Here is a 144,179-nt window from a genome sequence, read left to right as displayed (position 1 = left end):
GATTACCCTTTTTGCCATAACTCTATAAATATTTGAATTCATCATACTCTTAAATTTGGGAAATTTAGGAATTTTGTGTTAACTGTCACTCTCTTGGAGCTAATACAGAATAGCTCACTCTGAGCTAAAACATACTAGGTACTTAACACATGTTTATTAACCTGGACAGATGTTATCTTTCTAATAGACATGAAAATAAAGTATTATATAACTAGTATTTTTTCTTGACATGTTAAGCAATTAAAATTAAGAACTTCTGATTATTGGTAAATTAGGTGTTAATGCTAATAAGAGGGAAGTTTGGAAGCCAGGTCTAATATGAGATATAATTTCATATTGAAAAGAGCAATTACTTTGAAGTTGGACAGACTGAGTTTGAATCTCCCTTCTCTCCTTGCTACTACTTATGTTACCCTGGGAATTTTACTTTATGCCCTATCCATTAGTTTGTAATTTGTAGAGTGGAGGTTGCATAGCCAATTTTTTAGGACTATGAAAAATGATTCACAGATAAGATGGCCAATTTAGTCCATAGTAGCTGTCAGACATTATTGGTCAGGCCTATATAGCATGCCAGTCTGGTGATCTACACTACAAGGTTTATATATGTTTTCCAAAACTCCATGACATAGATACCAATATAATTCCTTATTTGGCAGAAAAGGGACTCAAACTCAGTTTTGAACTTCTAGAATATACAAATTAAAGGAGATAACACATCTAAGAGAGAAATAATCCTATTTTCAGTTCGCCACTTCCCCCTCAGAGTGGAGAAGGCCAGGTCTCTCACAGTTTCTTAATAACTTTTATGGGAAACTCAGGCTGTCAGTCTGATTGCAGGATAAATTCAGGTCTGGAGTTAAACAAGGACATATAAAACTTCATTTGTTTATCCATCATTTGGAAGAAAGACCTAGAAAGACTTGCGGGTTCGAGGATGGGGCAAAACAATTAGGGAATGATTTGTTTAATTGTTTTAAATTCTTCGAATAAGACGCCAGCCATCTGGCATTTGGCAAGGGAAAAACTCATTCACTTGACTCTTGGGAAATGCTAGGGGCTTGAAAGAATATGTCAAAAGATGAAGGCAATATTAGGCATAAATAAAATGTTTGCTCACCTTTGCTTCTGCCAGCATCACACACCACATGTCTCACTACCTGAATGTTGCAGTCACTCTCCAAGTGATCTTCCTCATGACACTAGTTATTTTTTTCCCCAAAGAATTTTATTTTATTTTTTGTCTTTGTCTTTTGCAAAGAGTTTTAAAGTGAAACAGGACAAAAACAAAAACTTTCCAAGGCAACTAAACATGATTCTGGTGCCATGACTGACATTTCTTGACCTCCAGGATTCTTCATGTTTTCTAAATCATATTTACCTGCAGAGGCTCCAAGCCTTGATCTACTTTTCTCTGGACATGTAGCATGTCCATGACCATGATGGCTGGCCTCACTGTGACTTTGTGGAAACTGCCAGTATCTTCATGGAGAAGACAGAAGGTGTAAATAGCTCTGAGAAATGAATTGTCTGAAAGGACAGAGCTGTTCATCCATATGTCTAGGTGTAAATAAAAATTGCTTACTAAGAACCATCTGAAGTCCTTGGGGTTAGAATAGGGATTTCCAGGTTGATGTCTAACATCCGAGAAAGAGGGAATATGTGTGATGGGGAAGAGGAGAAATAAGATGGAATAAAATTCTAAAATCCCATGCCATTAAGTGAAGTTAATTACAACTCGATTCAGTAATAATAATAGTCTTAGTCGTTTATATGTTAACACTAATGAGCATATGTCTATGTCCATCTGCTTGATTGATGTTTTAACTTAATATCAGAGAGAGGTCAAACTTAACATGTCCAAAAGCTAGCTTACCACCATTCACTTCAAGCCTGTTCCCCTTGTGGGTTTTTCATTTCAGTAAATAGAGCCATCATCCACTCAATGGCCCAAAGCAACTGATGCCCCCATCCAATTAATCACTACTAAATCTCTTTAATTTTCTTCAATCTGTCCCCTTCTTTTCAACCCAACTATATCTGGCCAATAAGACCTAACAATTTCTCATTTGAACTCTTAATAGATTCCAACTGGGCTTCCTCCTTCTACTCTTATTACCCAAACTAGCTACTAATCTTTCAAAAACACTAATCTCACTGTTTAGTGGTATGCTGGTGAATATTTAACAGTTAGCTCTCTGGGGAAAATAAGTTCCAGGGATGCCTGGGTGGCTTAGTCGGTTAAGCATCTGGCCTTCAGCTCAAGTCATGGTCTCCAGGGTCCTGGAATCAAGCCCAATGTCAGGCTCTCTGCTCAGCAAGGAGCCTGCTTCTCCCTCTCCCTCTACCTGCTTGTGCATTCTCTCTCTCTCTCTCTGTCAAATAAATAAAATCTTAAAAAAATAAAAAAAATAAAAAGCGCCAATTTGTTTTGTCAACTTCTTTGATGTAAATACTCTACTAGGACCAGTTTCAAGTTACAATATGGTATCATTGAATAGAGAATTGGAAGAAAAAACTAATTTAAAAATCACCTTGAGAGTTTTCTCTCCCATTTACAGAGAATATTCTTCTCTTCCACTTAACCTTAATTTTTAGACAAAAATAAAACTTATGCATTGCTAGTAGATCATGTTCTAATACAGAGGAAGCATAACAAAAGTTTTTTTATTACAGGCCATGTTCTAGGGCATGGTTTCCACAACCTCTACACTATTGACATTTGGGGCCATAAATAATTCTTTGTTGTAAGAAAGTTGTGTGTATTCTAGGGTAGTTAGCAGCATTGCTGGAGTCTACTCACTAGATGTTAATAGAACATCTTTCCCACCTCCACTTTTTCCTCCCCACCAATGTGTGACAACCAAATGTCTCCAGACATGGTCAGATGTCTCCAGGAGGAAGGAACCAAGTTGTCTTTGGTTGAGAGCCACTACTATGTGAAACAATTTTAGGTAATTCCTTACAGTTCCATATATGTGTACAAGATGAAGGTTTCTACTCTCAAACTGCCATCTGTCTTCTAGATATCTAGAGTTCTATACCTTGTTTTACATAACTTTTTTTTTTTTTTTTTTTAGCACGGCTGGAGAGGGTGATGCTGCGTCTTTGTTTGCATTGATGTTTCTAATGTTTTGCTCTATTGGCAAAAGGAGGGACCTTGTTGGCAAGGAATAATTTGGACAGGGCTTGGCAGACTGCACATCCTTTCTGCTGAACCTGTTAATGTTGGTTAACAGGTATTAGATGGACTGTACCCTCTGTACAGGTGTTAGACGGCATTCACTTAGGTCTCTAGATGTGGCACAGCCCTCCACTGGCTCCTGGGCAATCAGTCATTGACAACATGCTCCTGGAAAGTCTGTTATTTTTGTCCAGGATCCCACGAAACACTCCAACTTTACCGAGTGTCATTCTTAGGCTGGAGGAGTGAAGACAGATTTGTCTGTCTGTATTTTCTTGCAGATATATTTATTATATGAGCTTTCTCTTTTTTTAGGGCTTAACCTTTTGAATTCCAAATTAGCAAGTTCATACAAACTAAAACCTTTTGCTTTCAAGGTTAAATCCTCTCCAAAGTTTCAAGAGTATTTTTTTAACTTTTTTTCTATGCATTTGATTCATCACTATGATCTAATTTAATTTGAATAGCTACATAAAAAGCAGGGTGAGGGGGTGGTCTGGTGGGGGGCAGTGGAAAGGAAAAGATATCTCCAACAGTTATTATATCAAAATATTATCCCACTACAAACTTAAATGGATTATTTCAATGTACTGTGAACATTGTAATATTCAAGTGTTACAGGTCTGTGAAGCCATGGCCATGTGGTTATGAAGCCATGATCCCTGTGATTTAGCCTCTAAGGATTGTTTGCTATTTTTGCAGCATGATTTACAAACAAATATCAAAGATGGATTCTCTTCTTTCTTCACACGTTCTGAAGGAAATGTCCTGATTAATAAATGCCTAGAGCAAGTTTTCTAACACATCCTCTTCACCTCCCAGCATGGAGATAAGCACTCCCTTCTGAACTCAGTTCAAAGACCTGTTGTCCTTCCATCCTCCTCTTCTCTAGATTCTTCAGGACCAAAACCACTTAACCCTAAACAGGGAAAATACTTTCCTATACTTTGGGGAAAGAAAAAAGCAAGTTGTAGTCGCTTTTAGGTACAGGCTGAAGGGAAAGACTCAGAACACAAATGTCCTAGCAATCTGTGCTAAGTGCTGTGAGAGCACAGAGGAAAGAAGGTTTACATCTGTCTCTGCCTGAGAGGAGGGCGGTGGGGGCTGGCTGGGGGTTGGGGGGAGGGCAGAAAAACATTTATGGAGGACGTGACATTAAATGGGATCTTGAAAAATTAATAGTTTGACAGAAAGGGCAAAGATGCACCCCAAAGGTGCAATTTTCCCCCTTTCACTTCTACTTTAAAAGATTTTATTTATTTGAGAGAGAGTGCATGAGGGAGCACAGCAGGGGGAGGGGCAGAGGGAGAGGGAGAAGCAGGCTCCCCTCAGCCACACTACGTGGAGCTCCATCCCAGGACACCAGGATCAAGAACTGAAGGCAGACATTTACCCAACTGAGCCACCCAGGTACCCCTCCCTTTATCTCTTCTAATACATGCATCTCCCATGCATCTGTTACTTAATACAATATGTGATTGTGGTACCTGTACATTATCTCTTCAATCATATGATACAATTCTTGAAGGTAAAACTATGTATTACACTTATTATTCCTAACAGCTATTTAGTGAATTATAGATACTTAGTAAAAGCTGTTGTTTTGATTATTGACGAAAAGGTGATAAAAATTGTATCATCCCTCTGTCTCCCTTCCCCTCCACAAACCTAAGTCTTCTATGCTCAATGCAGATTACACATGGCTACATGGAGGACTTGAAAATCTTCAGCCCACAGAAGGGAAGTGTGGTAACTGAAACTCACAGGATGCTTCTTTACTTAGGTGGAGCCTGTAATAGAAGTCTGGAGGAGGGAAATTCCACAAATGAATACAGATGTATTATTTGCAGATTAGCTAACATATGGCATGTTTATAATCTCAACAGCAAGACTAAAATTGGTGGTTCATTTTTAAAGTTTCAAGTTATAGAGCCTTTTAAACATCATTTCCAAATGTCAGTGTTTTAACCAAATTACCTAAAGCATTTTTCATAGTTTAAAAGATTGAATTGGAAATTCCAAAATGACTGAAAATTTAAGGGGAAAAAATGATTTTAAAAACAGGTTGTCTTTTCATTCATATGTTAAAATCCCAATTTCTTTTCTTTCTTTTTCTTCACTTTAAGCAAAACCATAAGATTTGGAATAAAAGCACATTGTTAAGACATAATTAAAATCTTCTTTCCTTTTATCTTGAACAATAAAAAGCATAAAAGGTACATTCAGATTAATGATAAGAAACTATTCTTCTGAATGACTTTTTGATATTTATTTTGTTTATGATTCAGTGATACTACAATATTGTTCTTAGTTCAAAAATCAATTTGGGGGTTTGCCTGGGTGGCTCAGTTGGTTAATCAGCCAACTCTTGATTTCAGCTCAGGTCATAATCTCAAGGTCCCGGGATCAGGCTCCAAGTCCAAGTGGGAGTCAGGGATTCTCTCTCTCCCTCTTCCTCTGTCCCTCCCCCCACTCACACAGGTTTTTCTCTTTCTCTCTCAAATAAATAAAACTTAAAAAAAATTAAAAATCATTCTGGGGGAAAAAGATACAAACCAAAATATTGCAAAACCACAAACCAAGTGGAAATTTTGAATTTTTATCTGTAAAATTAAAAGAATTCTCATGAATTTCTAGTATCATTTTAGATTAAAAGTTTTCTAAAGTTGTGTGACTAGAGATTAATATTTTTTATTTTTAATGTAACCTATGTTACTTGTTTTATTTCTTTTGTGATATATTTTAACCACATAAAAATGCATCAAACATGAATATGTAATAAGATAATTCATGTTTAATTAAAAAGTTAACATGCATCAAACCACTATCAAGAAATAGATTGAAATAATATTTCTTAGAAGGTCCCCAGTGCCCTCCCTCAGTCAAATCTCCTTCTATCCCTAGAGGTAATCATTATCCTGAAATCCATAAATGAATTTTATCAGGACTTTCCTAGTTTGCTACTTAAAATGCAGTATATTTCATGCTTTTTTATCAAATTGTTTTTCTGAATCTATTAACACCAGGAAATTTTCTAGTTTAATCTCTGAATTGGTGGATTACATTAATTTCCTAAAGTTAAATGACCTCCTTCACTTTTGGTGATGCTCATAACTTACTTATTACTCATTTTCAGTTGTTGGTTTTCATTTGCTATTATTTTGTTAGGATATTGATGTGGTTTGAAGTGTTAGGGTCTGGAGCTGATGACCAAGGAAGAATTCTTGAGATATCTTTGGTGCAAAGAGGTGGTTTTATTAAAGCATGGGGACAGGATCTGTGGGCAGAAGGGGCTGTACTGGGTCATGAGGAATGACAGATTATACACTTTCAAATTGGGTGGGGGTTAGGAACAGCAAGCACAAGCCTCCAAGGCATTTTGAAACAAGATTTCCAGGACCTTGAGGGAGCCAGCTATTGTCAGGAAAAGGTCGTTTACTAGTGTTTATTAAAAACTCAATCCTGAGACCATTCAGAGGTATATAGGGGGTCATATGCTTGTGGGATGATTGCTAACATACATCTTGGTGGGTAGAGGTAAAGGAAATGTCCAAAGGAATTTTTATATGTTAAAGTAGACTTAGAGGATCCTGCAGGGGTCAGGATAATGTTAAGCTAAGTTTGCCTTTTGCTCTTAGCAAAGTATTAACATCTAGGCTGCTAAGTTCCTAGAGGAATGTCACTCTGCCTGTTTCAAGGACTTGTCAGTAAGCTGTAGGAAGTAAGGAAATTTAATTTTTTCTTTTGCCTTTGTTTCCCACATCAGATATTGCTATGTTAATGAAGAAGCTTGAGATACATATATATATATATATATATGTACACACACACATATACATACATACACACAGAAAAATCTATGTAAAAATCATTTGAAATTATTTTCTATAGAAAATAATCTTAAAAGTCCTGTACAACCCTTTATCACCTTACGTTAAAAAAATGTTTATTAAACATATTTGGGAATAAGCATGGCCACCCATATTGGTGGCCATTTAATACTTCAAGATGTCTAGTTTTTACACAGATTTACTATCATGATTAAGTGAAATGTTGTGAAATATATTCTGCAGTCTATTGTCCTTTATTCCAGAAAATATTAAGAATATCATTTGGTGTAAAGTTAACGGATGTGTGAAATACACTGTTCAAAATGTGAACTTTTGATTTTGCAGCCATTTTATTCTCAAAAGGACATGATAGATTGTTATGCACTGACATGCGTACATACACCTACCAGATGATATCTTGCTCCTAGCATTTTCTCAAGAGGGAGCAAAATTCACTTAGGCTGTCATTATGTCCCCTCCAAAGGAGAGATTCTAATTTTAGTAGTCCTCTATCAGTATGGGTCTAAGTTAATGTAGGGTGACTACACTCTGACATTAATTCCTCAAGGTTCAGTGGGCTGGAGGCTGTCCTCAAGAGCTTGAAGAATTTATGTAAAAATTATTTCAGGTTTTTAATTTTGTCTGAAGCTAAACAGAATTGTATATGCTAATTTGTAAGTGTAATTGTCTCCATTTCTGGGTGTCATTTCTTATTTCAGAAAGTTGTCTTCTGAAACTGATTGGGTCAAGAGTTTTCTAAAGAAGCATCATCTCCCTGATTGTTTGTTTGCTCTTAATAGCATCTTTTGGCTTGTATATGTGTTCCAAATTTTAAAAAGTAATACATGCTCATTGCAAAAAGCTCAAGAAACAAAAAACACAGAAATTTTATTTTTCAGAAATCACTCCTAATTCACCATTCACAGAGAATAACTTTAAGCATCTTAATGTTTTCACTTTCAAATGTATGAGTTATACATGTTCTATATACAGTGGATGTGTTCATGATACTGTTGATAGACATTAAGCTATTTTTTTAAAGAAAAATACACAAGAAAAACACACAAGGTTACATTAGTTTCAGGTGTACAACATAGTGATTCATCTTCTCCCTACTTTATGCTCTGCTCACCACAAGCATAGTACCATCTGTTACTATATAACAGTATTACAATATTATTGACTGTATTCCTTATGCTGTGCCTTTTATTATCATGACTTCTTCATTCCATAATAGAAAGCCTGTACCTCCCACTTCCCTTCACCCATTTTGCTCAACTCCTCATCTTCCTCTCCTCTGGATCATCAGTTCTCTGAATTTATAAGTCTGATTCTACTCTTTTGTTGTTGATTCATTTGTTTCATTTGATTCCACATATGAGTGAAATCATATGGCATTAGTCTTAGTCTGATTTATTTCACTTAGCACAATGCCCTCTAGGTCCATCCATGTTGTCACAAGATCTCATCCTTTTTTTATGGCTGTATTAAATTCTGTTGTGTTATATATACAACATCTTCATTATCCATTTGTCTAATCATCAAAGAAATCAAAGCCAAAATGAGATATCACCTTACACCTGTAAGAATGGCTAAAATAAAAAAAGAAATAAAGAGTGTTTGCAAGGATGTGGAAAGGAATGCTTATGCACTGTTGGTAGGAATGTAAATTTCACAGCCACTGTGAAAACAGTATGGAGACTCATCAAAAAATTAGAAATATTATATGATCCAATAATTCCACCACTGGATATTTACCTAAAGAAAATAAAGACACTAATTCTAATTCAAAAAGATATGTTTATTGCAGCATTATTTGCAATAGGCAAAATATGGAAGCAACCTAAGTGTTCATTGGTAGATGAATGGATAGGGAGGATGTGAGATATGTATATATACACCTCACATATAATGGAATATTATGTAGCCATAAAAAAGGATAATCTTTTTTAAATTTAAACTGTTGTTGGAAAAAACAGCCTGCTAGAACATGCTGTATCTGTCTTTTAGTGGATCTAAGAACTATTTTTTGAATTTATACCCAGTAGTGCTACTGCTGGGTCATTGAGTATGCATGTTTATCTTTCTTAGAAACTGACAAATGGTTTTCCAAGTGACAATTCCAATTTACTAGCATGGTAACAGGCAGCACATTGGTAACACTAGGTATTGTCATTCTTTCTAATGTTAGTCATGTTAGGTACATGGGTATATTACATTGTGTTAATGATTTGTATTTCTTTGATGATAAACTATATTGCTCACTTTTTGTTTGCTGATTAATTAATAATCTTTAGAATTTGCTGTTTGGGGCTTTGACCAGTTTTTTAAACAGTTTGTTTTTGTTTTTAATTAGTAGATTTTGTTTTTGTCTTTCTCTCTCTTGGCTACAAGTTGTTTGCCATTTTGATCTCTTTTTTTTTCTATTTTTTTAAATGCTCTGTTACTTTTTACTAATAAGTAGTATTTCATTGTATGAATGTACCAGGTAACTATCCATTCATGTATTGAAAAGCAATTTGCTAGCTTCAAATTTTTGAAAGTTATGAATATAATATGTAATGTTCACAAACAGGATTTGTGTAGATGGAAGTTTTCAAATCAGTTGGGTATGATGAGTGTGATTTAAAGCATGTGGTAAAACTATGGTGAGATTGCAAAACAAGCAAACTGTCATCCAAAGTTGCTGTACCATTTTGCACCCCTATCAGTGTGAATGAGAGATCCTAGGATTGTGAATCTTTACCAACAATAAGTTATTGTCAGTTTTTTTTTTTTATTTTAACCATTGTAATATACATCCTGGTGACTCTTCATTTGAATTTTCATTTGCCTAATGACAAATAATGTTGAACATATTTTCATATATTCATTTGTCATCTTTATATCCTCTTTGATGAATTGTTCAGATATGTTTCTTCCCATTTTTTTAAAAAAGATTTTATTTATTTGACAGAGAGCTTGAGCACAAGCAGGGGGAGTAAGAAAGGAAGAAGCAGGCTCCCAGCTGAGCAGGGAGCCTGATGTTGGGCTTGATGCCGGGCTCCACGAAAGGCTCGATCCCAGGACTCTGGGATCATGACCTGAGCCAAAGGCAGACACTTAACCAACTGAGTCACCCAGGAGCCCCTGTTTCTTCCCATTTAAAAAATCTGGTTGTTTTCTTATTTTTGAGTTACAAGACTTCTTAGTATATTTTATATACTTGTTCTTTATAAGATATATTTTGCAAATATTTTGTCACAGTATGTGACTTTTCTTTTAATTTCATTAGTAATTTCTTTAATAGAGCAGAAAGTTTTAATTGCAGTAAGATCCAATTTATGTTTTTCTTTCATGAATTGTGCTCTCAGTTTTATATCTAAAACTTTATCAACTCAGCAAGTTCATGTGGATTTTCTCCTTTGTTTTCTATCAGAAGTTTTATAGTTTTGTATTTTACATTTAGTTAAATGATCCATTTTGAGTTAAATTTTATGCCAGGGGTAAGTTCTATGTATGGGTTCATTTTTTTACATTTGCATACAAAATTGTTCTGGTACCATTTATTGAAAAGACTATCCCTTCTCCATTGAATTGCCTTTGTGCCTTTGTCAAAGGTCAATTGACTATTATTTGCTTAGATCTGTTGTATTATAGTTTCTGTATTCAGTTCCACTGATCTAAGTATCTGTTGTTTTGCTAATACCACAATGTCTTGATTACAGTACCTTTTTAATAAGTCTTAAGATAGTGTGAGTCCTTCAGTGTTCTTTTTTTTTTTAATATCATGTGGATTATTCCACTTCCTTTGCTTTTCTGTATAAAATAAAGGATTAGTTTCTAATTGCTGGGATTTTTATTGGAATTGTGTTTAACCTACAGATTAAGTTGAGATAAATTGGCATTTTGATAATACTGATCCCAGTCCATAAATGGAATAATTCACCATTTATTTAGATCTTTGATTTCTTTTATATGTGTTTGGTAGTCTTTCACATATAAACCATATATATTGTTTGATTTATAACTCAGTATTGCATTTTTTCTTTTTATTGGTATTGATATTGACTTTGTAATTTAAAAAATTCCACTATTCATTGCTGGCATACAGAAAAGCTTTTTGTATATTAACCATATATCCTGCAATCTTATACATGCTTTTAACTTCCAGGAGGTTTTTTTTTTGTTGTTGTTGTTGTTTTTGTTTGGTTTGGTTTTTGAAGATTGTTTGAGATTTTCTACATAGACACTCATGTCATCTATTAAATGGAGTTTTATTTCTTCCTTTCCTATATGTATACTTTTTATATAACAGAAAAAGTAGACAACATGCAATAACAGATGGGTGATAGAAACAGAGAGATGGAAACTCTAAAAGGAATCAAAAGGAAATGCTATAAATAAAAATGTGTAAGAGCAATGCACAATGCCTTTGATGGGCCCATCGGTACTCAACATAGCCAAGAGAAAAAAATCAGCGTTAATGTTACTCCTTTATCAGCTCTTCACTAACACGTTCTTTTGTAATTCATTTTATTCTTTTAGTGGTTACATTATAGATTAAAATGTTCATCCTAGATTTATTACTATTGATTGAATTCATTCATTACCACTTCTCAAAGAATAAAAGAAACTTGTAACACTTAATCTTCACTTAGCACCTCTTATCTTTTGTGTTAAATATGACTTTTCGATATACCTTTCACAAGGCATTATTTTTCTTTTATTAAGTAGTTAAGATTCATATTTATTTATATTCATTATCTTGTTTACCTTTCTAGTATTTTTTCCCCTAAAATTCTATGCTTCCATTTGGGATCAGTATTCTTTAACCTGAAGAAGTTCCTTTGCTAATTTTTGTACTTAGCCCTGCCAGCAATAAATTATTCAAATATCAGTTTTTTTTCTCTTAAAGAAAATCCTCCTTTCTCTCATTTTAATTACTGAAGAATATTTTATCTGCAGAGAATTCTAAGTTGGCAGTATTTTTATTTTAATCCCTTAAAGATTCTTTTTGTACTTTGATAAATTTTGTTCAAAAGTTTGCCTTTAGTCTTATTGCTTTATTTTGTTTATGTACTTTTCATATGGTTATATTTAAGATACCTACTTTCTAATAATCATGTAGTTAGGTGTCATTTCTTTGTATTTATTCTGTGTGGGATTTGCTGAATTTCTTGAATCCATGGGTTTTTTTTCATCATATTAGGAAAATTATTGAACAGTATTTCTTCAAACATTATTTTCGAGTAGTACTCTTCCCTTTTAAAGAAACACTAACTGAAAGATGGTATGCAGTTTGTGCCTGACGTGTTTCTTAGACACTATCTTTAAAAATCTTTTTCTCTTTTTACTCCAGTTTGGATCTTTTCTATAAATTTCTATAAATTCTTTTAACTCACAAATCCAATTTTCTTGTCTCCAGTTTGCTCTTAAAAACTACCTGAAGGATTCCTAGTTTCAAATATTATATTTTGCAGTCCTAAAATATCCATTTAATGTCTTTAAATGGATTCTGTATCTGTTGAAATTCTGTATTTTTCCATCCTTTCTCAGTTGTTTTTATCGTATGATTATAGTTATCCTGATGACTTTGTCTACAGTCTCTATCTCAATTATCTCTGACTTTGCTATGACTGAATCTTTTTTCCTCTTGATTACTCGTCACTTTCTTCCATTGGGCACCATGGAAGATAGGTGGTTGAAAATATCAGCTTCTAAAAAGTATTTAATTAAAATCTGTCAGGCAATTAGATTACAGACAGATCAACTTGACAGTGTTAAACTTTGAGGCTTTTGGGGCATGACTCCATTTCATTTTTCCCTTAAAATTAGGGCACAATCATTATTCCGTAGTCATGCCCTTCTGGGGTTTCTCAGTAGCTGGGCTCAGACTTCAAGTTCTCTCTCCCAGTATCCTGCAAGTTTTGAAATACTTGTCCAGCTCTCCAGCCTCTGAGTGGTTCTCACTTTGAGGCCTCCTCAAATCTTCTATGTATGTATAGCTTAGGGGTTGGTAAAGAAGCCAAGAAGGGTGGTTCACAATCTGAACAAGGATTGACAATTACTTTAATGGAGTTTGCTGACCCCTATTGTTACAACTTTCTCTTAGGACAAAAGCTAAGGTAAATGTGGAATTCAGCCCTGCATCCCTTCTCTCAATAATGGCACCTGCTATCCAGAATATACCAAAGAGCAGACAACTGATGTTTTTAAAATATTCTAACCAGCTTTTCTAGTTTCTTTTTTTAAAGAGTGGGATGGCCTGCTGACAGCTACTTTATCTTTGTCAGGACCAGTAGTTTTCTCTTATTCTTATTTCCATATGAAGTTTATAGTTCAGTTATAAGAAAAAAATAAATATCACTTAAGATGCAGTGCTAAATTTCCCTGGCTGACCTCAAAGAAAGATGTGAGGCATAAGGTTGAGAGAGAGTAGGGGGTGGCAATGAAGGCAAAAGAAAGGGTGGGGGAAATCTTTCTATATTGTTTTGCTTCAACCAAAGAAGTTAAATTATCTCTCTGCCTCAAAAAGTAAAGGTTTAAGTGAATAGCAAGGCTTTTTACTTAGAACTTTTAAATTTGCTCTGAGTCATTTCTCATTTCATTAACAGAAATCTTAGATATTTTCTGATCAGAGAAATATATAAATAACTTGAAGCTTGCTTGAAGTTTGAAATTCTCTGAACTATTTCCCATGTCCATTAGCATGTATAATTAAGAGGTCGTCTATTGATAGAGGTTGTTCCATTCTCCTGATCCTTTTTGTAAAAGAGTATATTTAAGAATACATAACAAAGATGCCTTTTCAGAGTGTTGTGTTGTAGGGCTTAAATAATAATGTTACTTGAGAAGCAAGTTACTTAACAGAGTTTTTAACTTAAAGCTCAAATATCTTAGGATAGAAGTTATTTTCTTTCAAGAAAGTGTTTTCCAAAACTAAAGAAAATAAGTAATATTTTTCCTAAGTCGCTAGAAAGAATTGGGGAAAAACCCTACAAATTGAATTGGATACAGTATTTACCTGTCAAGGTTGTATAGGCATTCAAATTCTGACTTAAATACAGTTCACAACATTTTCTCCACTCTGAAGTGATGTTTGTGGATGATAAATACAAATGACTTGTTTTATTTTTACCAGCATTGCATCTGTAAAACCACAAACCTACTGCAAGTAAATGTCCTTGATTTATCATTTACTTCTAGTGAGCTCAATCTAATATGAAATAAAGAATATCAAACTGGCTCAGAGACATTCCTTGCTGAAACTGCCTGAGGTACATTCATGCAGAAGAAAGCTTTGAAATATTTCCAAAGTATAGGTGGTTAAATTGCCTCTAAAAGGAAAGTATTTAAAATCTCCCTAAGTATAGTTCAACTCCTTACATGTCATATAACTGATGTTCCCATTCTAGATATAAACTATGACATGTAGAAGTAAAGATTAAAGGACACCGAGGAAAATTCTCTTTGACATGTTGTAATTGATGGCCTGTGGACATATGAGCTTACTTTGTACAGGAGAAACTCCACAGATTCCTAATAAAAATTCCAAGAGCTACCACTTACTGAGTACTTAATGCAATGTCAAACACTTTGCATAGGTTATCTGTTTTAAATCTTCCAATATATTATAAAGTTTTATCTCCATTGTGTAGCAAGTGAAAATGTGACCCAAGATGGTCAGGGGATCTGTCACAATTCTAAGGGCTAGTCCAAAGCAATGAGCTAGTGTCAAACATTGTTTACCCCATGTCTGTCTAGATTCAAGGCTAGGGATTTCAATGCCTTGCCATTTTGCCTCTGAACTAATGTGACTGTTATGCAAATTTAGTTCAATAGGTTTTTGGCTAGACAATTATAAGTTCAGAGAGAGCAAGACCATTTCATCTATATCCAACTGGATGTGGTGTTCATTTTCATTATTTGATTCAATCATTTGTTAACTCATCTAACAAATATTTATTGAATGCAGATCTCCTGGGCATTAGAAATTTACAACAAGACAGACAAAATTCCTTAGTTTATGGAAATCACCTTCTAGTAAGGAGACTGACAATAAGCATAAGAAAATAATTATTAATAATAAATAATCAAATAATTTCTCATAGTAAGAAGTTCTTTGAAAATTATGAAATATGGTAGAAATGGAATGAAATTTAGCTAGCCTGGTCCAAGAGAACTTTCTAGTTGAAGTAACATTGGAGTTGATAAAATGCATAACTCACCTGCAGCATTTTAAAACCTGAATTTCAATACCTATCAAGTCTTAAGTTTGGTTAATTCGAATTCAAATTTGCTCTCCATTTCTGTAATACTGCTTCAGAGAAAATCACTGAGCTCCTCAAATGGAGATGCATCTTTTTATTGCTAATAGTCTTTTTATAATCACAGATACAGCTTTATAGTAAGAATGTTTTCTTGAAAAGGATAATTGGATCCGGTGATAGTATAACTTCAAAGAAAAAGTGATTATTTTTTCCACTGATGTTCCTTACTATTTCAAAGAGCCTCTGTTGCCATTGTTAATCCTGTTGAACATGGTTTCAATTGAGGAAAGTGATCTGCCTAGTGGATGAGGTGTACCAATTCATAAGCTGGTGGTGTTTCTTTTTTCCCTCTTATGTTAGGAAAAGCATTAACCAACCAGGTAGATAGACGGGAGAAATGTCTTCAGAATACCTGGTATTCATTTGGGCACTACTGTTTAATTGGTTTTCTTGAATTAAATAACTGTTCACAGCTTGTATGAACCAAACACTTCCCTGATATTTACCTTACAATACAACAAAAAAGAGTTCAGGCTAAAATTAAACACATACACACCAAAATTCCTCTTGCAATGATAATATATTGCTCTATTGCCCACTCACTTCACTAGGGTAAACTTGGAGTTAAATTTTTATTTGTGATGTTTCCTGAGAGCATCTGATAGCATCACATAGAAATTTTGTATATAGAGGCAATTAGAATCTTGCCTTGCACAGGGGAAAATGTGTCATTGATGAGAAAGGCTTTAGGGATATTCTTGGAGGACAAAATATCCAAGGCCTATTAAAACTCTAAAATAGCATTATAAATTGTAATTATGTCTTCTTTTACTATGGTCAAACTATGATTAAAATAATATTTATATTCTTATTACCAAAAAGGTAAAGCACATTTTTGCTTCCTATTAATTGAAGTGGTAATAATTTCTAAAGGCGAGAATAGCACCACCTGCTCTTTGCTTCCTTTAATTATTTTGTGTTAACTTGACAAGGTGTTACTGCAGTTTTATTGCAAAGAATTTCACTTCACTAGTGCTTAGGATTTATTGTGCAAGCATGGCCAAACCTTGATTCTCTATGGCTTGTGTACATGGCTTTGAAATAGCTGTATTTCCAAAACAAAACTCAAAATCTGTAAAAGAGGCAAGATATGACAGGTGCCATATACAATGAACAATTGCTAAAGGCAAGATTTGGTAACCAACATTTCTTTTATGTTAACTCCTTTATATCTTCTCTGAACAATCATTATGTCTTTCTGAATTTTGGTTCCACAGATGTTCAATCCTGTTTCTCTAGCACATTCTTTGTAAGATACATTAGGGATGGTTTTTTGGGGAAAAAAATGTTTCCTGTTTTTCTCCACTTGCTGTCTCTTTGTTATGATGTTAAATAGTGATCCTTTCTTCTCCAAGAATCTTCTAAAAATCAAGTGTGACTTCATTTGCCTACCAAGTAACTTCAGCTAATTTATTCAATTATCTGAAATCCCCAGAATAATTCATCTCAGCATTAATATGAAAACTTAGCTGTCTGTTTCCTATCCCTCCCTTCCCACAACATATACATGAAGATGAGAGTGTTTCCAGAGGGATATGGACAAACCAGATAGCTTGAACTACCTGTTACCTAACGATTTACTCAGGATTGTCTATCTATGTCCCTGGCCTCTTATCCACTTTGTATATTAAAAGTAAAAAGTAATTGTGCACAAATTCACAAATGGTGTTGAAATAAAAACACGTGAATCTAACCCTGTAAATATAGTAGGAGTTGAAGTATTTATTTAAATTTTTTTTCATTGTGGAAAATAACTATTTTTCTGTAACTTCCAGTTATGGGAAATTATGAATTTTCTTATTAAATAAACTGAAATTGATACTTTCTATTAATTTGCAGCTCAAAATAGCCTGATACTATATCTCAAACACTATCAGTGGTAATGTGGTAATGTAAATCATTGTACATTTTTGGATAATTTTCAGCAAGTAACTATAAATACTTTAAAAAAAAGTATACCTCCTTTGACCTAACTACTAACACCAGGAATTTAACTTACGGAAATAATAATTATATATATATGATTATATATATATTCAATGATATATCTATATATAGATTAAAAATAATTCATTTATAGATAGATACATTCATTGTAAGTTGTCTGTTTTTTTTTTTTTTTTTGCTGCTTTTAAGTCAATGTATCATGAGGGTAATTTTTTAAATGCCTACTTGGCACCTCCCATCAATTGTGATTTTTCTAGCTGTACCAACTACTGGGCAGGAGGCATTATATTTTTTGTATCTTAATTCTACATATATGACTTGAAAGGTTTACACTTTAATACACACTCATAATGTATATTTTATGTTTTATAATAACAAGATGAAACTTTAATTCCTTCAACAGGGAAAGATTATCTTCTTGTACTACATTTTATGAATTTCAGCAAGTCAGTCCTCTATTCCTGTACACGAAGGAAATAGAGTTGCTAAGAAGGAAAATGATTTACATAAGTCCTACAGGTCTTTTATTACACAACTGAGAAATTGACTTGAGGGTCAGCATATTTTCAAATATAGTACATTCCTTCCCTTCACCACTGCCTTTCTATACAGAAGATTTAAAAACAACAGATATCAAATATGTACAGGTATTTTAAAACATTGCTTAAAAATAGTTCTAGAACATAAAACTATTTTTTAATAAGCATATATTTAGATTAGGACCTAGCATAATGTTTATCACCTCATAAATCACTCAATATTTTTATTGAAAGGAAGGGAAGGAAGGAAGACATACTCTTGACATACATGAATTATAAGGTATATCAGCCATACTTGAATTATCATTCATTTAAAAACATATCTAGAGCTAAAAAGACATAAGTAAACTTTACAAGTATCCTCTTTTTAAAGATCGTTTTAAATATATTTGGCTGCAGAGGTTTTTAAAGCAAATACAAAGAAATATTGATGGATTATGGTTTTTCTCACACATTAAGGATACCTGCTGGTTAAAACACTACATTTTCATTTGCCATTTTGTCTTTTAATTTAATTTTATTTTATTTAGTGATAAATAATTGAACACCTCTCTCATTATATATGATATACTCATTAATTACATTAACAAAGGATATTCTCATCTCATAAGAAGTTAGCTCTCTCGCATTTCATTTATGTATGAATATTTTTTGAGGAATATGTGCTGATGAATCTAAATGTTTTCTAAATGAGGGGGTAAAGATGATATACTTAATCACTGATTAGAAACTATAAAATGGTAATCTTAATGCTTCCTAAAAAAATCATAAATAGATAATATCAAATGTCAGTGACATTGTTGAGCTACTGGATGTATTGCTGGTGGGAGAATAAGTTTATGTAATGACTTGGAAAAATAATTTAGTATTACCTGATAAAACTGACTTTACTCATACCACACGCCTAGTATTTTCATTCCTAAGTACCTGCCCTCTATGTTCAATCAATCCTTGTTTATGTGCACCAGAAGAAATACTCAAAAATGTTTATAAAAGAATTAGTTTGTAATTGAAAAAAGAGTGACTAATCCAATAACTACCAGCACTAGAAAAGGTAAATAATTTGTTTTAATTTGTGATATAGTAATTCAATGGACTATTCTATAGTTAAAAAAATATATATATAATATATATAGCTAGATAAACAACATGGATAAATCATAAGATGTAAATTGAGGGGGGGAAGTGAAGGATAGCATTGTAATTCCATTAAGATATATTTCAAGTGAAACAAAACTTTTAGGGATATAAACATAAACAGCTAAAGGAAAGCAAAGAAGCAATAAATTCAATACAGTGTCTATTCTGAGGATGTAGAGATGGTAAAGAGATTGGGTATATAGAGAACTTCAGGTTAATGTTAACAGTCTTTTAATTAAAATGAGTGTTGTGCCCACAGGGGATTGCCATATCTTTGTTCTTTACCCCTTACATATATTGCATACATATTCTTTTGTTATCTACTGACTATTCAATTTAAAATTATTTAATGAAGAATGACAGAAAACGATAATATTTCTGTTTAAAATAGGTATTTTTTTTCTTAAGAATTAAGACTCAGAACAAAATTTAAAAAGAGAACAAAACCAACAGTATTACTTGGGATCCCTGGCATTAGTTACTTTCATTACCTGTTGTCTCCTGTGGTGTGGTTGAGCTGTGGAATCAAACTTTGCCTATCCCTAGATCTTATTTCTAGCATAGAGAACATTAAAAAACAAAAACAAAAAACTGATGAGAACTGGAATGCTAACTGATAAGAACTAAAATCGATATCATTTTGACTCTCAGGAAGCCAGATTCTTAGCCAAATGTAAGTCTGTATTTCTTTTGGAATAGATGTGCATGTGTGTGTGCTTGTGTTTGTGTGCATGCACACACGCTACACACATGCAAGGCGATGAAACCAGCTCATCCATTCAAAACACCATTTTCTGTTCAAGAGCTGCAAAGTACTTTTGATGAATTGAATGGAACCTGATTGTTTGATGATATATCACTATTATTTACATGGTGAATTGTCCATCACAAAGGAAGTCAAAGCTGTCAAGCTCCAAAGGAGAGGTATAGAAAGTAGAAAGTAGTATAGTCAACTCACACAAGTTTCTCCTTCCTGTGTTACAGCTTGAATTCAACACCCCATATCTAGCCAAAAGCTGGAGATTGAAGCAATGTTCAGTTCTTTAACTATCATAAAGTTGGTTCCACCTAACACAAGTTCTGCAAAATAGGCTTCCATGGGCAAAAAAGCTTGGGAAATGCATTGTCAAACAAAGGTAGTAGCTTTCTTTACTACAGAAAATTTAGGGGATGTAAAACAGTTCTGTGATTCTCCTAAGTGGGAGATCTTGTACACATTTTTCCTCAAATTTATTTGATTCTGATGCCTCTTCCCCTTTGGAGGATCATTCCATGGGATTATTGACTTGTGTAATAGATTTTGAGAAATGATGCCAAAGACGGTTCTATTCTCTACCTTTTCCTAAAAAGGTATAATTATTAGAGAATTTAGGATATCCCAGTAGGATTAGTTTTTATTATGGGCTGGCAGAATGGTCAGAGAAGCAAATTGAAGTGAAACCATACTCTATAAAAATATTAGAAAAATATTTTACAAAAGCTTAGGTTTTATCTATTGATCCCTTAAATTGCTACTGAAGACTTCCTTTGCCTTTAATATTTCCTGTCCTGTTCTACCTACACACCTACCACCCTGATCTAAACCCTGAGACATTAATCTGGACTCTCGAGTTAAAAAATAAATAAATAAATAAAAGCAGAGGTCTCTGGCTAGGTTCACCTTCTTTTTAATCAGGCCAAAGAATTTTCACTTTAAATATAGAAGTGTGTCTCACTCAAGTTTCTCTACAAATATCCTACAGCCCACATCCTACTTGGCTGTTTTTAGATTCTTAGTTCTCATAAGAGGATAAGACCAAGAGGTGAGAGAAGTCAGGTGAATGTTCTGAATGGAATGGAATGGAATAAAAAGTTAACACTCCATATGGAACTATGTTTTATTTAAGTGTGAAATTGGGAGAAAAATAACCTGTCATGCTGTTAGTGCCTTTTGGGTTTTCGGAATTTGAAAAGTTGTTTCACACGTACCAGTTTCCTCCACAGCTTTGCCAAGGTTGTGCATATGTAGAATTATTATTTTTGTTTCTATATAATAATTAGAAGTGTGCAAGACACAGCAAATATAGATACCCTGTATAAAGTCACAGGGGGTGAAAGGGTTGGATTAAATGAACCTTAAGAGCTGGTTCTAGATTTAACATTGTTGGATTCTATACTGTGATAATGTTCTTTCTAGTCATAATTTTCTTCCAGAACATCAAGGAGATATGGCAACAGGGAACACAACCAAGGACATATCTCAGGAATAGTCCTGATATTTGATACTAGCCACATGTACCGCCTTGATTAATTTCTAAATCAGCCATTAATTTTGGGTCAAATGTGTACCATGTGCTGACTGAGCTGGAGTCCACTGCTTGTGCATTTCCCCAGGCATGGGAAGAAGGATGTTTTTTTAGGCCTTCGGTCTACAATAAAGGAAGGTGGAATCCTGCCTGTTACTAGTACAGAAGACGAAAGGGCATTCAGAGGCTAGATAGATTAAAGAAATTAAATACACAAGATAAAGTAAATAATCCAATTCCTGGTTCCATAATTTCTGTTCCATTGATTGGATGAGATTTATAGTTTTGTAGAACTGGAAAACTATCATTCAAAATGGCCCCTCTGTATTTTATGAATTATTAGTTCAAGCTTGTGCTTTGAAGTCCCCAGAAAATGAAGTTTGGTGGTAATGTCTGGTATTGGGTGAACTTCAATGGCAAGTATATTTGGTAATGACTCTTGGAACTTCCACATGTATTATTTGTATACAGGAGCACAGGATAATCAGATGTTGAGATTAAAGTATCAGAAGTGTAGAAAAATATAGAGACATGATCTATCTTCATTCCTTATCTTGTGCTGAAACTGCTCTGTAGACTGAGAACCGGAAGCCAGTTTTTGGTGGTGAAGTATACCTCTGAAAAAGATTAGGTGACGTTTGGCACTACAAAACTGTAGAATGGGAAATCCAATATTTTCATGTTTGTGTTTTGTAAGCCTTGGAAATTGTTCTTACAGACTACCCTGATAATTATTCCCATTACATAGAACAAGAGGCCATATCTCAGACAGGTTAAGTAAACTAACCAAGATTAAACACCTGAAATGACAAACTCAAAATTCCAATTAAAATGTTTCTGGGGGAGCCTGGGTGGCTCAGTCGGTTAAGCATCTGCCTTCGGCTCAGGTCATGATCCTGGGGTCCTGGGATTGAGCCCCACATTGGGTTCCCTGCTCAGCGGGTGGCCTGCTTCTCCCACTCTCCTGCTCTCTCTCTGTCAAGTAAATAAATAAAATCTTAAAAAAGAAAAAAAAAAAAAAAAGCGTTTCTGACTCCAGCACCTGGTATCTTAAACATTAAGGCATGCTGTCCCAAAATAAATCAGGGGCATCTCTTAATGTAGAAGGCTTTTCTGAAACCCTGATATATTATTGTTATTTACCCTCTGTGGAATGTCGGTTTGGCACCCCCCCCCCCACTTATTTATCTTACCGTCAGGCACAGAGTTTTCCATATACGGATGTGAAATTCAGGATGCTGGTACTCTTTTCTATCTGGAAGAATCGAGGCAAATACAAACCCCTTTCAGAACTCAGTTTCCCCTTTCATATAATAGGGAGGTTGTAACAGATGTTTAAGATCCCTTTCAGGTTGAACACTGTTCAAAATTACACCACAATTTTCTCTTTATGCCTGAGAAGATGATTTTAAAATTTTGCCAATACATAACTCTTTCATAAAACAGGATCATACAATAACTAATTAAATACATAATAAATAAAAAAATAAATAAAAATGCTGTGACAGGGGCACCTGGCTGGCTCAGTCAAAAGGCCAGGTGGCTCTTGATCTTGGGGCCATGAGTTTGAGCCCCGCATTGGGTGTAGAGACAATGTAAATGAATAAAAAAAAATAAAATTGCTGTGACAATAACACTTTCTAACCTAAATATTATACATCTACTTTATTTATTTTAAATGTTTAGTACTCTATAGAACTCCATGCTCTTCTATAATGCACCAAGCTTATTTAGTCACACATGTATGTAAGGGCCTTTCTGTTTCCGGGGGTGGGGGGTTTGTTTGTTTTTGCTTTTACAAGTAAGGTTGCAATATATATATTTAAATTGGACATATTCCTAAGATTTCTAGTATTGCTAACTGGGACAAGATGAAGTAAACGTTTTAGTTTATTGACAGTTATTTACTGGTGATTTTCCAACATGTTGCAATGATTTATGTTATCACTGGCAATGTTTGAGACCTCATCAGGCTACTTTGGGCGGCAATGAACAGAAAATGTCAATTTAGTTTATTTGATAAGAAGATCCACTATCTTGCCAAACTCTAAGTTCAGAGGATGAAAGGATAGTCTCCATGTCTCTTTCTTCTCCTGCTCCCCTATCCTTATATAGCTCTCCAAGGTATTGCAAGAAGCTGCAGCTGATCTAGAACAGACACTAGAGGAGCTGCAGGCTTTGTTTGTGTATTCATTTGTCTTTTAGATTACACATGAGTGAAATCATATGGTGTTTGACTTTCTCTGACTTCATTTAGCATAATATCCTCTAGATCTATCCATGTTGTTGCAAATGACAAGATCTCATCCTTTGTTATGACTGCATAATATTCCTCTGTGTGTGTGTGTGTGTGTGTGTGTGTGTGTGTGTGTGTGTGTGTGTGTGTACACCACATCTTTATCCATTCATATATTAATGGACACTTAGGTTGCTTCCATATCTTGGCTATTGTAAATAATGCTGCAATAAAGATAGGGGTGCATATATCTATTCATATTAGTGTTTTCATTATCTTTGGGCAAATATCCAGTAGTGGAATTATTAGGCCATATGGTATTTCTATTTTTTTAAGATTTTATTTATTTATTTGACAGAAAGATAGCACAAGCAGGGGGAGCGGCAGGCAGAGGGAGAAGCAGGCTCTCTGCTGAGCAGGGAGTCGGACGTGGGGCTTGATCCCAGGACCTGGGATCATGACCTGAGCTGAAGGCAGCTGCTTAACTGACTGGGCCACCCAGGTGCCTTGGTATTTCTATTTTTAATTTTTTGAGGCACCTTCATACTGTGTTTCACACTGACTGGTACCAATTTACATTCCTACCAGCAGTGCACAAGGATTCCTTTTTCTCCACATCCTCATCAACAATTGTTATTTCTTGTCTTCTTGATTGTAGCCACTTTGATAAAAGTATAAGGTGATAGCTCATCGTGGTTGTGATTTGCATTTCCCTGATGATTTGGTGTTGAGTTGTAGAAGTTCTTTATATATTTTAGTATTAACCCCCTTACTGCGTATATCTTTTGCAAATATCTTATCCCATTCAGTAGGTTGCCTTTTTGTTTTGTTGATGGTTTCCTTCACTGTGCAAAAGCTTAGAAATGGACTTCTTGATCTGTTTTTTAAAGAGTGTGCAAATCTGCAGAATTTTACCAGATTTTTTCCTCTTATCTCATTGGCCTGAGTTATGTGAGAAATCCACACTGAAACCAATCACTGGAAATGGATTGGCTCAACAAGGTTCAACCCTGGAATTGCAAGTAGGGTCAGCATATTCTGCAGTGTCTAAGTATTACAAGCAAGAGGGAGGGAAGGGGAGAGAGAGATACTAGGTAGACTTGAAAAGATTCGTGTGTATTGATCCAACAATAGAGGAAGGCCTTCAGAGTGTAAACCTTTCATCAGAACCGGATCTAACTTCCTTTATTCCACTTCACAAATGTTCTCTTTTCCTACTGGTCTTGTTCTCTTTACTTCTGTGTAGGAATTTATCTCAACAATAAACTTTGCCTCTTGTTAATGTCTTTGAGGGGTGATAAATAACCTAAGGCAGTATGGAGGTAGTTACACAAATAGAGTTTAGGTTTTTCATTGAAGGGGGCACAGTCCACATGTAATGAAACATATAATTTTCAAAAACAAAATAGAATTAAAAACTTTAAAGATTATAAGTGCACTAACCTTTCAGTTATCTGGGCTGAAGATTTAGAATTTAATACCCTATTAAACTGTGTAGTGTCTGATAAGTACCAAAATATTTGACTGAAAGCTTTCGCAAATAAGTATCTTTCTAAAGTATATTTATCTATTTATTTTTAAAGATTTTATTTCAGAGAGAGAGAGAGAGCACATGAGTAAGTTGGGGGAGAGGCAGAGGGAAAGGGAGAGAATCTCAAGCAGACTCCCCACTAAGCATGGACACTCTCACGACCCTGAGATCATGACCTGAGCCAAAATTGAGAGTCTGATGCTTAACTGACTGAGCTACCCAGGCACCCCTCTAAAGTGTATTTATAGAATTTCTGATGACATATATAGAGTACTAAAATATACAGAGCATAAAAAACATGTTGATGATTCAGTTTAATTTTACAATGGCCATTTATTGAATGCATAGTAGATGTGCATGAATTAAATGAGAAATATAAGGATTTCTTTTGACTGGAAGTTTTTCTTCAAGGACCAACTCGAGCCATAATTGAAAGGGTGGAAGAGGGAAGGAAGAAGGGAGACATGGCATGGGTGGCAGAGGATCTGAAAGACTTTCTTCTAATAGCATGGAATAGTGAATGGGGATATAGCCTCTGGTATCAAGAAGATCTAGTTCCCAGACGAAGTTCTGACACTTGCTTTGTAAATGTAATTTAATCTCTTTAAATTTTAGTTTTCTACTTATTTGTGAAAGTGACAAAACACTACTCCCTATTTCAAGGAGTTGTGAAGACTGAAGGAGTTCACACATTAACCAGCTGAGATGGTGCTGGGCACAAGCACTCACTAATTCCTCTTCTGAAGCACCTAAGATAGAGGGTCCATGTCAGTGACCACATCTGTACCTTGTGACCCTGTCCTCTGGTCATAGTTGATTTAACAAAGGCATTTATCTTATACACACCAGTCCAATTTTTCTCCCACTAAGAAATGTGTCTTTTCTAATAGAGGAAAAACAAAGATTAGAAGGTTGTTGGCCTGCTTCTATTGCCCTTTCATTATATTAGGCAGTCACTTAGCATTTCCAGACTTCAAATTATTTTTAGTGAAATGAAGAGGTTTTATTGAATTATCTGTCACTAAGATTCATTCAACAGATAACTGTATGGTTGTATTTGATAACAATACTATATACATTTTATAATTCATTCTCCTTAATTGTGGGGATATTAAGTTCTTAATTCTGCATGTAAGGTAAAAAATGAGAATAATTAAAATAACCTTGAAAATACCAAAATAGTCCATGAAATTCATTTTATTCAACCATAATGTCATGTCAGACTTGGTAGAATGTTCACACGCTTAGTGGCATGTAGGAAATGAAGATAAATAAGGCCATAAAGAATTCATTTACTTCATCATCTGCTTCCTCTTGGGGGTACAGTACAATAGAAGTCGTGGGGAAAAATCACCTGGTCTTTACTTTCTCATTTTTGAGATTTCACTCTCTGGCTCTCAAGTTTGTGCTCACTTTCTCTTATTTGCATTTTCTACCCACTGTGATTACCATTCTTCATGACTTCATAGGTCATTAATTGTCCATATCTTTCTCACAAATCTACACATAGTAAGAGGTGATTGATAAGTGTTTATTGAAACAAAAATCAAATTTAAGAATTTAAATGTTTTATGTTTACAGTGAGATGCTAATGTCTAATGTAAAATTTTGCACATAGCAAATCATGTATAAAAAGTTATATTGTAATATTAGCAGTAAGTGTTCACTATTATGATATTGTTCATTATATGCTTAGTATTATGTTAAGTACTTGATTGGGATTATCTTATTTTACTCCTAATGATCTGTGAAGTAGTTAACACTGTTACCTACCTTTTACAGATGAGAAAACTAAGGCTCAGGAAGGTTAAATAATAGGTACTGAAATATAATTAATACAGAGCTAGTGAATTTTCAGCCTATATCCAATCAATTAATTTTAGAAGCCAAAATATATTCAAAGTATCTACCACCCACTCATCTCTCTCACTCTTTCTCAACTATCAATAATTTTTTAACTTTAGTAAAATCATGTAATTATATACATTTTAACCCTGCTTATTTAGCAAAATGTCGCCAATATTTTCCATGTCACTAAATACTTTAATATAGTCTTAATGAAACATATATATTTCCTTGTTTTTAACATTCTTGTTTTTCATCAAATGTAAATTGTGCTATCTTTATTTTCTTGTTACTTAACCCATGCCTCAATACAAATTAATCTTGAGGTTTTTAAAAAATTCAAGAAGCATGGCATTTTACCCAAGAATTATTCATAAAATAAGTAAAATGTGGCTCTGAATATAATTATGTATTCATTAATTAAGTATACTTAAGAACAAAACAAAGCAAAACAAAAGCAGCCCCTTTAAGTAGCTACATATCACACTGGAGTTTGAATTTTCCGAGAATTTTTCATTCATTTAAAGACTGAAGTGCAAAATCTGAAATAAAATGATAAATGACCAAATGGGTCCTCCCCCAGCATCTGGAGATGACAAGGTTAATATGGTCTAAAGGAAAATGAAAAATGTTTGAAAGCATAGATTTTTATGTTCAGAAAGAACATTTTGTTTTTCATATTTCTTTGCTCATACTAAGAGCTTAATGCTAGCTTAGTTGAACAAATTTGTCTCAAATAGAAATAAAACTTCTAATCACTGCTTACATTGCTATACAAAGTACTTTAAAAAAAAAGTAATAAAAATAAAATACTTGCTTGTCAGTTGGGTAATTACCTGGGTAGAATCAAGATTCCAAGAAAGAAATAAGACTATCTGAAGGGGAGAGTGGGAGGTTGAGAATGTTACCAACACTGTGGTTCAAACCAAGTTGTATCATTAAATTATACTTATAACCACTGAAACTACCTAACTGAATACGCCCACAACCTGCCTTTCAGGAGTAAGCACTCCTTCCTTCTACATCTCCAGTGTCATAAATGATAACTGACCTTCTACTAATTTGAAGAGTTAAATAGTGAGACCCAATGAAAAGTAAATTATCCTTTAAGACTGGATAAAATAAACAGGGAAGAATTTCATATATTTCATCATATTCAAGAAGTACTGAAACACAAATATTTTATGGTGACAATCTCCAACTTTGTCTTAAACTATAAACTAAAGTTGTTTTCTTGTGGTTTGGGAGAGGCAGATGAGGTTTTGCAGTTTGAAAATCGGCATTTCCTATCCTGACTCTGTTATTAATTAGCTGGGTAACTTTGGATCAGTCATTAAACCTCTCTGGGCCTAATTCTCTTTTTTGTACGAGGAGAAGCATTGGTTGGATATTTTCAAAAATCAATTTCAGGCTCTACATTATATTCCATGACTTTTTCACTGAGTAACTTGTTAGCGATTAATGCAAATATGGGGAAGGTAATAAAAGTATTAAAGTATCTAATTTTATAAATAGAACATCAATGAACTATAGTAATTTCAAAAAGGTTTAGTTGATATTCTATTCAATATCAAATTCCCACAACCAGCCATATGTAATCTCTTAGAATGTCAACAAATACTCATCTTCTTAAATCATTTTTCCAAAATGTACATACAGTCCCCTGAAAGTGAACACCAGGCTGCCCTCGTAATGAATCTGTATAGGGGTTAAGGACAAAAATCATGGCTTAGTCACCTTTATATTGCCAGCACCTGGTGCAGTGTCTGACACCTTATTATTTTGTTTTGTTTTGGTTTTAGAGAGGGAGAGAGAGGTGAGTGGAGGGGCAGAAGGAGAGGGAGAGAGAGAATCTTAAGCAGGTTCCACACCCAGCGTGGAACCAGATGCTTGGGCTTGATCTCACAACCCTGATATCATGACCTGAGCTGAAATTAAGAGTCAGACACTTAACCAACTGAGCCATCCAGACGTCCCAGTGTCTAACACCTTAGTTGACAATTAAAAGTTCTTGTTAAATGAATGAATGCTTGTATTGATAAATTAACTTGAAAGCATACTGGTTTGCTTAGGTGTCTAGAGAATTAAGTTAGAAAGAATTTTCTATTAGAAAAAGGATTCAAGTGAGTTGGAATAAACTTTGTAAGTAGCTGCTTTACTAATGTGAATTGAGGAGTTAATGTCAAAGGAATTCTCTCTTCTAATTATTGTCATAATGTTGTGTAACCATCACCACCATCATCTCCAAAATACATTTTTTCTTATAAAACTGACACTATACCCATTAAACAATAACTTCCCATTTCCTCCTCACTGTTTCCTCTAGCAACCATTTTGCTTCCCGTCTATATGATTTTGATGACCCTAAGTATCTCATATAAGTGGAATCATGCACTTTGTCTTTTTGTGACTGACTTATTTCACTTAGCACTATGTCCTTAAGGTTCATCCATGTCATCACATATGTCAGAATTTCCTTCCTTCTTAAGGTTGAAAAATAGTCATTATAGGCACCACATTTTGCTTATCTATTTATCTACCGATGCACCCTGGCATTGCCTCCACATTTTAGCTATTATGAATTCTTCCCTTCATTTTAGGCCGCAGGGCTGGAGTTCAAGAGAACCAGTCAAAGAGAATGATAGAAGTTCCTTGGTAAATTAGGGGGACAGGGATCTGCATATGACTAAGAATTCTAACCATCTAAAGACAAGAGGCTATGACTAGAGCTTTCTGGTAGCAGAGGAAGAGACTGCGTGCATTGGAAACTTTCTGTACTTTAGAGCTTGGCAACAAATTTGTGTTTTCTATGAGTCAGATATGGCTCCCAAGGAAGAGGGTCGGCTATGGGCTGTCTTGAAAGATTCCACGTAAAGCATTTCTGATCGGTACAGAGACGGAGATCTACCTGGCCATGCACAAGCTGAGGGAATCATCAGCACCATTCAGACGCGTTGTCTATCCCAGAAAACTTTTGGCAGCTCTTTGTGGGGTATCTTTTAGGAACCCTGAAAGGTACTTCATAAGACAGAGACAGTAATTGTGTATCTGAGGCCCTTGCATCAGATTCTAATATACCAATCAAGTGATATCTCCACTTCCACCCCTTGTTAAAAAAAAAAAACACAGCCAAAAGGTGTGTACATGTTTGTGTGTGTTTGCTGTGTTTATGTGGGGGTTTCCCTGTTAGGGACAGAGTTAAGGGGAGGTATACCAAGAAAAAGAAGAAATGTGCATTAGTCTCCCCCTGCCCTTTTCAGATTTCTCATCCTGAAGTAAGTCTTCACTGCAGCACCAATGTTCTACATTGGAAAGTGTTTAAGAGATTTATGCTAAGTTGAATTGTACTTGTTGATACCTGGTAAATACCTATTCATTTGTTAGTGGACAGTGCTGGGAAAAGCTGTGCGATGTGCCTGGAATTTCATGTGGAAGGAAGAAGAATGAGTGCATAGAGGGACTTGAAATGAATTTTTGTGAGAAAGATCTTATAAAAACTTATGTCTTAGAGACTGAGTTTAGATACTATGAAACAGAGAGGAGGAGAGGGAAAGGGCTTGCTTTGTGTGCTAAGAGTGAGCATGGTAGAAAGTTAACTGGCTAACCTCTAATCTCCCCAAGGGCACGAAATGTGTGTAAATTAACTTGGTTTAAATGATGCCTAGACAGAGGCCTGGAATGAATGTTGTTAAATACTAGGAAAATACATAATGATAATAAGAGATAATTATTGAACTTACAATATAGGCCATAGATTGTGTAAATAAATTATTATATATTAATTTATGTAACCCACAAAGCATTATTATTAGACCATATGCAGATTGAGACAAATGTAAAATAAAAAGTCTTTATCAGTTGTGCCCCAGACATGTTAGTAAAATTTCTAATAAGACCTAAAACGTGGATTAATTTTTCTTGCTGACACCTAACTTTTTGACAAAGACAGTAGAAATTTTCACATATTTTCTGTGGCTTTAAAGAAGCCATGTTTTCTTTTAAGTATTAATTTTGAGGTGCTGAACTTAGTTTCCTCAATAAAATAGTCTGATAATTTTAAGCTGAACATTTTTACAGTTTGATAGCTCCATATTGAATATTTTCAGTTTTCACATTTGTTTTCTGCTGATGAAAACTGTGTCAAATAAACTGATGTTTCAGTAATTATTGTACTTATATTTGTGTTTTCTACTACAATTAAATGAAATCATTTAAAAGGTGATTGACCTTTCAACTGAATAACAACAACAAAAAAGGAAATTAAATGCCTTTGAAGAATGCCATAAATTATCACTATCATTTGCTGTCATTTTCATTTGTCCTTATTTTTCCCCTGTGGTTTACAGTCCTCTTGTATGGGGTACTTGATTCTGGAGACAGTGGGGGGTAGGGGAGTTTATACTACAGCTCCAGGCCTGTCTGTCCCACCAGTCCTATCCACTGACATTGTCACACCAAATGACACTTCTGTGACTCCAGAGTCTAAGAGAAAATCCCTGGGAGACACATCATTAACGGTGAGAGACATTAACCTGGGAAAATTCCACTTTACTGTGTCATGATTACCTGGAACATCTGAGAATCATTACAAGGTAATTCACAGCATTGATCAAATTCTTACATTGTGTGCCATGCTAAGTAAATGTTGAGAATGCCTGCAGTTTTCAGACCACAGTTTTGATATAAAAAAAAAAAAAGATTATACCCAGTGATTTCGAAGGAATGGCCAACATGGCCTTCATCCACTGTTATTGCAAATGTAAACTTCATTTGTTTCTGGAGCATACTTTGTAGGACTCAACTTTGAGATTTTAGTAAATATTCAGTGAGCACATACTATATGCCAAGCCCTTTTCTTAGATGCTGAGGAAAGTGCACTGAAATTAAAGCAAGTAAATGTCCTGTTGTTATGGAGAACTGATGTTTTTACATGATGGCAAGAGCATTCCAAAGAGATGAAGATAGAAGTGGAGATGCCCTTTGAGGCTCAGACTTCAGAACTCACACATCTATACATCCTATTGGACAAAGCAAATTCAAGATCAGTTTAGAGTCAAGTATGGGGAAATAGACTCCACCTGTGAATCTGGCTCATCCAGTACCCTGAGCAGTGAGGTACTTCGAGTTTCCCAGGGGACAGAAGGAGACTGAGATTGAGATAACCAAGCCAATTGTGCAATAACATAGACATCAACCCTGTTAATGTCACGCTGTAATGTATTTGGAGGAACTATAGATACTCCATCCCCTCTCCTACCCCTAAAATGCTATTGGAATTATAGGTTACTAAATGTTAGAACTGAAAGGATCCATCTATATCACCTGTATTATCCCTCATTTTATTGATGAGAAAATAAATCCTAAGGAAATGAAGAAATTTTCCTAAAGTCACAGAGTTCATGACAAAACCTGACTCTGGACTCTGTTCTTGGTATTATATCATGTTGCCTCTAAAGTTTTATTATAGCTCATGATTAGAGAAGACAATAACTTTCTTTTTTAACCACCATTATGTTACTCAGAAACTGCATACTCATGCTTAAGAGTTCAGTTTTTCTTAAATCACATAGCCTATGTTTAAAATCTGCTCTGCCATGGACTACATAAGTCTGTGGGTTATCTTGGGCAAATAATTTAACCTCCCTAACTTCAACCTTCCCATGTGGAAAATTGCAAGGGAATTGTACCTGCCTTGTAGTTTTTCAAGGAGGATAAAATAATTCCTGTCACACAGCACTGTGCCTGATGCAAATTATGCTTATTGATAAGGATGCTATTTATTTTATCAATAACATTTAATATTAAAGTGAAATTAACATACAGTGAAATGCTTAGATCTTAGTGTAAACTTGGTAAGTTTTATCAGTAGATAAGCCTGTGTTTACTAACCTTCCTAATCAAGATAGAGAATATTGCCTTCATCCCAGAAATCTCTCCTGTGCCTCAACCAGTCAATTTGCATCTATTCTAGGGAAGCTCCATTCTGATTTTAGTCACATAGACTTCTTTTGCTGCCCCTGAAGATCGTATAACTGGAATCTTTCATTTATTTATTTTTGGCCTGGCTTCTTTTGCCTAACATAATATTTTTGAAATCCAACTATGTTCTTGAATGCGTACATGTATAAGTATGTATGTATATATATTTATATGTGTGCATGTGAATAAAGTTACTCTTAAGAATATCACTAAATAATGCATTTTTCCATTTTATAAATATGGCATGGAATCTGATTATCCATTCTCCTATTGATGATATTGATGACATTGTTTCAAATCTAATAAATCTACAGACTTCTTGTACAGGGCTTTTGGGGGGGCACATATTTTTATTTTTCTTTGATAAGTGCCTTGATGTGGAATCACTTTGTCATATGGCAAGTGAATGTTTAACATCGTAAGAAACTGCCAAAATCTTTTGTAAATGGTTATACCATTTTACAGTCTTATCAGAAAATGTATGAATTTTAGTTGCTCTCTACATTCAAAAAATTTGGTATTGCCAGTTTTGTTAATATGAAGACGTATCATTGTGGTTTCAGTTCATATTGTTTATGAATGCTGACAATGAGAACCTTTCCATGTACTTTTTAGATACACAATTTTTTATCTTAAATGTCTTTTCAAGTATTTTGATGATTTTTATTAGGTTGTTGGCATTTTCACTAATAAGATGTAGGATTTCTTTATGTATCCTGGATACAAGTTCTTTGCTGGGTATTTTCATTGTTAATATCTTCTTCTTATATGTGACTTGCCTTTTCATTATTTTTAGTAGAATCTTTTGATAAACAGAAATTTTGATTTTTCTGAAGTCCCAATTTATCAATATCATATTTTATGCTTAATTTTTATACATTCTTTAAGAAATTTTTGCTTACCCCAAAGTCATGTAGATAGTGTTTCTTTCTAAAAACTGTAATTTTTAGCTTTTGCATGTATAATGGAATAAAAGACAAAGGTTATTTTTTTTTAAATGCCTACTTTGGGGGTGCCTGGCTGACTCAGTAGAGCATGTGACGCAATTTCAGGGTCATGAGTTCAAGCCCCACATTGAGTGTGGAGCCTACTTAGAAAATAATAATAATAAAGGGGCACCTGGGTGGCTCAGTTGGTTGAGCGACTGCCTTCGGCTCAGGTCATGATCCTGGAGTCCCGGGATCGAGTCCCGCATCGGGCTCCCTGCTCGGCAAGGGGCCTGCTTCTCCCTCTGACCCTCTTTCCCTCTCGTGCTTTCTATCTCTCATTCTCTCTCTCTCTCTCAAATAAATAAATAAAATCTTTAAAAAAAAGAAAATAATAATAATAAAATAAAATTTACCCATCTAGTCCAACATCACTCTTAAAATATTAAGCTGTCCCCTTTGAAATGCCTCACTTTTTTGAAAATCAAATGGATATGTATAGGTAGAACTCATTAATTTATTCTTTTTCTGGCTTCTAAAGCCAAAAGCTTAGTTAACTGATTTTAATTTTTCTTCTTTTCTATATATTGACAGTTAACAATTTTCCTCCAAGTCCTCCTTTAGGTCCACAAAACAAATTTTGAGATGTTGTGTTTTTATTTGTTTTGAGGCAACTGTGGTTTCCTCTTTGATCTGTGAATTAGTTAGAAGTATACTGTTCAATTTTCAAAATTTTTGGAACTTTTCTACCTATCAGTGATTTCGAACTGAATTCTGTTGTAGTAAGAGAATATACACTGTAAGCTTTCAAAATTTGAAATTTATTGAGGATTATTTTATGAACAGTTAAAGTTTGTACATTTGCTAATTTACTCTGCAATTATTGAGTAAAGTGTTCTGTAAATGAGAAGTCGGAAGACTTACTATTGCCAGCTGTATGGGATATATCTATTTCTACTGTGAGTTTTTGCTTCATTTCATTTTAAGCTGTATTATCAGGTGTGTAAAATTTTATAAGATTTATGTCCTCTTGATGAACCAATCCTTGTGCATTATAAGAAATAGTGCTTTATCTCTTCTCATACTCCTTTTATTTATATCAATTTTCAGCCAGCATTTTGCTATTTGTATTCTACTTGTCTCATTGTTTTCTTCCCATTCTGTCATTTTCTGCCTTCTTTTTCATTTATTAATTATTTTTTAGTATTTGGTTTTAATTTCTCTAATGATTTTTAGCTATACCTTTCTATATTATTTCCAGTGGTGCTTTAAGGATTGCCATATTCATTTTTAATTTATCAAAGTCTATTTACAGTTGCTATTATGTCACTTCATGAAATAGAAGAAACTTGGAACAGTATAATTTACTTAACCCCAGCTCTGGCATACTTGTGCTACTATGCATTATGTGTTATAAACTCCAAAATGAGCTGTTATAATATTTGCATTTAAAAGTCAGATCTCTTTTAAAGGGAATACAATAAAATATGTTTTTTTTTTCTCAAATATTAACCATCTTCAATGTTCTCCATTTGTATAGATCTGGATTTCCATATGGTATCACTTTCCCTCAGCCTGAACAATTTATTATTTCTATCTCAGCTCCGCTGGGATGGAGGATTTTCCTGGAATGTGGGACTTCCCATGCTAACACCAGGCAAGTTCATGGCAAATAGGGAAAAATTGGTCATCCTTTAACTGCCCTCAGTGGAAAAACCACATACGTAATCTTAGATCTCTTCCAATTCATTTTCATCTTTCTGTGGCCAAATGTTCAACACTTTCTGCTTGTTTGGGGTAGCTTTCTAGTACTTTATACAACTGTTTATTTTATATTTTGTCCACCACTTAAAATTATTATATGCAGGATAGCTAGCCAATTTCATCATTATCAGAACTAGAACCTAAGTAATACGTTTTATTTCTCCAAATGATAAGAGATTTGGTATCAACAACCAAACTGGTCCAACTTTTGACCTCATAATTCACTTTTGAGCATAGTGATAATATAATAATAGTAATAATAATAAAATACGTCAAATTAAAAGTAAAAATAAAACTGTATTCAGAAAAAAACTGCAAAACTCCAGCATTTTGGGAATGGCTTGCTTGGATGACAGGATGCAGGTGGTAGTTTTTTCCTTTCTGTTTCACATTAATTTTTAAATTTTAATATAAATATATGCCTGTGAATACATATATAATTTACAGTGAAAATATAAGCATCATACTTAACACATAATGGTTATTTAAATATGCATTATAAATATACTTTCTTAAGTATGTAACTAAAAGGTAATTAAACAATTTAAAAATTTTTAAAAATTAGAAAAAAAATAGTGGATAAGATATCTTGCAATTACCAGTGAATTCAATATGTATTGCAAAATCTTAAAAAATACATTAAAATAATTTTCTTCAGAGCACACACTAGATAGGAAAAGTCCACAGAGGCAAACTGAAGTCTAACCAGGAATAGTGCAGGCAAAATTGTACCCAAATACTATAAAAAGTAAAATTTCCTCTATGGATTCTCTTAATATGCTGAGGGGTAGTGGGTAGTCCATTATTAAAATAGATTAGAATTTATTGAGATCATTGTGAGACAGATAAGGGATCAGTATATGAATTACTACTTTGTGAATGTGATAGCATTCGCTCTTTCAGGTTAATATGCTTGTTACTAAACTTGGGGAAAAAAACTTATGTTGCAAAATTGGAAATTTTCTGTATGGTAGAAGGCAGAATTGTCACATAACTTTTTATGTGGTATGAAACAATATTTGTAACCTAATGGCCTGCCTGTGTTTGGTGTGTCTTCCTTTGTGTTTTAAAAATTAGGATTTCTCATAATTTTATTCCCATATCCCTTGGCAACTCTAACTGGAAGGGGGGGCAGTGGCAACTCCATTCCGATGGGGCGTAGTCATTTGGTAGGCATTGGGCCTTGGCTTACAAAAATACAATATAATATCTTCACCAAAAACAAAAATACAGCTATTAACAACCCAGCATCTTTTTGTAGATAAATGTAAATATGAGGAGGGCCAAAGTTCCTCACAGCGCAGCAAGGAACAAGAAAATTACAAAGATAGGGATTTACATTTGTTCTCCCTCTATTTTAATCACAATAGAAAGAAGTCAATTGCAGCCTGTGAATAGTGTGGTGTTGATTGGCTTTTGTTCAAATGCTGTAGAGTAAGGCCGATTTCTAAAGGCGTGCAGGATTCCAGGTGTGTCTGTTAGGCCTTTTGTGCTTCACTGTCAGAGTCTCCTCAACTTCTGTCATTGGCAGGAGCTACTAGTAATCCTTCTGTCCTTGGGCAGTTTTTAGGGTTGAGGATGGAGTGTGGACCTACTCGTTTCATGTTCTATTCGTAGGCCTCCTGGATTCCATACTCAGCTTCCCTACCTGGAAGACTTTCCTCCTGTAGAAAAGGCACAGGTTTTGAAATGAATCCCTGCTATATACCAGCAGGGGGTCTGATTTGTCCTCTTCACCTGTATTTCTCCATGTACATCTTTGCTGTGGTCTGGACTCTACAGAAAACTTGAAATACTCTTTCACTTTCTTCTTTATGATGATGAGTAATGGGGTTTCCTCTGTGGCAGATGAACTAGGATGGCACAGAGGGATATCTCCCATGTATCCGTATCCATGGTAACATTCTAAGCAAGAAGGAAGCATGCTAACACGACTCATCCACCCCACAAATTTTCAGGATTGTCACCAAGCAGAACGAAAAAAGTCAATCCCCACACAGCAAATAGAAATCTCCTTATATTGTTGAATGTCCTCTCAACCTACCCCCTTCGTCCAACTCTCTTCAAAAAGCAGCCCCTATTTTGTGGTCTGTATTCTCTATGCAAGCAGCTGTGTCAATGCAATTATATTCTTTAACCTTCAAGTAGTTTGTGTCTTTATATTTTCACTGGGGATGGGGAACAGGAAAGGGAGGAGCGAATCGGGGAGCATGGAATTTTTTCATGTCTTTTAATTCTATCCATGTTTTCTCCCTTCATTCAAATTGAAAATTCACCAAATCTGTTTCCCTACAGGATGTTACAGAGAAACAGCTATTCCTCCCCCACTGTCTGCCCCTCCTCCCGCTACAGTGTAACCATGATTTCTAAGACTGCATGATTTTAATAAGGATTCTTGGCAGATCTGATGAGACAAACCTTCTGTCATTGGTGATACAGTTTACTGGCTTGTTAAGGCATCTCTTGTTCACATGAAAGTCAGTCCTTCCATGCTTGTGTGTGCAGTAAGGAGTTTAAAGGCGCTGGGAAGACACCACGCATGTGTTAATTCGTGCTGCAGCAGCGAGCATCTCTTCCACTTTGACCTCATAGTTAATCTTCGCGATAGTTAATCGCACAGAGACTTTGATCTTTTTTAAATTTCTTTTACACACACACACACACACACACACACACACACACACACACGCCCCTAGCCCAGCCTTCGCACGCTAAAAGGAAAAAAAAAAAAGAAATCAAAACAGCAAACAAATAGACCTAAAATGATGGACCTGGGGGAGTATGCGTGAGTGCGAGGGGCATGAGTATGTGTAGAGTGTGCGCGCATCTCTCTCCCTTATTTGTATCGGTGTGCGTCTCTCTCTGTACCCTCCCCCTACCTCCAATACATTATTCCCCTAGACTTGGAAGCCGCTCCCAGAGCTGACGCTTTGATGGTATCTGCAAGCGTTTGTGCTGATCTTATTTCTGCCCCCTGAATATTAATTCCCAAAGCTGGTGGCAATACAGTTCCCCAGTGACGGGACCTACTAGAGGCAGGTGGGGGGAGCCACCATCAGATCATAAGCATAATAATAATACAAAGGGGAGGGATTCTTCTGCAACCAAGAGACTAGAGGCATAGGAGGAAAAAAAAAGCGATGAGTTCGACAAATATATGGAGCACAGGAAGCTCAGACTACTCGACCCCTCTATTTTCACAGAAAATGACGGTGTGGATTCTGCTCCTGCTATCGCTCTACCCCGGGTAAGATGTGTTGTTTTCAGCGTTGTTTTGTTATGGAGGGGTGGGGGAGGGGGTGGGGATATGGAACTAGGGAGACCACCCAGATTTTAAACACTGTTCTAGGATATGGGGTTATAATTTAGGGGAATGTGAAAATATAGGGTAGAAAATAGAGGGATGAAAGAGGAAGGTCACTTTCGTTTATTTATTAATTTATTGGATTTTATTTGTTTTGTTTTAGAGTAGAAAAGCTAACGTCATAAAGACTTTGTGTTTGGGGAGTAGCATTTTGATAATACTGCAATCTGATGTCGAGGTGGGCTGTGCTGATACAAGCCGGCATTTGAGGCCATGTTGGAGGCATTTTGGGTGGGGGTCTGGAGGAGAAAACTGCAAATGGGATCTTGGAGAACACCCAGGAGATGTGTGTGTGTGTATGGGGAGGGAGGGGTTCTGTTCCTGTACACCAAAGTATTGCTTGCTCCTGCACCTGGGCATTCTTAAAATCAGTCAGCCAGATTTTCTATTCAGCCCCATTGACCTGGCAGCAGATCCCCTGATGGGCAAACATGGTTCAGCACCAGGGACAGCAGTCCCAGTTAGGGCCAAAAGGAAAGAGGTTTATCTAACCCCATAGGAAATCTAATTCTATACAGGACATCCCTATAGTACAGACAGAAAGCCAAAGGAGCCAAGGAGCACTAATGACCTCTGGGAGCCCTGTTCTGATTTCCCTACCCCCTTCTTGAAGATGGGAGGGGGCATGGGGTGGAGAATGTAGTTGATGAAAGCATTGAGGATATATGACTAGAAAAGACTTGGTCTTGCTGCAGTGTTGAAAAAAATAAGCTGAACCAGGTGAATGTTAAGCCAAAATTGTCAAGTTATGCATTGATGCCTTAAAGCCTTGCTGCACTGTATGGAAAGGATGGGAAGGGGGAGATGAATTCCCCAAAACCCTGAGCCAGTGTGTGCTCCGAAGTGTTTTGCTCCTAAATTTTCTTGAACTTCATTGCACCAAAAGTATCAGTGAATATTCCTCCACCTATAGGTCATTATTTATCTACACACCCAAACAGCCCCTGGCACCACACATATACATTCCCTCAGGATGTCCAGCCAGGACCAAAGGCAAGTTAGAGGTTGACTATTTACATTTCATGCTTTCTTCTATACTGTCATTTTAAAATAAACTCTATAAGAATTACTCTCATACCCCTCCCCCCCCAAAAAAGAGAAAAAACTAGCTGTAGAAAAAAATCAAGCCATCGCCCTAAGGTTTTCATGGGAGTTGACACTCTTATGTAGTATTTGTAACAAAAGGAGATAAAAGGGATAGGGGTTAAACTATCATTAAAAAATTTCTAGTTAACTTCTCTGGTCCTCCATTCTCTAGGGTAGGTAATGGGAGATGCAGATTTCTGATTAAGAAGAGAGAGACCCAGGGAAAATAAGGTGTGAAAGCTTTTTTTTTTTTTTTTTGGAGTTTCTAAGCAGAGACAGGGTCTGCTTAATTATTTCAGCACTTTTCATACCTTTCTCCTTTACTTTAAAATAGAATGTGTTTCCATTAAGAGCATGAGATTAAATAGCTTTCTCAAAAGTGGAGACAGCCTTTTACTGGAAATGTTTCATGTGCATTACATTTGAGTGGAATCCTGGAAAAATATTTTTTCTATCTAAAATTTGCATATATATTTTTCTGTTTAGTGTTATATGTAGCTCTTGATTTGTTTCAGAAGTTAGAGAGTTGCTGGTTGCTTATGGATAGAAAATCATTCCATATTCTTAGCATTTATGAAACCTGTGGATTGAAATTTAGACAGGGAAATAGGTCTTTCCTTCCTACTCATGTCTATCTTAGTAAACAGTTTTTTAACCAAATAGATGAACACATTATTATTATCTCCAATGGTCTTGTTTTAATGAAAAATATGTAATTTTATTATTATTCATCATGGTATGTTTAAGATGTCTTTTTATTGCCACAGCTCTGACTTTTCCAATATTATGTAAAAAGTAAAACTTAGTGATGCATTTTAATTTTTAATTCTTTGCATACTAGCCTAGATGAGCTTTGTAAATAGCTCTGAAGAAAGGGAACTGTGTGTCATGTAAATTCTCCAATAGGATTTTCACATTTTCTCAGTAATGAGAGGGAATGGAGTCATTGCAGTTTAGTGCAGAGAATGTGATCAGAGTTTTAGTTTGCTGCAATCCTATTTAAAAAAAAAAAGCCATTTGAGTGGCTGAATAGGGCTGGATGGAAATAGAAGCTTTGATTTCTAAAGCTGATTCTAAAGAAGGACAAAAATCATCTGGGAAAATGTGGGACCCTGGAAGCCAGTTTAAAAGAGGCTTTTTTGGTAAATAGTGGCAGTAGAAGCACTTAGAAAGTTGAAGGGGAATTAAAAAAACAAACATTTCATTGACTTTTTCCTTTCCATAACTGCAAAGAATAAGTTTTTCTCCTTTATTAAATTGATTAAATTTATTATATTGTGTTTATACAAAAGTAAAACAAGGAAGGATATAATGCATTGAGGTGAGGATGTTAATAGCTAATATCTCTTCTTATGTGTGAAATATTAATTTCTGAACCTCAAAGTTATATAAACTGTCTTGTATCTTGTATATAGTGCTATTGAAAGAAACACCTAGAAAACTTGCTTAAATGGAGATTCCTGAACCATACACTGAAAGATTCTGAATCATTATGTCTGGGATGAAACTCAGGAATATTCATTTTCAACAAGTACCCTAGAGCACACATTGAAGAAAAGTGGTATTTACTTTGCTGATTTCCAAAAGTTTATCACCATATTTAATATTTACAAGTGCTTTGATTATTGCTACATCACTATTCAACTGAGCATAATGAGTCAATTTCACATATAGAATTTTTTATTTGGAAGTCATTGGGCATGTTATACAAACCACAAAGGATAAAGAATACCTATAAAGGATTTTAATAAATGCAACTCATGTGTGAGGAAACATGGGCTGAAAAATAAAATATGCATATACGTGTGATTGTAATTATATTCACAAACTACATACATTCTATGTACAACTACTCATACATATAGGTTTTAAGACAAATTTCACAATCTTATAAACTCTTTCAATGTAACTACTTTCCATCTCAGAGTAAAAATACACTAACAAGAAATAGAGATACAACAAAAAAATTTTTAGAATAAATAGGAATTAAGTGTTAAAAGTAAATATATTTTGGGGCGCCTGGGTGGCTCAGATGGTTAAGCATCTGCCTTCGGCTCAGGTCATGATCCCAGGGTCCTGGGATGGAGCCCCAAGTTGGGCTCCTGGCTCAGCAGGGAGCCTGCTTCTCCCTCTCCCTCTGCCTCTCCCCCTCCTCATGCTCTCTCTCTCTCTGTGTGTCTCTGTGTCTCAAATGAATAAAAAAAAATCTTTAAAAAAAAAGTAAATATATTTTTATTTCTTTTGGAATAAAATAAGATTTTTATAACAAAGAATTTTTTTTCAAGGATAGATTGAGCGGAGATGAATTTGATTGACTTGTTGATCCTCAATATGACCCTTACTTTGAAGTGCTAGCAACTGAATATTAAAAAAGAAAATTGAGTTAAAGATTCATAAATATTTTCTGTTCTTAGCTGTTGCCTGAACAGAAATGCTTCAGGAGACTTTTCTTGTGAGCTGCTAAAGTTTTTTTTTTTTTTTTTTAATCCCATAATCAATGTTTTCATAGTTTTTAACTTTAAGCAGGCTATTATCCTTCATGTAGAGGGGACATTGTGGTCCTTCCTTCTAACCCTGTTAGTTAACAATTATTCTTCACATACAACCTTACTCTGTCCTATCTTTCCAAATGCTCCACTTAGTTTTATCTAGAAAAAAAAAATTTCCTCAGCATACTTAATTGCTATGTTGTAGATAGAACATTTCAAATAATCTACCCTGAGGCAAACATCTACCTGGGGGGAGAAAAAAGAAAAGAAATATCACCCAGTATTTCTCAGAATCCAGCTGCTCACCCCTCCAGACAAAACATTTAGATTGTAGGCAGGAATTTAAGAATTGGCTTTTAATTTAAATAGTTACATCAATGTCTCTCTGATAGCTTAGACTTCATTTAGAATAATCTTCTCAAAATAATTGGATTACAGAATATTTAATGATCAAGGTCTCTGTTCTACACACTTGAAAATTTGCTTCCATGTCAAGAATTTTTCAAATTGAAATTAAGACTAACTTTGAAGATTTTATCTTTGTTGTAAATATGATAGTAGGGCTATGACTTCTTGTTACTGTCACAATTTCCTAGCCATTCCAAGACAGAATTTTCACAGTTTAAATACAGGTAGGCTTTGCTGGAATGACACACATTGTGGTTGAAGGGGAACAGGTATATATTTTTGTCTCACTACATAGACTTTGGTTCTACAACCAAACTTGAGTTCATGGCAGGGTTTCAATTATTACAAAGGATCTTTGCTTAAAAAGCATTGTTATTTTCCCCACTATTATATTATTTGGTATTCATATGGTTTTCCTTATTAATGGGTGGAGAGTAAAATATCAGTGCTACTTATTTCGTGTTTACATGGCACTTTATAGAGTTATACAATGATTTTTATAATGATATAGAATTATTACCATATTTTGCACTCTTATCATAATACTATAGGGATTAATATGATTGGGAGTTAAATTTTATTTTTACTCTAAGCCACTAATGTGTAACTTAAAGAAGGCTTTTTATTTTCTTTTAAAGGATATTTATTCTCTAGAATATGGGAGAAATGAATAGCAAATAACCCTCCCAGTAAAGTCAACTGGAGAGCGCTTTTATATCTCAAAATAATCCAAGTATTTTCTTACCTTTGGAAAGAAGAGAGCTGGTTATACTTGTGTAGTTTGGATTATTGCCCTAGGAATGTGATTAGGGGAGTTCTAATCCTGCTCTACAACTAATATTCAAGAAGACTTGAACTAGTGCCTTAATTTCTCCATATTTCATTTCCTACAGCTATCATACTATCTTCCTTATCAAACTTATGAGACTAGAGAGAGAATAAGAATGTGCATACAAATATTCTCAGAAGAAAATGAAGTCCCAATTTCTAGTTGTAACTTCATATTCCTTTAAAATTAAAGCTTATGCACTTTAATATTATCGCATGCCAAAGTTAAGCAGTTGCTTGTATGATTGAGGTGATTAAAATGTCAACTGTAAATATTTACATATTGCAGATTGCAGTGCTTGGGTGGCTCAGTCACTTAAGCCTCAGACTCTCGATTTTGTCTCAGGTCATTATTTCAGGATCATGAGATCGAGCTCCAGTTTGGGCTGCACGCTCAGTGCAGAGTCTGCCTGTCCATTTCCTTCTCCTCTGTGCCACACCTCTCCACCCCCACCCCCCAGCACTCGTGTGTGTGTGTGTGTGTGTGTGTGTGTGTGTGTGTGTGTGTGCGCGCGCGCCCGCCCATTCAGTCTTTCTCTAAAATAAATAAATGAAATCTTTAAAAAAAAATACATACTGAAGTTACTTTACATCTTTCATTTTTTCTAAGGATTTTTGTAGATCTTTAATTTCATGTCTTCTATTAGATGATACTTAAAATCTGCCTGTATTTCCCAATAATGGATTTATTGAACATGCTGCACTTAGGTAGGTATAGTCTAGAAATTATATTTCTCTTCAAATCTTATCTGTTGAATTTCTTTTCCCCATAGCTGGACAATATCTAAGGTAAATCCCATAAATTTTCTATTCATTTTAGAGTTTAGAATAATCTCATTTTTAGGTATTAAATTCTCATCTAAATTCATCTTTCAATCTCCCATTGAGTTTTGTTTTGTTTTTCTGTTCTCTTATCAGGCTTAACCTGAGATTTCTTTAGTCTGACACCACTTCTTCACTTTTTTGTTAGGCCTTTCCTTCTCTCTTATGTTGCTCTTGACTTTTTTGTGAGATTGGAGTGGAGGGAAAGAAGATCATTAAAGGAGCAATAAGATCTTAAATTGTGTTATCTGGGTGACAGATACCTAAATGCTGAGTTATTCTTTCATGGGGGTGTTGGATGGGTTTCATGAAGATGACATTCTTTCTCTTTCCCACTTGGTGGGTACCTGCAGCATTGCACTATTCTCTGACATGAGTTATGCTATATGATGGCTGAGGTCAGATGACACCCCTTCAGCTCCACTCCAAAATACATTCACCCCGATTCTCTGCTAGCATTACCTCACCAAATAGACAGTTTTTAAAAGATGATTTGAACATGACTCTTTTTTTGACATCCAGTTAGCTTAGGAGAAGGAGGGAAGGAAGGAAAGAAGAATGAATGGATTGACAGATGGACTCAGCAAAACTGCCTGTCAGATTCTGGAAGTGAAGGTCTTTCTGACTCAGATTCACTATTAGGGTTATTCAAACCAGCCTATTACCTTTAGACTTTTTCAGGAAAGAATCAGGCTACGGTAGTCATTTGGACTGCTCAGCTTAAAGAGAATACAGGGCATATTTACCTAAGAGTTCTCTATCTACTTTGTGTTCATAGACCACTAACAAGCAGGTATGCAAGTTTTCTATTTGGGGTAATGATAGCAATTGCCTTTGTTAGTTTTCCATCACAGTAGACATCTATGAGTGGATTTCTTGACTTTTTTAATTGCCTTGAGGTAGAGGTGGTGCAAATATCTCCGTGAGAGGAGGGAATATGAAATTGCACAGCTCTTTCTACTCATAGGCCAATAAACTTCTTACACAAGAATTCCTCTCTCATTGAATCCTTAAACTTCTATTATGTGGCTACAAGGTGGGTAAAGGAAAAGGAACCCATAACTGGTATTTAGCTTTCTCTAGACAGTTCTGCCTCTCTTTGACAACCTTCCACATTCGTACTAAATGTGAGTCTAACACTTCTTACTTATTTTTTCCCTGTTCTGAGACATTGGTTATGATAACAACAGGGAAAGTATATTTAATATTCTTTTCCCTATGCATTGTATTTCTCCCAGATATCCATTGGCTAATTCACCTACTCAAATATTACCTTCCCAATTATACTGATCATTCAGTGTAATATTGCAAACAACATTCAGCCTTCTACTCACAATTCCACTTATTCTCATCTATGTTTTATGCTTGCTTATACTTTGAGCCTTCAATAATTAAGTAGATAATTTTATACTATGTTGCTTACTGGTTTATTATTTTTACTTTTTATTTTCTGTTACCCTCAGTAGAAGCCAGGATTGATGAAAGCAAAGACACTGTTTTGTCTACTTATATAACCCAGGCTTTTAGAGAAGTGCTTTGCCTCTAAAAATGCTTAATAATTATTTTTTAATTAAATAATGAAAATTGCATTTTATTTTCCCTGAAATTTGTCTTTTTTTTAAAGATTTTATTTATTTATTTGACAGAGAGAGACAGCGAGAGAGGGAACACAAGCAGGGGGAGAGGGAGAGGGAGAAACAGGCTTCCCGCTGAGCCGGGAGCCCTATGCGGAGCTCGATCCCAGAACCCTGGGATCATGACCTGAGCCGAAGGCAGACGCTTAACGACTGAGCCACCCAGGCGCCCCGAAATTTGTCTTCTTTTAAAAAAGGAAGAAAGACTGAGCCACCCAGGCGCCCCGAAATTTGTCTTCTTTTAAAAAAGGAAGAAAGACAGGAGCCTGGGTGGCTCAGTCGTTAAGCATCTGCCTTCGGCTCAGGTCATGATCCCAGGGTTCTGGGATCGAGCTCCGCATAGGGCTCCCGGCTGAGCAGGAAGCCTGTTTCTCCCTCTCCCTCTCCCCCTGCTTGTGTTCCCTCTCTCTCTCCTGCTGTGTCTCTCTCTGTCAAATAAATAAAATCTTAAAAAAAAAAGGAAGAAAGAAAACCCTTTTTATCTTCCCAACAGTATCTCACTCTAAGTTCTGTATATATAGCTGCTAACAAAAACAAAAAAGCAAACAGGTCCTACAGTATAGTGTGGTCCTTAAAGAGTGTAAGCTATGGAGCCACACTTGACCAGAATTTAAATTTCTATCCCTATCATTACTTGCTGGCCCTCAGTTACTTTCATATAGCCTTAGTCTCTTCATATAAAAACAAGGAAGATAATAATTCTTAATAAGTTTGAGTACTAATTGATATGATACATGGTAAGGGCTTGACACATGGTAGCGTCCCTTATATATTGTCATTGTTTTTGTTACTACTACAGGGTCATTATTTCCTGGGGATATTCCTAGAAGCAGAAGTATCTTCTCCACCTCTGTTAAATCGAAATTTTGGGAGAGTGCAGAATTCTTAACAAGAATTCTCTAATTCTTCAGTCCCCTACCTTAAGTTGTGTAAGATAAAAAAAATACGGGAAAGGTCCCTAAGTTTGTAGAATGCCTATACCAGTCATTCATTTTAGATCATTGTTGTAAACTTAATATTTCTAACATATGTAGATTAGATCCCAGTATAATAAGAAAATAAATGCTGACACATGGAACTTCTTGAAGAAGTTTCCCTAAAGATATGCAAAATAAGGATCTTTTTCCAGAGATAGTATGAAACCACTGTCTTTGAGTTTCTGAGCAAAATTACTCAACCTATTATTCAGAGCAAACCCATGTTGTTACTGTTGATGGCAATATCAATATTAGATTTGAAATGGAAGCAATGGGTCGAATCTGGAGAGTAATGAGGAAGAAGACAATCCAAGCTGATATTTTGCTATTCAGGGTCATGACTAACTTCATTTTTCTTTGTGCCTAATAGGTCTGATCATAGAATTAAACTCAAAATTATCTGTCACCTAGGTTACTAAATCAGTCACCTAAAGTACTTTCTGATGCCAGTTTTGCTGTCTTATTAATTTACTACACAGCAGAGAGATATTTCTCCTATCAAATATTTTCTTAAATATACAGCTGAGATGTAATAAACTGTTCCGAATTTAGGTGTACAGTTATATGAAATTTTTTCAAATGTATGCGTTAGTATAATCATTGCTCCTATATACTATGCATACACACACACACACACACACACACGTTTTCAGTATATATAGATTCGGTCACATCTGCGGTTTTCTTATGTTCCTTTTCAATTAACTACCTCTCTACTCTCCCTTTCCTCCCTTCTCCTGATAGTCTTGCTTGTGATTTTTCTCACAACAGACTATTTTTTTTCTATTCTAGAACTTTATATTGATGAAACCAACTGTTTGTGTCTAGTTTCTTTTGCTAAACATAATGTTTTTGACACATAATAATGTTGGATATATCATGAGTTCCTTTTTATTTTTAGGAATCCCATGGTATGAATTACAACATGTTTACCCATTCTCCTCTTGATGTATACAATTTGAGGCAGTTTGGACAAAGCTGGCATGAACATTACTGTACAAGTGTTTCTTTGGACCCTTTCTCATTTTTCTTGGTGGAATTGCTGGGACATAGAATTTATTTTTATATTATAAGCAATTATCAGAACAGTTTTCTAATGTGTGACAGTTCAAGTTGCTGCAAATCCTTACAACTTAAGGTATTATCTGCCTTTGTATTAGTTATCTATTTCTATATAAGCAGTTATTCAAAACATTAAAAATAACAACAAAACCCCAAAACCAACCCCCCGCAAAGGCAAGCCATGTCTTACCTCACAAGGCTCCTGAGAATCAGGAATCCAGAAGTGACTTAGCTGGATGATTCTGGTTTAGGACCTCTCATGAGGCTGTAATCAATTTGTTGAACAGGGTTCCAGTTCTCTGAAGGTGCTAGATAAGCCATTCTCAAGCTCACTACTATATTGGCAGGACTTTCCATTTCCTTCACTGGTCTCTCCATGGTTTTGGAGAGGTGGAGTGAAAAGAAAGAGATCTAAAGAGAGGGAGAGACAGAGAGCATTCGAGATAGAAGCCACGAACTTTTGTAATAAAATCTTATAATTATGTACCATCACTAATGCCATGTGGCATTAGTAACACAGAACAATCCTGATACATAGTGGGAAAGGTATAGGTGATTGTGTGAGTACCAGAAAGATAGGATCACTGGGGACACTGCAGAGACTGGTAACTAAAGTCTTTTGGATTTAAACCATTACAGTGGGAGTAAAATTGTACCTATTCAGGTTTTTGGTGTTTTTGTTTGGTTGTTTTTTTCTGAGAGAGAGAGAGTGCTCTTGCATGCAAACAGGTTGTGGGGGGGGGCAGAGTGAGAGGGAGAGAGAATCTTAAGCAGCCTCCATGTCTAGCGCATAGCCAATGTGGGGCTCGATCTCACAACCCTGAGATCATGACCTGAGCTGAAATCAAGAGTGGGATGTTTAACCAACTGAACCACCCAGGTGCCCCTGAGGTTTTTTTGTTTTGATTGATTTTATTATTGATTTGTAGGAGTACTTTATGATTTATATAAAAACCCTTTATCAGATGTAGGAAATTTTTTTCCTGTCTTTGGGTTTATTATTTACTATTTTTTTTAAAAGATTTATTTATTTACTTGGGGGGAGGGGCAGAAGGAGAGGGAGAGAATCTCAAACAGACTCCCCACTAAGTAACAGAGCCTGACATGGGGCTAGAGATCATGACCTGAGCTGAAATCAAGAGTCAGACACTCAACTGACTGAGCCACCCAGGTACCCTTACTCTTTACTAATTTATTTAGGTAAGCAAAATGTTTAATTTTAAAGTACAATTTGTCATTATTTCCATTATGGTTAGTGTTTTTTCTGTCCTAGGATATTTGCCTCCTCCAAATTTGCAAAAATATTTTCATATTTTATCTAGAAGCTTTGTATTTACAGTTTTCTCTTTTAGCTCTAATATCCTTCTCAATGTTTTATTATTTTCATTTAATATGTTAGAGAATTAGATTTATTACCCCCTACATTTATCCAATTGCTTCAGCCCCATATTTTGAGGAGATTTTCTTTTATTATTGCTATTTCTTTGAACTTTGTCAAAATGTTAGTAACATATATGTCTAGGTCTATTTCTGAAATCTGTATTCCATTCCATTGATCTACTAGATTATTTGTATGTCAGTACTATGTGACTTTGATCATTGTAGCCTTATAGTAAATCTTGAAACCAGGCAATGAATATGAAACACAACCTAGGTGTTCTTCTTTTGTAGGACCTGATTTGTTTATTTTGCATCTTTTAATATCCGTACATATTTTTAGTAAATTTGTCAACTTCTACAAAAACAAACAAAACAAAAATGTCCTGTGTCTCTATTGAAATGGTATTGAACATATAGATCAAATTAGAAATTACTGACATTTTGACAATGTTAAGTCTTCCAATCCATGGACATGGTTTATCTTTCCATATGTTTAGCTTGTCTTAAATTTTTCTATTTTGTCCAATTTCAGTGTAGGCACTTTGTACATGTTTCTTAAGTTTATTAAGTAATTTGTGTCTTATTTCAAATTATATACTTTTAAATTGTTTACCAAATGTTTATTACTATTATATAGAAAAACAATTTATTTTGTATATTGATTTTATATCCTGTGGTATTTGTTCTAGAACTTATTCTGGTAATTCTAATAGATCCCTTATGATTTTTTATATAGAATATTGTTATCTGCAAATAAATGTAGTTTTACTTAAGAATGACTTCTTACAATACAAATATGGTTGTTTTATTGCCATATTAAATATTTGCAATAACTCACCTTCTACCATAAAATCCAATTCTTTTAACTAGACTTGTAGGTAATATACCATATATTTGTTATGCAAAATGGAGATATTTTTATAGTGAAAGAGGGCATAATTATTAATAATTGTGTCAGGATCACAGGTGCCAATTGGAACATTCCCAGGCAAACTGGGTATTTGATTATCCAATATGGTCCTTCATGATCTGATCCCTGACAACCTCTCCAGTGTCAGCTCCTGATCCTTCATTGGACCCAACTCAACTGTCACACTGTATTTTGTTAGATTCTTTCAAATGCTGGTTTCATTTTCCTACCTCCTTTAGAGGTACTATTCAGAGCTTCTTACCTCTCTTCCATTTTCTTTTGAAAATTTTCAAATTCTTTTGAAATTCTTTAATACAGAATTTTCATCAGAGAGATGTTTTAGGATTGAGAGATATTTTTATTATAAATCTTTTTTATTTCATGACTAAAAAGGAGCAGTCATAGTGAATGGTATTTAACTAAGCTAATTATTATATTTGAAAGCATAAAAAATATTCAGTAATAAAACCCTACTGAAAGGGAAAAATAAAACAAAACTTCCCAGTCACACCACGTCACCTCACCAAAATCTTTTATATATAAAATAAACAGCAAATAAATTCATCTCAGTGCCACAAAACCAGGGCTATGTTGGCCATCAAATACTCCTTGAAACATGTGATTTTTCAAGTACCCTTGTGGTCAACAGGCCATTAGCAGTGTTTCCAAGGTCCATAATGGGAGCTCCTTTTTGTAGATCTGTTACCATTTCCATACGCAGCTCAATTTCTCTGATGAATGAGTATATCAAAGTGAACTTATTAGAGAAGCACGTAAGGAGGGAGAGATTTTCTCATTAATCTTATTCTCTTGGACTTCAGACTCCATGTAATCTCCTAAGCAGATGCTTAGTAAATGTTTAAGTATCAATGAAGTTTATCAGAAAAATGCACATAAAGCAGAAGTTTGGATATAGTGGTTACATACTCTCATTTAGGTGATCTGAATAGTGCCCTTCTTAATTCTTATTTATTTTGGGAATCGTGTTTTGTTTAGTTCCTAGCCACTCTGTTCTGGCACTATGCTGGATGCTGTAAAGCATTGGATGAGGCAAACCTAGTCGTTGCTCTTGTGGAAGTATTTTATAGAATAAAGATGTGCTTTTAAAAGCAAAACACTATACTATATTATATATTATAATCATATTTTTATAAATTTACTTATAGACAGTGTTCTATTTTTTATTGATTTGTTTCACTTATTGCCTCTGATTTAAGGGAATTGTGTAACCAGATATACATTTCATAATCAATCATTTTTTAAATTCATAGATCTGTGTGATTCTGTCCATTTTTTCCTTGAAATAGGCTAACGTGGGATGTCATTCGACTCTTGAGCTTTAAGGTGCTGTGTTAAATGTGGAATGAAAATAAATGCAAAGTGGACAAACTTCTTCCTCCTGTCTCCTGCCTTCCTGCCATAATTAAATATTTGTTGCATTCCTAACACTTGTTTGGCACTATGGGGGTTGGAGATAAAACAGTGAGAAAAACTTCTATCTTCTTAATCCTCTTAGAGCTTGCAGTCTAAGGACAAATAGTAAACAAACTTCAAATAGAGGTAAAAGTTGAAGAAATAAAAGTGTGGTGTGATGGAGAGAAGAAAAGAGTTACTTTAGGTAGAAAGGTCAGGAGAGGCCTTTCTGACTAATGGGTAAGAAGCTGAGGTTATATGAATATTAAAAAAATTCAGCCATGAAAAGATTCAAGGGAAGACTGTTCTCATCATAGGTAATGGCAGGTGCAGGGGCCCTGAATGGAGTAAGAACCTGGTGTGATTTAGGAGCTAAAAAAAGGCCCAGATGGTTGGAGAGTGACCAAGGATCAAAAGTCAGGATATAGGATTTGGGAGGCAGAAAGCTGCTTTCTGTGACATGGTCTTGCAGCCTTAGTGAAGAATTTGAATTGTATTCCAGATAAGGGGTTTGTGTCAGGAGAAATGCCTCATATAATATCAGTTTTTTTCTTAAGACATGTGCCTCTATGATTTGGGGAATGGTGAGGGTTACAATTTACCTGCCAATTCTCAATTGCTTACAATTAACTAAATTTTTTTACTTTAAGCTTCCTTAGAGTTATACATAGTATTGTTCTACATTTTGCTATAAAATCTTAGTGGGATCAAGAGTCATTCTGCTATTATTTCAATTATTTGAAGCGTAATTATTTTATGGCATTATTATGAAATTATTGCACATATTTAACTAATGTGTTTAAACAGATATGTTTTTATAAAGATAAGTACTTTGTATCTAAGAAATGGCAAAGATAGTCTCTTACTTACAAATTAATATGCTTTAGGAGCAGTTATTTGGATGACTGAGTTTTAGATTTTAAGGGATTCTCAGAGAACATTAACAAAAGTATATTTATTTCCTATCCATAAAATATGTTGTTGAACTTAATCTGTGAACAACAAAGCCATGAAAGGTAATATTCCATCTAAAAGGCTGAAAGAGATCCAAACATCTATGTAGCAATTTAAAAGGAAACCACAATACCATTTCAGTAATAAAATTCCTTTCTCCCCAGGAGAGTCTTATTTATTTGTTTACTTATTTATTTATTTATATTTATTTTTTTTTAAAGATTTCATTCATTTGACAGAGCATGAGCTCATAAGCAGGTGGAAGGGCCAGAGGGAGAGGGTGAAGTAGACTCTGTCCAGCAGGGAGCCCGAAGCAGGGCTCGATCCCAGGACCATGAGATCATGACCTGAGCCAAAGGCAGATGCTCAACAACTGAGCCACCCAGGCACCCTCCCCCCCACAAGGAGATTTTTAAAATTTTAGACTCAATTACCTCATACTTTAGTATCACGAAATTTCACAAAAATCTTATATCAAAGAATATTTTCAAAAGTTCAGTGATTTAAGTTTACAGCATAATAGCTTTTTGTTTTATTTTTAACGTAGAACAAAATTGACATTTATTGGTAGGCAGTTGTACGAATTTTAACACATAAATTCTTGTAATTCAATATCCTTTTTTTTTTTTAAGATTTTATTTATTTATTTGACAGAGAGACAGTGAGAGAGGGAACACAAGCAGGGGGAGTGGGAGAGGGAGAAGCAGGCTTCCCGATGAGCAGGGAGCCCAATGCAGGCTCGATCCCAGGACCCTGGGATCAAGACCTGAGCTGAAGGCAGACGCTTAATGACTGAGCCACCAGGCGCCCTGTAATTCAGTATCTTTAATCAGGATACTGAATTGTTCTATCACATCTCACCCCCCACACCCAAAAAACTCCCTCCTAGCACCCCTTTGTAGTCACACCTTTCCCCCTCCCTTAACTTCTGGCAACAACTGGTCTGTTATCATCAGTGTAGTTCTTTTCTTTTCAAGAATATTTAAGTAGAATTGTCTACTTCATTCAGTATAGTGACTTTGAGATTCATCCAAGTTATTGAGATGTCAGTAAGCACACAAAAAGAGGTTGAAAGTTATTAGCCCTAAATGTAAATGTACATTATGATACCAGTATACATTTATCAGAATGGGTAAAATAAAAAATACTGGCAAGATTAAGTGTTAGTAAGGATGAGGTGGAGCAACTGGAACTCTCCATTGCTAGTAGGAATAAAAATAGGGAAAAACTTAGCAATTCTGTATAAAGTTAAACATATTCCTGCATATATACTACTTAGCAATCTCCTATTTGCATCAGAGAATTAAATAGCTTCTGGAATAATAACTTTTAAAGATTTTATTTATTTATTTGACAGGGAGAGAGAGACAGTGAGAGGGAACACAAGCAGGGGGAGTGGGAGAGGGAGAAGCAGGCCTCCTGCTGAGCAGGGAGCCCAGTGCAGGACTTGATCCCAGGACCCTGGGATCATGACCTAAGCCAAAGGCAGATGCTTAGCGACTGAGCCACCCAGAGCCCCTGGAATAATAACTTTTAAAAAATGATTATCTAGATTTTTTTTTCTAGAATGCTTACACAAAATGACCATATGAAGTTTTTCCAGACAAATGGAAGTTTCTTTTATCTTGACTGAGTTTGTACTCTTGATTGAATTAGTCAGGACCTTTTCATTGGTAGTGATATCATTGAAGTGGTAATCAGTAATGTGATCTGTTTTGACACCAGTGGTAATTAGGTACCTGAGGATACTGGAAAGGATGGAAAGAAAACTGATAGGGAACTTGTAGGAAGAAGCATAGATTCTGTGGAGCCTCTTTGCAATTTGTGCATTAGATTTGCAGTCTCTTGAAAAAAGTAATAACACATTACCTAGAAAAGGCAGTAAGGGACTTTGTTATTCCATTAAGTCACTCTACATGATAAGAATTCCTTGTCATTTAAAGCTTTTAAACTTATTGCATTGTACAGGATCTATGTTTGTAAATATATAAATGATACAAACTAGCCTTTTTCTATTAAAATTTTAATTTGCCTATGAACCAGCATGATGATTTAAAATGCACTTAAACTGGGGTGAAGTTAGGGTGATTTCAAAGTCCACTGGGACTTTTTTTAAGATTGTATTTATTTGACAGCGTGCATACAAGCAGGAGGAGTGACAGGCAGAGAGAGAGGGAGAAGCAGGCTCCCCTCAGAGCAAGGAGCCACATGTGGAGCTGGATCCCAGGAGCCTGGGATCATGACCTGAGCTGAAGGCAGATGCTTAACTGACTGAGCCCCCCAGGCGCCCCCCCTTTTTTTTAACATTCTTCCAGGATTCTAAGCACAAAAATAATTTTGGACTCTCTAAAATACATCCATAGAGTACTTATTCATGCTCATTTTCAATATAGAATTTTTTTTTGTTAACATCTACCATATTTTCATAAGCAAAACGTACTGAGGATAGTGTTTAATTCATAGAAGATGCCTTTAAATAAAAATGAATAAACACAAATTTCTGTGATTTGAAGTATTTATAATTCCTAGTTATATAAATTTATATTATATTGAGATAAAAATGGACTATTTATATAACCGGGGTAGGGAAACTGAGGAGGAAGAAAGCTGGAAGATGAGATAAGACTTGATTAACTTTTTAAAGTGATTAATAAAACCTTGATTTTGAGAACATGTTTTAGGCAGGAAGAGCCAAATAATGAAAATGTTAAGAGTAGTCTAGTAATAGACATGACCACAGAGACAGATTTTAAATTTGTGTTGACTTGAACTTAAAGACTGGTGCAATTTTAGAAAATATAGAAGAGGAAAAAAATTTCCTAGAATCATGGTCATGTGGGTAAAATTCCACATAGAAGTGAAAATTCAATCAGCCACCTGAATAAATTAGCTCTATGTTTCCAAACATTTGAATATAAAGACAAAATTGAAATATTTCATTTTCTGCTCTCACAGAACAGACTCCAATGAATTTTTAATGTATTTTGAATATACATGAATAAACATCTGAATATATGCAGCTGTTGCATGCAATAGAATCAGCCTTCACTTTTGTACACTGCTTTTCAGTGACCCTTAAACTATCCTAAACCTGGAACAGTTTAACCTTTGGGAGAAAGTACACAAAGTTTCTCCTATTCACATGTGTGGCCTCCCTGCAAATATGAGAACAATTTTGCATGTTTATATGTGTGACTTTTTATTTTGCTAGAAGAGGGATCAAAAGTTGGGTCAGTTCTTCAAAATGTTTTATGTTCTAGAGAAAACTATCCTTCTTACTACAGAAATTGAGATTTCATAATAAATGCAGAGGCACATTTATAGAAATAACTAACATCAAGTTGGAGGTACTACAGACAGAGATTAGTCATGGTCTACCATGTGACAATGTTTTTATTATTGTCTTGCATTGTTCAGTGTTTCTTGCTTCTAGCTGTTTAGGTGTTTGTTTCCTCAAATAATTGAAAGGTGTTTTGATATCAGCATGGAACTTTCTACTTCTTTCCATCTACAACTGCGCTTTGCACAAAAGAATCTCAAATAATTAACTGAAGGACCAAGAATTCTAAAGCTATAAGGCATTGTTTCCCAAATCTGGCCACCTTCGTGGTTTTTGCCACATCTAAGTGACACCTGATCATTTATTTACTTAATATTTTTCATAAAACCAGTATCTTTTTAAAGTAATTATTTTATTTAATACATCTAATTATAAAAGTAATAAAATCTGGAAAATAGGTTTTACTTTTCATAATACAAGCCACCTGCAAAGTAAATACAATGAAACCAGTGCAACGTTATCACATCTTAATTATATATTATTTTCTTTTGGAAGTGCTGAGCTTGATGTTCTCCTTAGAAAGTAGATTAGCAAGTTGAAGAATGTGGTTAAGGAAAAATTATAAATAAACTGAGACACTGTCCTTAGTATAATTGAGTGTATTGAAAGAAAATTAAAACAGGAGAAATTTTCAAATTATGTGCTTCAAAGTCTTAATGCTATTCCTATGTGACACTTAAATCTGTCTTGGTTATCAGGGACAGATGTCCTAAGTTCCGGGAACCGCTGATATGGGACAATTTTAATAGGACATAAATTTTGAGGATGATGCTATTTTGAACGTCCAGTGTACAATGAAACACTAGTAAGTGACATTTGACTTGGTTGAGAGTAATAACCAAAGTGGTACTTATTTTAGGAAAAAGCTCTATCACACTCTCTTGCACTAGCTCTTACTTCTGGCAGCACCTTAGAATTAGCTGAATACCAATGTCTTGGTCCCATCCTAGATCAATTAATTGAGTATCTTAAGAGGCAGGTCTTCAGCACTGGTATTTTTTTTAAAGCTCTCTGGGTAGTTATAACATGCAGTCAGGGTAAGAACGACTGGTCTATATAATGTATTGAACATTCAGTATATGCTGAACATTGTGCATTCCTAGTGAATGATAATCAAGTAGATAAAGGAAGAAATACAAATATTTCCTTCTGAGAATATTTCTTGACAGTAAATAAATTACAACCTTCTCTGACATTAGCTTATAGTTTACATATTTCTGTGGTTAAAGTTAGTCTTGGATTTTCATAGTCAGAACATAGCAACTCAATGCAAACTCCATGTGTATTTCTGGAATGAGGGAGAGCAGCCGCCCAAATTGTATTGGCCTAGTCTATCATTGCGTTATTGCAGTCCAATAATAATACAAGTGCAGTGGCTAAGTTCTGCTACATCATAGAAAAAAAAATTGTTGCCTGAGACCAACATAGTTATGGCCCCACTTCCTTTGAAAAAATTCCACATCAGTATATAAGGTGCAAGATGAGCTGTCTCAGTTTCCCAAGATCATTCAGGTTTTGAAGCTATAGCTTCAACTCTGTGGCAAAGTGTACACAAACAAGAAACCGAATATTATTTTTATCACTTATTAAAAGATCACATAAAAGTACCTTATATCTAAAGGGATAAATTAGGATTTGTCAGTTTAATAATCATCATTATAAATATCATTATTTATACCCTTGTATCTATTGACATTTGGATGTCAAGAATTCTTGTATCCATTGACATTTCTTATCACAATTTAGCATCAACACTTTTATTTCTATTCTATCAAACAGTTATAGACAGTTAGTTTCTGGGGCTAACCTTGGTTTTATTTTCTTTTTAACTCTCAAAAATATCTTCAGTGCATGTTACCTGAGTTTTTACACACAAGGCATTATAGCATTCAATGAAGAAGGTGATGGCAATCATGTGATGGCATGTTATGTAGGCCACTCATTTTAATATTAGCTATAATTGTTACATATGTACATTTTTAAAGAGAGTGAATCTACATTTCCATGTATATTTTCACAAACAAGTTTTTAAAAATAACTCATACTCTCATTGATTCATCCAGTATTTTGGAAAGTATTCATTGCGTGTCTTGTTATGTGCCAGGCACTTTGGCAAATTTTCAGAAAATGACACTGTTGGAGACAGAAACGTTTCTTGCTCTTAGGAACCTAATGTTCTACTTTTAACTCTCACACCTAAGCCTCATTTTTTAAATGCTTTGTTGTTGTTGTTGTGAAGTAAAATGTAGAAAAGTACGAAAGACCTAAATATGGTTCAGTGAGTCATCACTAAATCCATATAACCCCCAACCATAACTGGAAATAAAATACTGCTAGCACCCTAGTAAACATCCTCCCTTATTTCCTCATTTTCTTCTTCTTTCTCTTACCCCAAAGAAACCATTGTCCTGACTTTCAGCTATATAGTTGAATTTTGCCTTTTATTAAATTTTATATAAACAGAAACATTGTGTGTGTGTGTGTGTGTGTGTGTGTGTGGCATCTTTTGCTCAATTTTTTTTTTTAGATTCATGTTGCTGAATTTAGCAATAGTTCACCAACTTGTATTGTTGTATGGTATTTTATTATGTGAATATACCATCTTTTATTAATCTATTGTACTGGATTATGTTTACATCTGTTTGGGTTATGTTTTGTTTTATGTTCATATCTATTACTAATAATGCAACTAAACATTCTTAATCAAGTCTTAGAGTGGACATATGCATGTGTTTCTTTTTGAAATAAATCTAGAGATGGACTTTTTGGGATATGAAATAGGGATTATCATTAGCAGATAATGACAAAATGTTTTCATTTCAGCAGTGAATGAGTCCTATTTGCTCCACATTCTCCCAATTTTATTTAAGAATGGTTAAAACAAGGGCGCCTGGGTGGCTCAGTTGGTTAAGCGACTGCCTTCGGCTCAGGTCATGGTCCTGGAGTCCCAGGATCGAGTCCCGCATCGGGCTCCCTGCTCGGCAGGGAGTCTGCTTCTCCCTCTGACCCTCTTCCCTCTCGTGCTCTCTATCTCTCATTCTCTCTCTCTCAAATAAATAAATAAAATCTTTAAAAAAAAAAAAAAGAATGGTTAAAACAAACAACACAAGTATGGTGAGGTGGCTAACCAAGGAAAATGGACTTCAGGGATAATCCTAGACCTCACATTGATGGCTTTTTCCTGTATACACCCCTTGACCCCAACGAGCGTGGTGATTGTCTTTTCCACATTTCCCCTCCTTGCTTTATTAATTATCCCAATTTTCACTGGGTATATGTGAAATCCTCATGCTTTTTGTGAAGCTGTTTCTATCTTGGATACTAATGGCAGGATAGATAATTAGACCAAAATAATTAACATAATCTCCTCTAGTCATAGATTTCAGTTTTATATGTATGAATTCATACATATTCTAGCGATGCACAGAATTAGACTCTCTGAGGACTTTTCTTTATGAAGGAACTTCTAGAAGAGTATATCTCTTTTCACAGATGTAAATAAGGAGGCATGGAGGTGTAAGGAGTTGTTGTTAGCATCTCTTGACTGCATAGTCAAGCCATCTTTGGGTTGAAGCTGACACTGTGGAGGATAGAAGGGTGAACTGGAAAGAATCTGAGTTTTCAAATACCATAGTTGTGAAGCTATCTAGAGCACTGTGAAGCTGATCCTACATTAGGCTTTATGAGTATATATGTCAGTGCCCACCAATTTGGTTTGAATGTTCTGATACTTGCAATGAAATTTATCTTAGGTAATAAAACCCCACTTATTTGATATAGGACACCGGTGATTGCTAATAAAATAAACAATTTGCATTTACACATTGGATATATGTCTCATAATTGACTCAGTCAAATAAACATACTTATCAATAGCTGTTAACCTAATATTAAAAAATTGAACTTGGTAAGAGCTAAGGAAGTCATTATAAGTAGGACAATTCACGATCAGAATTGAGGCTTGGGGATTTATTTCCTTGGTGTACCACTCCTCTTTTTGTAAATTCACATTCATGTGTACACACACAAGCAGAAGCACCTTTCCCAACAGGTTCTACATAGGTTCCTTACATGTCCTTACTGAGAGGTATAGAATCCCATAGGCCACGAAAGACCCTATGTGAAAGACTAATTGGTACCCCAGTGTTCTTGTTCACAGAATACTGCAGTGTCCCTAGAGAGCTCCCAGTTTTCCTGGACAATACAGAGTGGAGCCCCCTCATCCCATGATCAGATCAGATTATGAGTTCCCTGTGTCCTTTGAGACATATACTCACCTTTCATACCTGCTCAAACACTTTTTACCAAAATCTACTTTTTACAGTGGCTGAAAGACATCCTTTAAAATGAACTGGTTGATATGTATGCCTTGCCCTGCAGTGTACATTGCTCTCCAAGCCAAGAAAGAGTGTAAGACAGTTTATCACATGTGTGAAGTTAAATTGTGAGCTCTGCTTTTATTCCTCAGTATGGGGAGATCAAATTATTGGTACCTGTAACAGCAAGCTTACGAAATTTGAATGTTATTAACTTTGTGTGAAGATGCCATACTTTTACTGAGCTCAGGCATAAACTAATTTATTGTCCTAAAGGAAAATGAGCTTGAGCAACCATTTATTTTGGATTATCTTATTTTTTGATGAATGTACAGTAGCAGATTACTTGGACCCAATTTTTCTTTTTCAAAGCCTTGCAGCATAATGGTTAAACATTTTGGTTTTGGCAAACTGAAGTGACTGTTGGTAAATATCATTGTTTTTCTTCATCGGCAAAATGGGGATAATTATAGGAATATCAGTGTTTTAAGGATTAAGTGGGAGAATGTAGGTGAAGTCCTTAAAGTTATTCCTAGGACATAGTGAATATTGAAAAGTAGCTATCATTGGTATTATTATTTACCTTAGGAAAACTTGTTAACAAGAACATTTATTCTTTCCACAAATCTTAATTAAACATGTACTCATGGAACTTGTAGTCTAGTAATGGAGACATAGAATAAACATCAATACATAGACATTGTTAACAAATGCTATGAAGGGACTGGCTAGAGCATATGAAGGGTGGGTGGGTGACAAAGTTAGATAATAAGGGATGACCTCTATGTGAAGGTGATGTTTGTGTTGAAAAGTAAGAAGGAATAAGCCAAGCCAAATATTGTTTTGGGAGGTGAAGAGAAAAGATTGTAAGCAGGAAGGACAATACATGCAGTTAGACTGGAGTTTGGCCAAGTTTTGGGAACTTAACAAACTTGGGTAACATAACGAGGTAAGAAACAACACATTCTTCTCTTACTGATGCTTTTGGAGTATGAGGATTCTCACTGGATTCTATGGTCTGAAGAAAATGTGGGGTAGAAGGATATCTCTGAAAATGATAAAAGGAAGGAATAGAGATTAGGTTATATAAGCAGTGGAGATTCCCAGTAGAGGTAATATTAACAAAACAGAAAATCCAATGCATAGGAATTTTTAATAGAAAAGATCCAAAAGGTTTCATTTTGCTGACCTATATATCTTGAGAGATTTATTTTGACATATAAAATACCCTGCATATAACTCATTGCACCTATAAAATAAAACTAAAACTTGTACCAACAAAATATTACTGAAACTATGAAAGAATGAAACACTAATTATTTAAAAATAGTTTAAACATAAAAATAAGTGATTTTTTATTTTTTTATTCTACTTACCTATGTCAGAGAAAGAAAAAATATATATCGTCTTTATGATGCCAAATACCAATGGATTTTAAGATACCTGAATGAAAAGACAAATGTTTTTATATCTCACCCAAATGTTTGCTGTTATATTACCCTGGGATGGTAAAGTGACTAGATTACCCACCCCCCACCACAAAACTTAGATCTTTATTGAATTTGTAGGAATCTGAAATACATTGATTAAAATTTAAAATTCCATAAACTGCATGATTAATATTCAGTGTCAAACATACAATATATGTACCAAAATTCAAGTATTTAGATTCTTCTATATAATTTAGAACAACGTCTCACTGAGCATCTATCAAATATTTCTTTTGTTTTTCTAAGCCATTTTTTAAAATCAGCTTTTGTTTCTGATTATAAACATGAGCTTATTACATGTTTGTAATAATTCATAAATTCAAATCATGCATAAAACTGGAAACATGAAAATAAAAATCTAATTTACAACATGGAGACTCAAGATTTAAAGTAGGAACCTGGTAATATGTATCTTTAAAGATGCCCCCCCCCAAAAAAACTCTGTGACTGAGATTCTCAAATGTTAATATGCGTATGAATCACTTGAAGATTTGTTAAAGATTATGATTCAGGTGTCTCAGGTGGGGCCCAAGGTCCTGCTTTTCTAGCAATATTCTAGCAGTGCTCATGCTGCTGGTCCAAGGGTCCCAGGGAGATGGCTTTCTATATTTCTTAAAAAGCTTTCAAAGATGAAAACTTTACAACCTTTTCTGGCACTGTTTTTGACAAATTTTCCACTCAGCCTATGAAAAATGTTTTTCATTATGGTAAGCTAATTTAAGACGAATTTCAATTTTAGTTCTCTCTCTTTATAAGATTACTACTTGTAAAGGCTGTTACATTCGGATAGTTGGCTTTAGCTAGAAGTTCAACTTTATGTTTGTGCTCAGTGCACTCAACTATCAAGTCTGTTTTCTTGAATCATTATCAATCTGTTTCTGCCCAGGCCTTCTTATGGGGTTGACAATGCCACAGAACGTCTTGTCTAATGATCAGACTTCATTATTCCTAGACAGCCTATCTATACAAATCAGGAGGTCTTGACTCCAAGGAATTCTAGAGAAACAGCCAATGTTGAGACTTCTCAGAGTCTCTTTTTTCTTTTTTTTAAGACAAATCTGGAGGGTGCCTGGGTGGCTCAGTCGGTTAAGTGTCTGCCTTCAGCTCAGGTCATGATCCCGGGGTCCTGGGATTGAGTCCCGCATCAGGCTCCTTGCTCTGCAGGGAGCCTGCTTCTCCCTCTCCTCCCCACTTGTGCTCTCTCTCACTATCTCTGTCTCTTTCTCTCAAATAAATAAATAAAATCTAAAAAAAAAAAAAAAAAGAAATCGGGAAACAATCCCAGATTATGCATCAGCCCCATTAATTTAGACCTCAGCTGGGAAACTCTAGAGAATAAAAACTTAATTTATTTATAATATAGGGGTTCATTATTTTTCTTCCTGGAAAACATCTGTTTTTAGTTTTTCTCAGCACATATTAGATAAAAGCCTGAAAGCAGCATCTACAGATTCAGGTTTTAGTTACATGGTTGGAGCTGTTGTTATAAATCTAGCAGTGGTCACTTTATAACAATAATTATAACAGACCTATTTTCAGGGCTATGTGTCAGACACTGTGCAAAGCACTTAATAACCATTATCTTAACCTTACACAAAAATAAGCTATGAATACTAGCATTAACTCTATTTTAAAGATGAAAACTTTGTGAAGTTTAGCAAGGTTAAATAACTTGCCCCAGGTCATAAAATAGTAAGTGATAGAGGTAAAACACGATGAATCCAGAAAGCAAACCCAGTATTTTCTAACTCCAAAGTATATACTCTTAATTTCTCAACTCTTTTTTTTTTTAATTTTTTTAATCTCTCTCTGGCTAAGTAGGCAACCTCAATTATGACAAAATCTATCACTGATACTTTTAAATGAAATAATCCATTTGTTTATTGTTTTGGCATCTAAAAGGTGATGATTCTAAAAGATTTATTGATGCAATTCTGGAAAGTAGTATTCCTCCTAAGCAAGTATCCCTTGTATTTTCACTTAATGTATTTTTCCTCCTAGTCTGCCAGATGATGGTAGTAACAGTAATACAGCACCGTTATGCTTGGATTATTTACTTGTTAGTATGAGGAGTTGCTATAAGCGAGTGAACCAAATGATTTAATATCTATTCCCTTCCCTTGAAGAAACTTCAATAAGGTGCATTTGTCTGAGGGAGAGAGAGAAAGAGAGACACAGAGAGAGAGAGACTCAGAGAGAGGGAGGGAAAGATTTTTTTTTTAAACACTTTTGCATGAACAAATTAAATGGTGGTAAAATTCCATAATGATGGTATCCAATGGGCCAACCACATTCTTTTCTGAGTTATTGGAGGGACTTGAAAATCTCTTGGTCAGAGAGCTGTTTTTTCTTCTTAAACTAGTGAGATTTAGGTCATAGAATGAAAACTCTATTAGGGAGTGTTTAGCAATGCTCTAGAGAAATGGTGAATTGAGGCCCAAGAAGAATTTCCCTAGCTGAGACCTGGCCTTTGCCGACAGCAGAGCCTTTCTCTTTGAGAGTTCCTTGAAGTTTTGTCCGGCCCATCATACCCTGAATGGGAGGTTTATGAAATTTAAATGTTGTTTAAAGTCGTTCTGCTAATTGAAGTGCCAGACGTATGACTGGCTCTGTGAGGTTTGATGCAGATGTGTGGCTCAGTTTTTATAATGGTTCCTCTTTATAAAGCTTTAAAGGAATAAAAGAGGAGATTACTTGCTTACTAAATTGATCCATGCCACTGATTACTCTTAAAACTCAATCTCCCATGCTCATTCTCAAACCAGATTAATCATGCAATCAGCTTTCTTCTACCATATGGAGTCATCTGTTTATCTATACATGCACACATACACATACATATCTTTTATATACGTAAAATGAATGAGTATGATTCCAATATCTTTCCAAAGTCAGCCTTAACTTCTGGCCCTAATTGTGGAAGTTTCCTGACAGGTTTGGGCATGGAAAACTGAATCACAGGATATTATGTAGCTTTTAGATCACTCAAAGTAGGCAGTTTCAATTACACAATTATAGTATATTAACTATTATCATGAGTTTCTGGATTAGGAAATTTTGCTCTAAGAAAGAGTGGTTTAAAGTCTGCAGCTACGTTTTTCTTCATAGTACCAGGTTCTTAACAATCGAAGATAAATGAACCGCCCTTGCTTTCAGTGCAAGTGAGGGGAAAAAAATACACATACACACACCCTGGGGGAAGAAAAAGCAGCAAGACAAAGTTCTCCTTAGTAGTTCAATTGAGAGGGGAGAGGCTTGTCTGGCGGTTTGTGGGAGTGAATCTAATTATCAGTCTCTTACTTTCATTAATAGGTTGAAGCAAGTTAACTTCTTAGGGGAGGAAGAAGTAGACATTATGTCTGAATTCTGAGACTACATTATCATCATTTAAGCATCATTTTCACAAAAATAGTTTTTTCTTAATAAGTCCTTTGTGAGGTTGGGCAGGTGGACAGGAAGAATATCAACTATGAGAAAGGCAAAAATCACTTGTAAAACATGGTATACTTATAGATGGGAAGACAGAGCATTCTGGAAAACTGGAGAGTACACTTTAATAAATTTGAATCTACATCTGTGTGGTTTAATTAGCTAGATGGAGCCTCAGTGAAAAATTTCACTGTCATCCACTGTAATACATTCCTGTAATCCTAGTTCATTTCTCCTTTCTCCCCAGTGGACTGTGAGTGAGAAGTCCTCTTGGGTATAGTCTATATGTTTCCTGACCAATATTTTTGTTTCTTAGCCTCACAAGCCAAAAATCTGATGATGACTATGAAGATTATGCTTCTAACAAAACATGGGTCTTGACTCCAAAAGTTCCTGAAGGTGATGTCACTGTCATCTTAAATAATCTCCTGGAAGGATATGACAATAAACTTCGGCCTGATATAGGAGGTATGTTAAAGTAATTTGTGATATTGTAGAGATAGAAATGAACGTGCCTACCACACTAGAAGAAAACATGAGTATGTTTCAATAACCAGAAAGACTTAAATGATCATTATATGCTGTAAAAATAAAGAATGTATAAGTAGCATTCAGGCATAGGGGTCAGAGGGACCTTGATAAATGCAAGATGAGGAAAGAGCATCGATAATCTTTAAACGAGGCATGAGAGCTGGAAATTCAAATTCTCCTAGATATCTTAGACAAAGTTTATAGAAGGAATATGACAACTTCTTTATGAAGTAACATCAAAAACAAACAAGTAAATATGGTAAAGAAAGGATATATTAGTTACCTACTGCTGTGTCACAAACCGTTGCAAATCTCAGTGACATATAAAAAGCATTTATTTAGCACTTTGCCAGGGGCAGTCTAATCTAAATTAAGCCAGGTTGGAGCTGCTCATTTAAGGAAGCTGTATTCTCATTCTACTCCTGGGACCAGGAGACTAGCTAGGATTATCCTTCTCATGAAAATAACAAAGAGCAAGACAGAAAGGAGAGGCTCAAACATAAGGTTTAATGCTTGGGATTAGAATTAGTGTACTCATTTGTCCATGTAGTATTAGCCAACACAAGTTAGATGGTCAAGCCCGAAGTTCAGAGGCAGTGAAGTAGCCTCATTGGAGTGAAAGCAGAGGCATAGATGCAGGGACTAGTGAAGAATTCAGTCCAACACAGAAAATTATGACATGGCACTTTCAGGGAGAGTGGATGAAGATGAGAAAAATGTACTTGTTGAATTGAAGCACAGAATGATAATACGAATCCTTGTTCATTAAATCTTAAATGAAAATGGAGCACATCCATTTGGTCATGAATGTAATACTACATGATTTTTTAATATCAGTCCTCTTTGACTAATAGGTGTGTACTGGGGTTCCATATGGTTTCCTCATATTATTTGATGAGTCACACAATTGAGTAAGTCATTGAGGAAGATTGATTTTGTGTTGGCTGAGGTGTATGAGGATAAAGTGGTCATGAAAGGAATCAACAGAGGGCAATTCATAATATTTGTTTCTCTTCATGTCTATTTCATGTTTCTAAAGCATATTTTTTCTAGATCACTAAGTAGTTATTTTTTTCTACATCGGTCAAGTCAGGTTACCATGCCCAAATAGATTCCAGGGCTTAAAGATATATCTGAGATATCTGAGAGAAGGCTGAAGAAAATCTGAGCAGTGTTTTCTTATTTGTTTATTGTAATACACAATTTTAAAGGATAATCAGTTTCAAACTCTAAATGCTTAGTTACTGCATTTACATGCTTAAAAGGAGATTTTTTTTGGAACATAGTTATTTAAATGTAGTGAATTAGTTACTGACACCAAATTGTGAATAAATCACTTCTAATGTAGCAAAATAAATGTATTTCTAGAATAACACTAAAACATTAAAATGTTGTGCTTCACCACATGCACATATCTATCATTTTCTTTACAGTGAAACCGACATTAATTCACACAGACATGTATGTGAATAGCATCGGTCCCGTGAATGCTATCAATATGGTAAGTTTCTAATAGTCTGTCTATTTTGTTAACATATTAGAGAGGAGATGTGGCATCATAAAAATAGCAAAGAATATGCTGACAAAAAAATTCATAAGGGAGAGACAATATTTCAGATTCTTTTTTCTCTATTGTAATATAAAGATAATTATTTTTTATAATTTGTTATGAGAACTAAGTGTGATCATATGTATATAAACTACTTTTTGTAAAAATGATATACTTTTAAAATTCAACAATCATTGCTTACTTGGTAAGTATAGCTTACTAGAAAATAAAATACAGTAGTCCATAATTTTTAGAATTTGATGGTATGGAGAAGGCATAGTTTGTTTCAAACTGGAATTATTTATCAGAAGAAATAGTGGATTAGATGTAACAATAAATATAGCTTTGTTCTGTCTGAATCTGAAAATAAGAAACTAGATTGGAGTCTAGAATAAAGTAGAACATACTATAACATAACATAACATTAACAAACATAACATAGTCATAGTATAATTTTGAAATAGTGTTTACCAAGTAGCAGTAAGGACGCTCTGTTGAGTCAGGGAGATGAGAAACTCTAAGTGTTCTCATTCGGGGTGATAAAAAAAAGTCTACCACCACCTGCATACACCATGCAAGTAAACCATTAAAGAAATACCAACACAGGTCCTCCTTATAACTAAAATTTTCAGTATATTTAGCATTCTAATGCAAATTATAAATATTTAAGAAAAAGCTATATGGATAGTTTATTTAATTAGAACTTTTAATTTCAGGGATATTAGTTCCCAGAACTGCTATCCCAGGACCACATTTTATGAAATGCTGGTTCAATGAACCTTAAAGCTTTTATTTTTGTGTGTATGTGTATTTTTTTTTCTTCTTGCCAAAATGTAGATCAGAAGCTATTTAATTACTTTACCTACCGGCACATCACTAACTAGTTGACAAAGAATTTCGTAAAATAAGTTCCCTTCTTACTGTTCGTAGACTACAAATATGGAACTAAGTGGTGAACAAAGTGATAAGACTTACGCTAGTGGAAATATAGTTGGTTACAATAAGACAACACAGCAGGGAGGTGCAAAGAAATAGCACAGAACAATGCAAATGAGGCAAAGGAAGAAGATTCTGGTCTGATCCTGACAGGCTGTGTTTTGAAGGTGTAATGTATGTAATATGGATGATTCTCATTGCCCAGCTCTCATATTCTAAGTACACTGAATTTTTTCTTCAATTTTCTCATTTATGGACATCATTAAAATCAAGTTATACAATGTTAAATAATATCTAAATATGACAAACCAGAACTTGAGTGTTCTGTCTCCAGGTCTGTGGTCTGAATTCACATGACACTTTACTTCTCTTTGATTGAAGTCAATCACTTGCCACTTTAGTGATATATATTTGAGGGTAATCATTATAAAGTCATTGCTCATCACAGCACTTTGTGAATGTGCTTTGTGATGTGGTTAGTAGTAAAGACTATTTTTTAATTGATTAATTTCCTCTTATTTGGAGAAAAGGACAACTATATAGTAACAAATTTTGAGAAGTTACCTTACATTTGGTGTTTGCTATCTGCCAAACACGACACAAACTACTTGATGTGCATTCCCCTTTTCCATCTTCACACTACCTAACAAAACAGGTGTTTTGTTTTTTTTAATATTTTATTTATTTGTCAGAGGGTGAGAGAGAGAGAACTCAAGCAGGGGGAGCAGCAGACAGAGGGAGAAGCAGACTCTCTGCTGAGCAGGGAGCCCGATGCAGGACCCGATCCAAGGACCCTGGGATCATGACCTGAGTCAAAAGCAGTTGGTTAACTAACTGAGCCACCCATACATCCCAACAAGACAGGTTCTTAAAGATCCCAATTTTATTATGAGGCAACTGAGCTCCAGAGCTCCAGTTTAAGATTGTTTTGAATAGTATGGACTTCCTACACTCTTTAGCAGTGAATTCTGAACCTGAGTTATTGTTTTCCTAGAGATACATGTGGCAATGTCTGGAGATATTTTTACCTGTCACAATATGCAGGGGCTTGGGGGTGGTGGTGTGGTGTTTGTGTTACTGGCATCTAGTGGGTAGAGGCTAAGAATGCTACTAAGCATTCTGAAGTACACAACACAGCCCCCACAACAAAGAATGAGCTGGCCCAAATTAACATGAGAAACTGATCTAGAGACACAGAATGCAAATGATTATATTACAACTATGATCTTTTGCTGGAATTCATCTAAACAGGTCTATTTTTTCATAAAAATATCAATTTGTCTAGAAAAGATGGGTGTGTCTCCTTAGCAAAGCTTTTGCTTTCTTTTGAATTATTCAAAACTAAAGTAGCTTTGCTTTGTATTGGCAGTGAGAATACAAATGATAAATATAAACAAATGGTCTACAATACAATTCTGTGTTAAAAATGTTCTATTTCACCTTTTTTTTTAAAAAAATTACAGGAATATACAATTGACATATTTTTTGCCCAGACATGGTATGACAGACGTCTGAAATTTAACAGCACCATTAAAGTCCTCCGATTGAATAGCAACATGGTAGGGAAAATCTGGATTCCAGACACTTTCTTCAGAAACTCCAAAAAGGCTGATGCACACTGGATAACCACCCCTAATAGGATGCTGAGAATTTGGAATGATGGTCGAGTGCTCTACACCTTAAGGTATGCTTCTGAAAAAGGAAAGGAGTAATCTCTGGGAATAAAACAAAGATCAACTACACACTCTTAAAACAAGAGGAATGAAAAAAATTTCAAACCTACATCAGGGTGGGCATGTGTGATCAAAATAGTATGTGATAGTACAAAATTTGCTTTTCTTTCTCTTATCAACGAGCTTTTCAAATCATAGGTAGAATTTTATTTTCTGTGACTGATGTGAGAACTCTGTTTTCTTTCAGGGACATGAAATTTCCCTTGCCTTTATAAGGTTACCTGATTTTTGCACCAGTCTTGGCTTTTGCCTATGTGTTCTGCTACTTTAAAATAAGGAAACGAAAATACAGACAGTTATCCTTGGGACCACTAGTTGTTATGCTTGGAAATGTCTCTGTTTCCAAGGAAACCATTGCTAAAGGAGAAATTTTGGTGTGGAGGTCTCCTGGTACCTCCTTGTCTTTTAGCTGCACAATAGCAAGTACAATGAGTTCTATCTCCCAGCACCCACTCTGCTCTATACTGATAGGCTATTTGACTTAATTTACTGGCTATTTTGGAAATAGACTTCTTTAGGGATAATTTGAAGAAGATATCTTTTATTTTCTGAACTTAAATGATAAGTAACAGTTGAGAGATTTTCTACTTAAATTACTGTATGCCATTATCTTAGCGCTTAATACTTACATGCATTTAAAATATTTTGATGTTGAGGTTTTTCATGGGTGAGAGTATATTATTAAACAACATAATAGATTAGTACATAGACTTAAGAACCAGACAAATCTGGCTTTGGTTCTTAGACCTATATCTTACTATCTGTATGAATTAGGGCAACTCTTCAGAATTTGTATATAGAGGACTTAGGGGCAGCTATCTTGTTGCAGGGGTCTTGGTGCCAGAAGATGTATCTCAAAGTTTTATTAGTAAGTTTGATGTTTTTACTTGGTTACATCTTTATTTAAAGAAATTAGGTAGGAATTGATGGAGATTATTGGAAAAGAGGTACCCACCACCCCCATGGTTCATGCCCCCATCCAAGACAAGTCTGAGCAAACTCTTTTCATTTCTTTAATTTCTATAAAAAATAAAATAAAATAGAGATAATGATTCTTATAGTATTATTATAAGGACTAAATGGGCCAATATGTAAAATGCTTCACATGCAGCCTGATATATAGTAAGCACAACAGATATTGAAATTATTCATATATATTTTCAGTAAAAATTATGGATAATATGATTCTTCTAGATCTTAGGACCCTGGAACTTCTAGCTTCAAAATGATTCCTTTTAAAAACTCTTGTGGCATGTACTTTATTCCTTATATAACACTTGGCATGCAAAATAAAATACTTTAAATGGCTCCAAAACCTATATCAGAGTTATGTCAGTAACTAGGAAAATTGGCCATAATTATAAAAGAAATTCATGACATATAGTTTGTATTCTTCATGGGTTTCATTAAATGTGAGAGAGAAAGTAATGACTGAAATTAGAATCTAGTGGAAATCAAAGTTTGATAAATCAGAGTCAGTCTTGCTTTTGAAATATTAAGTCACTCACACTATCCCAAGTCCCTTGATTGTTCTCATAACTACACTCATTTTTTCATTTCTATTAATTTGTAGAATCTCTATACAATATTTAATTATGGAAACCACCTCAAAAATGCCACTCATGAGATTCAAAGTTTGAATGAGTTGTGAACTACAGAGAGAGATGATTTTATTCTTGTTGCTAATCTATAATAAGTAACGAAATTTGTGTGTGCAGAGATAACATATATGTATCTGTCTTTGCAATCTCTAAATTATTTTCAATTTAATAATTCCAGTTTAATTTGAAAATAATAAAATATCAAATTTAATTGTCATTTCACTTATGAATGAAACTAACCTTTTCTTTGGAAGAGCATGTAATTATTGAGTGACAATGATTAAAACCTTTGGCTTTGGACACAAATAGTCTTGGGCTCAAATCTCAACTGTGCTGCTAGCTTTGTGACTTTGGACAAGTTCAAGTACAATAAAGCCATAATAACACTTACTAAATTAGAGAACAATTTGCCATACCCAGTGCCACATAGATTATTAAAGGCTCAATATTAATTATTTATGTTTAAGATCAGTAACTGTCCTATTATACCATAGAAAAATGAAATCTCTCCAATTAAAAATTATGCTGAATTGTAAAATCTTTTAAAATAAATAAATGTTTATAATTTTTTTCCTTCAAGATTAATACCTGTAAGATATATAGCTAACAAATAAGAAATCTTAAAAATCATCAGGCCATCACCATTACAATTTTAGAGTATAGTTCTACTTCTCCAAAGATGGTCAAAACATCTGGAACTCCATTAAATTTTTTCCCTCCTAGAGTCCCAGCCCATACTGAGATCCAGAAATCTGTATCTTTAATAAGCACCCAGATGCAAACTAATTGAGATTCACTGGCAAACATTTTTCTAATGTCTGTGTATGTGTATTTAACATTTCTTGTTTACCATTAAATATTCTTCTACTCTATAACATCCTATTTATGGCTTCACAGTGTTCCATTATCAGAATGCATAATACTCCATTGTGAAATATAAGTATTTTAAAAGTCACATATAGTAATTTAAATCTAACAGCTAACAAGTATTAAAAACAGAAGGTTCTGCTTTAATTAGCAGATAAGAGCTGAGAATTTATCAGCATTCATTTACATGCAAACAGCAAATGAGCTTAAGTTCTTAAAATTGTTGTTAAATATACTCACCAAACAATCTCATGTGTGCAATTAATTTGCCAAAAAAATTATCTGATCATAAATTTTGGAAAAAATGGAGTTGCTGTCAATGAAATCCTATTGATTGGTCTGTGAAAATGGTCTACATTAAGTCTTGAGTAATTTTCTCCTGGACTTGGCAGGTTTCTTCAGGGAGAATCACCTTGTATTATCGATAATAATATGAGATATATTCTCAAGCAACAAAGATGAAGAATAGTCATTAAAAATTGTACTAATGTATATTCTTAAAACTATGTCTAAATGATTTCTATTTAGGTTTCATATCTTTCTATTTAGGTTGACAATTGATGCAGAGTGCCAGTTGCAGTTACACAATTTTCCGATGGACGAACATTCCTGCCCCTTGGAGTTCTCCAGCTGTAAGTAATCTCATTCTGTATTATGTATTCTGTATCCTCTCTCACCAACAGTTTTCTAATTGCAATGCCAACTAATTGGGAGACTCCTAGAGAATGCAGAATCAAGCAATTTTGTTGACTTTGAAAATTTTGACAGTTACTTTCATCATCATACCAGTTTATTCCTATTAGAGTGATACCTGCAAAAAGGATCTATTTTATCAGAAATTACAAGTAGGCTTCACTGGTGTATAAAATTTTAATATATTTGCAGTGGCTGCCTGAAGACATTTTTCAAGGATTATAAAACCAGGCCTGGCCACAAAGGAAAGGTATAATGGTGGATTTTACATCCTTATTCCCTGCCCCTATCCCTCCCTGTTCCTCCCACCACCCACCACCACCCCCACCCCCCCGCCACTGCCCCCATAGGTGCAGGAGAAGAGAGTAGCAAAATATTTGCTACTTATTTTCTCCCTTACACATCAGGAGATACATAGATTCAACAGTGTCATTTGCTTATTTCAATTTCAGTAATACCTGTTAAAGATAGCAAAATTGAAATTTACCTTCTCCATCTGGAGTTCAAGCAATATCTAGAACTAGTTATTTACCAGTGAGTAAAAGACTAATTTTTTGGTGTCTTATGGGTCTAGTTCAAATCCCTACTCCATCACTGTGGTCTTGAACAAATTACTAAATCTTCCAGTGAGTCCACATTCTTAGGTGCCCAATAGAGATTATGAGACCTGCCTCACCACAATATTGTTTTGTTGATGTAATATGTGTAAAATGCTTGGTATGCTACCTCACACACATTAAGATTCACTAAAAAGCTCTATTAATTTTATTGATTGTTATTATTATCAGATAATAGACTATATACCAAGATGATCCATGATGATTCTGAAACAAATTAAGCTTTAGTAACCTTTGTAGGTATTTCCTGCCTGAACCAAAACCAAGCTTCAGTTTCCCGCAGATGTTTGCCTGAGTTTTTGTTCAACACTCGTTTAGGTTTCTCATCTCTTCCTTATTTTTGGTCTGCCAACTAGGCATGCTAGGCAGAATGAAAAACTGATTATGAGTTTTTTTTTTTTTAAAGATTTTATTTATTTGACAGAGAGAGACACAGCGAGAGAGGGAACACAAGCAGGGGGAGTGGGAGAGGGAGAAGCAGGCTTCCCGCCGAGCAGGGAGCCCGATGCGGGGCTCAATCCCAGGACCCTGAGATCATGACCTGAGCCGAAGGCAGACGCTTAACGACTGAGCCACCCAGGTGCCCCTGATTATGAGTTTTAAGTTTATATTTCTATAAATAGAATTTCTCAGGCAGGAAGTGACAGAGACTCATAGGAGCCAACTAAGTCATAATAACTATATTTAAAAAAAAATCAGTGATGAGAGAAACAATCATCTGTTCATCATTACATCAATTCCAGAATGAACTCGAGGAAAAATATCACTGTATATCATATGTATTTTAAAAAGTTCCCATTATGCATCTTATTTCATACGTTTTACTTTATCCAAGGATGGAATATTTTTAAGTAAAATCTTCCCCAAGCTTTGGGAGATTAGACTTCTTTTCTTTTAATTTCCAACTGGGTCCACTCCTTTTCTGAGCTAAAATTTAAGAACTGGTGATTTCTGTGTCTTTAGGTCACTGATGGACAACTGTCTTCTGAACCCAAACACAACTTAATGTTACTTATTGCTCTCAAAAAAGTTAAATCACCTACGTGTTCTCCATAGGAAGTTTCCTAACATCATCATTCTTTTTCTCAGTTTTCAGCACATTCTGCCCCACCTTCCCCTGTTCCATGCCAATCTGGGGATCATGCTTTCTTTTTCTTTCATCTTAGTCAATAAACACATAATACACAACTACTTGGACCAAAAGAAAAGAAAAGGAAGACACATAGGGATTTTATTCCAAGTAGTCAATCAGCCTCCATAATTAAGACTTAGGTTTATATTGCATTATTAGTAGACAAATAGTTTAGACAATGTCTAGTTTTGTTTATCTATTTATCTATTTTTACTTGAGTTTATTTTGAGTTTTATTTTTTTTAAGATTTTATTTTAAGTAATCTCTACCCCCAACAGGGGGCTTGAATTTACAATTCCAAGATCAAGAGTCACATGCTCTACTTACTGAGCCAGACTGGCACCCATACTTGAGTTTATTCTACAATTAACTTAATAATGTTTATCCATTCAACAAATATATATTGACCATCAGTTTCATGAAAAAAGTACTGCCCTGATCCCCATAAAGAAACAAATAATTTAGGAAAAAAAATGAAGAAACTTTTATAGGGTATTATGGCCAGCAAATGGTACTGATAACCACTACATTGTCAGTACAATATCTCTTAAAAGATGACTTTCTGTTCTCTTGGCTGAACATGATTGACTTCTTCAGAATCTACATAGTACTCATTGGTATCTTCCCCTGGGCATTTCTACTTTACTGGTCTTAATTGTAGTAAGTAGAATTTCTACATATATTAAAATGAAGTCCCAACAAATTGAGAAAGAGAGAATAATGTAAGTAGTTGAGGTTATTTTTCCCAGTCACCTTCCACTCCAAGGGCATGCCCTGGTGAGGCATTTGAGTCTGCTCCTCTCCTGTTATTTTCTGTTTCTGCATGATGCTCAATACCTTGCCCTGTTAATTCTTCTTCATCATGAAATAATACCTGTGCATGATGACTATTCTATTGCTTATATATTTGCTACTTTTTATATCTTACCCTAGACAATGTAAAGTATGAATATTAAGTATACGTGAAACCATGTATAATATACTGTCTATGCAAATTAAGTGACTTTAAGGGTAATTTTGACCTCATAGTTTTTAAAATTCCTGTTGGGAGAAAATGTCATTGTATTTATTTCTTCTATTGTGAGATTCTTTAGTTCAGGATCTTCTAATTTATAAGTCAGTCTCTATCACACCTATCTCAGTGTCTTGTTCATAGAAGGTGGTTGCTACATACGTTCACTTATAAATAATTTTAAATGTGTGCTTTCCCGTCTAATGGCAGATGGCTATCCACGTGAAGAAATTGTCTACCAATGGAAGCGTAGTTCTGTTGAAGTGGGTGACACAAGATCTTGGAGACTTTATCAATTTTCATTTGTTGGACTGAGAAATACCACTGAAGTAGTGAAGACAACTTCTGGTAAGATGCACTTGAATTTTAAGTGACCCTTCCGGAGTTAAAATTCTGGGATATATATAATTCAGAAGGCTTTTCAATACCTGTCTACAAATGCTATGAATAAAATTAAGTGAAGTGTTTTAATTTACCAGAGAAAATTATAATTGGTATTTTAGCATAATAAATATAAATGGATTCTATCATTTTGAAGCAAAATGGATTAAAATTGGATTAGTAAATTATTTGTGTAATTTCTTTAAGCAAAAAGGAGTAGCAATTATTTTAAAAGCAGAAAATATTTATGAGGTGTAGGTGTAATGTTTCTTTTAGGGAATAGGTTTCATGGTATATTGAAATAGCATTTAAAGTAATCACACAAGGAACATTAACTTTCTACAAACACAGAAATGTGATAATACTGGATATGGACTGATTTGGCATTCAGTAATTTAACATTTTGAATTGCCTACATCATGGATATGGGACAGGCCTGGTTTTAAATCCCAAATCTATCAGTTACCACCTATAGATTTTGAGAAAATTACTGTATTTCTCAGGGATCAACTCTCCCAGATATCTAATGTGGACAAAAAGACCTGTATCACAGGTATACTATGTGTGTGAAGGGGAAAATAAAAGGAAAATGCTTAGAATGATACCTGGCACTTAGCATTCAATAAATAGTAGCTTTTACTAATATTAATTATAATTCTCAGATGTGTATGGGACCTAATGTGGTCAGGACTTCAGATTTCTTAAGAGAAGCTAAATTTTTTTTTAAGATTTTATTTATTTATTTGAGAGAGAGAGAGAGCATGACAGGGGGGAGCGTCAGAGGGAAAAGTAGACTTCCTGCTGAGCAGGGAGCCCAATGCGATGTGGGACTTGATCCTGGGACTCCAGGATCATGACCTAAGCCAAAGGCAGTGGCTTAACCAGCTGAGCCATGCAGGTGCCCAAGAAGCTAAAAATCTTTATTTTTATATCAAATATAATGATTTTTAATGGTATTAATTGAATTGATTTAAAAACCCATGTGGTGTTATTTAAACATATTTCCAGACCTGATCTGTCTCATGGGTGGCTCGTATAAACCCTCTGCAAAACCCTCGAGCTATTCCTTTTAAAATTATGTGAATCTAATTATGTCCCTGTTTCAAATATAAACATCGTGTTCTCAGCTTAATATCAAGACATGTATTTTGATAATGTATTTCTGTGAGTTGAGCTGTTTTCTGTTGACTTATTTGCAGCATACCTGATTTTTTTTTCTTTCCTGAAATTCATAGGACCTATTTTTGTGTTGACTGATTTGGAATAGGGCCTTGGTCTACTATACATAGAGAAGAAAATCAAAAAATAGAAATTTAAGATTATATCTTCATAACCATTATCCTCCACATCAGAGCTATCTGGTCCTAACACTTGTTATCAACAGTGTTTGCAGATTTCTCAATTCTCTTAATTTGCAAAAAGAATATAAAAGAAGGTCAAAGAAATACTTGAGTATATTTTTGAAAAGTGGCCTTCTGTTCCCTTATTCGCTGCAAATCCTGAACATCAAGTACTAGAACAGTCTTTTATTTGGTCCCCAAAAAAGATTCAGGATTGCCTTAGAACTGGTTTTCCATCTGTGAAAAGAAGAACATGTGTAAAAATAATCTCTAAGTCTGCATGCTTCCAGAAAGAGAAATTGGGCATTAAACTGTGTTGTATATTCCTATTTCTGTAATTATTCCAGCACCCTAAAACAGAACCCAAAAATCAATGACTACCAGGTCTTTTTAGTCATTTGAGCCTAGAGGGGCAATAAAATCAAATGGCAGTGAGGGATGGGTTGGCTTTATATCACAGGGCTAGTATCATTCCCTCCCCAATCTAGAGTATTTACTGTCTATTAAGAGAGATTTCCAGAAGAAAATGATGTACTTACTTAAGGCATGGCAAGAAAAATTACCAAGGTGTCACAAAGTTATTAATCTTCCTGAGGAAATCAAAGCAAAACTTCATTGATATCAGATTTAATATTGAGGAGCATCATTTAATTGATTGCATCAACTCTTTGTGAATTTTAAATACGGTGGTTAGCCTCCCTGTTGGTCTTATCCACTTCTGGCTTTTGCTGGTTTGTATTTTAGGTGCAGTACCATTTCAATTGCATCTGTGAAGAGAAAGGACTGAACGGAAACTTAACACCAGTGCTAAGAGGCAGCCTGATTCTTGTGATAGTTGACTTTGTAATGACTGGAAGTTTCTGCACGAACATTTGTTCGATTTCTGATGCCATTTTACCTTCAAAGCAGAGCTCCATAACTAGTTACTACCTACTAGGAAGTTATTAAGAAAACTTTCTTGGGAAATTATTAGAAGATCAAATTTATACTCCTTTTAAGTCTTAACCTTCTTACAATGTGATTTTTCTCCTAGACTTACAGTAAATGTATATCCTTTTAAAAAGCCTTGGTCAATACTGAGTGAGAATATTGCCTAAAATCTGACCTAGCTTACTGCAGGGATTTCTAAACTTCATTCATTTAAGCCCACCTCTCATGACTTTGTTATATCCAAGTGGCGACTCTACTGCTGTTTCCTTATATTAGGACCATAACTGGAAAAGCAGAGGCATCTGACACGATAACAGTTGATACAAAAATATAATGAAAAGCAAACAAATGTTCTTAAATTTTAAGTGCATATATCTGTGCTCTGCAGATTAAGTATATTAGAAAAGAGAGAAAGAAAGGTATTAGAGAAATGGGAAAGTGCAGCTGGTACCAGAGCAAAACAATTCACTGATGTAAACAGAAGAGTAGAATGACCATTACAGGAAAGAATCTTCTCACCATGTAAATCAGTGCTACTTGACAATCTTTGCATCCACCACCTGAACCATCTTGTTTACCACCAGTCCTATCTGTGTCATGTTTGAGAAAAATATTGCCTTGGTGGTACACTGATAAGACTTGAAGAACACCTTTAGTTCATAGTCAATATATCAAAATGAATTCTGGATCCATGATTTCTCCTCCAAACCATCATGTCTTCATAATTGCTCTGCATCTGGGAAGAGCACCATCATTGTCCCAGTGAGCCAGGCGTGAACACTCAGAGTCGTCTCTACCTCCCACCTCTAATGAATCACAAAGGCACTTATGCCTCTGAAGCATCTTGTGTAACTGTCCTCTTTTCACTTGCCATCGCCACTGTCCTAGTTCAGGATTTTGTCTGTTCTCATCTGGACTGTGTTGGTAGCCTATTAAGGTTATGTCCCTGCTGTCAGTCTCTCCCTTCCACAGTCTGTCTTTTACATATTAATCATAAAGGCTAGCACTTACTGAGCACTAACTACACACACTGTAGCAAACCTTTATCTAAACAACCTACTTGAATTCTCATAACCGTGGTCCTATTTACTACACATCAATACCCAAGATGTAGTTGTGGATGAGGAAACAGACTTCTAGAGGCTCATTTACTGCAGGACTGTAAGTTCACATGGCTTGTTCCTAGACTCATGCTCTTAATTATTACGCTATTTTATTCCCACTGTGGCCCAGTGGGTCTTCTGGACACATGACTGTCACCATGTTTCAAGAATTTAGTAGGTCAGTTAGCACAAGCTACTGTTCCTAATATGCAAGCACCTGACCTCAGGAACTTTCCAGCTTTGTTTTCCATAATTTCCTATCTGATGACAGAACTAATCCATCTATGTTTTCTTGAATATAACAAGCCAATCCTATAAACAAACGGAATCTTAGTCTTTCTCTTTTGAATGGCTTCTCAACTCATCCTTACCTTCTTTATGTCTTTAAGGCTGAAAAGCACAGCACCTCTTCAATGAGGCCTTTACTTACCTTACCACCAAAACAATTTGGAGCAATTATTAAATTATGTGTCCTCTTGGAGTCAGACAGCTCAAGTTTGAATATTGGCTTGTATTATTATTTAATATATCTAAGCTCAATGTCACCAGTGTTGCAGGGTTGCTCTGAGGATTAAGTAAGATACTCCATTAAAAATGCTTAAAATTTTGCCTGGAACATAGAAAGGACTCTGTAATTGGAAGGCATTATTATTAATACTTATTATTATCATCATTATTTCATTAACTCTTCCTCGGAGCATTTTCACCCACCTTATAAAAACATAATTTCTGCCTTGTGTTGCTTAGGCATTTTTTATTTCTGCCCCCTCATTCCAATAAGTTACAAATTTCACAACAGAAGCCTTGTTTTAATCATATTTGTATCCATGATATTAGGATGGTGGCTTGCTTAGAGTTGTTGATTAGTAGCAATTGTAGAATTGATTGCTTGTGACAATTATTTGATAAAACTATAAAATTTCTCTCCATTTAATAAGCAATGCAGAATTCTATTATGTATATTCCCATTGCTCATTGTTTACTCCCAAGTAGAAGACTTTGCTCTTTCTGATCATGTTGCCATTGCCAGTTCACCAAATTATCTACATGATTTTTAGTATCAAGCAGAACTTTGTTCCTTCATGTTCTCATCCTGAAATGTGGGCTAGGAAAATGGGCAAATAAGTTTCGTAGGAGAACCTATGATCCAAATGCCATCATCCTGAATCAAAAAGAATATATCACATTCTTCCTCTGTCAGAATACCTTTAAAGCTTCCATATTTTCTTTAGGAGTGCAAACATCAGTGTTTCATGAAATATCCCCATAAGTTTTTGGTAAACCCATGAACATTAAATATTATTTACTTTCTTTTTGTCTTTAACTCACCTTTTAGGCTAGGATTCCATGTGCTAGTTATAGTTTCCTGATTTCTATTATAAGAAATACACAAATATTAAAATAAAAAGCCCACACACCACTAAATTTACCTTACTTTCCAATAGTACCAGGCAGACTGCAGTTTTAGAAATACTAGCTCTGTGGATAAAGTTCATGTTCATTGCTTGATTTCTAAAATATTTATAATCTACCCTACATCTTTAAACCTTGCCCACGGTTCTCCCATGGTACCCTTAACCGCCCTGGGGTTTTCTGGGTAGGTTGTACTTACTTCATGTCTTTGTATCCTATATTCCTTATTTGATACCAGGCTCAACTCCAACCTTCTCTACGTATATCAGTGTATATGTACTGGTCAAATAATTCTCCAAACAGAAAAAAGAAATAGATCCTACCTTCCAGACTGTGTTTTAATTTAGATGTCTTTGGCAAACCAGGGAGATGCTTTAAAACTTTACTCAGCATGGAGGTAAACTATTTTAAGGGAAAGAAAAAGAAAACAAACAAACAAACAAGTTAACAGTAATTTTTTTTTCACTGAAGTTGAAACAAAAAATATTAAGAAACCTAGGTGTGAGGAGAGAAATAAACAACTGCACATTCATCTCACAGTCTCCTGTGACTTTGGAGTCGAAGTAAGTTGTGAGTTCTTTTTCGTCAATAATAAACTTTCAAACTACTTGAAGCAATGCAATGTCTTAAATCAGCAGAAGACTTCACAATAATTGATTTTTATTTTATTTTTAAGCTTCAATTTAGAAAAAAAATTAAGTTTGGTTTTGAGAGAAGAAAATGTATGAATAACATAAAGAGAGCTGTGCCAGGAGTAGCCATGGGGAAGTCATTTGCCTTCTCTGGGATGAAAGTTCCTTGTTTATAAAATGAATGCTCTTGACTAGATGCTTCTTTGAAGTCCTTAGATCTACCTAGAACCTCTGGTGTAACCACAGTTACACTATGGATGTCCTAATGTAGGAGCAACTTTCTTTATAAATTAATGTTTTCCTTCATCAAGTTTTCAGTATGTTTTCAAAGCAAGTCAAATGCAAAAACAAACTCCTTTAGATTTTTAATTTAAAAGGAATGACAGTCCCACCCATATATTTGTTTTTAGTGACATATGATGTTATATATAATGTTAACCCAAGATTCTATGTGTTACTTTCTTTCAGTTGTGATACTGGAATATTTATATATTTCATTTAAAAATTCCACATCAGTTTTTTAAATTCCAAGGTTGCTCTGACATTACCTAGTGGAGAGATAGGGCTTGAGAGACACAGAGAGGTTGCATAGAGAAGTCGTATGAAATCTAAGGAAAATTGTTTGGCTTCAAGGTGACATGCTTTGTTTCTGCTTATATTCCATTGGCAAGAATGTTGTATGTTCCCGTGGAGATAAAATGAGGCTGGAAAATGTAGCTCAGTTGTGTGCTAGGAAGGGACAGTGGGTTTTATGGCTTTCTAGGGTGGTGCAACATGCATGATCTCATTTTATTTTTCACAATAAGTCTCTGAGAAATACATTCTTTTGCTATTTGACAGATGAAGCAACTTAAGTTTAGAGGGGCTAAGTAATTTGTTCAAGGATAGTCAATAAAGTTGGGTTATTTATTCAGATACCAAAATTTTGTTTAAAGATTTATTGATATATTTGACAGAGAGAGACACAGTGAGAGAGGGAACACAAGCAGGGGGAGTGGGAGAGGGAGAAGCAGGCTTCCCGCCGAGCAGGGAGCCCGATGCGGGGCTCGATCACACCACCCTGAGATCATGACCTGAGCCGAAGGCAAATGCTTAACAACTGAGCCACTCAGGCACCCCCAGATACCAAATTGCTTCTCATAAACATATTAGGTAAAGAAATAAAACAAAAAGTTAATTCTTAAGCTTGATAATAGGTAATATTACACAATGCAATGAAGTAGTGTCACTTAATATAACCCTATACATGCATCAACAAAATGTTAGCCTGTAGGAAGAGCAATTATATTTATATATAACAATAACAAGTGAGAATTTATCAGTGATATCCCTTTCCTTTTTTTTTAAGATTTTTATTTATTTATTTGACAGAGACACAGCGAGAGAGGAAACACGAGCAGGGGGAGTGGGAGAGGGAGAAGCAGGCTTCCCGCTGAGCAGGGAGCCCAACGTGGGGCTCGATCCCAGGACCCTGGGATCATGACCTGAGCCAAAGGCAGACACTTAACAACTGAGCCACCCAGGCGCCCCTCCATTTCCTTTACCAAAAACATAGTTATTGCCTATGAGATAATACTATTCACTTGCTAAGTGGACCTATCCGTCACCATCCAAATATGGCCTTAATTAAAAAACTGTCAGATCCAGTTCATGTGTATAAATTTGTTCCTCACACAAAACTCTCATCAGAAAGAAAACCTAATAAAAGGTTTGTATGACTGTTTACAGTAATTTTGGAGATTAATACCTTATTTTGACGGTCTATCAAAACAAACCAGGTCAAGATGTTAATTTTTATCCAAGTCTTTGGTGTTTCCTAATTCAATTGAAAATCCTATTTTGCTATATTTAAAAGACACATTCATCCATGTGGCTGATATGACTAATGGAGCCCTCCTGTCGAGCTGCTGCCCCAAATAAATGTAAAACATTAAATAATTTTTAAAAATATAAAAATGTGAGATAATAGAGACTGAATCGACAGACATCATGCTCTACACACAAACTCATTGACAGTTCCTTTCACTCTGTTTGATGCAATTGAATAATTTCTTCACCTTATTTTTGCATTTGCAGAAAATAATGCTATTCGGTGTGGCAGATATGCAAATTTAAGCTTGTCAGGGAATGAAAAGGGAAGCAAACAGCAATGAGAAGTATTTTTTTTAATTAACTTTTTTTTTTTTCAAAAGCAAGTTATTATGAAGGTCACAGCACATTGCAGTGCATAACAGTCCAGAAAAGAAATTTGCTGGGCATACAAGCTGGGGAGAATTTGTTTACCATTCTCACCTGTATCTCATATAATCTAACTCATTTAGAAAAAAGCAAGAACAGCTAGTGTTACTAATCCATTCCTGAAGGGCAGAAAAGCCCAAGGAAACGAGAATTGACAAATATGTTAAACATGACTTAATTAGTTTTTGTTTACTTTTTATATGGATATCTCCATAACTGCTGTTTAAGAAATTGACAGTGCTTCTCATTAGCATATGAGTCACATCGTACATGTTTAATTTTTCATATTTGTCTTCCAATTTGTCTACCCCTGAATTAACTTCCCCTTGCTGCATTATCTCTCAGAATAATGACAAAAAGAAATACTAAAAAATAGCATTTTCTTAAAATTACAGTTCTCCCATCACAAACCTAATTGTGTTGTCTGTAATGCTTCTCTGTCAGCTCTGTAAGAACACTGAAGTACAATAAATAAGTGACATTGCTGAGAAGATGAAAGCTTCAGCTGGGACAACTAAGTTTACTGGAATAGTTTCCAAACATGATTTCTGGTATGCTTACGTTCACATGACTTACAGCACCGGACACCTTGATTTTGATCGCTAAGTAGTGAAGAGCTATGTAACATAAAAGACAATGTGTAATTCATGAGCTGTGTAATAGCTCTTTGTTAAAGAGACAATGTAATCATGAATATGAATTATAACCACCTAATGATTACACTTTCTGAGCTGGTGATTTCTTGTTACCAGTCTCCGTGACTGAGAGTGAAAATAGATTGATAGAAAAATAAAATTTTAGGGCTAACTCTTGAAGATCAAGCCCAATTTTAATTTTACTTATAGGGAATTACTCTGAAGAGGTAAAATCAGTGGTTGTAACTGGGGAGCCAGTTGTCTAACCTCAGCGTAGAGCATGGGTCATTAGACATGGATGAGTTTAATTTTATTTTAGTCAACATTGTACAATTGAAAATTTCCATATGAAAATCTTAAACATCTTTACATCTTAAACATCTGGGTCTTCATTCGTATTTGAAAATGATTGGGTAGAACTGAATTATGACATTTCTGAATAGGTGAGGCACATAATCTCCAATTTACCAAAGTTCCTACCACTTCCTGATGTATTTTGGGGGTTGTATGTTTTTCTTTGTGAATTACTGTTTCCTTATTTTTGAAAAACTAAGTGTATCTATATCTTTGAGGAAAATTGGGGAAAATTAATCCCCAAATGAGAGCACATATGTATGTGTGGAAATGAATACATTTATTTTTTTTTTTTTACTTTTTTATAGGCAAAAAGAAATATGTGAAAACTATTGCTCAACTAAGGTTTGCTTGAAAATAGTGAGTTGCAGGGAAGTGCCAGAACCTGGCCAACCTACGTTTCACTTGCTTTTTTTACATTCTACAGCTGGGTTTATTTGTCATAAATATCTAACATATGCAGGGCCAATCGATTTTAAGTTTACTCAGTTTATCTCTATGATCCACTTTCATGGAAGATGGATTTTCAATAAACATAAAATGGTGAAGTTATATATGCAGACATCTGTGCATCTAGTCTTGTTTGTATTTGTCCTTTTTAGCTCACATCTAAGCAGTCAAAAGCTTTGTTGCAATTTTCCTGCACATTACCGATTAGTAGTCTTGCATAGCCAATTGACACTTTTTCCTGTTGTACTTTTCTGAAGATTGATATAATTATTGCTCTGCAATAAAGCTCTGTCTTTATTTTCTTTGCTGAGGTGAGACAGCTGGATATAGAGCAAAAACTGACTGCTACTTAAGAGTTGCCTTTGTGGTGATGCTACCATATAGTTGAATGACCTTGAGCAAGTCATATTTTGATTTGACCCTTGATTTCTTTGTCTCAAAAAAAAAAATCAGACTAGATTGAATTTGAAGCTCCTTTCACCTCTAAAATGCTGTGTTATATTTCCTGATACCTGGCAGCTTTGTTATAAAGCAAACTTCTGGTGGGCAGTTAGGTTTTCTATGTCCCCACAGGTTCCTAACAGAAACTTCCTCATGTGTTCTTATTCTATAAAATTTAGAAATTAACAGATCGATTTTATCTGTCGTGTATAGAGAACTTCGGTGGTGACTGTGGGGGCAAGAGGCCCAGAGTGTTGCCATAGAGATGGTTGGTTAATTAGTTAAGGTCTGAAAAAATGAATTTGGCATGGGAAAAATAGGCCCTTGGTGGGTGTGAGGAATGAGGGTGGATGCTAACTGCATTTATACTGAATGAGAAATTAGGAGAGGGCAAAGATAGGACAGTGGCTTTGACATGGCTTTCAGAGAGGAGGAAGAACAGACACTTTGTATCCTCAAATAGAAAGAACACTTGTAATCAAGGGTGCATAGTATGACCTCAATTTATTTTATTTTTAATAGCTTAATTATATAAATTTGGCTGATGGATAGTCTTGAGAACTGGCAGTCCATTAAAATAGTACTGATCTACCACCTCTACAATAATAATGTGATGTACTAGCATTTGTAAGCTCTTTATATATGAATCATCTCATTCACTTTTCACAGTATTTCTATAGTGCGATATTCATTTTCCAGGTAAGATGATGTACAACCAGTCTTGTAGAAAAGTATCTAGAGAGGGTAAAGGCCTTGTCCAAGATCACAGAGTAAGTCACTAAACAGGCACTCATGGGTCCTGACACGCTCATTTTCTAATACAGTGGTGACTCAAATATCAGGGCTGTTTCTAAATTTGTGTTTGCAGAAAGATTTGCTCCTGGCCATATTTCTTTATCTACTATGTAATTTGTTTTCTCTTTATTGTGATGGCATCTGTCCACCTTGCTGTCTAGCTATCTCTCCAGCTATCTTCTGTCTATCTAAAGCTAGTTGCATACTGGTACGGCAGAATATGACCTTATTAGTCAGTTTAAGCTAGGCTATGCTATGGTAGCAAAGAGCCCTTAAGTATCAGTGACTTAAAACTCAATAAAAATTATATTACATTCCATGTCATGCTATTCTCATGGCTGAGGGAGAAATAGTAGAAGAATAAAATGATCCTTAAAGTTTCTGCTTTGATAGGCATAAGTCATTTGGCTCACATTCCTTTTGCCAAAGCAAAGTCACATAGAGAAGCCTGTTGCCCATGGGGTGGGATGCATGCTTCTCTTACCAAGGGCCACTGGGAAAGGCCTCTGTAGGGATGGACTTGGTAGGAAAAGATACAATATTTGGAACTGCAAAATCATAATCAAAATTTACCATTATTATAATCCTTTATGGTGTACATGGCCCATCTACCTGGCCAAGTAAAGAGGTATAGCTTGAGATAACAGGTCAGGAAAAAAACACCACTAGCAAGGGAAAGGAATGACTTACTCTCAAAGAAAACAGAAACCAGTCATTATAATGTCTCTGACTCTGAGATTTATTCTCTTCAAAAGAGACTGTTTTGGGTCAAGCTGCTTCTTTGTCAATGACCTATAGCCATGATTTCCTATTTATGTAAAATTGGCTTCAGAACAGCAGATGAAAAGACAGAATATTAACATGAAAATGATTGTAGGGTGATAGGAACTGTCACATTTTATAAACATGGGCAAGATTTTCCCTGATATACTTCTGGGACAGCTTTATTAATTACATTGAAAAACAAGTCTGTAAATATCGGTCCCGTACTAAATTAAATTTTACAGATATTAGGTAGTGTAACTTCTAAGAAACAATAAACCAACATCATCCTCTTGTCACTAGGAGGAAGTAATTGAACATGATTTAATAAAGAAAGGCCACAAAATAATGAAAAGGTTAGACTGTCTTGATTGCTGTTACTTTTTCATGAGGAAAAAAAAAATGTCTCTAATAGTCTTGTGTAAGAAAAGAGTATAAATAGATTAGTTTCAAGTAAAATTTAAATCCTTTCTTTTATTTAATCTTAATAATTAGCTATAATTTTAACCCTTTCCTCTATGAAACATTCTTAAAATTAATTCTGTCCCTCTGTTTTATAGGTGAAGTACGTGAAAGTATACTGCTACCAATGATTTCAAACATTTTTGCATGGCTAGTTATTAATAGAATTAGAACTAATCAACAGGCATCTGTGTCTCCAATCTCCCACTCCCTTCTGGCCACTTGCCTAAGATTAAGCTAATATAAAAAGGAATTTTCATTTCATTGGCCGATGCTAATAAGTTAGTAGTAGGAGATATTTTGGTCTTAAAGATCTGCTACGATTAACCTATACACAGATAAATGGTGTTGATAATGATGAGTTGATGGTGGTGGTGGTGGTGCTGATGGTGGTGAGGATGAAGATGAAGATGAGATGCTAAAGTCAGCTTTTCTTGGACATTTTATGTATGTCAGCCACAGTGCTAAGTGTTTTACAAGGTTTATTTATATAAACCTGCAACAACTTTAAAAAGTAGATAGTATTTTTAATTCCATGATCATATAGCTGGTAAGGGGCAGAGCCAGGATTTGAACCTGTGCTCTGAGACTGAGGCATAGCATTTTTGTTGAGTCTCATTTGTAGGAAATAATGATTTTCTTTTCATTAAGGAAAAAAGCTATTCACATGAACAGATTGTGTGTGTGTGTGTGTGTGTGTGTTACACAATAAAGAACACCTGTTTTCAAGAGACCTCATGCCACTGGGAAACCATAACAATCTAATGCGTTGTGTTGTTCAAGTCAATGGCAAAATTTAGAGTGCTGATAACTAGACATATCAAGTTAGAGTCAGTTTTCTTTTACAAAGATGAGAATGAGGAAGTACAGAAGCATCTTGAACAAGGCTAGTTAAAATGCTTTCTATTACTAGAAGAATTATCTATGACTCAAAATAAAATTATGGATAAAAATTACATGTGTAGTATATTAGTAAGACAGGACTTTTAGTAAAATTTGAAAGGAAAGAATACTTGGCTAGGGGTGAGATGAGCTGGCCTTAAGTCCTAGCTGACCTTATTAATAGATGTATACATCTGGGCAAATCATTTAACTCTCAGACCTCACTTTATCTGTAAAATAGAAGAATTACAATTTCCCTACCACAGTTGCTATGAGTATCTGAAAATGCTTAGGAAATTGTGAAAAGCTTTGGAAATAGATGACAATGTGATCATAATATAATTGTATTTTCCCTTCTTTCTCGTTCTTTTCCCTAACCCGTGAAATTAAAATACACGCACACATGCATGTGTGTGAAGATTTCAGGCATATTTAATGACTCTGAGAAAGGAAAAGTGATTTATAATTAATTGAAAGTTCATAGAAGATAGTAATTGATGGAGTGATTCACTTCTGCTTGCTTTGTAACCTTACATTTAGACTAAAAAAGGAGAAGAAAGCTGAAATTTGTCCAAAAAGGGCAGATGTGTGCGTGGGAATACTCTTTTTTTTTAAATTTTTTTAAATTTTATTTATTTTTGAGAGAGAATGACAGAGAGAGAGAGAGAGAATGAGAGGGGGAAGGGTCAGAGGGAGAAGCAGACTCCCCGCTGAGCAGGGAGCCCAACTTGGGACTAGATCCCAGGACTCCAGGATCATGACCTGAGCCGAAGGCAGTCGCTTAACCAACTGAGCCACCCAGGTGCCTGGGAATACTCTTTAAATAGCTGTCCCATAAAGTGACTTTGGAAGGATTTGGGAAAGGGATATTAAGTTGACTTGTTTATTGACCATGACCAGCTTGGGCGCTCTCTCTCTCTCTCTCTCTCTCTCTCTCTCTCTCTCTCTCTCTCTCACACACACACACACACACACACACACACACATTTGCTAGATGTGTTGGAGCAGTTCATTATTTTTCCATTCCACACTACTAAGGATACTCAATGCTGCGGTTATGTAATAAAGTCAAAAACCTGCAAGTCAAAGAGACTTCAGACTTGACTAGTCAAGGGCCCTTATTTCCCAGATTAAAAATATAATAATAAAGCCCAGGGAAGTGAAATGGCTAGTGAAAGCTCTCCTAACTAGTTTCACAGGAAATGAAGCATCTAATAATGAGTTTCCAGATTTCATTGCAGCAGACCTCTCTCAAGTCTCTGTAAAGTTCTATAACTCAAAAGTTTACAGACAGGTCCTTTCCCTTGCATCAGATATTGAGGTAAAATAAAATGAAGAAAAATAAAAAATGAAGAGGGAGAGAATGACTGAGTTGACCAGATGAGTGATTTCTACTTCTATATGGGCTAGAAGATGTTGCAGTCAGTGCTGAGGAATAAGTCACATGTGGCTTAGCATTGCTGATAGTGGTTATAACTGTACATTCTTAGTTGGAATATCATGGAGTGGGGACAGAAAAATTGGAATAAGAATCTTAAAACCCAGGTTCCACTCGCAGGCTTGCCTCTAACTTGCTGCATTCCCGTGATCAAATCCTTTTATCCCTTTTTGCCCTAGTTTCTGTCAGTAAGGTGTGCATGGCTTTATCAGGAGTCCTTTCTCAGAGAGGTATGGGGAGAATCAAAGGAGATAATGGACGGGGAAATGCTTTGTAACATGTTGGGAGTGCAGCACATATCCAAAGCATCATCGTCATTACTTTAACAATTACCTCTAAGGCTCCCTCTAGATCTGAAGTTCCAAAGTCATGGCTTGAAGGTAAGGCTTAAAGGTGTATAAATCTCTGTGCCAGTAAGGAACCCAAAACATTAAAAAAAAAAAAAAAAAATGAATCATTGATCTCAGCTCCAGATGGAGCAAGGCTGGGAGTGTGACTCAAGTTCCTGCTTCTCACTTCTGGGTCCCTGTGATCAGATTTTGTCATCAGGACTTAATGAGGATGACAAGCTGATCAAAATTCAGGGTATTATTAAAGGCAAAATTCTTTTCTTTCTTTCTTTTTTTTTTTTTTTTTGACTACGCTAGGGGGAACCTGCTATTAAGAGATCAAGGCTAAATGCAGAAATGAAAGGGTAATGAAAGTTATACTCAGTGGAAGACACAGGAAAAATGGAATTTAGATGTTTCCTAGGATTAATGTATTTTCACCTAAAGTCAATAAGAGACCTGCCGCATTTGACAATCTTGGAGTTGCTGGGGGTTTGCGAGATGGCCAAGCAGGCTAAGTTCAGTGTTTTCACTTTTCTGGGGATCAAAAGTAAAACTTTTAGATGGGGAATGTAGGACGGTAAACATTTTTGAAATTAAACTTCATGTAGAAATTTAGAAACATTTCAAAAGAATTACTTTTTCCTTTCAAAACATTCAATGCAGTCTCTTTTTTTTAAGATTTTATTTATTTTTTTGACAGACACAGTGAGAGAGGGGGAGTGGGAGAGGGAGAACAGGCTTCCCACGGAGCAGGGAGCCCCATGTGGGCTTGATGCGATGTGGGGCTAGATCCCAGGACCCTGGGATCATGACCTGAGCCGGAGGCAAAGATGCTTAGTGACTGAGCCACCAAGGTGCCCTATCAATATGGTCTCTTGACTCTAAGTGTGGATGCAAGAAAAATGACAAAATTCAGCTTTAGTGCTAGTCTCCATTCTGTTTGGGACTAAGAAAGACAGAAGCTTATTTCTTCTTAAAGACTGGTATCCTCATTGAACATTTCTCTTGGGATAATTGCTGTGTATTTTAAGACATCACAGTTATCCAGTGTGATAATTAATAACATGACTTATTTATTGAAAACATACTACATCCAACAAACTGCCCATGGCAATTTCTATGACATTTCTCTTTTAATTGCCATAAAAGCCTCCAAGTAGATATGATTACTACCCTGCTTTCAGAGATAAGAAAACTTAACTCAGGGAAGTTAGGTAACTAGTCCAAGCCCTCAGCCAGTAAGAGAAATAGGGGATTTGAAATCAGATTGAAAAGGCCACATATCCCAGGTTCTTAAACAATCTGCTCTGTAGAATTACCTAGAATACTTTTAGGGAGGGGTAGGAGATAGAGAGAAAAAGGAAAGCTAATTCTGTAGTTGAAATTTACTTTAGAAATCAATGTAAACTGAGACCAGCATGCCTCGGGGGCACTTGCCAAAAAATGCTAGTAGATTTTGCCAAAGGCAAGTTCAACAGTGCTGCTTTAGCTTCTCAGTAGCATACCTCACCCTGTGCTAACTGATGAAAAGAAAAAATGTTAAAGGTCACCTGCCAGGCCCCTGAATGTATCAACTTCCTTTTTTCTTCAAGGCTCTTTACTAGTGAATTTCACCAACACTAGGAATAGTCAGAAACTCAATATAGATGGATTCATGCAAATTAGTGGGTAAACCCACTCAAAACATATTGCCTAGAAAGATGGTTTCTTTACTGTTTCGTGTTGTTTTGAATTGGCCCAGGATATTCAATCCTTTATAGAAACTGTACTTCATTTTTGGGGGAAAAGTTTAAAAAAAAAAAAATCTAAAAAGACTTTTTTTTTTTTTTTTTGCTATTGAAATAATTGATTCCTAGTACCAGTGTTATTTAACTCTCTCAATTACTGAATGCAGTGGATATATTAATACAGCCATTTTATGAATGGAAAAATTGAGGCTCAGAAAGGTTAAGTAACTTACAAAGGTCTCACAGCTAGTGAGTGGAAGAGCTGGGAGTCAGACTCAGTTGAGACCGCACAGTCTACCCGTGTGCATCATCTGTGTGATGCTGTTAACCTCCACCAAGAGGTAGCTCCTTTTCAGTTCTGGTTAGTTCCTCTCTTTGAGGTCAGCTAAGTTCTGTGTGTTGGTTATATATTCAGGACCTCCTGTGCTCTAAGCACCATTAATATGGTTCAAGATGATAAATTAGGCATGGTCCTTGCCCTTTAGCAGCCCACAGTCCAATGGCTTGACAATGAGCTGGATCTAACTGAATTTTAAGTAATTTTTACATGAACCTCTATGTGACATGACTGAACTATCACACACAACAATCCATACTTTTTACTACATCAGAGCACATTGATGCTTACATGCCTCAATAGCATGTCATCCTTAGTTTCCCACCCACACCAAATGAAGAAACCATTATCCTAAAAATATCTCAAATTCTTAAAATACCTTAGTATGTGTTTGGAATATAATTTGAAAGTACCAGTACAGTCATTATCTCGTTTAAAAGCTATTGTAATTCTTAATTGTGAGTGCTCCAGGGGCTTAAATTAGTGAGGTTCCTATCTCCACTCACCCCTCCTTCTGGCGGTCGGGGATGCTTGCCCCCATGCCTACGATGCGCAGTGCCTCCCAAACAGAGGCTGGTGGGAAAGAGGTGTATGCAGAGGGTAACTGCCAGCACAGCACGCTGAGAACTGGAGTTTTCTTGGGGAGCCATTGCTAACACATCAGCCAGTGTGGTATTTCAGTAGCTATGCTGGCTTAATGCTGAGTGAAATGCTGTATGGTTTCTATCTGCCTTTCCTTGTCTTTTACATTAAATTTTTGGCCCATGTGAGTACCAGTCATGAACTTGGCAACCATAAAAATCTGATCTGTCTGCAGCTCCAGATATGATAGTCCTTTGATGTTGTATCTAAACTTTCAGCTCGCATTTAGTCCCTCAGGATTCCTTTTTTGTGGCTGAGGAGAATATAATAAATAGATCATAGCAAGAAGAGTATCAAGATCTCTTTGAGACCCATAGCCCTAGAATTGCAATTCCATGTCTAAATGTGACATTATATCTACTAGAATTCTCTGTATAGTGGTGATATGTATTAGGAAGTTGCAGTCAGAGCTCCAGACTGTAGCTTTCACTTGAATAATGCATCTTTCTAGTGCATTACTAGTGCGTTCACTTGGGTGAATTCTGGAAGAGGAGTCAGATAACCTGAGCTCTGGCACCATCTCTGCAGGCTGCACGGACTTGGGCAAGTTTCCTAGCCTATCTGAGCCACAGTCTCCATGCCTATAAATAAGGACTAAAATATTCTATTTAGTCAACCATACAGAATCTCTCTAATAAGTAAATGAGATTAAAGTATACAAAAGTGGCTTTGTAATTCAAAGCACTATATACTTCTATAGGATCATTTGTACAGTATGATACAAGTTCAGTTACTTTGTCCATTATTCATTTGGTATTTCCTGAGCACATATGGTAAACAAAACATTTTATTGAGGGATATTAGGTTCAAAATTACGTGAGACCATAATCTCACTGTCAAGAAGCTGAAAATTTAATTATGTTCGTTATTCTAATAATTATAAAACTATAGAGGAACTGTTTACTCTCCTTGTTTAAATCACTTCAAACTAGTCTGCAGAGCTACTTTTTTCCATTCTCTCTGTTGTCCTTGGCAATCTGAACACTTGAAGCTCATGGGTTGCTCTATTACATGTCCATATAATTCTGCCGAATTTAATACTTAGCCAGAGTTGTGTTTCTGCCCAAATATGTTAATGAATGTCAAACTATTTTCATGATATATTAGACATTACATGAAGTCATATATTTAGGTGTGAGCTAATTGTGAATGATTATAAAAATGAGATATTAAAACAAATTTTACACTTCAAATTTTTAAGGTAGATGAATTTAGTTTTATGGTCTATAAATTTAAGGTTTATTTATGTGTGAAGCGACACATTGATAAACATTTGGCAGAATCTTGTTCAAAGAAAAAGAGTTTTAGGTCTATTTTTTTTAAGTGGTGGATAAAGTGTACTTTTGTAGATTTTTAGGTTAAAATGCATTTTAAGACAGCCTACCACAAGGTTTTTATATTTGGTGAGAGGGCTTCTCCTTTATAAGAGTGAATACAGGGGTGCCTGGGTGGCTCAGTTGGTTAAGCATCTGCCTTCGGCGCAGGCCATGATCCTGGCGTCCTGGGATCAACCCCTCTCCTTCTGCCCCTCCCCCTGCTCATGCTCTCTCTCTCTCTTGCTCTGCACTCTCTCTCTCTCTCTGAAATAAATAAATCTTAAAGAAGAGTGAATGCAGATAAAAATGTCATGAAAGTCCAACTTCACTGTCATTTCCTTAACAACTAGTACAGGGCCTGACACAGAGTAGACACTCCATAAATATCTGTTGTACAATTGAAGGAAGACAGAAGAAAGAATCATGGAGACAGAGCTCTTGAACTGAAACTTGAAAACAGGGAGAAATTAGGTTTGACAAAGATGTGGACAGAACAGAAAGCATATGAATGTATCTTCTTGAGAGCAAAGGATTGTGGTTTAATGTAATTTAAGATTTGTAGGCACATTTTAGAAAATGATTCAGAATTCTGGGTTTGTACTCAGAATTATTGGCCTTCAACAGAGATTGAGAGTATGACATCAGGAAAATTAATTCCTGTTTTTGCTGAAAGATCTTAGTTTAGCATTTGAATGTCTATGCTTGTAAAATGTGGAAGAGTTAGATATCAAAGGGTCATATAGAAACATGCATGCTTGCGTGGATAAATTAATGTTCTCACTAACTTTGCAATATCTTAGTGTTACTGAAGGCAAAAGTCAGATTTTAAAGAGTTTTAAAATTATGTAAAGAAGTATAATAGAATTTGTGGAGTTGAATGGGTTGAGTTTAATATACATCTTTCCTTATTCCACTAGATTAGAGCTTGAAATATTCTGCTAACTTTATAAGGAACATACAGACACAATCACACTGATGCATATGCTTATTTTAAAATCTGACAAAGTATGTACTTACATATTTTGAAGTAATTTGAATAATTCAGAGTTAAGAGAAAGCTGTGTTGGTTAAAATTAAGGGAGAATTTGAATATTTAAGTGTAATTCATAGACCCTATATCCTAATAACTATGAGTTAGACCTCTACTACAATGCTGTGCCCCTAATCAAGTCAAACCAAACCCAAACTAAACTAACTGGACAACTCTTCTATAAAGTGGAGTTAATATTGTCTACATCACATGATTATTATAAGATGCAAAGAGCTACACTATAGGAAATGGGCCTTGCCCCATAACAGACCAAGTGAATGATGAGGAAGTATCCATTTTTTCCACTCTCCTTCCATGACAGTTCTATTCCCCTTCTTCAAATACTGAACCCCTTTCTCTATGGCCAAACCACAACGACCTTCAAACTCAAGATCTAGTGATTCTCTGTGCATGATGTTTTCTCTGATTATTGCTGCACATATTGCCATCTTCAATAATTTTATTGTACTTAACAGTTCACCACCATGCAGCTAAGCATTTTGTGTTTAATTATTACAATACATTTCCTGGCTCTCCAAAAGGATTGTAAATCCATAGAAAATACAGATGTATTAAATGACCTCCCCTTGTGGCACAATTTTCAGTGGATATTTGGGGAATGTCTAAAGCCTAGTTGGATACTGTTTCCATTCAAGAATGAGCAATCCATATTTCCAACTTATGTAATGATACTTATGTCCACTTTGTCTCAGTGTAGTCTAAGTAAAATTTACTTTTATAATCAACATATGTGTCATACAGGATTATTTAAGTCATGAGTATCAAATACAGTAACTTAAAAAAATGTTTGCCAGAGATCTGGGTTATTTTCATGTCTTCCATCTTCTATCCATGGTGTTGGCTTCATCCTCAGACTTAACGTAGTGCCACCATGGAGATCTGACTCCTCACTTTGTAGTAGTACATGGCTGCAGTAAGACCAGACTTCCTATTTTTCCACTACTGTCAACGACAGAATCTCTCCTTGGAATTTCTGATATTTCTCTTCTATTAACTTTAAATTTGGTCAGGTTCACATCCCTGAACCAATTGCTCTAGCCATGAGGATAGGATCATCACATTAATCCCCACCTTAGGATCTGGAATGGGATGAGTACCACCCAAATTCAGAGGCTGAGAAAGAAGAGTAAATTCCCAAAGGGAAAGTAAGGTACTTTGGTCAAAGAAGAAGGGAGGGAGGAGACAGTAAGTAAAAGACCAGTAAACATCCATTACAATGATGCTCTTTTTCTTAAACCCAGAGTATATTAAAATCCCAGTAATAAGAAAAACAGGTGGGGGCGCCTGGGTGGCTCAGTCGTTAAGTGTCTGCCTTCGGCTCAGGTCATGATTCCAGGGTCCTGGGATCGAGCCCCTCATCGGGTTCCCTGCTCGGCGGGAAGCCTGCTTTTCCCTCTCCCACTCCCCCTGCTTGTGTTCCCTCTTCTCGCTGTGCCTCTCTCTGTCAAATAAATAAATAAAATCTTTAAAAAAAAAGTAGGTGAAAAGAAAAATCAGTTTAAAAATGTGTTAACATCAAATTTACTACTTCTCATTTAATGTTAAACCTAGAGGTTAAGAACAATCTTTGGTATCAGAGCTTAAACAGAATGTATTTTCTTGTATTCCTTCAAAAATGCATTGTTGGTGAAGTGGTCCAAGGTAGGAAAGACTGGTATTGTCAGTAGCAAAATTATTACACAGCATTATTAATGTTTACTTTGATCATTGTCTAAACTAGGAATGAAAACTGAAGCCAATAATATCTTAGATATAAAGCAATAAAGCTGGGTAAGAGCAGATTCTGAGTGCTGTATCAATCCAGAGAGGTTAGATTATATTGCAGTAGCAATCAATGGCCATGTCTAACTTCAAAGGGAGTGAATAAATGGTTTTCTACCCTGGTCCAGAAAAAAAGAAAAAAATGGGAATATTTGTAAACTGCATAAAAACTATGCAGACACATAACAGACACTTAGTAAATCATTTTAGGAATTAATGAACAAGGATTTCAAAATTGTATTTATATAGCCATTGAAGCAAATTTGTCTTTTTTAATTTAGTTGTGAATGAGAGAATTTTTGAGAGAAGCAATATAGCATGGTATAAAGAATACTATCATTAGAGTGTCAGCCATGTTCCTCTCCTGGCTCTGTCGCTCACTAGCCTGTCTTTGAGCTAATCACTTTTACCCTCTGGGCCTCAGTTTCCTCACCTTTACAATAAGAGCACAAAGATGTTTTTCATAGGAAAATAGTGAAAACAACAACAAAATCATATGTAATACACTAGATACAAGGGCAGGCAAATATTAAGTATTCAATGAAGTATAGCTTTTAAAATTCACAGTATTTGATCTCAAGTTACAGTATTAATTTGACAGTTGAAGTTTTTATTTCATTACCACAAAAGTAATACAACTTGATCTCAACTCATTTGGCTGAAAGAACTGACCTGAAAAGACATGGAGCTTGGTATAGACTATGTCCCATTTAGTGTGAATATTCATACATTTTCCTGCAGAAACATAACCATGTTTGATCATAGAGACTGTTCCAGCCCCTTCTGAATTGTTCCACAACACACGTCATATGCATAGTGTTCATTTGTAAAATCTTTTCAGAAAATGGCTTCAGAAACACATTTATCCCCAAGAGGTGTAGGGGAAAGGATTTTGATGTCTTTCTTAAATCTCTGCAGTTGATCCAGATGATTGTGTTTCTCGTATGTCAGTCATTAAGATGACTTATAGAGACAACCGCTTCTTTCTCATTTTACAGCAATGTAAGGGCTCTGAAATAAAACAAAGTAGAATTGTCTTGTTAACTTGTCCTTTACCCATCTGATCTTTTTAGAGCATGATTTCTCACAATACATTACAGGTATCCCAGCATTGCTCCTGCTACTCACTCAAAATACAAACTTCCAGACCCCCTCCCCATATTTGTGGAATTAGAGTCTCCAGAGGTGTGTCCCTAGATATTGTAAACAGGATCCCAAGGTGATTCTTAGGCATAAGGAAGTTTGAGAAGTGCTGCCTCAGATGCTAAGGATAAGCTGGCCTTTTTCTTTCCTATTGCATAAATGATTCAGTTCAACCCTAACACATTTCTTCCCATATTACATTGATTGTGTGATGCAGTCTGTATTCCTACCTCCCATTTGCTATCATTTGAAGTCCCTTTTTTTATATTTGATAGGCTTTTTAGTCCCCTGGCATACTTAGCTATACCTTTATTATTGCCTATGGTTGCCACCGGGGCTTTCTAAGTAGAGGTCTTGGAACAGATCCTAGAAAGGGAGAGTACATTGAACTTCTTCAGAAAATTAATCCAAACAGAGCTAGGATACTGGGGAAACTCTTGTTCCTTTTTTAGAAATGGCAGGAATGTAACAAAAGTTATGCCTTCTTTCTTACTACAACATCTGACCAAAGTTATTAAGAGACGTGTGATGATGTGGGAGTCTCAACGGTCACATAATACTATAAAGCTTCAGATATTTCAAAGACCAACATCTAGGAAGACACTAACTTAACTCAAAATTATAACTTCAAACTGGCCTTGGTTCTTCAGACAAGCATGGGGAAAATATGGGCCCAATAGTTGGAAAAATAGAAGTTTAAGCCACACACCCACAATTGGCAGTTTAGAGAGTCATTCATGTTGGCTATTTTAAATGACCATTTCTTCATGTATAAAATGGAAAAAAAATATTTACCTCAGAGTTTAGTTGGACTAAATGAATAATAGGGCAAAATACAGTGTTTGGCATTTTGTATTTTATTTAACAGAAGACTCTCTTCAAGCCATCCTAGAATTGGATTATTGGGAAAATAGCTGCAGATAAGAAATCGGGATACACTTGTGAGCGTTGTCATACACAGCTCAAGGGGAAGTTTCTACCCCTAGAAAATGAAACTATTGAACAATTTATGAGTAACCTCTGTGGGTGTCAGTGACAGCATGAAATGTGAAGTGGAGATGAATGTGGGCTAACGAGGAATAAAACTGTTTATCCAACCATTTATTTGTAAACTATTGAAATCAGCAACATGAATGATAAAATATAAATGTATAAGCTGAGAAGTGTAAGACAGGAATCCTTTAAAAGAAATTCTGAAGAGTGCAATTTCAAAAGTTGCTCATTTGTGTCTTTGTCTTAACATTCTTTCATAATCATGTTATGTCATATTTTGAATTCTTAGACTTGAAGCCTAATCTGTTCAGTAGAAATGGGGAAGTTGAAGCCTAATGAACACTGGGCTAATAGTGGTAGAGCTAGGATTAAAACAACATGTCTTTATTGTTGTATACAGTGTTGTCTTCATTATAGGGAGCGTATCACTTGATGAAACTTACATCACAAATGTACAGACTTCTAAAATATTTTGTGAGTTTAGTCTTTGCTTTCCCATCTGCAACTCATGATCATATATTTTAAGCCTCATTTCCGTTAGTGGCATTATAGGCCCCACCAATGAAACTGAGAAAAAATACTGAAAGTTTATTTTGGGGTCTGTGAAATTCCATGAAATGGAAATGACCTGTTAATGACATGCCATCTTATGATCTCTTAGAATATAAATCAGATAAGCCAAATAACAATCAGATAGATCTTTCTAGACGACATCTACAGGCTAAAACTTTGCTTACTGTGGCTTTTCCAGCTGCAACAATATTTTGCTCTTTTTATGAACATTTTTTATTGAGGTATAGTTGACATAAAACATTAGTTTTAGGTGTCAACACAGTGATTTGACAATTATATATGTTACAAAATGCTCACCATGAGAAGTGTAGTTACCATCTGTTCCCATGCAAAATTATTACAATATTACTATATACCCTACACTGTCCTTTTCATCCCTGTGGCTTGTTTATTCTATAACAAGAAGTTTGTATCTCTTAATTCCCTTTACCTATTTTGCCCATCCTCCCACAACCACCAGTTTGTTCTCTGTATTTATGAGTCTATATCTGGTTTTTTTGTTCTTTTTTTTTTGTTTTTTAGATTGCATATATAAGTGATGTTGAGCATCCTTTCATGTGTCTCTTGTCTATCTCTATGTCTTCTTTGGAAAAAATGCCTATGCTGCCCGCCCATTTTTAATTGGATTATTTGTGGGGGTTTTTTTGTTGTTGAGTTCTATGATTTTTTTTTTTAAAGAAAAACCTCTAATTTATTTATATTTTTATGCCTTTAAATGTTTGATTTTTTTATTTTTTATTGCTATGTTATGTTGTACTGTATGGTGAGTTCTATGATTTTTCAAAATATATTTTTTGAAAAAAATATATATTTTGGATATTAACTCCTTATTAGATATTTCATTTGGAAATAGCTTCTCCCATTCAGTAGGTTGCCTTTTTGTTTTGTTGATGGCTTCCTTTGCTGTGTAAAAGCTTTTTAGTTTGATCTAGTCCCAATAGTTTATTTTAGCTTTTGTTTTCCTTATCTAGGGAGATAGATCCAGAAAAATATTGCTAAGGTAAATGTCCAAGAGATTACTGTCTATCTTTTCTTTTAGGAGTTTTATGGTGTCAGTTTTTACATTTAGGTTTTCTAATCCATTTTGAGTTTATTTTTGTGTATGGTATAAGAAAGTGGTCTAGTTTTAATCCTGGAGGTAAAATTCTAATCAAGGTGTTGACACATCTACTTCAGTGTTAGTTCATGTAAGAAGTTCAGTAAGAAGAATGTTAGTTCATGACCAAGTCACGTTTTATTCTAAGAAAGCAAGGTTGGCTTAATAGTACAAAATCAATCAATGTATGCTAAATTTATCACAGTCCTAAAATAAAAAGGGAAAACATATGATCATATCTCTGTGGATGCAAAATATTCATTTGGAAAACTCAACATTAATAATAAAAACTATTAGTAAACTAAGAATAAAAAGGAATTTCCCCTATACAATAAAGAGTATTTGCAATAAAAAAATCTACAACAAACATGTAGAGGTCAAATAGTGAAAGATTCCCCCCTGGAATCAAAATTTGGTAAAATCACTAAATCAAATGCCAATAGAAAAATCATTTTTTTTCTCAAGATTAGAAATAATAATTAGAAATGCAACTGAAAGCTTAGGTTGTTTTCCAGATCCCCTCTTTCTGGTCTGTCCAGAAGTCCATTTTTTACTGTCCTAGCAACATAAAAGTGCTGAATCAACAAATGCAAGTGACTGCAGTTTTCTTTTCTCTTGAACTTTGAGAGGGGTCCTGGATGCCTCCTTTGTTACCTAAAGTCTTCAAACAACATGCTTTCATTTCCTTTCAAAAAATTTTATCCATTTCCTTTTTAAAAATGGTCTTATGCTTTTGTCTCATCTGGAGGTTTGGTGTGATATAAATTTCTTCCTTATAGTTTGAAATGGATATCTGATTGATTATTTTTTCTTACTCTTACCATTACTAACATACCTTAAACATTTATTTTTGATTTTTTTTTCAATTGCAGTTAAGTCAAAATTAGCTTTGGAATAATAATTTGTCCTCAATCTTTGATGCTTTTAACCCCTACCTTTATTATTTTTATACATTTCCCTTATAATTTGTATTGACATTTATTAAGGTAGGAACCTTGTTGTCTCTCTTGGTCTGAATCTGAATATGTTCTCAATAAATCTTTAACAATTAACTTATTTAATTGATTCATTTTACATCTTAATTTCTCTAAAATCAAGACATCTATTAAAATCAATGTTATTTTGCAATACCTGTAAGACAGGTAGATTTTGGTATAATCAAGAAAGTACCAATATTAAAACACTTTAGAACATATTTTGATAATCATATTTTAAAACAAAGGGCTTAGTCCTTTTAGTCCAAAGATGACAGGTTTCATGTTTAGATATTCTGCAAGGACTTAGCAATCATTGTCACGGCATTACCATTTGATCATTATAGCATATAAGGGTAACTGAATTATTATTCTGCCAATGACAAACTGAGACTTGGAGAAGTTAAGAAACTTTGCCTGGGCACACTTAGTATGTGGCAAGGCCAAGACTTGAAAACAGGCCAGTCAGAGACTCCAAAGAATGTACTCATAATCATTGTGTTAAATACTTTCATTTGTGTGTGAAACATTTAAAATAATTCCCACTATAGAGTTAACATATTTAAACTATAAGTCATCACGAAATCTGGGAGAAAAGTCCATCTCTTATGTTCACATGAGCAAAACATGGTGGTAAGCGACAAATTAAGATTAGGACAGTTAACTAGAGTTAAAACAGTGCTAGGCACAGACATGCATAATAAATTGAAGTAGGATCCCTGGAAGATACGGTGCTTGAGCTGGGTCTTGATGTGAGATTTTGATAGGCTGAAGAGAGAGGAGAGGCATTTAAGCAAGGATGATAGCATAAATAAAGGCTCAGATGTAGGAAGCACCGAGCTTATTCAAATGATTGTGAATGTTGAGTATTTAAGGATTCCAATTAGTAACATCACATTTTTGCCTCACCTGTTCTAAAACAATTGAAAAATTAAAGGAGTAAATTGAAAGTGACCAAAGCATCCTCTTCATTACTGGTCAAGCTGATCTTGAAAAATCTCGCATATACCTGTGTGAGAGTAAGCTTTACGATACTAAGTCCCAGAACTAGAATTACCCATCTAGAAGAATTAAGATTACCATGCCTGGAATAACAGAGTGAAATATGTATGTCCTTTAGGCATTTGCTCCCAAGAAGAACAGAAAGGAACTGGGCAATGAATGTCTAGTTTCTCCTAAAGCTCATCACTCATCTAATCAATTCCATCTCCACCCTGGGGTGGATTGAAAGGAAATAGAGTGGCCAATAGTGTTATTCTAATGAAGTTCCTTCACAGGGCAGGAAACCCTGGGAGCAGAGATGAAGCATACCACCAACTTGGCCAAACTTGAAATTTTATACCTAAAAATCATAAAAATGGACTCCTTTTCTTAATTTTCTACCTGGCATACAATGCTAGAGATCTGGGCCTTCATTCCTAGCTCCCCTTAAATATTCCCAATAGCAATGAAATAGAACTGAAATACTCCTGTACAAAGTAGCTCAAGGGATATCATAAGTCACCCAGAAAAGGCATTTTTTAAAATGTGAGAACAGTCTTGAAATAAATAAGGTACACTGTTCTCAGTTCCTTTTGGAATGGAGGGACACGTTCTTTTTGGAATAGAGGGACATGTTTACACTTAAGCTTATGAAAAACTGAATGGAGGACAAGGTTTCTCAGATTGGATCATGGTATCTTTTCAATTGTGCTTCATATGTGTTCAATAGTTGAAATAAATCTGAAAAAAATAAGACCTTGGGATAAATATGTTATATCCTAAGACTTTCACTTTCTGGTAGAGAAACAACTAGAGAAATCTATTGCCTAGATACATATATTTTTAATTCCTAGAATTTATATTTATTTCCATTTGAATCTTTGGGTCAACTCTGGTGCTAAAATCCTTTTTTTCTTTTATTCATTTGAGACACAGATAGAGAGAGAGAGAGCATGAGCAGGGGGAGAGGCAGAGGGAAAGAGAGGGAGAAGCAGGCTCCCCACTGAGCCAGAAGCCTGATGTGGGGCTCAATCCCAGGACCCCAGGATTATGACCTGAGCTGAAAGCAGATGGTTAACCATCTGAGCCACCCAGGTGCCCCTAGAATCCTTTTTAATTATCTGGACATTCAGTATTATCTCATTGTCTCCTCATGTATCCTTTCTATCAATCATTAACTTCTATTTTTATGAACAATTTTAAATTTTGTTATTAAGGTAAAATAATAGGCATCTGGGTTCTAGTAATCACATCATTTCCCACCAAGATTGCAAATGATATGGGCACTGAAGAAGCCTCAGTGGAAATGTATGTAGCCGCTACACTTTAAGATCTGATATATAAGGTTTGTTGGGGTCCTATACACCATTTTGGAGTTAGGATTCTCAGATTTCTAGATAGTACTACAAAGTTACTAAGGCAAGAAGATGCTTGGACTGTCTTAGAAACATCAAGATCATCTAAACTGGAAATAGGCATAAGGAACAAGGAATTTGAGTTTAACCAAGGTGGTGTTTTTGACAGCGTGGCTGAATATGATGAATGGCAACAAAGTTGAGAGAGTATAAGAGTAGTGTAATGATTGGCCAAAGAATTTACAAAGAGTAAGGGAGAGAGGATACTGAGGGGGCAAGGGAAAATAAGAAGTTTATAGGAACAATGGATTGCAGGTCCCTGTTGGGTCAAAAGATTTTGGAGACCAGAGTACCAGAGGAAGTTAGCTAGAAACAAGAGATGTTAGTCACATAGTAAGATTCGTAAAATAGAGATTATGGAAGAGTTGCAGTTAATTTTAAAGAAGTAGTGTTGCATATACCACACAAGTAGGTGAATAAGGTAGCAATGAAGTCAATGTTATTGCATCAGCAGACTAGAGGAATTCAAGGAACTCACAGAACAGAGTTTTGTAAAGACCATACAATGATCTTTGAAAATTCTGAGAATTTATATAAGGGATGTCAGAGAGTGTGATAATGAGCCAAGAGTTAACATTTTTAATTAGTAGAAAATGATCTGAGCATATGGATTAGACATGCAACATTCAAGGCAGCTATTGCTGGGGTTGTTGAGAGTATGGCTGGGGAAGGGGGTATGCTGAGGGTATTTGTGGCTCCATCTTCCCCCTAATAGATGAGAAAAGCTATTCTGCAGAATCAGATGTTTACCCCAGTATGTGATCCAAGCCCCTCCCCAATTGATCCCTGTTGATTGGAAACGCCTAGGGAAATTATTATCTTAGACTAGTATGTGGATTCACTCTTGATCTCTGTTGTGGGTAGATGAGATTATACCAAGTGTGAGACTCTAACTGACACCTTTAAAAAGAGTTGAAACTTTGGAGGAAGGCAAATGTTATCATGAGGTTTCCTTATTCACCCTGAAAATCATGGTAGAATGCCTAGGGAATGCTTTGCATTGCTCCCAGGTTGCATTTCAAATTCCTTAGCATTATATACATGAACCTCAATGTCTACTTCTCCAAGCATTCCTTCTCTGCCTTTTCCTTCACTCAGTCCTGATACTCTATATTATACCCATAGAACTGTTTGTAACTTCACAAATATTTCAGGCTCTTAGCCTCACATGCCTTGCTGTTTCTTCTACATATCGTTTACTTGCCTTCTTCACCGATAATTCTTTCTGGCCTTCATGATTCAGTTGAGATGAAGTAACTCCTGAGAATGTTCACACCTCTCTTTGCCTTGTTCTCTTTCGTGGCACTGGTAACAGTGCTATGAATTGCCTATTTACCTCTCATTGTGCATGAGTGGCCGTTGGTGAGCTGAGAATTTCTCATTTATCCTTGTATCTTCAGGTCCTCCCACTGGGAGTGGCTTATAGCAGATGACCAATAAACATTGGTTACTCTAAATCTATTTGTTTCTGATAGCAATCAATCTTCCTTAACTTTTTAAAACTTACAATTCTAAAATTTCAGAGGAAATTCCCAGACATCATTACCTCTGCAAACCTACCATCATTAGAATTCAACAGTGGCACTATTAAGGGATGATAAGAGAGAAAAAAAAGTTAAGTACAGACATATAAGTAATAGAGATTAAGAGACCATGATTGCCCGAAGCGCCTTGATTTGTGTTAAGGATTGTTGTTAGCAAAGTTATCAAATCTCCAACACTGACAAAGTGTGTGTTTTGAATATAAATCATTTCTTTTGGCATGAAAATCTTGACTATTACCTGTACTTTAGATATTTGGGGATAAATGGATTTTCCTCCAAAATTAAAACTATGCTCAAAAAACTTAAGATTATTCTATGTTGATATTAGGATGTTTTAGTCTGTCTTCTCTATCTAATTATCTATATGATCTGCTTTAGGGTTTATGACTTAATCTAAGATTTTTATAAGATTATAGGATTGGGAGTATCCTTATTTATCATGTAATCCAACCATCATTGGAAGCTCACATCGCCAAACATGAGCAATACTGAAGTTTGGCCTTAATGGTGGTTTAGATTGTCTGTCTTCTCGGTGTAGTTTTAATGGCTCTGGATATGATGCTAGACTCATAAATGCCATAACACCAGAAATCACAATATTGAGAATCTTATCCACTGAGTTAAAGTATTGTGTCTACAGGATTCCCCTATAAAAAGCAATGCTGTTAGGAAAGATAATCATTAGATATCTGGTCTATCATATTGTCTTCCTTTCTACCAGTTCCGTCAGAAGGGAGGAAATGTTACACAGAAGAGAGTTGAGTGTAGATGTAGAAACATGTTCCAAGGAGTTAAGTAGCTTACCTTAAGTTGAATACCTAGTAAGAACTAGAGTCAAGGTGCAGATCCAGATTGAAACTTAAAGCCCACGCTGTTTTCACTGCATAAACTTGTTTAGAACAAAGAGTGTTGTTGCTCAGGGCAAGAAGGTAAGGCAGAGGCTCTGTGTGAAGTTGGGCAAGGGGTGGGAAGGAGATGTTTGGTCACACAGGACAGAGAGCATCAGGAGGAAAAGACCAGAAAAATGGAAAACATGAGCTATAATTTCAGCCTTTACCATGCTTTTGCTTAGATCCTCATACTTTATGAGAAAAAGGGGAGGGGGATTGTGTTTTCCTATAACTGCTGGTCCAACTTTCTGAAAGCTCTTCCTTTCCTGGGGATTAGAGAACATGGCTACATACCAAGCCAAGTATCTCTCCTGCTTAGTTATCTCAAGTTCTCTTCCCTGGCAGAGATACAGTGAGGAGGTGTATTGATTTCGCCTCAGATTTTCATCTTGGTCATTCAACCTACATTAAACAAGTGGCATTATTTTACTTCTGGAGGCAGAGAGACACTGTCAGTCTCTCCCTGGAGGACAGTTGACTAAGTGCGGAGAGACGGTTTGTTGGCATCCCTTCCCTTGTCTGTGTTTGTTTTACATAACAGCATGCCACAGCTCTTCAAGGAACAATGCTAGAAACTGCCCTGGTTTCCCTTCTTGTGTCATGTAGGGAGGAAACATCAGTACTTGCAAAATGCTGTTGCTCCAAGCTCAGCTCCCAGCTGGCAGATAGTCAATTTTCTCCAATGCAAAGTTACTTTCTCTCCTCTCCTCTCCCTCTTACACCATATTACACAAGGTAACCTAGGACAGAGCACTGATAGCTTCCAGTTCTCTGGGAGGAAGATTGAGGAGAAAGGGCTTACCTTTCTTCATTTCTAAGATGCAGGTATTGAACAAGTTGATATCTAGAATTGCATATTTCTGTGGTTTTGGTTATTGAGTTATTACATCAGTGTATGCAGCAAAAAAATAGGTGTAACACTTTTAGTGAAAATTCACCAGGAGAGAATTTCAAATTGAGAATCAAGCTACTGGAATTCTATATTTTAGATCTGATGCTAACTAATCGTCTGGCCCTGGATGTATCATTTTAACTCTGAGCTTCAGTTATAGCTGGATTAGATGATCCTTGAGATTTCTTCTAATTCTAAAGTCTAAGCTATTTGTATTCTCTTTTTCTATTAATACCTCTTTCACTTACTCTAAAGTGATAGTTGTTTAAAGGAATTACTTTGGAACTAGGAGCAAAGGAATCTGTTTATAGTCTATTTATCACTGTCTTAAGAATAATGGTCAAACTAGATGAGTGATGAAGGAATGTGGGGAAGGCTTATGTCACCACAGTTAATGTCTTTCTACAAAAGATGAGCTATAGAAGACACCTTTTGATCTGTAGTAATCTGTTATTTTCTTTCAGAGATATTAATTTGGTAACTTTGTGTAAACAGCTAAAAATAAGTAAAGGAATAGCCCTAAATGCCTAAAAGATCTTAAAAGTGTAGTCATAAACAAATTTTCATTTTGTCTTCATATTGCCCAATAATTAAAAGCCTTTGATATGTCTTTCCTACTAGAAATGTTGTAGGTTCATTGGATAGTGAGGTCAAAGGATACTCGGGGTCTTCAGGCCATCATTGAGCCCCTCCCATCTTCCTAGCCAGCTCTAGGCAACTGGGATCTCTCTGAGTGCAGGTCTTTGGTAGCTCATTTTGGCCAAAGTCATTTTAAGATTGCTATTCTGTATCATAATTTTAGGGTGCTCATAAAATCCTGAACAGTTTTTAAGTTCAAGCACTGTCTCAGTTATGCCATTGGGAGATCAAAGCTCTTACGCACTTCAGACATATCCTGTACCAGGCTCTGCTTCCTATTTAATTTCAGTTTTGAAAGCGAAATGTCAACATTCCTTTAAAAGTATCCATGTTCTTTTAAAAACAGATCTTCCCCTATCTTTCATTTCAAGCAATGTTTTCTTCAGCTTTTGTAGAGATGGGTCATACTGCTAATCTTTGAGCACTGGGTGTGTTTATAGGACACTGAACTCTTCACACTCATTGTGGATTTCTCACATGGGTTATTTTGGTCATCAAAACAATCAAATCAGCCTTGATTGAATGACTGTTAGGGCACGATGTTTCCTATTTTCAGTCTGTTCTAGTTCCTTGTACTTGATTATTCTACTTATATAATGAGCCCCAGTGACACCAAATTTAGCTTTTCTTGTTCCCTCATTGGAGCTGTCTGTGTTAATAGGGGCTGCCTCACGTAATTCCTAAATTGGGCTCATGCATTGTATTGCATTTTTATGATCTTACATGAAGAGAATCTATACTGGAAGTAAAATATACCCACTAAAAATTTTTGGCCTTGAGTCTCCATTAAATGGTAGAATCCATGTTTATGCAAAAAATGGCTGGGGATGTTTGCTTTCTTTACCTTACATTCAGTCAGCATGGCTTTCAGATCATTCTTCATTCAAGTAGATTAAAGTCGATCAATCTGTAATGAAGTAGCTATGAAAAAGAATATATATGTCTACTAAGTACAGTTTAATGCTTTATTTTGCTAAAATGCCTTTAATATAATTTAGTATGAGAAGTTTAACCAGTTTTTCTCATTTGTTTTATTTTACCATTTTTTACCTGGTTTTTGAGGACCTAAACTTATCCTATACATACAGGGTTTTTTTAAGCAAACCATTTTTTGCTTCTAACTTGTCTAGCATTTTTCTCTTAAGAAGAATTGGAGAAATAATTGCCATTGAAGTTGAAGTATAATACAGATGTGTTAGTCCAGCAGGCTGGTTCCTGTTCCCTCTCTATTAATTGTATGACTATGAAAGGAGTATGTCTTAAATAATTCAGTTTATTTGAGATACACATATTAGTATACCCTTAATTGTTAACAAAATTAAAATCTTTTAGCTTTAAAAAAAAAAGTTGAGCTACATGTAAGCTTGGTGAATTTGACATTGGGGTAGATTGCAGATTGTTCACCAAAGACATAAGTCTTAAAACATGACCAAGAGTTTCTTCCCTAGCATTGGAAAGATTAAATATACTAAATATTTAACTTAAAGCAGCTATTTCCAGTTCTTTAATATTGCTGAAAATTTATAACCTTGAAAACCAGGTTTTATAAATTTTTCCAACTACTCTTTCATGCCACCAAATCCAGTATGTTGTCAAAGAACTGTTTGGGCCAAAGGGGCTATAAATTCACGTTAATAAGTTCTGCAAAGTGCACATCCTTTAGAAACTGCTTGAAAAAAAGTGAGGTGTTTCATTTTTTTTCTCCCTGCCAAGAAGGCTGTAGAGGGGAAGCAAAGCACTTCAATTTGCCATTATTTAAACACCAGATTCCAAGTAGGCTATAATTTTAATGATTTTAACATCAAATCCTCCTTGAGAGATCTCTTGTGATCAGCTGCTAAGAGGTTGTTGCCTCAATGTTGAGAGAACAATAGTGCTTAGCAAATAATAGCTCTCTACAGTTAATATTATTTTTCTCTTCTTATTTGCAAATCATAAATGCAGTTATTCTGCAGAAAGAATTGGTTAACTCTGAAGTTTATTTAGGAACTCAAATATGGGAAAGGAGAGAGAATATCTAATTAAATCTTTAATGCATAAAACCATACTTCAATTTTACAACTCACAGTTTAGTTATTCAAATGACAGTATTAACGAAAACAAAAAAAGATCTCAGGAGTAAATTGAGAGACCTAGCTTCTGGTGAAGGTTCTGTGGTGTGACCTTTGGCAAGCTCCAGTATTCCTCAGAGCTTCACTTTCTCATCAGGAAAATGAAGAAACTGGCCTGATCTCTAAATTCTCTTTCAGCTATGACACCCTAGGGTCAAATCCAAATTCAGCAATGAAAGTACTGAAAATTCCCTATATAATGAGGCCAAAGACACTTTGAGTTTGGTGAGCAGAGCATTAAACCATTGTTCTTGATGCTGATTAGACATGGAATACCATCTGTGAAAATAAAGCAAGTGCCAATTCAAAAAAAAAAAAGGATTTGGAGGGCCTTTAATAATCTCCTATATCAATCCTGCAATAGCAGAAACCTGATATGAGGCAGATACCTACATACCTTGGTTCCCATGATCCTTCTCCCAGAACACTTGCTCCTGGATGTCCATTTTGCCCAAAAACACAATTCCCTATCTCCCTGTGGACAGAGAATGCTCAGCATCAGCCCTCTGATCTAGACTGTACGTTATAAAATGAAAGAGATACAAGACTCCATGTGGCAAACAGATTGATGTTAGAATTCATTCTCTGAAATATAAATCGAAAAGCCTTGAGATGTGATTCCAAATATAATCAGCAAATGGATGTGGTTGCATGCTTTTCTCAAATCTTTGTATTATTTTCCTTTATTACTCAAGTCACAACAAGGGCTTTTTGGTGAGTAAAAGGAGGTGATTGTGTCTAATAGTTGAGTAGAGGCAGGACACAGGTCATCTCACCAGCCCTGGGCTTCTCTTAGTGGGCACCATCGTGAGTACGAGGACTGCTGACCGCCAGTAGGGGGCATTCTTACATCCCTGTTATGCTGTGCCTTCTCACGGTTTCACGTCGGTAATGGAGTCTTGTCAGGGGAAGGAAAAGGATAGATTGTTCTGCTCTCCTATCTTTGACTCCAAGGCCATTACAGTATAAGAGGTTCTGTCAGGTATCCAGCTTTTAAAATGTCTTACGTTTAAAACCAGAGGAGGAATGAATGAGACTAAGCTTTGCCTTCCTGACAAATGGAGAAAAATGGATGTTTATTGTAGAAACAAAATGAACAGCTCTGGTATAAACTAGATTCTCAAGGTCATAAGATCCTCTGAGTTATGGGAAAACATTAGAAAAAGGAAAAAAAAAATAATGGTAACAATGTTCAGTAACATTTATTAAGACCTACTGTGTCTCAAGTCCCTGTCTCAACACTCAACAGGAATCGTTCCACTTCACCAGAATTCTAATAGGGAAGAATGACTATTATCCCAATTCTTCCATGTGCTAAAACTGAGACTAGACAAGTAACTTGCTTAAGGTCATAGAGCAAATTAATGTCAAACTCAGAAATTGCCAGGGTTTTTTTTTCTTCTCATATATTTCATTTCTTCATTTTTCATAAAGTTTAGAGCCATTGGTAAAATTTGGATATGTTTCAAATACGCAGATTTAAATAATATCACTAATAATAAATTTAATATTAAAATCATATTTAACATTTTATATAGGGTCCTCACAAGATCCATTATCTAAGTGAATAGTTTTATTTTATAAAAAACACAAAAAGAACCAGAAAGAAAAATGGATTTACCCAAGATTATACAAGAAGATCATAAACAGGCAGGAATTAGAGCACAGGTCTGCTGACTTTGAGTCCAGTGCTTTCCCAACCAAAAGATACAGCTTCCTTTTTCAGAGAAGTTGAGCTTTTTGGAACCAACTCTGTGTAGTTTGATATAATTTACAGAGTTTAAAAAAAATTAGTAATTTTTAACAGACATCTTAAAAATTATCTTGAATATCACAAAATGCTAAACTTCCTGGGTGAGAGAATTCTAGCAGGGGGAAGAAAGCTTTAAAATTGAGTGGTTGGGCATAGAGCAAAGAGCAAGTGAGGTCAAGTCTTTAAGCTTATAATTTTGCAGAGTATCCCCAGGAGTGATTTGACGTCGTGGGGAACATTTTGTGATCTGACCTTTTCCAACCATTGCCTGCAGTTGCCTGAATTTGGATGTTCTTTTTCCAGCTGCTTTCAAAGCTGTTTTAGAAAGCTTGGTATTCTGATAACATTAGGTTTCTCAACTTCTGTGGAGTCTTTTAAGAAAATGTCCGTGCCTGGGTTAGATTAATCAGGTCTGGCCTCAAACACAAAATTATGCCAGGCCCATCAGATGAATAAAAACAAGAAATTACAGTGTTTCTACTGACATGGTTATTTCTCCAGAAAAGTTTTCTGGGCTTGAATTAAAATCATTAATAACATTTTTCTTTTTGCCTCCGGATTTTGAAACCATCTGTGAGATACATGCATAAATCCAACAGATAGAATTCAAATACCATCTTTATTGCTGGTAGCACTGATTTGGAAGATTCGTATTATTTCTTATCCAAATCTAATTTTTGGGATTACCCAACTCAGAGGAGAAGTTGGTGTACAAGACCAACTACTTGCCTGGAATAGCAGGCTGGCAACAATTGAGGACCTAAAGTAGGGACTGAATGAGACCAACTTCTGGATTAACCTCTAAAAATTAGTCCATGACTTGACTCAGGAGATGTTACCAAATGGAGAACAGATGTAAGAAATTATTAGATCTATCGAGTAAGGAAACTCCTAAGTGGGCAAGCATCTCAATTTTGCCTATCAGATAACAGAATGCATGAAGTGGGAGAAAGAGTGAAATCTCTTCTTTCTGGTACTTTCTAAAAGGATGGAAAATAGAGGGAACTGTAGCTGCCCATGGCCAAAGACTCCATTTTTCATGGACAGAACTGTGGACCATGCCTTTTCATATTGGGAAATTCTTGTTTCTTTCAGCAGGTTGCAAGTAGGATTTCTATTCTTTTCCTCTGTGAAGTGTGGTCTCATCATGTATATGTCAGAATGGCAAATGTAACATTGACCCCTTTTCTGTGGCTCTGGGATTACAACTGTGACAAATCAGTTATAATCTGTAATTACAAGGAGCAAAAAAAAAAAAAAATCCTTCATTATCTAGCACTTACCTATGGTGGACTGGAAGTAAACAATTACTGTTTTTCTTAGGATTTCTCAAATATCCAGCCATACCTCTATTAAGCCACTTTACTTTTCTTATATAAAGTTGTCAAATTTAACTATACTATGGTATAGTTATTCCTATATTCTTATATCTATTCTTATGGTATAGTGCTTCTTATTGGTCTCTCTCTCTCTCTCCTGAGCTGTTGAAAATACTTCTAGTCAGCAACTTAGAGCCAAGAAAGCAAAATTGCTGGAATAAAAATTCACATTTTAAAATTTCCCCCAAAATGGGACTTCTCAGAGAGAGAAATTAGGAGATCTGGTGGTGTTGCAGTAATACTCTACATGAGGACTAACCATACATAAAAGGATATTTTGTCACCTTTGACTGCCAAGCCATGTTGATATGTAATTAGTTCATACTTCAGTGTCATGTTGAACAGAAGAGATGATTTTTGTGACGCAAATCTGTGACCTATGTTAAATGATAGTATTAATGATGTTCATGGATACAATGACGTCCATATAAATAAGAATAAGACTGAATGCTTTACTATTATTCCTGATGGTTGCAGGTAGCCTTTTGACATAGGATAAAAACATTTCACTTAAGAGGAATCTTACTTACTAATACTATAGAATACCAATACCAATCTTCTTTGATGGGTCTTTAAGAGGATAAAATTGGTGGATATGGATAAATTCTAGGACCCTTTCTAACCAATTCTCTTTTGGATATGGAGTACTATTTCTTCTATGTTTATATGTGCCAGAACGGTGTTAATAATATAACAAAGATTATGCTACTATGTAATAATATATAACATGTATACATCATCTCTGAAAAATTACAAAGCACTTTTCCTACCATTAGCAAATGTGGTTTTCACAACAGCCTTAGGTATGCTTATCCTTATTTTCCTGGGAGAATTTAAACAACTGGATTCTGTGTTTTTTCTGCTACCACAACCTATTCTGCACTTATATAAAACATGTTTAGTATCTAGTCAGATGTTTGTAGGAGTTAGATTTAATTATGCTGAGAAATTACATTCCTTTTGGATGGATCATTTCTATCTTCAGTTTTAGATTTCTGAGCCAGAGTTGTTTTATTTATATGAATCTCAAGGTGAATTTATTTGCTCTTTGCTACTATTTGCTATTTGTTGGAATCTGGTAATGGACTCCAAATAATGAATTGTATTACAGAAGGTTACAATGAGCTAAGAAACTGTGGCTTCTAAAGCATGTGAAGAAGAGGAGTGATTTACACTATTAAATCTAGTAAAGAGAATTTTCTAGTACAGAACTGCAGAGAACTAAGATATTAGCAAAATTTAGATTCACTGTGTAAACCTAGAGGAAACCACTGATCTCTGGAGGCTTTACAAATATTAGGCTTCCTTTTATCTAAAGCTGTTCTCCAGGAGGCCAACTCTAGTATGGTTGAGTTTCCATCCTCCTAAAAGTAATATGCCTATTACATAAGGTTCAAGAGCAAAAAAAAGGAATTTTTCTCTTTGTGGTTGGGACCCCCAGTTATCCAAACCAGCTATATTAACTACATTCAGTAATTGTTCAACTTTCTGCTTTCCCTCCCCCACCTCCTTTATTTCCGTGATCCTAACCATTGGCTTAAAATGAACAGGCCATTTACTACAAAAGGAGTATTGCTTTGGGAATCAGGAGTCAGGGGTCTGCCACTAGGTAGCTCTGTGTCCTTGGATAAAACACCAATCTTCTTTGATGGGTGTTTAAGAGGACAAAATTGGTTGATATGGATAAATTCTAGGACCCTTTATAACCAATTCTCTTTTAGATGTGAGTACTATTTCTTCTATGCTTATATGTGCCAGAATGGTATTAATAATATTACAAAGATTATGCTACTTTGTAATAATATATGACATTAATGGGCCTTTTATTATGGGCCAGGAATTATACCAAGCACTTCACATATATTAACTCTTTTTAGTTTAGTATCACAATAACCCTGTGAAGTGGGGTTTTTTACTATCCCTATTTATACATAAGGAAGTTGAGACTCAGAGAATTAAGGCACTTTCCCCAAATCACACAATCAGTTAGTGGCAGAAGTAAGGCTTTTGAACCTAGCCAGTCTGACATCAGAGCTCTTGTAGTGGACACACTTTTAAAAAAAGATTTTATTTATTTATTTGTCAGAGAGCGTGTGAGCAAGCACACAAGCAGGGGGAATGGCCAGCAGAGTAGGCAGAGGGAGAAGCAGGCTCCCCACAGAGCAAGGAGCCCAATGTGGGGACTCGATCCCAGGACTCTGGGATCATGACCTGAGCCGAAGGCAGATGCTTAACCAACTGAGCCACCCAGGTGTTCCTGTAGTGGACGTTTTGATGACCCCTCCTTCCCGTCTTCTCTGAGCTGGTGTACCCATCCTCCAGGTGCTGTAAGAGGTGGCTGCTGACAGCCCACCACTGTCCCCTTCTCTACAGAATTGCATTTGGCCAAAATAGAACCACCTCAACTAGGAGATTAAGGCCACTCCACCACAGCCTTCAGAGTGCAAATGATGGCTGCTCTTGCCTCGAGGGGGCACTTTGTGGTACAGTTTGTTCCAGAACCTACTAGAAGTTCTCCTACTTACACTTAGCTTTTTTTCCACCTCCTGGTCTTGCTTCCTTCCCTCACTCCCCTTCTTCTAACAGTTAAACCCCAATAAGTCACTCACCCTTGCAGGAATTCTTGACTCTACCTCTGCTTCTAGGAAATCTAATTTGATGCAGCTCCTGGTCTTCACCACAGTTTTATGCTCTCTTTGCTCAGTGGAGAAGTCAGAGGGAGTCTTTAAAAGATAGATTTAGCCTAGAAAAAAATTATAAATTACACCTTTAATTTTTCACTGTAATTTTTCCAATTGCTATTTTGTTTTTTGCAACATATGAGCTTAGAGAAATAACAGATGAAATAAAACTGGTGAAGTTTTGAAATGAAAACACATCTACCTATTAGACTTAAGGTGAAAGACTGATCTCTTTCAGCAGCCAAGCCCCTTTGTTCTCCCTCTCATTAATTGGATCTGGTTGAGAAACTCAAATCACCAATCGATTCTTTAATAAGCATAATGTGGTCACTCTGATATAGCTGATTTCCCTTCCCTTTTTTCTTCTTGGCAAGCAGTTAAGATTGCTAACAGCTCATTGTGACCTTATATTCACATCTCTGGAGATTAAGTTTAGCAAGGTATCCAGTAAAAATATTTCCAGAAGCAATAATTTCTAAAGTGAAGTTTTAATATTTCAAGAGCTCATGTTGATCTCTGTCTTGGTCTTAAATGTTTTTTGGTATAGGGTTCACCCAGGGTTTTCTTCATTGCTTTCTAAGCTAAAACATTTATGCATTTAACAAATAATTGTTGTGCTCCTTCTGTGTACCAGGCACTGTACTAGATGCTGAGACTAAAATAGCTAACTAAGTATAGCTACTTCCCTCATGGAACTTGGGAACCAATTGAATATTATAATCTAATAGTCACACCAATCATAATCTTTAAATTGTGATCAGCTCTCTAGCTGTCATATGATACTATGAGGTTTTACTGAAGACATTAGATCTATTAAGGACTTCTTTGGTGATGGAATAAATTGACACCTGAAGAAAGAATTAAGTTAAAGAAAAGCTGGGGGTATTAGATTTTGAACCAAGAAAATCAGCATGTGAAAAGATCCTAAGGCAAGAAGTAGTGGGGACATTTAAGGAAACACAATAACACCAGCTGGAATGTGAGGAAATACTATTTAAGATGAGGCTAGAGATGCAGTCAGGGGAAAGACTATACAAAATCTTAAAGGACAAATTAAAGGATTTTAGTGTGTCCTGATTTCAATGGACACTTATTGAAGGGTTTGGAGGAGTGTGTACATGTGTGACATGAACATAGGAACGGGGGTATTCCTGAAATTGGAGGTAACATGGCAAATGAAGACAAAAGAATGAGCAGTACCTATTCTCTTAGGAGAATAGAAAGTAAATCAAGTTGGGTGGGCATTAAAGGGGGAAATCATAAATGGTGTGAGATACAGCAGGGATGGACCAAGGGTAAAATGGACCAGAAACACATGCTAAGCAGTATGGATTTTATACTGAAAAACTTGAAGGGAATGGAATAAACAGAGGTAAATTTTAGAAAGATTTGTCTAAACTAGCACTGTCCAATTGAGCTTTCTATGATGAAGTAGCTTTCCTGTGATCTATACTATCATAATACATATGTAGTTACCGAGCACTTGAAAATGGCTTGATGAATGGGGGGATAGATTTTTAAATTTTATTTAATTTTGTATTTTACTTAAGGCAACTACCATCTTAGCACAAGTCTAGTCATCATACAGAGTATATGTGTGTGGTATTGTGGTGGTGCTGGGGACATTTGGAAGTTGGAATGAGGAAAAGGAGATGTGCGAGGAATCTGGGAGAGAGAGGTCAGGAAGAATAAAGACAGAAAAATCATACTAATGGGAAGTGAAAATATTTGATTTACTTTGTCTACATGAAGGGAATAATGAGAAATGTCTAGGTTAAATTCAGATTATAGACCGCCTCCCGTGCCAGACTAAGGGGCTTGGACTTTCTGTGAAGAGGAACATGGATCTCTTTAAGGTTTCAAAGATTGGAATTATTTAAGTAGAATTTCCAGAAATGTGCTTGCCAGAGACTTCATTTTATTATGGTGTGTAAGATAAATTAGCATGTATATTTTTTGTTAGAGCCCTTGTGCCACTGAGTAGTGATGCTATATCCCTATGTCTTCTTAGCCTGAGGACTCCTTGATGGCAAGAATTACAGTTTGGCTATGTTTTCCCTTCCGACCTCACAGGACCTAGTTGCTGGAAGAATACTGAATGTAATTCCAGAAAAGTTAGTAGGGGCCTCGGACACCACTGGGAATGGTGGGCAGGTGATGGATGCAGAAACACATGGGAGTGGCATGTGTAGAAGTTAACTGATTAAACTTGAAAGTCATTACTTACCCATAATGCTCTAGACTCCATAAGCTCAGGGACTGTGATTCTGCCCAAGGATTAGGTATTCTACTCATTCTTTTGGGAACACAGCAAACCTGGAGAAAAGTGTGTTGCCAATTAAAAGGCAATTTTTTACAAAGCATTTTTGGGGCAGGGTTTATTCCAGATATCTTGAAGTTAAATATTTTTTAAAAGATATTTTCTGGAGCACCTGGGTAGCTTAATTGGTTAAGCATCTGCCTTTGGCTCAGGATCAGGATCCCAGGGTCCTCGGGTCGAGTCCCATGTTGGGCTCCCTGCTCATTGGGGAGCCTGCTTCTTCCTCTCCCTCTGCTGCTCCCCCTATGCTCATTCATGCTCTCTCTCAAAAAAATAAAATCTTTATAAAAAATATTTCCACAATATCTTTCAAAAAGTCAATGTTTACCCCTACCAAAAGTGTGTAGCTCTTAGTTCACATCTTGTCTGTAGTTCCTGCTATTGTAATAGGTTAAAAGTGAAATACTATTCTTTTACTTGGCATTTCACTGATCACTACTGAAGTTGATAATCTTCATATATCCATCAATTATCCATTTTTTTAACCTAATTAAAAATTTGGGTTTCTTTTCTCAATGATTAATGGGAATTTTTATGTATCAGTGATATTGGCCTTCGATTTCTTATTTTGTAGATCTATTATTTAAGTGTTGTATTTTCCTTTTAAAATTTTCTAAAGCATTCTTTTAACTTTTTTAAAAGCTGTAGATTGATTGATTGATTGATTTAGCAAACTCTGTCCCCAGTATGGGGCTCAAATTCACAACCCCAAGATCAAGAGTTGCATGCTCTACTAAGCCAGACGGGCACTCCTTAAGTTTTACATGTTAAATGTGTAAATATTTTTCCTTTATGCTTTTTATGTGTCCCCAAATGCAAATGTAGCCAACAACTCTCTTGCTTTCCTGTGGTCAAAAGCAACCTCATAGAAGTATACCACACATTCAAGTATTTAATAAGGGGTGATATAGTTAGATCTAATGCATTGTTTCAACATGTCTCTGTCTATCTGAATTGTAGTCAGAGAGAAAATTATCTTGTTCCCTCTTAATCTATTTAATTTAGAATCAGTTGTGAGAATCCATAGGTCTTAATCTCCATACTTCCTAAAATAGAGGGCTGTATGCATACCAGTGATTCAGAATATTTGTTAACTTAAGTAAAGAGACTAGAGAAAGGAATGTAAAGAAGAGCATAACACTAACACTATTGTGAGCATGAGGAGAGCCTAACACTATTTTGTCTTTAAAGTCAATCTAGTAGAATAATATAAGTTCTATTCAACTATATTTAAGTGGAGTAAGAATCATGAGTGAAGGAACAAAGGGAAATCGTTTTTTTTTTTTTTTTCGCCAACCTGACAAGGTATTGATGATGTTGAGATAATGTATGCAAACCATTCAGCCCCAGTCTCTGTGTATGGTAATTCTCATTCCAGGTAATCAGAAAATACTTCTTGTCATTATTTCAGGTGTTCATGGGGTAGAAGATTTTTCTACCACTGGAATGGTTAAGATTTTAAGAAATAGTTTTGCACCACAGTTAAAAAAAATTGGAAATCATCATTCATTAACATTGATAGTCTCTTCCTAAAACCAGATATGAGAAGCTTAAAAAAGATAAGGAAAGAATGGACTTCAGTGGGTGTTATTCAAATTATATGTCTTCTCTTTTTAATCATAGCCTGTGTCTATGACATTCTAAATTAAGACACAAACAGGGACCAAACTAATTTATTAAGTGCTATGACTTTAAATATCATTTGTTAGACTAAATCAATAGAAGGAATATATTTGAAGTGGCTGAAATAACCACTTTTGACTTGGTTGGCATTTAAACCTTTTGGGCTTAGGAATCACTGATGTGGCACTTTCAGGGGTTTTGATTTTATAGACTCCTTGACCCAGAGTTTTTAAAAATACAAAAAGGGACGTGGCCTTAGAGATAAGACAGGCATCAGGCTGTCACTGTGAAGCTGCTTTGCTTTTAAATGGATTGTTCCCAAGTTTGAATTCATAATCTAGTGGCAGAAAAGCTTTGGATTTGCTGGCAAAGATGAATGATGCTCAGAAACTATTACCTTCAAATAGAAATTGATGGATAAATAGGGTATGGACGTTTAGATTATGACCTAAAGGGAAGTGGAGTATTGACTTGAGAAAATTATCTTGTCAACTTGAGACAAAATTAAAGTTCACCTTTAAAGGAGTCAGATCATTAATGCCAAAGTGTAGATTCTCATTCACTTGTCTGATAAGTAAAAAAAAAAAAAAAAAGTTACTAAAATTATCTAGATTTATTTAAAAATATTATAATTTGTAAAGTCTCACTTAAACACGTTTAAAATATGCAGAAAACTCTCAAGGACTCTGAAAATAAGGAGAAAAAGCACCACTGAATATTACTGTTTAAAAAGAAAACCTCTCCTGTTTTTCCTATCTGGAGTATGAGAACTTGCATTTGCCTATAGTATTCTGATCAAAGAAACAGGAAAGAAACAGACATTAATAGGGATCATCTCAAATTAAGTGTCTTTATTCCACAATTATAGCCTGGGTCTATTAGATTGTAAACTAGAAGAAAAGCAGAGACCAAACTAATTTATGAAATGCCATGATTTTAAGTAGCTTAAGTCCAGGTAAATCAACATAGAGAAGCATAATCTCAGAAGACTAATCAAAACCTACTTACTACCAAAAAGAAATTCCCACTTTAAGTTTTCAGGGAGAGTTGCTCATTAATGGCTACTTAATGATCTCTGAGAGGGAACTGATGTTCAAATGGAAGCTGAATTCCCTAATTAGTTTCTGGGTCACTACCACTGTCTTAACCAAGCTTGACTCAGACAAGTGACAGTACATCAATTCGCCAAAGGCAGTGTTAAGAGGTTTTTATAACTACACTTAGGAAACACTGCAGGGTTAGGGGGAGAGTCTTTACTCCTTGGAAGAGTAGCCAATGGAGGGTTTTCTGTCTCAGCAGCTTGGAAGGCTGTGGAATGACACTTGTGTGTAGGAAGGAAGAAATGGACTGAGGAGTGAGAACTCACTCTGCTAAGTCAATCTTCTGTGCATGAGGCTTTTAAAGTACTTTATTTTCAAATCAAATCTAAATCAGCCAAATAAGTAGAGAAACAGGCACAAAGCCAAATAATTAATTAAAAGCACAGAATTTGGATTTGTTCTTCATGTGTTTTAGGACAAATTATAATTTAGTAAAGAAAAAAAGCAACATTTGAAAAGTGGTCTCATGTTCATCTCACACTGCAAGAGCAGATATAATCTTTGACACTAATATTCCCTAAGAGTATGTAAGAAAGCATAAATATATAGTAATTGGGACATGTCTCCATAGTATATTATCTAAAAATTTTAATATATTATTTAAAATTTTTAATGCTCTGAAATTAAATGCACTTCGAATCATATAAGATGAAAAAGATGGAATTTTTAAAAAATTAGAGACATTAAATTGTGTCACATTAAATTGTTCTCATGCATAGCCATATGGTTATTCTTTGACTCCTTTATTACTCTACTCTGAGGATTATTTACATAAACTCTGTTTTTAACCCAATGTTCCAGAACACATCTTTTTGAGTTTTGTGTTTTTTTCCCCTCTATGTTTAAATTTATAAATGCATTCTTTCTTTTGATCATTTATTCAACAAATGGTACTGAATACCTATTGGGAGCCAAACAGGATGCTAAGTACTGGTCCTGCAGTGGTATGCTAAAATAGGCACTGTTCGTGAACTCGTGCAAATAAATTAATTCTAATAGGAGAGAGATTAAGAAAATAGCCACACAAATGAGAAATTAAGAATTGCAGTAAGTGGGTGCCTGGGTGGCTCAGTTGGTTAAGCGACTGCCTTTGGTTCAGGTCATGATCCTGGAGTCCCAGGATCGAGTTCCGCATCGGCCTCCCTGCTCGGCAGGGAGTCTGCTTCTCCCTTTGACCTTCCTCCCTCTCATGCTCTCTCTCCACCATTCTCTCTCTCTCTCAATAAATAAATAAAAATCTTAAAAAAAAAAAAAGGAATTGCAGTAAGTGCCATGAAGGAAAACCCTATGATTCAATGAAAACATTAGAAAAATGTCTCAGCACAGGAATTTGGTTATAAATGGAGTAAAACTGGCATTTACTAGTGTCAGGCACCAGTATATTCCTCTATGGCTTGTATAGAGAAAGGTCCTGAGAACAGGAGGAAATTGTTACAAACCTTAGGGTTTATTGCAAGTAAGAGAGGCAGGGTGTGGAAACACTGTCCCTCTCCCTCCCCACCAAACAAGAAGTTTTATATTATATATATTAAGCAGGCAGAGAAGGCACCCTCCAGAAACACCTGAAAGAAGAAAATATTATCAATATACTCAAAATGTTTCCTTCCATCTGGTAGTCACATTACTTATAAAAGGATCATAACTCCGTTTAGTTTGGGTTTTTGTTTTTTAACTGAAAGGGGAAGAAGATAGTTTTCAACATACCCCTCGTATAGAACTCTGAATTTAAATGTGTGAACATGAGAGCTGAATATATGCTCATTTTCAAAAGCTTTGCAGTTTTTTATTGACGTATAAATGACATAGAGTATCCTATTTGTTTTAGGTATATATCAGGTGATTTAATATTTTTATACATTACAAAACGATCCCCACAATAAGTCTAGTTACCATCTGTTACCATACAAAATTATGACGATATTATTGACTACATCCCTATGGCTTATTTATAACTAGAAGTTTGTAGCTCTTAATCACCTTTACCTATTTCACCTACCCCCAACCCTTCCCCACTCTGGTAATCAATAGTTTGTTCCCTGTATTTATGAGCCTATTTCCATTTTGTTTTTTTAGTTTGCACATATAAGAGAAGGCAGTATTTGTCTGTCTCTATTTTACTTAGCATTATACCCTCTAGGTTCATCCATGTTGTCACAAGTGGCAAGATTTCATTCTTTGTTTTATGGCCAAGTACTATTCCATTGTATATATATATATTACATCTTTATCTATGAATGGAACACCTAGGTGGCTTCCATATTTGTAAGTAATACTGCAATGAACACAGGAATGCATATATCTCTTCAAATTGGTGTTTTTGTTTTCGGGTAAACATCTAGAAGTAGAATTGTTGGATTGTATGGTATTTCTATTAATAATTTTTTGAGTATCCTCCACAGTGTTTCCCATCGTGGCTGTGCCAATTTACTTTCTCAGCAACAGTGCATGAGGATGGTTATCTTTTCTCCCCATCTTTGCCAACACTTGTTATTTTTTGTCTTTTTGATAATAGCAAATCTGGCATGTATGAGGTGATATATCACTGTGGTTTTAATTTGCATTTCCCTGATGACAGTGATGTTGAACATCTTTTCTTTTGCCTGTTGGCAATATGTATGTCTTCTTTGGAAAAATGTTTTTTTCAGTTCCTCTGTTCATTTTTTAATTGGATTTTTTATATTAAGTTATGTAAGTTCTTTATATATATATTTAGGATATTAACCCCTTATCAAAGACATCAATTGCAAATATCTTCTCCTATTTCAGTAGGTTGCCTTTTCATTTTGTTGATGGTTTCCTTCACCATGCAAAAGCTTTTCAATTTGATGTAATTCCATTTGTTTATTTTAGCTTTTGTTGCCCTTGCCTGACACTGGTCCAAAAATATATTACTAAGACTGATGTTGAAGAGCTTCTTGCCTATATTTTCTTCTAGGAGTTTTATGGTTTCAGGTCTTAATTCAAGTCTTTAATCCATTTTGAATTTATTTTTTTATATAGTTTAAAGTAGTCATCCAGTTTCGTTCTTTGGCATACGGCTGTCCAACTTTTCTAACACCATTTATTGGAGACTGTCTCTTCCTCATTGTATATTCTTGCCTCCTCTGTCATTGATTGACAATATAAGCGTGGGTTTATATCTGGGCTCCCTATTCTAATTGCTTTCCAAGTTTGATAAGTGCTGGCATGATGCTCTGTTCTGTTCCAGGAGATTATGTGGTCATGTCTGTCTACTTTGACCTGAGCAGAAGGATGGGATACTTCACCATCCAGACCTACATCCCCTGCACACTCATTGTTGTCCTATCCTGGGTGTCTTTCTGGATCAATAAGGATGCTGTTCCAGCCAGAACTTCCTTAGGTGAGACACATTTCTTTTTCATTTAGCGTTCCAAGATAAGTATCCAGTATCAGTAATCTTCATTCCCCTTTCTAAGTTGATGTGCTGTTAATTGAGTCAGCAATTACATAGAAATGCCATTATTTTATTTTAAAGAAAACTAGCATATTAAAAAAAGGTGTTCAAAAGTTTTCCAGGTCTAGTTTTCCTTAATTACCTCGATTCGCTTTCTTTAGTAAATTCTCTTAATAAATTTAAGTTTGACTAGGAAAAAAAAAAAACAAATTTCTAATTTCAGGAGATTTTGCATTTTGGTCTCTGGGCAGTTATTTCCAGAGCTGCTCACACAAGCTCATGAGAGCTGGTTGTGTTTATTCTTTCCAGATGTATTGAGAGATGTCACATTGGTAGATTGAAGTCAGCCAAGGTGAAAGTATTAACATCATAGAAATAGGCAAACACTAAAAATCAGGACCGCCTTTTTTTCCCCTAGAGTCAACTGTTACACATTTATCAGCACATGACTGGCTCTTAATTCCAACATCCATAATTATCATAATGACATTTGAAGATGTACATACACAGCAATTGGCTCTAACCATTGAAAATATTTTGGGAAAAATACCTGTGACATTTTGGGAATACAGCCCCTCCCCACCTCAAACACATACACTTTTAAAATTATTTGCATCTTTCTTGATGTATTATATATAGAGATACTTAGATTTTCACATTTTTTTTCTCATGTAAGGAAGAAGTTTCAAATAGATTATTACAAAGCCACAGACTCACAAGGACATTGGAGTCTAAGTCCATGAATGTTAAGTAGTTAACTAAGAATTAAGCTGTTGAAAGATGAATTATACAATCACAGTCCTCTTTTATCAGCTATGTGAAAACTAGAACCACATCTCTTGCCCGCTCTTTGACTAGTGAGTAAATATAATTGCAGTAGTTAAGAGCTCCGGTTTTAAAACCCAATAAATCTAGATTTCATCCCACATGTATAGTATGGCTTGAAAATGCTCTTTAGTTTCTATAAATCATATTTTCCTCAAATGTGAAGCATATATCATTTTCTGTAGGGTTTTGTTAGATTAATCTAGGTTAGGTACAGAAAATACTTAAGAAAATAAGGTATTCCACACAACATGCACAAAACATACTAAAGCATTAGAAATGTTAGCAACTACAGTTGAGCCTTGAAATATGTGGGGGTTAGGGGTTCTAACTCCACCTGAGCAGTCAAATAAGCCACGTATAACTTTTAACTCCCCCCAAACTAATAGCCTATTGTTGCCTAGAAGCCTTACCAGTAACACATATATTGTATGCCACATGTATCATGTACTGTATTCTTACAATAAGAGAAAAGCAAATGTTATTAAAAAACTCATAAGAGAAAATTCATTTATTGTACCGGGCTTTATTTGTTGAAAAAATCTGCAGATAAGTGGACCCATGTAATTCAAACCCACGTAGTTCAAGGGTCAACTATATATCATTTTCTGACAAAATGCTCTGTACCAGGTTATTAAAACTGAGGGCAAAAGAGATTACTGGGAAGAAGACATCATTTGCATGTTTGTCCTCTTCCAAACCTAATTTAGTCTCCCATCTGTTTCAAAATAATTTTGCTTGGACTTTTCTGTTATATGCGGTACATTGTTACAAGTCCTATTCAACACTTAGAATATCTTGTTTACTTCTACCAGCTGAAATAAACCCAAAGTATGTCGAGCCTATTGCTTTAGGACTATTGTCATTGTGAGTAGACTGTATTGCCTTATATGCTTACATGTCTGTCTCTCACATCAGAATGTAGATGTTTTTTCATTCCCAGTATAGTGCTTGGCACAGAGCTGGTTCTTCATTGATTATTCAAGTAATGTATGCTCTTATGAATGGATGGAACAAATGCATTAATACATTCCAATCTACCCATACCAAAAATATTTTAAGAAAAAGATCTCAAATCAATCTCTTCTCTTGAAGTCCAGACTTCTGCTGGTCAAACCTCTCTTAAGGCCACTTTGGTAATTCATTTCAACCAGTCATTAAATGAGCCCTTACTGGCCAAAACTGCTGTAGGAGAAGGGATCAAGGTGAGTGAGCTAAAGAATGAGGAATGAGAGAGAGGCCCCTGAACAAGTAACAGGTATGTGCTGCTATTTGTTGATCTTTGACTATAAGTCACGCCTGTTTAATATAGTCCCCATGACTTTTCTACTCTTCACAACTACTTATAGAAGTTATGGTGATAATAAAAATTATTAACACATTTTGTAGGGCTAAGGAAGCAGAGGTGCTGCAAGGTTAAATGACATTCACAAGGTCACACCCCCAGCAGATAGTCTATGTGCACCTTGGCTAATGGGGCCTAGAGTTGCTCTGTGTGTGAGGCTTTATTGAAGGCCAGTTACGGGGAAAGATGGGCAGGAGAGATAGTTTCTCTGTGTTAACTTCGCTTTCTCAGTTCTCTAGATCAGTGCTTCTTAAATTCAACTGCACATTTATATCACTAGGATGCCTTTACATGTATAGCTGCCTCAGTCCAGTCACAAAAGATGCTTATTTAAATTTTGAGAGCTTGGCCTGCATGTCAGGATTAAAAAAAAAAAATCCCCAGGTGATTCTAACATGTGATCACATTACCTTTTCCAGTGTTTACAATTAAGCAGTAAACCAGATGACCCTAAACACCTGTGGGCCTAAAGTTCATTGTCACAGAATAGTTAAAGCCAAGTTGTTGGATGAGTGAGATAAATATACCTATACGGCTCAGACTCTTTTCTGAGCTCAGACCACAAGAGCATGGGAAGCAGTCATCTTGGGGCTTACAACACTTGAATATAGTTTGACACACAGGTGGTAGCTGATAAGCCTTAAGCTGGTAAACCTTAATCATGGTTAAATGTCAATGGATGAAACAATAAAAACACCAGGTGGTATTTTTCACATGAGTAATCTGAGGTGAGGTAGCATGCCTGAAGAGCTTACTTGATGCCAAGACTGGAGGAATTGATAAAAGCTATGGATATTTTTTCATCTATGCCAGGTAAGCCTAATCCTTTGATTAGCAAAACTGGACTTTAAAAACCACTCCCAGCTATCTTGTTGTTGGTAGGTGGATCAGTTAAAACTACCACTTACCATGCACCCACTGTTCTCTTCCCCGGGGATCCAACCAGAAACCTGAAAATATCATGAAGCTGTTCTTCAAGAGTCTTCTTTTACATTACATGGCTGTGATGAACTTCCATGTAGCCTAAATAACATCTTCCCAATTTGCTAGATAAGTTTTTAACTTACATGTTAGACATCTCAGATTTTATTTATCTACTGTAAATCATGACATTTTCACTCCTCCATAGGTCAAGTGTGGCTTGAGGCCTGAATGTGAAGTGAAGGCCAAGGTGCCCTCCATACGCAAATAATGAGTCATTGAACACCACATCAAAAACTAATGATTTACTGTACGGTGACTAACATTAAAAAAAAAAAAATTACTCTCCTTAAAAGTGATGTATTATCAGCTGAATAATACATGATGAGAATTCCTAGGGGCTATTGTTTATTTGTTTATATATAATAAAATTACAAATTTAAGTAATCAAAAATAAATTCTCCCCCCCAAAATATACCAACTGTAATTATGTATAGTCAAGAACTTCTACATGAATTATTGCATGGACAACTCGAGTGAAGTTTTTTTAGTTTGAGAAGCAGACTGTTCTTCCCTAAAATAAATAGCTTACATTTATTGATACTTTACTAGGAATGTACAATTAATGAACATTACTTAACTTAATCTTCACAAGAACACTATGAGGTATGCCCCTCCCCACCGCACCCCTAGTTTGTAGTTGAGAAACTTGACCATTGCTAAGGTTCTATCATGACAATATGGGAGACCCACAGTCCATATCATCCTGAATTAGGAAAATACACTAGCTTCCAAGTGTCTGGTGCTTCATGCTGCATACTAGGTACATATTCATAGAGAGGGAATATAACAATGTGGGTCAGAGCACAGCATTTTAAGCCAGACTTTGTAGGCTTGTATCTCATCTTTCTCACCTTCTACCTTGGACAAATTCCTTATTCTTTCTGTGCTCAAGTTTTTTTCACCTGCCAAAAAAGGATAACAGTAATAATCCTCATTGTGAGGATTTTGTGGGATAATATATAAAGTACTTGAGGCAGTACCTGGTCAAAGAAAGAGATCCACTAAATGTTAGCTGTTGTTATGTACAGTTAAAACTCTATCCCACAGGCCATCAATGTGGATTCCTATTTTCAGATGTAGGATGAGTCCATCTGACCTATCATATATACACTATTCATTGATTGCTCCATTTATGCATTCAAAAGGGCTTTTATTGAGTCCCACCACTATACTTGTCTTATGAAGTCACAAGGACATTAAGATAGAGGTCCTTTTTGTCACATAATATACAGATTACAAAGGGAAATGGGCTATTCCCTAATAATAATATAGGAAAGAGGCTATGATTGTACTTTATAACTGCAGTTCCCTTGATCATACTTCTCCTCTATGAAAGGCTACTCTTTTTTTGTGCAGTTATTTCAACCAACACCAATCTTTCCCCTCTTGGGAATTTTATAACAGAAAATACACTGAGGAAACTTGATACTAAACTAAGATCTACTGACCCAAGAGAGCCACATGGTTCTTGGGCTTATTTATTCCATAACTGGAAGTTTGTACCTCTTAATCCCCCTCACCTATTTTGCTTATACCCCTATCCATCTCCCCTCAAGCAAACACCAGTTAGCTCTCATGAGTCTGTATCTATTTTTGTTGTTTGCTCATTTGCACACTTTGATCTATTTTACTTAGGATAATGTCCTCTAGGGCCATCCATGTTGTCACAAAAGGCAAGATTTTTATTTTTTTCTTATGGCTGAGAAATAGTCCAGTGTGTGGTGTGTGTGTGTGTGTGTGTGTGTGTGTGTGTGTATACCATATTATATTTATCCATTCATGTAGTGTGGACATGTGGGTTCCTTCTATATCTTGGCTATTCTAAATGCTACTGCAATAACCATAGGGGTGCATGTAACTTCTGAATTGTTTTTGGGTTTTCGTTTTCTTCAGGTAAATACCCGGAAGTGGAATTACTGGATCATACAGTATTTCCATTTTTTGCTTTTTGAAGAACCTCCATACTGTTTTCCATAGTGGCTACACCCATTTACACTTCTAACAACAGTGTACCAGGGCTCCCTTATCTCCACATCCTGCCATGACTGTCATTTCTCGTCTTTTTGATACTAGCCATTCTGACAGGTGTGAGGTGATACTGTTGTTTTGATTTCCATTCCCCTAATTATGAGTGATGCTGAGCATCTTTTCATGAGTCTCTTGGCTATTTCTCTGAGTCTTCTTTGGAAAAATGTCTATTCAAGGGTTCTGCCCAATTTTTATTGGGTTATTTATTATTATTATTTGGTGTTGTAGGAGTTCTTTATCTATTTTGGATATTAACCCCTTATCAGATAAGTCGTTTGCAAATATCTTCCTCCATTCAGTAGATTGTGTTTTTGTTTTGTTGATGGTTTCCTTTGCTATGCAAAAAGCTCTTTAGTTTTATATAGTCCCAATTATTTATTTTTGCTTATGTTTTCCTTGGCTGGAGACACATATTCAGAAAAAATATTGCAAAGGCCAAGGTCCATGAATTTACTAGCTCTGTTTTCTTTTAGGAGTTTTATGGTTTCAGATCTTACATTTAGGTCTTTAATCCATTTTGAGTTAATTTTTGTATATGATATAAGAAACTGATCCGGTTTAATTCTTTCTCACGTAGCTGTCCAGTTTTTCCAACACCATTTATTGAAGAGATTTTTTTCCCCATTGCATATTCTTGCCTCCTTTCTTGTAGATTAATTTACCACACAAGTGTGGACTTATTTTTGGGCTTTTTATTCTGATCCATTGATTTACGTGTCTGTTTTTCTGCCAGTACCATACCATTTTGATTATCATAGCTTTCTGGAATAGTTTCAAATGGGATTGTGATAACTCTAGCTTTGTCCTTAAGATTACTTTGGCAATTAAGAGTCTTTTATGTTTCCATACAAATTGTAGGATTGCAATAAATGCTATTGGTATTTTGATAGAGATTGTACTGAATCTGTAGATTACTTTGGATAATATGGACATTTTAACAATATTCTTCCAAATCATGAGCATGGTATCTGTTTCCATTTATTTGTGTTGTCTTCCATTTCTTATCGTTTTCAGAGTACAGGTCTTTTACTTCCTTGGTTAAATGTATTCAGTATTTTATTCTTTTTTTTTTTTTTTAAAGATTTTATTTATTTATTTGAGAGAGAGAATGAGATAGAGAGAGCATGAGAGGGAAGAGGGTCAGAGGGAGAAGCAGACTCCCTGCTGAGCAGGGAGCCCGATGCGGGACTCGATCCCGGGACTCCAGGATCATGACCTGAGCCGAAGGCAGTTGCTTAACCAACTGAGCCACCCAGGCGCCCTATTTTATTCTTTTTGATGAAATTGCAGATAGGATTGTTTTCGTAATCTCTCTGCTATTTCATTTTTAATATATAGAAACACAACAGATTTCTGTATATTGATTTTGTATCCTACAATTTCACTGAATTCATTTATTCATTCCAGTAGTTCTTTGGTGGATTCTTTAGGGTTTTTTAATATATTTGTATCATGTCATCTGCAAATAGTAGCAGTTTTACCTATTCCTTACCAGTTGAGATGTCAGTTATTTATTTATTTATTTATTTATTTATTTATTTATTTATTTATTTATTTTGTCTGATTGCTGCAGCTGGGACTTCTGATACTATGGGGAATAAAAGTGGTGAGGGTGGACTTCCTTATCTTGTCCTGATCTTAGAGGAAAAGTTTTCAGCTTTTCACCATTGGAGTATGATGGTGGCTATGGGTTTTTCATATATGCCCATTATTTTGTTGAGGTATGTTCCTTCTATACCCCCTTTGTTGAGAGCTTATATCATGAGTGGATTTTGAATTCTGTGCAATGCCTTTCTGCATCTATAGAGATGTTCATATGATTTGTATCTTTCATTTTGTTAATATAGTGTAAAATATTGTTTGATTTACATATATTGAATCATCCTTGCATCCCTGGAATAAATCTCACTTAATAGTGTTGAATGATCATTTTAATGTATTGTTGAATTCAGTTTGCTAATATTTTGAGAATTTTTGCATCTATATTCATCAGGGATGAATTAGTCTGCAATTGTCTGTCTCTTTGTAATGTCTTTTTTCTGGTTTTGGTACGAGGGCAATGCTGGCCTCATAAAATGAATTTGGAAGCAATCCTTTCTGTTCCATTTTTTTAGTAGTTTGAGAGAGATAGGTATTAACTCTTCTTTCAGTGTTTGGTAGAATTCATCTGTGAAGCCATCTGGTCTTGGGCTTTTGTTCATTGGGAGTTTTTCATCACTAGTAATTGGTCTGTTCAGTTTTTAATTTCTTCCTGATTCAGTCTTAGATGATTGCATAGTTTTATGAATTTATCCATTTCTTCTAGGTTGTCCAATTTGTTGGCATAAAATTTTTTATATATTTTTTTAAAGATTTTATTTATTTGACAGAGAGAGAGACAGGGAGAAGCAGGGGGAGTGGGAGAGGGAGAAGAAGGCTTCCTGCGGAGCAGGGAGCCTGATGCAGGGCTCCATCCCAGGACCCTGGGATCATGACCTGAGCCGAAGGCAGATGTTTAATGACTGAGTCACCCAGGTGCCCCTATATTGTTATTTTTTATAGTTCTGTCTTGTCACTTATAACTTCTTTCATTTCTGATTTTGAGTCCTTTATTTTTTTCTTGATTAATTTTTGATAATTGATAAATCTAAAGAATTATCAATTTTATCTTTTAAAAGAACAAGCTTTTAGTGTCTTTTCTTTTTTAGTTTCTATTTCATTTATTTCCAAACTGATCTTTATTATTCCTTCCTCCTCCTAACCTTAGGCTTTGTTCTTCTTTTTCTAGTTCCTTGAGGTGTAAGGTTAGATTTCAGATTGTTAGGTTTGAGATATTCTTTTGTTTCTTGAGGTGGACCTGTATTGCTGTAAACTTCCTGTATCCCAAAGATTCTGGAACTATAGTATAGCCATTTTCATTTGTCTCCACATATTTTTTAAAGATTTCATTTATTTATTTGAGAGAGAGAGAATGAGTGGTGGGGCAGGGGAGAGGGAGAAGCAGACTTCCCATTGAGCAGGGAACCCCCCCAAAAAAAAACACAGGGCTCAATCCCAGGACCACGAGCTAAGCTGAAGGCAGACACTTAAACAACAGAGTCACCCAAGCATCCCACCACATATTTTTTTATTTCCTCTTTGATTTCTTCTTTGACCCATTTGTTCTTTAGTAGTATGCATTTTAGACTCCATATCTTTGTGTTTCTTCCAATTTTTTTCTTGTAACTGATTCCTAGTTTCATACTGTTGTGGTTGGAAATGATGATTTCAGTCTTGTTAAATTTATTGAGACTTGTTTGGTGGCCTAACATGGGCTCTATCCTAGAGAATGTTCCATGTTCCCTTGAAGAAGGATGTGTATTCTGCTAGTTTTAAATTGAATTTTCTGTATAGATCTGTGAAATCCATCTGGTCTAATATGTTACTTGAAGCCACTGTTTCTCCACTGATTTTCTGTCTGGATATTCTATCCATTGGTGTAAATGGGCTGTTAAAGTTGCCTACTATTATTGGATTACTGACAAATTTCTCCCTTTTTATCCGTTAATATTTGCTTTATATGTTTAGGTGCTCCTATGTTGGGTGTGGAGATATTTACAAATGTTACGTCTTCTTATTGTATTGGTTTTTTTATCATTATTTTTGTGTCTTGTTACAGCCTTTGCTTTAAAGTCTATTTTGTTGGGCGCCTGAGTGGCTCAGTTGGTTAAGCGACTGCCTTTGGCTCAGGTCATGATCCTGGAGTCCCAGGATCAAGTCCACATTGGGCTCCCTGCTCAGCAGGGAATCTGCTTCTCCCTCTGACCCTCTTCCCTCTCGTGCTCTCTATCTCTCATTCTCTCTCTCTCTCTCTCTCAAATAAATAAATAAAATCTTAAAAAAAAAAGTCTATTTTGTCTAAGTATTGCTACCCAGCTTTTTTTCTCACTTTCATTTGCATGGAATATATTTTTCCATCCCTTTACTTTCAGTCTGTATGTGTCTTTAGGTCTGAAGTATTCTCTTGCAGGGCAGCATATAGATGGGTCTTGTGTTTCTTTTTAATCTATTCACTCACTCTATGTCTATTGATTGAAGCATTTAGTCCATTTATAAGGTAATTATCAATAGATATGTATTTATTGCCATTTTAAAAATTGTTTTCTGGTTGTTTTATAGTTCTTTTTTCTTCCTATATTCTTTTGCTCTCTTCCCTTATAGTTTGAGGACTCTCTTTAGTGTTATACTTCAATTATTCTCACTTTATTTTGGGGGGGTATGTATTATAATTTTTTGGTTTGTGGTTATCATGTGGTTCATATATAATATCCTAAGTATATAGCCATCTATATTAAGTTGGTGGTTGCTTAAGTTCAAACATATTCTAAAAGCACTAAATTTTTACTCTCCATGTTTATGTATATGATGCCATATTTTAATCTTTTTATTTTATGTATTCCTTGACTATTTTTGTAGCTATAATCAATTATACTAATTTTGCATTTTAGCCTTCATACTAGCTAAATAAGTGATTAATTTGCTACCATTAATGTATGTTTGCTTTTACCATTGAGATTTTTTCCTGCCATAATTTTCTTATTTCTAGTTATGACCTTTTATTTTCCACTTGAAGTCCCTTTCACATTTCTTGTAAGGCCAGTTAAGTGGTGATGAACTTCTGTAACTTTTGTTTGTCTGGGAAACTTTTTCTCTCTTTCAATTCTGAATGATAGCCTTGACAGGTGGAGCATTTTTGCTTGTAGGTTCTTTCCTTTTAGCACTTTGAATATCTTACAACTCCCTTCTGGCCTGCAAAGTCTCTGCTGTAAAAAAAAAAAAAAAAAAAAAAAAAAAAAATCAGCTGATAGCCCTAGAGGGTTTTTCCTTTTATGTAATTGTTGGTCCCTCTCCTGCTGCTTTTAAGATTGTTTATTTATCTTTAAATCTTAGTGTGGACCTCCTCGGGTTTAACTTGTTAGGGGCTTTCTGACCTGGATGTCTGTTTTCTTTTCCAGATTAGGGATGTTTTTAACTATCATTTCTTCATGTAAGTTTTTGCCCTCTTCTTTCTCTCATCTCCTATACTGATGTGGTCTCAGAAATCCCTTAACCTATTCTCGTTTTTTAAAATTCTTTTTTCTTTCTGCCATTCAGTGTGGGTGCTTTCCGTTACCCTGTCTTCCAGCTCACTCATCCATTCTTCTGCATCCTCTAATCTTCTGTTTATTCCCTCTAGTGTATTTTTTAGTTTTTATATTTTTGGTTCTGACTGGTTCTTTATTTTTTTCTGTTTCTTCTGAGTTCATTCACTCACCTCTCAAGTTCTGTTAGTATCTCTGTGACCATTACTTTCAACTCTTTGTCAGGTAGCTTGCTTATTTCCATTTTGTTTAGTTCTTTCTCTGTGGTTTTGTCTTTTTTTTTTGTTTGTTTGTTGGAACATACTCCTATGTCTCCTCATTTTGTCTCTCTGTTTTTATTTATCAGGTAGGTCAGCTACATCTCCTGATCTTGAAAGTAGTGGCCTTATGTTGAAGGCATCCTGTGGTGCCCTGTTGTACAATGCCCTCCTGGTCACCAGAACCAGGTGCTCCAGGGATGTCCCTTGTGTAGTCTGTGTGGACTGTCCTGTTGTGGCAGTGACTGCTGTGGGCACAGTGGTGGGTAGGGTCTGCCCCTAGTACAGTGAGCTGAGAGGCCTGGTTACAGCTACTATGGGCATGCTGGTGTGTGGGGCTAGGTCCCCAGTCCCTAGGGCAGGGTTTGCTTTGGAGGGACAGTGATTCTGGCAAGGGCCGCCTGCCAGGTGGGCAGTAGTCTCTTTGAGGGGCTGCTGTTTCTAACTGAAGTTACCTGGCCAGTTATGGCAGGACAGGAGTCACTTTGGAGGGGGCTGGAGAGGGTGGATTATGTAAGAAAGATGGATCTGTTGAGGAATGATGGGGTGGGGCAAGTGCTGCTAGCAAGTAGAGTTTCAGAACTGGCTTTTGCAAGCATATAGCCATCCAGGCTGAAGTAGGGTAAGAAAAATAGTGCCCATCAGCACATCCGTTCCTGGAGAAAGCTTCTGCAGATTCTTGCCCCTCTGACACCTGTTCAAAAATCGGTCAATAAATCTCCTTCTTATAACCCAGGCACTTATCAAACTGGTTCTTCTGTGCTGGAATACATGGTGAGTAATATAGCATGCTGGCTCTTTAATTAAAAGTGGCGACTTGGTTTCCTCTGACCTTCTCTCCTGGAGTTAAGCCCTGCTGATTTTTAAAGCCAGACATTATGGGGGCTCATCTCAGTGCAGGCACCCAGGGTTGGGGGTGCTCATCCCCTTGTTCCTCCATGCTTGTCCTATCCCTCCCACTTCTGGGTAGTCACAACAGTAGTTTGTTTCCTAACCATACCTCTTCCCTCCTACCCTTCTCCCTTCTTGATGTGGCTTTCTTTTTATGACTTTAGCTGTTATAGAATATGTTCTGCCAATCTTCAGGTCATTTTCAGAATGAGTTGCAATATATGTAGTTGTTACACCTTGGTATATCCATGGGGATGGTGAGCTCAGGATCCTTCTACCACACCATCTTCTCTCTCTATAATAGTTTTTAAAAAATTCATTAATCAGAACATGTCACATAGCTCATTTCCTCTATTTGATACCCTTAATGGATTCTCCTTGTACTTTAAATAAAGTGTAAACTCCTTTGCATGCTCTGCATGATATAACTTCTGTTATCTCAGCATCACTTTGATACCCTTGCCTCTCCCCAGGTGCTAGGTATTCTAATTTTTTTTAAAAAGATAATGTGTCCCTTCCTCAGTATCTTTCTTTATTTACTCTGCAATTAGTCAGAAGTTGGTGTCTTCTAACTTTTTAAACTTCTCCTTAAATATCACCACCTCAAAGATGTCTTTCCTCAGTATTCCATCTAATTAGGTTTTCACCATCCCTGCTGTTCTTCATCACATAAACCATAATTTGTATTTATACTTTCCTTTGCCCCCTTGATTTATAGTGTTCTCTGTCACTAAAATATAAGGCACATAAGGTCAGGGAACATGTCTTAGTTTTCAGCATATACTCAGTGTTTGTCATAGTAACTGATACTTGGTAAGCAGGCAATAAATATTTGTGGGCAGAGTGAATGGGTTACAGTTATGCTTCCTTCCCCATTACTGAGGTTGCTTATCAGAAGTCACAAAACAAATTTGGTCTCAGTAGTGACTCAGTTACCCAACTTGCTGATGAGGTCACATGATCTGTTTTACTGTACCTTTCTTCAGGTATCACCACTGTCCTGACAATGACCACCCTCAGCACCATTGCCCGGAAGTCACTCCCCAAGGTCTCCTATGTTACAGCAATGGATCTCTTTGTATCTGTTTGCTTCATCTTTGTCTTCTCTGCTTTGGTGGAATATGGCACCTTGCATTATTTTGTCAGCAACCGGAAACCAAGCAAGGATAAAGACAAAAAGAAGAAAAACCCTGTATGTATCATTTCCCATTGGGATCACTGAAATTTTTATGTAGAAGGCCACCTGATTTTGTTTTGGCTTGGTCTTAGCCTGTCTGCAGGCTAAGCCTCAACACTTTGGGCTCCAAAACGAAAAGAGAATGTATGATTTTGACCAGGCCATAAGAATTTTTACTTGGGAGAGACCTGATTCACTAAGGCAGACTCTTATTCTCTTCATTTCATAGGGATTATAAACGTTTCTGAGACATGCATTTATTTTCTAGTTGCTGTTATTCTAGGTTTCATTGATTGTCATCTTTCTGCTCCCTACTATAACATTCTTAAATTATTGATGTTTTAAATTAACATTTTCATTCAAGGCTTTCCATTAGGAAGCCTGAATGTTCTTGAAGTTTCAAAGTTTACCACATTTTTGCAAGTAATTGTGTGTGTTTTACCACCAGAAGACTACGATTGGTTTTATACTTAAAATGTATCATTTTGTTTTTAAATGAAATGGATCATCTATTGTTTAGGCAAGTTACTTAGCCTCCCTGTGTCTTTGTTTTCTCATATATAAAATGAGTAATACGTAACTTAAAGGGCTGCTGTGGTAATGAAGGTAAAAAGCATTACATGGTGCCTTACACATGAAAGTCCTTACCATTAATAGTTGATGATGATGGTTGATGTTGATGATTTATACAGTTAAGAACCTGGATTGATTTCAATGATTTGGAAAAAGGTAGGATGACTTCACCTTGCCACCAAACTTTAAATAGAGATGATAAGGCACAAATATACAAGCCTAATATAATTATCCTTTAGTATGGATGTTGAAGAGAGCAAGTAGCTACTCATTTATGCACCTGAGTATAGTGGCTGTCTGGCTTGTAGGAAGCCCCATTGAAGTTAAGGTCCATTCCCTTCTAAGACAGGGGCAAAGGAAGTCACCCTAGCTTCCTGAATTCATACTTTCCTGGTCTGTCATAAAGGCCACGAGGGCCTTGATATTGGCTAGCTCTCTGACCCACCAACTCTGGGGGAGCTACATTTTAATGAGGAAATACAGCTGATTCTAGGTTGAATCCTGATGGATCTCCAGGAACGCTAGTCAACTTCTACAAATGGCATATATTTATCTGAATGTAAGACTCTGTAACAGGTAAAGAAAAAAAATCATTATTCTTGATGATTAATACAAAAAGAAATGCTAATTCTTAATTTTCCAAATATCCACTATGCTTTATGCAGTCCTTTCCTTTCCTGTTTGCCTATCTTTGCATTTTTTCTATCCTTATTTTATTTTCCTTACTGTTTTTTTAATTATTATTTTTCCCCATCCTTCACTTTCCATTACATTTTTCCCCAAGAAAGAAGAGGGTTCTATGACACTCAGCATTATTACATGCCAGCATTAACAAGGATGTGAGGGTGAACTTTTAAACAAGAGTCCTTCAAAAAAAGCTCTTATGCCCTTTCTAACAGCTGTATCATTGCAGAGGGGATTAAAGAAACTGAAAAAATCAAATTACCTGAAAATTTTATGGATTTCCCTCTTGTAAGCCAATTAGATGATTTATCACAACTAGAAAGAGCCTAAGCTGTGAATGAGAAGCTGAAATTTCATTTTTCCATTAAATATGCCCTTTGGTTCATTGTGTTAAGACTTACCTAGTAAGGCCTCCTTGATGTTAATTAGAAAATAAAATCACAGTACTTTTATACAGGGAAACCAGGCAGTGGAAAGCTTCCTCACAACACTGGCTTTTGCAGTTAGATAATTGTGGATTAATTTATTGAAATCCCCAAATTCCCTTTTCCAAATTTAGGCATATACTTTATTTCAAGCCCAGAATTGTCCTTCTGTGTTTATAATTTCAGTTCATTTTACTATGTTTTTAAAATGTATTTTTAATTTCTCTTATTTTGTCTTTTTCTTTTTTTTTTCTTCTTTTAATTAAAAAAAAAATGCAATTCTCTTTTCTGTCTACAAACCCAAAGCTTCTTCGGATGTTTTCCTTCAAGGTATAATGTTTTTGGAATGAAAATTCACTGCATGCAACTGCTGAATTTAATTATTAACGCTTACATGGTGTTTCGATTTTTTTTGTTGTTTTTTTAGTGAGTAGATATTTAAGCATTCTGCGAGAGGTAAGACCTTTGAGATGAAGAAAGTTCTACAGATTTCTAGAGTTGAGTCATCAACCCTACACTAATTTGCAGAGGTTTGACCCTATAAAGCTATAAGTTCTAGGACATATCATTAGAAAAGAGGGTTTCTTTAAACATCAAAGTCAAACCTTACCCTCCCTTCTCAGATAAAATTCATTGACTGCATCTACCATATATACTATAAATGCTCTTAAAATGTAACTCAGTAAATCCTAATTCAAAACAGGATTGCTTTTTGATAAGTAACTTTTTATAATCTCCGTTCAGAATTTTGAACCTATCAATTCTTATCTTTGAAATGCTTTAAGTTAAAACACCCATCCCTTCCATTTAGGATAATCCAGGGGCCTTTTGGCTCTCTCATGCAATAATGCAATGTTTTCTGATAACTTACTCAGAGACACTAGGGTTCATATTTATAATATCCTAAAATTAACTCCTCCAAATTAAATTAATCATTGTGATTTATAGTACTTTCACAATTAATAGGGCAGCAAAGATTAAATTATTCAATTAATTGGTATTAGTTTCTTCTCAAATAGTAAAAAGGCGGTAGCATTTTTTTCCTGAATTTTCACTCACATTAGATAAACATTGCTGAAAGGTGGTAGCGTTTTTTTTCTGAATTTTCACTCACATTAGGTAAACATTGCCAACATTCTGAAGCTTCTAGATGCTGAATGGTAGACGAAACACTATATTTCTTTAAAACATAAGCCATATCATTTGTGGTATAAACTCAGAAAACTCTTATATTTATATATATATTAACATTTTCTTTTTAATAGTGTTTAGTACATTTGCTCAGTGTAATGGGGTTTACTATTTGCCTATAGGTAAGCATGACAAAAAATTTGAGTTCAAAATTGATGCATTTTATTTCTCTGTTCTACTCACATGCAACACCATTAAATGCCTTCATGTAACCAACCTCACATCTAATATTTACTAGAATAAAATTCCATGTAGTTGTTTGATTTAAATCTTTAAACTTTGAGTTCTTTTGGTGTTCAATCTTCTTGCTATAGCTATTAGCTTGATGGTATTATTTTCAGCTGCACTGCTTAAGCTCAAAATTTGAAATCTGCAAATGTGCTATCCTTCTAAGTTCAATTTTACCATTGTAGATCACGATTTCATAGCAATTCCTGAGTACTCATTTTCAGATTCATCATTCACCTTGGTGACATTGTGGAGACCTAGTCTAGGATTTATGAAGTATAACTAACTCTTCTTCCCTACCCTTGTCTCAGGCCCCTACCATTGATATTCGCCCAAGATCAGCAACCATTCAAATGAACAATGCCACTCACCTTCAAGAGAGAGATGAAGAATATGGGTATGAGTGTCTGGACGGCAAGGACTGTGCCAGTTTCTTCTGCTGTTTTGAAGACTGTCGAACAGGAGCTTGGAGACATGGAAGGATACATATTCGTATTGCCAAAATGGACTCGTATGCACGGATCTTCTTCCCCACTGCATTCTGCTTGTTCAATCTGGTTTATTGGGTTTCCTACCTTTACCTGTGAAAGAGGTATGGGTTTTATTGATGTGGGTCTTATTCACTAAATCTCATGGAGAGAAGATGTCCTTTCTAAGTCCACTTAAATAATCCCCTGTGTGGTTTATGATAATTTTGAATTTGTTTGTTTCTAAGTTCTAACCTGCTAAATTGTATTAATGTCCTATTGTTTGCCCAACTCTCCTGTGGTAAGTGTAATTTGAACTTTAATGTTTGCTGTGTTTCAAACCTGCAAGGCAAAGTGAAATTAGAGCAAGAACACTGAAACCAAACAAGATCTTTTTCAGCTACAATGATTGAAATAGTGGAAGCTGTGACTACTTATAGTGGTGGTGTCCTTAATCAATTCAAAATACAATTAGATGCAAAAGGTCCAAAACTGTACCCTATGTTCATTTGGGGGCAGGTTGTAATAAATTTGGTCCCAGTAGGATATCTCCCTCATTTGAGAAAAATCACAAGTCACTTTAAATATAAGAGCCTAGACTAGAAATCTATTACACCTCTATCCCAAGATAGGAAGAAAATTTCCTCCACATCACATGTACAATGATGTAAATATTTCAGTAACGTAGAATGCTTCAAGTTTAATGCATGCATCTCTTTAGAACCAAAATAAATGGAATGAAGTTAACATCATAAAGCATTGTCTTTTATTCTGTGTCTTTGGGCTGTAAAAGAATCATGAATGTAATTATAAGGGTTTGGGTTTGGAATTGGAGGGAGGAATTTTCTCTACCATCTCCCTCACGCATGAAGATTCAAACAGCTTATTTTTTTTTTCCATATAGGACATATTAAAACACTTTAAGTAAAATACAGACTGAATAATTGACATTTGCCACTTCTAAATATGCCCAATTTCATAGAGTATAAAGTAATTATATGTGCTTGCAGCTATTTTATCTTCCTTTAGGACGATAGATTATAACAGAATTTATTCTCCATCTCAAGATCTGCTTCTAGTGATTGTGAGTGCCTTGTGGGCAGAATCCTTGTAATTTCCTCTTTGGGTCCTCAGCACCTTATATAGTGCCTGGCACATAGTTGGTGCTCAACAGATATGTTTTGAAGTGAACTGGCTGCATATGCTTCTGTGAATCTCTTTGAGCCAGCTGCAACCAGTGATTCATCTTTTCACATCGGTATTGTCAAATGTTATTTGGTCTTGTGAAAATTAACAGAAGGATCCAAAGACCTTTGCCTAAAATAAATTTTTGATAATGAACGAAAATAGCCAAAGTCCATACTTCTTTTAAAACAATACTTAAGCCCTATGTTTATGCACAGAAATGGGCCTACTAGGGCATAATTAGAGTTTGTATATTTTTTCCCAGGTTTGGGAATGAGTTAGCTTTGACCCAGCCACAATTCCACTTGAAGACATGACAGGCAAGGACAGGATTCATACCTGACTGGTGTTTAGAATGTTGTATTCTATGCTCTGGTAAAAAAAAAAAAAAAAAAAAAAAAAAGAAAGAAAAAGAAAAGAAAAAGAAAAAAGTACTGAAGATTAATTTTTAAAAATTGAAAGAACAAATGAATGACTTACATGGAGGTTGAACCTATGACTGTGGCTTCATTCAAGTATGTGATAATCACATGAAGTGGTTGTCCCAGACTTCAGACATGATGAGTTGAGCTCCACCTTCATGTACTCATCCTGAGTCCTTATTTTTCTAAAATAGCACCCGTTGTCAGTTCTTCTTTATAGCAATCATTTTTCTGTTAGAATTCAATCATAGCCAGTATTAACTTGATAATCTAAAAAGAGTAGAAAAGAAAGAGTGGCTTTGTTATAAAACTATGTAAGGTCCTCATTGAGTTATCTGGATGAATCTTGAAACACATTTAGCTGCCACTTTTACAAACCTTTAATATACCAGTGCTCTAGTATATAAACTCAAACACATGTAAATAGAATTATTTTCATGTTTTGAATTGTTAACATATTTAATGTTGACTCTGGGAGAGTTGTTGGCAAATTTTCAATGGTAAGAAACACATTATTGTCAACTTGAAATGTATTTTGTAATGGGGACACTCAAAAAGCTAGCTTTCCAATGTGTGCATAGTACTGGCAATATGAATATATATTATATGTAATCTAATTCTTAATTATTAGCTGCTCCCCATCTATGTATTTAAAAAACCTTTTCACAAAGGGAATTGCCTAATATGTGGACTTTTACAATAAAAATGCTGCATTCTAATTGATGGTGGCATGTCAGTGGTCTGGCTGGACTTGTAAAGATTGTGACCCATCTTTCCTTTAGCATTCCCCAATGCTGCCTTCCCTTTATGTGAGCTTTGTGAGCAGTGTGATCTTATGCATGGTGATGCTCCTCACTTCAAAGAAATTAAGAGATACATTTGGGGGTATGGAATGGAAATAGAAGGAAGAAATGTCACCAAGTGAGTAAAGCTCAAACCTCAAAACTTGTGGTGTGGTTAAGAACATGGACACTGGTGTCAGACATAACTGTGATCCCAACTCTACTATTTACCTGTTGTTTGACAATTGTCAATTCATCCTTTATAAGCCTCCATTTTACCAGCTAAAAGGTATAATAATGCTGCCCCATGTAGTGGCACTCAGCCCTCAGCAAGTGGTCAAAAGTGTCTTCCTTATCTTCTAGGGCCTGTAATATTCTGTTGCCATGATCCTCTCACCTCCATCAGATCAGCTTTCCTTAAAAAAAATCCAGCAATACTCATGTATGTCTTAATGTGATTCTACAGCATGAGGTTTCATTTTTAAGGAGTATTTGTATTGCAAACGTGCTTTTAACTATAGGTTGAAGATCTGAGACTCTCTTGAGAAAATCTTACACATTAGTTACTTTTAAGGACAAAG

The 144,179-nt window shown here is 35.5% G+C and overlaps 1 protein-coding gene across 5 annotated transcripts; it reads left to right on the top strand.

The window, feature by feature from the left end:
• Positions 1-38,658: 38,658 nt before the first annotated feature.
• Positions 38,659-141,329, top strand: GABRG2 (gamma-aminobutyric acid type A receptor subunit gamma2). 5 transcript variants are annotated; one of them, XM_088023684.1, is made up of 10 exons: positions 38,659-38,765; positions 65,746-65,888; positions 67,385-67,452; positions 69,900-70,120; positions 73,187-73,269; positions 76,302-76,439; positions 124,829-124,981; positions 137,451-137,656; positions 139,630-139,653; positions 141,054-141,329. In XM_088023684.1, the coding sequence occupies exons 1-10, from the start codon at positions 38,659-38,661 to the stop codon at positions 141,327-141,329; spliced, it is 1,419 nt and encodes a 472-aa protein (XP_087879810.1). The 5 variants fall into 5 exon arrangements, with proteins under 5 accessions (XP_087879810.1, XP_087879809.1, XP_027962442.1 ...); XM_088023683.1 differs by having other exon boundaries at positions 65,737-65,888; positions 124,832-124,981; XM_028106641.2 differs by having other exon boundaries at positions 65,737-65,888.
• Positions 141,330-144,179: the final 2,850 nt, after the last annotated feature.

Source organism: Eumetopias jubatus, unplaced genomic scaffold (genome assembly GCF_037043125.1).
Source record: "Eumetopias jubatus isolate StellerSeaLion01/CBP00866 unplaced genomic scaffold, mEumJub1_p1.0 scaffold_5, whole genome shotgun sequence".
Lineage (NCBI taxonomy): Eukaryota > Metazoa > Chordata > Mammalia > Carnivora > Otariidae > Eumetopias > Eumetopias jubatus.
Note: the sequence above shows the minus strand (reverse complement) of the source record. Positions and strands in the feature narration are given on the sequence as shown.

Excerpts from the sequence above, each read along its gene's own strand:
- GABRG2 (XM_028106641.2), top strand. The coding sequence starts at position 38,659 with ATGAGTTCGACAAATATATGGAGCACAGGAAGCTCAGACTACTCGACC. Across the intron at positions 73,270-76,301 it reads CCCCTTGGAGTTCTCCAGCT|ATGGCTATCCACGTGAAGAA; the intron begins GTAAGTAATCTC and ends GTCTAATGGCAG. Across the intron at positions 139,654-141,053 it reads TTCGGATGTTTTCCTTCAAG|GCCCCTACCATTGATATTCG; the intron begins GTATAATGTTTT and ends CCCTTGTCTCAG.